The sequence below is a fragment of the Pongo pygmaeus genome, chromosome 11, assembly GCF_028885625.2.
Source record: "Pongo pygmaeus isolate AG05252 chromosome 11, NHGRI_mPonPyg2-v2.0_pri, whole genome shotgun sequence".
NCBI lineage: Eukaryota > Metazoa > Chordata > Mammalia > Primates > Hominidae > Pongo > Pongo pygmaeus.
In genome coordinates, this window is record NC_072384.2 from 14,989,507 (window position 1) to 15,133,685 (window position 144,179).

General features: G+C 46.2%; 1 long non-coding RNA gene across 2 annotated transcripts; it reads left to right on the plus strand.

The window, feature by feature from the left end:
• Positions 1 to 43,461: 43,461 nt before the first annotated feature.
• On the plus strand, positions 43,462 to 104,903 carry LOC129031733 (uncharacterized). 2 transcript variants are annotated; one of them, XR_008501105.2, is made up of 4 exons: positions 43,462 to 43,644; positions 44,620 to 44,743; positions 54,594 to 54,686; positions 104,709 to 104,903. It is a non-coding gene; the product is annotated as an uncharacterized LOC129031733 (long non-coding RNA). The 2 variants fall into 2 exon arrangements; XR_010122963.1 differs by lacking the exon at positions 104,709 to 104,903 and having other exon boundaries at positions 54,594 to 54,819.
• The last annotated feature ends 39,276 nt before the right edge of the window (positions 104,904 to 144,179 follow it).

A 144,179-nucleotide genomic window follows, 5' to 3' on the forward strand; every position in this document is an offset into this window, starting at 1 on the left:
TTCTTTCCTTCCTTCCTTCCTTCCTTCCTTCTTTCTTCCTTCCTTTGTTTCTTTTCTTTCATCTTTATCTCTTTTCTTTTCTTTTTTTTGATGAAGTCTCACTCTGTTGCCCAGGCTACAGTGCAGTGGCGTGATCTTGGCTTATTGCAGCCTCTGCCTCCCACATCCAAGCCATTTTCTTACCTCAGCCTCTTGAGTAGCTGGGATTCCAGGAGACTGCCACGATGCCCAGCTAATTTTTGTATTTTTAGTAGAGTTGGAGTTTCACCATGTTGGCCAGGCTGGTCTTGAATTATTGACCTTAAGTGATCCACCGGCCTTGGCCTCCCAAAGTGCTGGGATTACAGGCATGAGCCACCATGCCTGGCTGTCAGCCATTATTTCTTTAAATAAGTTTTCTGCCCATTTCTCTCTCTCCATTTCTGGGACTTCCATGATGTATACATTAGTTCACTTGAAGGTGTCCCTTAATTTCCTTAGGCTTTCTTAACTTTTTCATTCTTTTTCTCTTTCTTTGTCTGTGATCAAGTCCGATGTTGACACATTCTCTTGAATTTTCAGTTTAGTTAATGTATTCTTCAGCCCCAGAATTTCTGTTTGGTTCTTTTTTATGGCTCTGTCTCTTTGTGGAAATTCTCATTTTGTTCATACATTGTTTTCTCTTCCTTCCTTCCTTCCTTCCTTCCCTCCCTCCCTCCTTCTTTTCTTTTCTTTATTTTTCTTTTCTTCCTTCTTTCTTTTCTTTCTTTCTTTCTTTCTTTCTTTCTTTCTTTCTTTCTTTCTCTCTTTCTTTCTTCTTTCTCTCTCTTTCTTTCTTTCTTTCTTTCTCTTTCTTTCCTTTCCTTCCCTCCCTCCCTTCTTTCCTTGCTTCCTTCCTTCCTTCATTCCTTCCTTCCTCTTTTCTCTTTTTTCTTTCTTTCCTTTCTTTCACTTGCAAGGATGCAACAGGCAGCACAGCAGAGAACAGGCTATCTGCCCATATATTGTTTTCTTGATTTTGCTTAATTCATTGAGATTCTGTATGGTGATTATTTTGAATTCTTTGTTAGACAATTCATAGATCTCCATTTCTTCAGGGTTGGTTATTGGATATTAATTTTTTCCTTTTGATTGTGTCATATTTCCCTGATTCTTCATGTTCCTTGTAGTTTTGCCTTCGTTTTGTGCATTTGAAGACACAGACACCTTTCCCAGTCTTTGTGGACTGGCTTTGAGAGGGAAAGAACTTTGCCAGTCAGCCTGGCTACAGATTCCAGGAACTTCTCAAACCTTGTGTAAGAATGTGTATGCTCCACTTCTCTCCTTCCTTCCTGGTAGAGAAGTCTCTGGATTGTGCACTTTCTCCCAGTCTTACAAAGCCATGCTAGTTGCAGTTAGCTGCCCACTCCATTCATTTGCTTTTAGCTTCAATCATGTGTTTAAATTATGCCAGTTCTTCCAGAGCTCTGGGTGAGGTGGGATAGAAAGTGATTCCTTGGGCAGCACCCCAAAATACTGGGAACATAGATATATACTCCACTCACTTTTCCTTTCTCACTGATGGAGAAGTCACGTACTGAGATGCTTTCTGCAGGCCCTGAGCTATGCTAGTTAGATAAAATTGCTCTTGTCACCCATTTCAGTGTGGCTGTTCTCTCTTTTTTTTTTTTTTTCAAATTATGGACTTGTCATAAAGATATTTTGCTTTGTATATCATTGTTAAGTTGGTGCTTGTATGGGAGGATGAGGACTGGGACTTCCTATTTCACCATATTGTTGACATCACTACCTTACATTTCTTAACCTTTCTCTTATATTTGTCGTCTCTTGATCTCTATTCTCACTGAGTTTTTCAGGTCTTCCTGTTTACTATTTCTCTCTTCAAACATATATAATTTGCCATTAAACCCATCTTTTTGGATTTTTAATCCAAAAACTACGTTTTTAGTTTCAGAAAGTTATATTTGAATACATTTCAAAACTGCATGTACTTTCATAAAATTGTGTCATCTTTATGTTCTTTAATCCTTGTTGCCTGGTCCTATGTAAATGTTAACACTTAGCCCTCTAATTAACTGTACTAATACCTTCCCACTCTACTATTGGCATCATGGCAGCAGCTTATGTACCTCAGAGTGTAGAATTTAGTTTTTTCTTTGTTTCTGTCCAAAGATTTTAAAAAATTTCTTATGAGCTTAGCTATGCATGTAATATTTGTTATACTTAACCCAGTATTTCTTGGTGTCTCTATTCGAAGAGGTTTGGGGTCATTTTAGTCCACCATCTTTTTTTTTTTTTTTTTTTGAGATGGAGTCTCACTCTGTCACCTAGGCTGGAGTGTAGCAGTGTGATCTCGGCTCACTGCAACCTCTGTCTCCTGGGTTCAAGCAATTCTCCTGCCTCATCCTCCTGAGTAGGATTACAGGCACATGCCACCAAGCCTGGCTAATTTTTTGTGTTTTTAGTAGAGAAGGGATTTTACTACGTTGGCCAGGCTGGTCTTGAACTCCTGACCTCAAGTGTTCCTCCCACCTTGGCCTCCTAAAGTGCTGGGATTACAGGTATGAGCCACTGCACATGGCTAAGTCCACCATCTTATAGGACCTGGAAATCAGTTTATTCTATTCATGTGAGGAAACTTAGGCCATAGTGGGAAAGTGGCTTGGCCAAGACCAACTAGCACTTCAGTTACAGAGCTTGAATAAGAGCTCATATTGCCTAATACAGTGGGCCTGTCAGGATGATCGAGGTCCCTATCCTGCCAGCATCGCCCTCCCATGCTTCCCTACCAAGCCAGAAATAAGCAATGCAATTATCCTCATTAACCTACATGAACACCTTGCCTCAAGGTATCCCCCAGGATACTAGAAAGTGGTTAAGGTGTGTATTTTGGACGCTTTTCCTGCAGAACACAAAACAAGTCTCTGAGCTGAGTTTAGTTCAGTGCTAAAGGCTGACATGAACCTTCTAGACCAGCCGGGTGGTGATGGCATCAGAGAGAGAGCTGTTGGCTGCCTCCCCCTGCTCCTGCCAGAAGACTCTCTTGGTCTCTTCCAGCCTCCATGCCATGGCTGCCTTGCTCAGTGTCTTCTTCTGTGGGGGGAATACCTGCTCCTCATTTACTTGGGCATCTGAATTTATGGCCTCTCAAAGTGGGCAAGACACAACACGATAGATGCCCTCACTGGCAATGCAATTAGAGACTGTCACCCCATGTGCCGGCCAGGGGAGCCCTTCTGCCAGCCCATAAAGGGGATGGAGAGGTGCTTCAGGGATATGAAATTATGTCTAGTGAAACAGATAAATTAACTGATGTTTACACTTGTGCTCATTTAAGCTCCAAGGAAGACTTGCTTAAAAAGCAGCCACATAAATTGTGGAAGAGGAAGAGGGAAGATTAATTGAAATATTAAATCAACTTTATGGGTGTGCAGGAGAATGCATTTCAAGCGCATTTGTCACCAGCTCACTGAGGCAGCACCATTTAGGATGCTGATTTACAAATAGGAAGGGGAATGGCTGAGACATCGGAGTGCTTCCATGTGCTACCAAATTAGAGGAGTGCTATGAGAAAGAGTGTTCTTTGGCACTTGTCTGAATGTAGAATCTGGTGAGGTCCTACCCTTCTCAGTTTTCTTGTTCTGAAACGATGGGGAACTGTGCTCTGGACAGTGGGATGTGCAGGCCAGGTAATAGCAGGGCTCCCAGAGGTGTTATTTCAGTGCGTGAGTCCACAGAGAGGCCTGGTGGTAGATGGCGGTTTACACATGCACCTTTTTCTGTGCCAATGTCCCCTCTGCATTTTCCACCCAAAACTTAAGACGCTCTAACATGCTAGTCTGCTAATTAATCTATTATCTGTCTCCTGTTAGTAGAATGTAAGCTCTGTGAGGGACAAGCTTTTGTCTGCTTCATACCCTGCTCTGCCAACCGCCCTAGAATAATGTGCCACAGGTAGATGCTCCATGAGCGTTTGTTGATGGAATGACTGAGCCCTGTTTCAGGCTGGTGAGACCTGCCATCTGTTACTGTGCCTGGTTGCCCTGTGTGTCTGTCACTGTGTCTGGTTGCCCTGTCTGTCACTGTGCCTGGCTGCCCTGCTGTCACTGTGCCTGGTTGCCTTGTCTGTCTGTCACTGCCTGGTTGTCCTGTGTGTCTGTCACTGTGCCTGGTTGCACTGCTTTCTGTCACTGTGCCTGGTTGCCCTGCTGTCTGTCACTGTGCCTGGTTGCCCTGTCTGTCTGTCACTGCCTGGTTTTCCTGTGTGTCTGTCACTGTGCCTGGTTGCCCTGTCTGTCACTGTGTCTGGTTGCCCTGCTATCTGTCATTGTGCCTGGTTGCCCTGTCTGTCTGTCATTGCCTGGTTGTCCTGTGTGTCTGTCACTGTGTCTGGTTGCCCTGTGTGTCTGTCACTGTGCCTGGTTGCCCTGTGTGTCTGTCACTGTGCCTGGTTGCCCTGTCTGTCTGTCACTGTGCCTGGTTGCCCTGTGTGTCTGTCACTGTGTCTGGTTGCCCTGTCTGCCACTGTGCCTGCTTGCCATGTGTGTCTGTCACTGTGCCTCGTTGCCCTGCGTGTCTGTCACTATGTCTGGTTGCCTTGCGTGTCTGTCACTGTGTCTGGTTGCCCTGCTGTCTGTCACCGTGACTGGTTGCCCTGTCTGTCACTGTGCCTGGTTGTCCTGTGTGTCTGTCACTGTGCCTGGTTGCCCTGCTGTCTGTCACTGTGCCTGGTTCCTCTGTCTGTCTGTCACTGCCTGGTTGTCCTGTGTGTCTGTCACTGTGCCTGGTTGCCCTGTCTGTCACTGTGTCTGGTTGCCCTGTGTGTCTGTCGTTGTGCCTGGTTGCCCTGTCTGTCTGTCACTGCCTGGTTGTCCTGTGTGTCTGTCACTGTGCCTGGTTGCCCTGCTGTCTGTCACTGTACCTGGTTGTTCTGTCTGTCACTGTGCCTGGTTGCCCTGTGTATCTGTCACTGTGCCTGGATGCCCTGTCTGTCTGTCACTGTGCCTGGTTGCCCTGTGTGTCTGTCACTGTGCCTCGTTGCCCTGTCTGTCACTGTGCCTGGTTGCCCTATCTGCCACTGTGCCTGGTTGGTTGCCCTGCTGTCTGTCACCGTGATTGGTTGCCCTGTCTGTCACTGTGACTGGTTGCCCTGTCTCTCTGTCACTGTGTGTGGTTGTTCTGTCTGTCACAGTGCCTGGTTGCCCTGTGTGCCTGTCACTGTGCCTGGCTGTCCTCTCTCTCAGTCACTGTGCCTCATTGCCCTGTGTGTCTGCCACTGTGCCTGGTTGCCCCATGTGTCTTCCACTGTGCCTGGTTGCCCTGTGTGTCTGCCACTGTGACTGGCTGCCATGTCTGTCTGTCACTGTGCCTGGTTGTCCTGTGTGTCTGTCACTGTGCCTGGTTGCCCTGCTGTCTGTCACTGTGCCTGGTTGCCCTGTATGTCTGTCACTGTGCCTGGTTGTCCTGTGTGTCTGTCACTGTGCCTGGTTGTTCTGTCTGTCATTGTGCCTGGTTGCCCTGCCTGTCTGTCACTGCCTGGTTGTCCTGTGTGTCTGTCACTGTGCCTGGTTGCCCTGCTTTCTGTCACTGTGCCTGGTTGCCCTGTGTGTCTGTCACTGTGCCTGGCTGCCCTGTGTGTCTGTCACTGTGCCTGGCTGCCATGTCTGTCTGTCACTGTGCCTGGTTGTCCTGTATGTCTGTCACTGTGCCTGGTTGTCCTGTATGTCTGTCACTGTGCCTGGTTGCCCTGTGTGTCTGTCACTGTGCCTGGCTGCCCTGTGTGTCTGTCACTGTGCCTGGCTGCCATGTCTGTCTGTCACTGTGCCTGGTTGCCCTGTGTGTCTGCCACTGTGCCTGGTTGCCGTGTGTGTCTGCCACTGTGCCTGGTTGCCCTGTGTGTCTGCCACTGTGACTGGCTGCCATGTCTGTCTGTCACTGTGCGTGGTTGCCCTGTGTGTCTGTCACTGTGCCTGGTTGCCCTGTCTGTCCGTCACTGTGCCTGGTTGCTCCGTGTGTCTTTCACTGTGCCTGGTTGTTCTGTCTGTCACTGTGCCTGGATGCCCTGTCTGTCTGTCACTGTGCCTGGTTGCTCCGTGTGCCTGTCACTGTGCCTGGTTGTTCTGTCTGTCACTGTGCCTGGTTGCCCTGTCTGTCTGTCACTGTGCCTGGTTGCTCTGTGTGCCTGTCACTGTGCCTGGTTGTTCTGTCTGTCACTGTGCCTGGTTGCCCTGTCTGTCTGTCACTGTGCCTGGTTGCCCTGTGTGTCTGTCATGTACCTGGTTGCCCTGTCTGTCTCCCATTGTGTCTGGCTGCTCTGTCTGTCACTGTACCTCGTTGCCCTGTCTGTCACTGTGCCTGGTTGTTCTGTCTGTCACTGTGCCTGGTTGTCCTGTGTGTCACTATGCCTGGTTGTTCTGTCTGTCACTGTGCCTGGTTGTCCTGTGTGTCTGTCACTGTGCCTGGTTGCCCTGTGTGTCTATCACTGTACCTGGTTGCCCTGTGTGTCTGTCACTGTGCCTGGTTGCCCTGTGTGTCTGCCACTGTGCCTGGTTGCCCTGTGTGTCTGTCACTGTGCCTCGTTGCCCTGTGTGTCACTGTGCCTGGTTGCCCTGTGTGTCTGTCACTGTGCCTGGTTGCCCTGTCTGTCACTGTGCATGGTTGCCCTGCTGTCTATCACTGTGCCTGGTTGCCCTGTGTGTCTATAACTGTGCCTGGTTGTTCAGTCTGTCATTGTGCCTGTCTTGCCATGTCTGCTCCCACTCTGAGGCCAGGGAACTGCTATGTCCCCGTGTGTGGCCCTGCTCTGCTGACTTCCCTCCTTTAGGGCAAGTGTGAAAGCAGTCTTCTCAGTGGGCTCAAGCAGACACGTCCGGCACGGTCTGGTTTGGGGTGCCCAATGTTTGTAGGAGCTGTCTGGGAGCTTCAGCTGCCCCTCCCCTGGAGACTGTGTGGTCTGGGAAGAAGCTGAGTTTGGCTAACCCCCTCCCACTGGGATCAGGGGGTGCCTGGTCCCAGGTCGCTCATTTCCAGGCAAGCTGGAGGGAATCCCAGGGTCAGTTTAGGAAAATCCTGCTTGTTGCACCACATTTTACATCATGGAAAGCGAGGCACAGGGCATTGGATAATTTCCTCAAAGTTATGTGGCTTCCAAATGGCAGATGTAACGCCAGGTTTTGACTCCCAAAGCAGCCATTCCCGTCTGTCCAGACTCCTCTAAGTTGCTAAGCAATCTTGTTGGGTTGAACATAAGGGAGAGAGATCCTGAACCCACCCCTGGGCTCCCTCCAGAGGCCTCCAGGCCACTTGGAGTCTGGACTGACAGGTAGTCAAGGCCCTTGCCGGACGGCAGGGGAAATGGAAGGAATGGCCTCTGTCGGGGTCTGCTGTGGGCTGGGGGCTCTTCTGGTGCCCTCTTCCTTGGTCCTGACTGTGTTTACAGCTGGGGCTCAGACATGAGGCCACGTGTTCCGGCTCTCACAGTGAGAGATGTGGGCCTGGCGTGTCAGCCCCTGCCCCAAGCAGCTTCTGTATGGGGCCTGCGTGCTGCACTTCTGCTGTCTTTGGTGGTTTCCAGAGAGCTTGTGGCTTCCAGAGTTTTCACATCACTTGATCTCTTGTGCTGGAGCCCGAGATTCCGCTACCTAGTCTGCCTGGGTCACCTCGCACCACCCACCATGGCTGTGTGAAGACCAGGGAGCCCACCTTACTCTCTGCCTTGCACCCCATGACCAGTGTCCCTGTGCGGCTGCCACATGCGTCCTGCTGTCCTGTGACTGGCCTCTGGTAGTTTGGGGCTGTAGCCTCAGCTGGCCTTGGCACCATGGGGAATGGAGGTCTGGCTGCGGGAACAGAGCCATGGGCCAGCTCGTCCCCTGCTGCAGCCTGCCCTCTGCACAGAGCGGGGTAAATGCCTGCGGAGTGAGCTGGAGAGCTTGAAGAAACGGACAGCACACATGTATGAATCCATGTGCACACGTGCCCACACGGAGACACATATACCCCTGTGATCAAACCCATGCTCAGATTTCCTGCGTGGCACACACCCACACACCCACACACCCACACAGCCACATGGATGTGTGACAACAGGGGCACTGCATGGAAACGATCTTTATCCACTGACTTGATTCCTTCCACGTGGAAATAGATCAGACTTTATTTGATGAGCAACTGAGCAAAACTCCACTGAACTCTGGGCACACAAGTGGACTTGGCCTTGTCTGGGAGAGACCCCAGGCGCTGCCTCGCCAAGTCTCCTCTGCGGTGTTGGGGCCTCCGCTCCTGCTCTTGCCGCCCAGCTCTCCGGACTCCTGCTGCATCCTGCCCAGCTGTGCCCCCTTCCCACCAGCACAGCCTGCGCATCCCTCAGCCCCTCCTCTGTGCCCTCACCCTGGGCCCGCCCTCTGTGTGTCCTGGGCTGTACTGTGCCCTTCGGAGGAAGGCGCCCTGCTCTCTGTGGTGCTGTCCCTTTCCTGCAGACAGGACTGGCCTGGCTGGGGTGACTGAGCCCGGGGTAGGTCGTCATCCCACTCTGCTTCAGTTTAACTTCCTGTAAGAAGGAGTTAGTGACCCTCCATCAGCGGGACTGATCTGAAACAATGGTGTGGCGAACCACACGCGCCCGCTAGGCCTCAGGCCTCAGGAAGGTGCTGCTCTTTGACCACAAATGTAGAGGCTGGAACAGTGTGTCCATCAGTGTGCTGCTCTGTAGGCGAGAGGGATGACGATGTAATCCATCTGCGCTCTCTGCTCAGTCTCGCCAGGCTGAAATCAGAGTGCTGGCTGAGTTTGCGTCTGCAGGCTCTGGGGAAGAATATGCTTTGAAACTCATTCAGGTTGCCCTGCAGTCTTGGTTGCAGGGCTGAGGTCCCTGCTTCCTCGATGCTGCTCTTTGTGGGATGCTGGGCTGTCCCCTTTGACCCGCTTCTCTCCTCCCTTGCCCTGCCCTGCCCTAGGGAGAGACCCTCTGCACACACCCTGGGGCTCCCTTGCCCATTGGCTTCCTGCTGGGTCTGGCCAGTGGGAGGCACAGGTAGGGGTTGAGGGTGGGCATTCCTTCCCCACCCCCTTCCTGCCGGGCTCCGTTTCTTGGTGCTTCCTTGCCCGGACCCTCCCCACTGCCCGAGGGTGGTAAGAGGCCCCCACTGTGGCTGGCCCCCCAGGGTCCACCCATGCCTCAGTGTCGACTTCACTTGAGCCAGCCAGGATGAATTCTGTTTCCTGTGGGGACGCTGAGTGCTGGGTGTGCCCAGAGAGTGGGAGCTCCGGCAGGGAGGCTGGGGCCTGGGAAGGGGAGTGATCCTCAATGACTCGGCTGCGGCGGGGGTCAGAAAAGAAGACTGATGTCTTCTTAGCTTCCCCTGTATTCCAGGCACAGCAATGGGGCATGACAGACATCCCCGAGTTATCCTCACACTGGCCCCTGTGCTTTTTCTGGATGGGGCAGGAGGCTATGAGAAGCTGGTGACTGCCCAGGCAGTACAATGGAGGCCAGGTCTGTCCACCGCAGACCCCAGCCATGCCGCCTGCTGTCAAGGGAAGGGCTGGGTGATGACCAGGGACCACAACTTACTGAAAGGTGTGGACAAGTGACACCCTGTTCGGATTCCAGTTGCCACGACTTACTGCAAGGTTGGACAAGGGGCACCTGTTCGTATTCCAGTTGCCTCGGTGGCAGAGGGAAGACAGATCCCACTGTGGGAGACCCCTCTGCTTGAACACTTCCAGTGGGACTCCCTCTGCTCCTGGGGACACTGGTCCATCTCCTGCAGGGATTCTCCCACCGCCTTCCTTGTTAGGGTTGGTCCTGCCACAGAGCAAGCCCAGTCCCTTCTTTCCTGGCCCTTCAGATCTTCCTGGGGGCAGAACCCAGCCCAGCACAGTAAGTGGGGCCTTTGGGGCTTCCTTCCCAGTCCTCTCAGGACCTGTGAGTACAGGGCCCCAGCCAGGGATCCAGCCCATGCCACTCTTCCGCCCAGTGCTCAGCTACAGGGTCCTGACTGACCTCATGCCTCGGATCCAAGGCACCCTGTAGGGCGGTGCTTCTCACTCAGCAGACAGACAGACACCGCATGCCAGCAAAGGGAACATAAGGTGACCCCAGCGTCAGTGCAGGGGCGGGGCCACACATGCCATGCACAGCCCAGGACCTGCCCTTTGGAGTTGGAGTTTCCTTCCAACCAAAGGAAAGAGGGTATATGTGGTCTGGGATTCCCGGGCAACTGAGGAGGCCCGCTTCAGCGGTGGCACCAGGACGGGGCGTCTCCAGTGGGCATCTCCACAGGGCCAGGCCTGGGACAGCCATGGCTTCCCATTGCTTGCCTGAGGTGCATTAAACAGGCCCTGGCAAGGCCACGGGCTCCTGCCACCCCAGGTTTCTTGTTTCTCTTCATTTTTTCATGAGGTTTGTTTGCATGTGTTTGGCTGTGATAACTGAGACTGAGACCAGGCCTGGGGGAGGACTTCAGGGGGCAGGAGAGGCCCCCTTCCTGAGTAGTGCCTGTGTCACCTGGGGCCAGGAGCCCCCAGGACTGAGACCTCCCCATCTCACAGCAGCACTGCCTCCTCTGTCCCTGGCCACCTGTCCCTGCCCACCATGTGGTGAGTTGTGATGATGAGCGGTGGAGACAGAAAGAAACTACGCTGGATCCAGAGATTATGACATTGTGATGGGAGAGGGGAGTTTTGCCTTTGTAATCCTTAGATCATACCCCTTTGGTCAAGGCATAGGACCCCCAGTTTGTCCCTGTGGTGCTGGTAGGCCTCAGTGGCACAGGTGGGCTTGGGATGCCTCTGAGCTGGAAAGACGTCACCCCCGTGGGGGGTCCCAAGGCCTCGTGGGTCCAGACCTGCTATGGTATCCAAGGAGCGAAAGCTGAGGAGCTGAGCAGTTGGTCCAGTGGGGCCCTGTGGACTGTGCCACCTACAACACCCCTGAGGGGTCTCGCCTGTCACTCCTGGAAAGGCCTTATCCTGCTGCACAATTCACAGAGCCTCAGACAATGCCTGCAGGCCTGGTCTCAGGAGCTGGAGAAGGATTTTCTGTGCGGAGCTTGCAGGCTGTGACTTAGGGGTCCCCAGACTTGCAGGAGGGCAGCCGGGTCTCCGAGCCTTCCACGCCCACATCATCCAGGCCCGTGCTGCTTTCACCTGTTTGATATGGGGTGTTTCCTTTTCAGACTTTGTTTGGAAAAGGAGTCCACAGCTAAAAGCACCTGGGAACACTGTGGACCCCGGGAAGGCTGTGGCCTGATTTTTGGCATGGTGTCCCTTCTCCTGGCCCCACTCCATGCGCCTCCTGGGCCACGTTGCCCTGAGGGCAAGAATCTGAAGCTCAGCATCTCGGGCTCTGGCTGGCCCAGGCTGGAGTTCTCACTTCTCTGCCATCTCTTGCCCTTCCTGTCCTGTAGCCCCACAGTGGGGTGGGCTTCGGGAGGACCCTCATGGGGTGGGGGTGGACAGCGGGGAGGGGATTTGAACATTGTAGAGAATCTTTCTTTGAAGGAACTTTGAGGCCCCATCTGTGGATAAATGTGGAAAAAGTTGTTTAATGAGTTTAATAATCATATCAGAATCATTTTTCTGTGTAGCCAAAACCGTCTGCATCCAGAGCTTACTGTAAAATATAGGTATCAGGAGGCAGGGCTTTTTATATTTGTGAATATTTCTGTATCACCTTGTGACAACCTCATAAATATTGTTGAAGGATGGCGGCTTGCCTCTGAAAATCCTTTCCACTGTGGCAAATGGTCCTGCCCTGGACAAGTACAGACAGCAGGGGTGGAGCGTGAGCAGGCCGCGGGGCCAAGGCTAGCCCTGGGGAGGGGCTCGCTGAGGCTGGTGGAGGTTGCGGAGGGCCAGGCTGAGCTCTGGAGATGGGTGGTCAAGCTTTATCTGGTGGCTGCGAGGCTCCCCCAGGGCACCTCTGGCACCCCTCAGTGGGCACCAGGCCTTCACCATCTTCATCTCACAGAGGTGAGGCAGGGGCTGGAGGAAGCTGGGTATCAGGCCTGGTGACCCCATGTGAGAGCAGCCGGGAGTTCAGCAGAGTCAGATGGCCCCGGGTGTGAGTGCTGCCCGCAGTTGGCCCTCCCCGAGGAGCAGAGAGGAGGCTGCTGCTGGGCACGGCAGGTTTCCTCAAGGCACCAGGCTTCACTCAGGCTTCACTCTGGGCCATGAGGCCAAGGTGCTGAGCCACTGCTCTGAGCTGTCACAGCTTGATCGCCTAAGTGTTCCTTCTAGGGTTGCTGGAGAGCTCAAGGAGATGGTTCCAGCCACTTCACACCGAGGGAGTAGGAGCCGCTCACCTGAACGCCTGCAGCTGCTGCTGCAGCTGGGTGGCCCTGCTGCACCCCTCTGGCCTCCTCCCTGGCCTCCCAGGTGTCCTGCGGGGTCTGACTTGGATTCCTCTGACTCTGACCCTTTTCAGGTGCCCACACTGCTCTCCGTGCATGCTTACCTGGGGTGGGGCATGCTGGTGAATGTGCTGGGGGCTGGAGCTTTACCCGTGATTTAATCCCATTTCTGCCACAAACCTGTGAAGGGGGCTGTTGTCTCTTTCTCCACATGAATAAATTGAGGACGAGAGAGAGGAAGGTGCTTGCCCAAACTCACAGAATTTGAATGCATGTCCCTTTTCCCTCCAGGCTGTATAATGATTGCATCGCATTACTTGTATATTGTCCTGTGCCGTGCTGTAGTGTACTTCCTGCTTACATAGTGTTTTCCGGTACTGCACTGTATGCTATTACATTGCACTGTGTTGCACTGGACCATGTTGTACTCGCTGTGTTGTGCTAAGTCGCACTACACTGTATTATATTATGTTACACTGTGTTGTGTTGTACTACATTGTACTGTGCTCTTGTGTTGCATTATACCGCGTTGTATAACTGCCTGTCTTGCACATGTTAGGAGTTAGGAGCTTTTTAAATTGATATAAATTGAGGTTGCATTCCATGCGTGTTAAAGCAGCATTACCAGTGACCATCTGGCCTTTTGGGTCTGAAATGAAAGACACACTTTAGTGCACATGATAAGCACAGCGTGGTGCTTTGCACTTCTCTTTGGGGGATAAAGACTCATTTTTGGGGTCTCCAAGAGGCCAGGTCCTGCCATCTCTCACACTTGCCTGGAGGCAATGAGCCCTAGTGATTAGGAGGTAGGAAAGTGACTTTGTCATTATTAACCTGCTCACATCCTTGCGGCTGTCCATCTCTGTCTGGGGAGGTGGGGTGGATTCATGTCCTGTGCTCAGGGAGATGCACACACGTGCATGCACACACATGTTTGTGTTAACCTGGACCTTGTTTGTCAAGCAACCAAGGGTAGTGACGATTTTGTGGGATGCTCTCTCACATGCCTGGGGGAAGCTGAGTGTCCACTGGCCGCTTCAAGGAGTGGCTCACGCCCTTGTGCAGCTGGTGGTTCCTCTCTCTGGCTCACCCCTTTTAAGGGGGCCCCCTTTCCTAGAGGCAAAGGCCTTTGTCTTCCAAATGGATTTTGTACCCTGGCTGCTCAGCTGCCGCCCAGCATCCCCTCTACCTCCCACTCTGCCCCAGGAGTCTGTGGGGATAAGCCCTCGGATCAGGTCTGCCCTGGCCCCCTGGATCTGCCTCCCCCCGAATCTGCCTCCCCACTTTGCCTCCTGCCCCAGTGTGCCCCTTTCACCTCCAGCCACTGTGGTCCCTTCTCAGTCACTCATGCGGGGGCACACGCCTGCTGTCCCCCAGGCCTTTGTCCCTGCTCTGTGTCCACCAACCCTTCCCACCCCTGCATTCTCTCACACTCTCTGCTCCGATCTTGGCTCAATGTCACCTTGTCAGAGAGCACCGATCTACCGATGCCTCCATCTCTCTCCACCCTGCTCGTTTATCACCACCAGACAGGAGATGATATACTTCCTTGTTTACCATCTGTCTTTCCAGCCTGCCCGCCCCTCCTGCGGGCTCTGCCCACTGTTGCATCCCTCGGACCTACACAGGCACAGACAGGAGAAGGGCAGAGGAAGGGAGTCCAGGGGACTCAGGGGCCTCTGGACGGGCCCATCTCAGTGCAGGACTTTGGTCCTGAGGCCTTGCAGGAACCTCCACCCTGGGGATGGCCCTGGGGAGACAGATGCATGTGGAGGCGGGGGCGCTCACCAGCCTGGGTAACCACAGTAACTATGGGCCCACTCTGGTGTCTCAGGAGTCAGGATGATGCTTAGGGAGACGCAGGACCTGCCCAAGCTCTTCCCCTCGGGTAGGCATGGGGGAGGGAAGCACAGCGTGGCAAAGCCCTGCAATGCCAGGCTCTCCTGCCAGCTGGGGCCTCCTGGAGTGACACTAGGGTCTCATTTATTTATTTAATACATGCTCACAGACAACACAGGGCCAGTGGCCGGGAATGCAAATGTGAAAATATCGCTGTTGTCAGGAAGGGTGAAAGGGTGAATAGGACTTGGCAGGGCAATGACAGCAGGAGAGGAGCTGTTTCCTCTGCAGCCCAGCGCCGTGGCCAGCTCAATGCAAGGCTCCTGTGGAATGGGCAGACTGCACGTGACTGAGCTCATGTGAAATGAGAACTCCCTGGGAAACTGAGGAAGACACACATATCCAAGCAGGGGCCAGAGTGCAGGACACCCAGCAAGGCCGACCCCTGAGCCTAGCAGCAAACAGCACAGGAGAGCGGCAAACAGCGCAAGCATTGCCCTCACATGGGGACCCTGGTGTAAATAGAGGCGACCCAAAGTTTCTGACAACTTCCAGTGGAAGCAACATCTGGCCTGGGTGGTCCTCTGAGGGACTCAGGGGGTTGTGTTTTTGAAAGCTAGAGCGTTTCCCTGACTCCCACCCTCAGGGGCCTGTTAGCCTTCTCTGAAAAAGCTGGGGCCTCAGGACTACCATTCACGTCTTCCCGATTCTCCTCCTCCTCTTTCCAGGTAACTCCCACTTGCTACTTGAGACTTGGGAAAGGTGCCACCTCCTCCAGGAAGCCATCGCTGATTCCAGCCTGAGCCCAGGAGGTAACTCTCCTGTGGGTGTCACGGACCCTGGGCTTGCTTCTATCTTGAGCACTTGTACACCAAATAGCACAGACCTGTCTTTCTGCTAGACAAGCAGGCAGCCTCTGCATCTCGGCTCCCCTGGCTGGACCTGGTCCCTGGAGCAAGGAGGGTTGGATATACCTTCCGTAGTGGAGAAAGCAGGAGGTCACATGGAGGTGGTGGCTTTGGTCTTGCCTTCAGAGGAGTGGGAACTGGCTGCAGGGATTGAAGCTGGGATGCTGTGACCAGATTGGTCATGAAAGGACCCTCCGCTGAGGGTGGAGTCTGGGCTGGGGGCCATGGGTGAAGGCACCCAGGGTGGGGGTGGGCCGCAGAGATGGACCTTGGCCTGGAGTGGGTGGGACAGTGTGTGGAATTGCTCCTGCCTCTTTATTTGGAGGTGCTGGTTGCCTGACGGGGCGATTTGCTAAGGTGGGGAATGTGGAGGAAGACCATTTTTTGGGGGGAAATTTTCAGCCATTCTTTCTTTTGCCTGGGAAGTTCTTCTGAGTCTGTCTCCCCTTTACCAGGTGAATTCTGTCATCTCATCCTTCAGATTTCAGCGTGGAGGTCAATTCCTCAGGGAGACCCTCCAGCTCCGCCCTTCCTGTGGGTAGATTTTTCCCCTGCCAGGTGCTCCCATGTGGGGTGCTTCCCTCTTGAAACCCAAGTCCTGCCTTTGTGCGCTTGCTCCATGTCTGTCTTCTCTTGAAGATGGTGAGAGCTCTGATGACCTAGTTGAAAGGCAGCTGGAAGGTAGGAGGGTGCCTTTCTTTGAGGACTGCTTCCCAGCATCAAGGTGAGCTCACGTGGCGCTGGCCCGCACTGTCTTTGCCCTGAGTTAGCATTCTCCCTGCAGACTCCCATTGTGCACCTCCTACGGGGGTCGTTACAGTGGCCTCTTAAGACTCAGGGGCTGGGGGTTATGGGCCACACACAAAGTTTGGTAAGATGTTCTGGGAATGTACCTGGACTGGTGAGAGTGGCATAGTCATAGGTAGACCCAAACAGGTAGTGCCTTAATAAAACAGAAGTTTCATTTCTTGGTCACCTGGCTCTCCTGGGCTGCTGACCCGATCTGCAGGGCCGCTCTTTTCCATGGGGTCGTTCAGGGACCCATGCTGATGGAGGCTCTGGCATTATAAGCATTGGCTTCCAAGGGGAAGAGTGTGTGGAAGGCTTCCAGGGCTCGTCCAAGCTCAGTCACTCACTCTCACCTGCAGGGAGGCTGGGAAACAGCCTGGCTGTGTGCCCAGGAGGAGTACATGGGGAGGGACGACTGCAGTGACCGCTTTAGAGATGTGGGATAGGAATTGCCATTGTGTTACTGTTTATGATGGTGCAACACGGGAAATGAAGTCACATCTAACAGCGAAAGACTGGAAGAAAGATTCCTGGGTTTTGAGAATTTTTAAGGAAGTAGGAATATGGTATTATAAACGACTAACTGAAAAATCAGGTTACAAAACTGAATATTCCATATAATTTCACTTAAAAAATAAAGAAATGTACTTAGTTGCTCACCATGGTTTTCTCTGGGTAGGAAAATTATGGAGAGCTTTTATTTCTTTTTCATCCTTTCCTCTATTTGCTAATTTTCTGCAATGAATACAGATTTATAATCAGAAAAATGACAGAAGATTATATGCTGATTTACAAAAAGCAGGCGTGAAAGCATGTCCCCCCCTTACGTCTCTGTAATGGATCTGGTGAGTGTGTATTGATTTTTGTGTTGGGCTGATTAGGGAGCCCTGCGGCAGCCTGGAGGAACTAAATTAGTCATCGGTGGGGCAGGCCCAGCTGCAGACACCTGGCGTCCTCCCACACCTCGCACTTCTTTGCTCTGGAAGGTCCCAAGTTTCTGCTCTGATTCTCATGGAAAGGAGAGGGTGGGCTCACCCCGCACCCCTAGGCCTCTGGGGGAAGATGAGGGGTAGGTCCTGAGGGGTTCCGACCCACCCAGGCCCCTGCTTTGGCATCCAGGCACCCTTGCTGCCCTGGGAAGGCTGTGGAGGGAGTGTGCCCCCGATGCTTTGACTCCACAGGCCATTGCCGGAACCGTGTTTGCTTGTTTATTCGCTCAACCAATGAAGAGGCAGTGTTGGGGGCGGGGGGGAAGCACGTGGCTGGCATGGCTGAATGGACATGAGGAGGCGCTGGCTGCAAAGCCCTGGGGAAAGGTTGGCTTCACCCCACCGGGCTAATGGCAACTCCAGCTTTTTCCTGAGGAACAGGCCTGCAGAGGGCACTGCCCACCCCTCGCCCCCACTATGGCCTGCAGCTGCTGTGATGCGAGTCCCAGCTTGTGGCACCTGGGCTTTGTGGGTGGTTTTCTGCTGGAAGCAGGTCCCACAGGTCACCAAGATGCAGAAGAATTAGGGCCCAGGGTCCAGAGAGACTGACCAGGAAGCCCAGCTCTCCAGGCGGAGGCTGCAATGTCAGTGGGAGGATGTGGGTGAGTCAGGGAGCAGCCCAGGGCCGCTGTGTGCCAAGCGCTGTGCAGTGCCCAGCACCAACAAAGCACATCGCCATTGCTATTTCAGGAAGCTTCACGCCAGAGCCTGGGGGAAGAGACTGTGACTCTCCATTTTACATAAACAGAAGCCAAGGCTTAGAGGATTTAGGTGGGAGTGAGGGGCCCAGGATTCGGGTTGGCCCGGGAGCAGGTGGATTTGGTCCCAGACTCCTGTGTCCAGTGCTCATTGCGTGGACCCTGGCCAGGGACTGGCCCCTCCACAGGAACCAGCAGAGAACTTTCCAGAGACAAGGCCCTGGTGCTGGGGCAGGTGACAGGCAGGCTCTGGGGAGGGAATGTGGGGGTGGGGAGGAGGGGGCGACTGTAGCCACATCCATGTGTCTGGTGGGTCCCAGAGGGAAGGGGCGAGGACAGATAGGAGCAGACACTCGTGCAACAGGACAAGGACACACCAAGTTCAGCCTCAGGGAGGGAGGGCCCAGGGCAGGGACAAGGCCCACCATGTTGCCTAGTGCGCAAACAGCTGCCTAGGGCTGGGCAGGGTGGGTCCTCAGTCCCCATGACATTGTCATTCCTCCTTAGGATTCTGGGAGTGCTTCTGTGCCTGTGTCTGGTTAGGCCCACCCTAATCCCCAGTTACAAATCCGTGTCCAGGCCAGGGTCTGATGTCACCATGTCTGGGACATGAGCAGGCCTGTTAGTGGGGAAGGCTGGGCCCTTGAGGGCTGGCTCTGGCCATATTGTCGTCGGCTTGGTTTACTCTGGGTGCGTGTTGCCATGGCAGGCTCTCACTGCAGGGATTTCTATTTCCAGCCTCGTGCTTTATTAGATTAGGGAAAACCTTGTCCCTTGGTAAAGGGATTCCAGGCCTCAGCCAGCAAGTAGGGGAATGATGGAGGGATGAGGGCAACAGCATACACTTTTTGAATGAGGCCTTCTTGGTCATTTCAAAACTGCAGCATAAGTAATGATCTTGAAACCATGCTCCACGGATGCTTACCATGAACCAGCAGTTTCCCTGAAGTATCTCAGCTGATACCACAAATGCTCATCTTCCTGATGAAGGAGAAGACTGGTGAGCCCAAGCCACAGCCTGATCCTAGCTGGTCAGAGCCAATTCTTGCTGGCAGCTTTGGGCACCTGCCCTGTGGCCTCTCCTCCCCTCTGCTGTCCTCACTGTGTGAGCAGAAACTCAGGCATTAGTTTGTACCACCCATGCTGGGCTGCACTTCCTCACCTAGCTCCATGCTGTGCAGGTCTTTCCCCATTCCCCAGCCCCAGCCCCACTCTGGGTGGCTTGGTCAGTGCCGCTTGCTTCTGGCTGGGTTAGGGTCCAGCCTGCAATCAACTGTGGCCAAGGAGACCTGGGGTGGCTGCTGGGGCTCTGGGAAAGTGCTTAGCTTTGAGCAAGAGACCTTAGCTCTGAGCAAGGGTCTCAAGGAAGAGGGCAGCCTCTCTGCCTCAGGGTATTTCCATGTCTAAATGTGGCCAGCTCCTACCTGACAATGCCACACTCAGCAGTGGGCACAGCCAAGAGCACATGAGGGGTGACAGTGAGTGTAGGAGGAGGTGTAGCAGGAGGGCTGCACTCCAGCCAGCCATGGAGGCCTGGTTATAGGAGCTTACCAATGCCCTCGCCCTTGCTGTTAGTGGTGAGGTTGGACTTTGCTGTGCTGTGGCTGTCTGCTGAAGTCACTCTACCCTCACCGAGACAGCCCCAGGTCCGCACTGGGTATCTTTACAGGGGAACTGATTTAAGTTTGCTTCACTCATGATGCGATACATAGTTTTTATTCCAGAATGTGGGCGGAGATGGTCCAGCAAATCCCTGTATGGTCTTCATATAATTCCAAGTTTAAGATCCCTCTAATTATACTTGCGTATGAGGAGCTAGACATTCTGGAGACTTCCTGGATCTATAAGTCATGATTCTGGGGTCTAGAGTTGGAAAATACAGTTTAGTCTCTGTGATTAATTTTATATGTCAACTTGACTGGGCCATGGGGTGCCCAGATATTTGCTCAAACATTATTCTGGGAGGGTGATTCTGGATGAGATTAATTTGAATTCGTAGACTGAATAAAGCAGATGGCCTCCCCTGTGTGGGTGGATCTTGTCTAATCAGTTGAGGTTCTAGATAGAACGAAAGTGTGGAGTAAGGGAGAATTCTCTCCCTTTCTGCCTGACAGTGTTTCTTATTTTTATTGATACATCAGATGTACATGTTTTTGGGGTGCATGTGATAATTTGATTCATTTCTATAACCAGATAAGGGTAATTGGGCTATTCATCATCTTAAATATTTATCTTTTTTTTAATGCTAAGAACATTCAAATTATCTTCTGGTTATTTTGAAATGTATAATTGATTAGGGTTAAGTATAGTCATCTTACTGATCTATTGAACACCAGGTCTCACTTCATTTATCTAAATATATATTTGCAGCCATTAATCAACCTCACTTAATCCCTGCTGCCCTCTACCATTCCTGGCCTCTGATAACTACCAATATACTTATCTTCATGAGACCCTCCCTGTTTATTTTTTTTAGCTCCCACATATGGGTGAGAACATGTGATATTTGTCTTTCTGTGCCTGACTTAGTTCATTTAACATACTGACCTCCAGTTCCATCTATGTTGCTGCAAATGACAGGATTTCATTATTTTTAATGACTGAATAATATTCCATTGTGTTTATATATCACATTTTCTTTACATATTCACCTATTGATGGACATTTAGGTTGATTACATGTTTTGGCTATTGTGAGTCATGCTGCAATAAACACGGGAGTGCAGATATTGATTTCCTTTCTTTTGGATGTATACACAATAGCTGAATTGCTGGATCATATGGTAGTTCTATTTTTAATTTTTTGAGAAACTGCCGTACTGTTTACCACAGTGGCTGTACTAATTTACATTCCCACAACAGCATATGAGGGTTCTCCTTTCTCCACAACCTTGCCAGCATGTTATTTTTTGTCTTTTTGATAATAAGCCATTCTAACTGGGGTGAGATGATGTCTCATTGTTGTTTTGGTTTGCATTTCTCTGATGATTACTGATATCGAGCATTTTTCATATGTGTAGTGGCCATTAAACAAATGTCTTCTTTTGAGAAATGTCTATTTCAGATCTTTTGCCCATTTTTACATTTTTTTTTTTTACTGTTGTTTGAGTACCTTATATATTCTGGTTATTAATCCATTGTCAGATGGATAGTTTGCAAATATTTTCTCCCATTCTGTAGGTTGTCTCTTCACTTTGTTAATTGTTTCCTTTGATGTACACAGGCTTTTTAACTTGATATAATCCCATTTGTCCATTTTTGCTTTTGTTGCCTGTGTTTTTGAGCTCCAGATCAATGTCCTGGAGCATTTCTACAAAATTTTCTTTTACTAGTTTCATAGTTTCAGCTCTCAGATGTAAGCCTTTAATCCATTTTGATTTGATTTTTGTATGTAGTGAGAGATAGGAATCTAGTTTCATTCTTCTGCATATGGAGATCTAGTTTTCCCAGCACCATTTATTGAAGAGACTGCTCTTTTCTCACTGTATGTTTTTAGTGCCTTTGTCAAAAAATGAATTGGCTATAAATGTGTGGATTTATATCATGGTTCTCTATTCCGTTCCATTGATTTCTGTGTCTGTTTTAATGCCACTACCATGCTGATTTGGTTACTATAGCTTTGTAGTATAATTTGAAGTCAGGTAATGTGATGCCTCCAGCTTTTTTTTTTTTTTCCTCAGGATTGCTGTGGCTATTCAGGGTCTTTTGTGGTTCCATATAGATTTTAGCATGACCAATATAGGATTGCTTTCCATATTTCTGTGAGGAATGCCGTTGGTATTTTGATAGACATTGCATTGAATCTGTAAGTTGTTTTGGGTAATGTTGTTGTTATAACAATATTAATTCTTTCAATCCATGATCATGGAATATCTTTCCACTTTTTTCTGTCCTATTCAATTTCTTTAATCAATGTTTTATAGTTTTTCTTGCATAGATATTTCACATTATTTCATTGATCTTTTATTATTTTTAAAGTTTCACTTCCAGTTATTTCTGCCCTGATCTTTATTATTTCTTTCCTTCTACTAATTTTGGGTTTGGTTTGTTTTTGTGATTCTACTTTCTTGAGGTGCATCATTAGGCTGCTTATTTGATGTTTGTTTACATTTTTGATGTAGGTGTTTATTGCTATACATTTCCCTCCTTGTACAGCTTTGCTGTCTCCCACAGATTTTGGTGTATTTCCATTGTCATGTCTTTTTTGGAATTTTTTTTTTTTTTTTTTTTTTTTGAGATGAAGTCTTGCTCTTGTCCCCCAGGCTGGAGTGCAATGGCGCGATCTTGGCTCACTGCAACCTCCACCTCCCGTGTTCAAGCGATTCTCCTGCCTCAGCTTCCTGAGTAGCTGGGATTACAGGTGCCTGCCACCACGCCTAGCTAATTTTTCTATTTTTAGTAGAGACGGGATTTCACCATGTTGGCCAGGCTTGTCTCGAACTCCTGACCTCAGGTGATCCACCCTCCTCGGCCTCCCAAAGTGCTGGGATTACAGGCATGAGCCACTGCTCCTGGCCTTTGGAAATTTTTTGCTTTCTCTCTTGATTTCCTTGCTGACCCATTGGCCATTCAGGAGCATGTTGTTTATTTTTATGTGTTTGTGTCTTTTCCGAGGTTCCTCTGGTCATGGATTTCCAGTTTTATTCCACTGTGGTGAAAAAGATACTTGATATGGTCAGGGTGTGGTGATGCATGTCTGTAATCCCAGCTACTTGGGAGGTTGACACAGGAGAACGGCTTGAACCTGGGAGGTGAAGGTTGGAGTGAGCTGAGATCATGCCACTGCACTCCAGCCTGGACAACAGAGCAAGACTCTGTCTCAAAAAAAGAAAAATAATACTTGATGTGATTCCTACATTTTTGAATTTGTATAGATGTGTTTTCTGGGCTAAAATATGGTCCAGTCTGGAAAATGTTCTATGTGTGATGAAAAGAATGTGTATTCTGCAGCAATTGGGTAAAATGTTCTATGAATGTCAGTTAGGCTTATTTGGTCTAGTGTGTAGTTTAACTCTGATGTTTCTTTGTTGATTTTCTGTCTAGATGTCTGTCCATTACTGAGAGTGGGAGGCTGAAGTCCCCTACTGCTACTGTATTGCAGTCTCTCTCTCCCTTTAGATCTATTAGCATTTGGTTTATATAATTGGGTGCTTGGTGTTAGGTGCATAGATATTTATAATCATTATATCATCTTGATGAACTGACCCCTTTACCATTATATAGTGATCTTCTTTGTTTCTTCTTACAGTCTTTGACTTGTACTCTATTTTTATCTGATACAAATGTAGCTACTCTTGCTCTTTTCTGGTTTCTATTTTTATGGATTACATTTTTCTATCCCTTCACTTCCAGTCTGTGTGTGTCTTTATAGCGGAGGGGGGTTCCTTCTATACAGCATATAGTTGGATCTTGTTTCTTTATTTGTTCAGCCATTTTATGTCTGTGAAAAAATTTTATATTTGGAGGCTTCTCTCCAGTGTGAACTCTGTGTCTTAATTAGAGAATTGAGTCCATTTACTTTCAGTGCTATCATTGATAAGTAAGGATTTACTACTGCCACTTTGCTGCTTGTTGTTTGGTTGTTTTGTAATTTCTCTCTTCCTTTCTTCCTGTCTTCCTTTTGTGACTAAGTAATTTTTCTCTGGTAGCATGTTTTAATTCACTGTTTTTTTTTTTTTTTTTTAGTAACCTATTATATGTTTTTGCATTGCAGTTACCATGAGGCTTACAAAAAACATTTTATAGATATAAAAAGTTATTTTAAAGGGATGACATCTTAGATCACAAAAAATGGAAATAAAAAAAACAAAAAATTCTCTGCAATTAAACTCCCTCCTATCTATGTTTTTACTTTTGTTTGTCTCGATTTAATTATTTTTGTATTGCCTATCTCTTAATGGTTGCTATTAAGCTATTATTGTTCTGATAGACTTGTCATTTAGGCTTCATACTAGATATGAGTGGATTGTACACCATAATTATAGCACTGCAGTATTCTAGGGTTCCTGAGGATTCACTGAGAATTCCCAGGTGAGGACAACAGCCCAGAGGGTGATCCCATTTTAATTTAACTTCTCTGACACCATGTTTCCGTCATCATTTCTAGGACACCTTTTCTCTGAGTTCCAGCTCACAGGCTGATCTTTTAAAGAGACCTCATTCCTCCAATTTCCTGCAGTCATGAAGTTAGACATTTCTGGGATTCCGTTTCCTGAAATGCAATGTTTCCTGAATGCCATTAAGGTGCTTCTCTTGGGAGCTGAACCTGCCTTTGGATGGAGCCCTTTCTTGTGGAAACACGGGTGAGTCTCTCTAAAATCTCTCATTCCCTGACATGGGTTTATTTAAGTGGCTTCTGTTTTTATGAAATACATTTTTAATGGAATTGGAAGAAAAACTCTTAGGCGGTTGACAGCTTTGTTCTCTTTTGATGTCAATTTCCCCTGCCTCTGAGTTGCTGCAAATCCAACCAACTCATCAAGCTCTTTCCCCTCCCTATGGCACTGAGGAGGGGTCACCTTGGGAGGGCAGGGAGGATTCGATGCTCGTGGTGGTGCATGGTCATGGTCACGGTCATGGTCATGCTGGGAGAAACCAGGTCTTGCAGTCGTGCTGTGGGTTGTCAGAAAATAGCTCTCCTGGGTGTGAAGGGGCCAAGAGATACATGGAGCCAGCTGTGGGCGATGGGCATGGCATCAGACCGAAGGTGCCCACACATCTCTGGGGATCTTGTTGAGGTGCAGATGCTGACTCACCAGATCTGGGTGGGATCAGGGATTTTGCATTCCTGACCAGCTCCCAGGTGTGACCAGTGCTGCTGGTCTGAAGGCCCAGGACTTTGACAGGGCAGGAGAGAGAAGGACCTGCTTATGTCACCTTGGTGGCATGTGTGAGGAGTAGGAGTACACAGACATGAGGCTGTGATAACTCATGGGCTCCTATTCGCGCCTTTTCACAGAAACCTCAGCGAGGCCAGTCATGAACACAAGGGGTCTATCCCACCCAAGCTGAGCCCTCCTTGGAATGCAGCACTCCCAAGGCTGAGCTCAGGTCATGTGCTGACGGGGACAGGACTCCAGCTGACTCCAGCCCTTCAGTCCTGGAGCTTGAGGCCAACTGGGCAAAGCTGTCAAGTGTCCTGGAGGTTCCATTCATGTGGTTTTCCAATAAGTAGGGTGAGGAAAAGGACCCCATCTTCTCAACTCAGTGCTCCCCCTATGCTAATCTTGTTGGGGTGCAAACAAAGGTGTACCTCTAGAGTTTGGCTTACACAAATGCAATAGTTTTTTTTTTTTTAATGAAGACATTTGCAGTTAAATTATAAAAAGTTACTTGCACCAGTCATAGGGCATTCTGAAGTCAGAGAGTATGTGTGGCTCTGGGGTGGGGGTGCAGGGCAGGGCAATGGTCATGCTGGGAATTTGAAGTTGGTAACCCAGGGAAAGAGGTCCAGCTACACTTCCCCTGACCTGTTCCCCAGATTGTCCACCCTTTTCCCAGGTGTCAGCCCACCTGAGACCCATCCTTCCTTCCTCCGAGTGCCCTGTCCTCCCCAGACAGGCCCCCATGCCATGGCCGATCACTGGATGCCGTGGTGGGCACAGCAGTGCATGAGGTCATTGTCTTGTCAGCCCTGTACTTTATGGATGAGGATATGGAGGCTCAGGTGGTTGGGGACTCAGCCACATCACACAGCTTGCAAATGGCACAGGTGATATCAAGCCCAACTCTGTCTGGCACCACAGCTCCTAAACCCAGCTGCTCTGGTCCCCACCAATCTCTCCTTCCACAGTTTCAATATTTGATAGTCTGTGCCACATTTGGATACGTACTCGGTTTTATTCATTCTTTAAAATCATTTGCAGAGGTCCTGTTCTTTCCCACGCACCATACTCAGAACTGAGAACAGTAAAATGCTGACTGCCCTGGGATGGCTCATTGGCACACTCAAGCCCCTCTTGACACAGGATTCCAGCAAGGCTCAGAGGAGGGGTCAGTCCTGCCAGGGGTTAGGGGGCTCAGAGGAGAGGTTAGTCCTGTCCTGGTTTAGGGAGCTCAGAGGAAGGGTCAACCCTGTCCTGGTTCAGGGGGCTTAGAGGAGGGGCCAGGCCTTCCCGGGGTCAGGGGGCTCAGAGGAGGGGTCAATCCTGCCAGGGGTAAGGGTCTTAGAGGAGGGTTGGCGCTGTTTGGGGTCAGGGTGCCCAGGGGAGAGTTGGCTGTGTTTGGGGTCAGGATGCCCAGGGGAGGGTCGGCTGTGTTTGGCGTGAGGGCGCTGAGGGAGGGTTGACTGTGCTTGGGGTGAGGGTGCTGAGGGAGGGTCGGCTGTGCTTGGGGTGAGGGTGGTGAGGGAGGCTTGGCTGTGTTTGGGGTGAGGGTCAGGGAGGGTGGGCTGTTTGGGGTGAGGGTAGTGAGGGAGGGTTGGCTGTGTTTGGGGTGAGGGTAGTGAGAGGGTTGGCTGTGTTTGTGGTGAGGGTGCTGAGGGAGGATTGGCTGTGTTTGTGGTGAGGGTGCTGAGGGAGGGTTGGCTGTTTTCGATGTGGCATGGCTCTACAGAGGAGTTTTTGTCATGCTTGTGCCAGGAAAGGCGTGACGGCAGATGGCGGCAGTGGGCCAGGGTGTGGTATACCTGCTCTTTGTGTCTAGTTTTGTCTTTTCAAGTGCTTTGAAAGCTCCCTGATATCAGGGTTTGTTTTCATTTTCCTCTGAAATTCCAGGTGCCCACACATTAGCATGCACAAGGCATTGAGAAAATGCCCACAGAAGAGAGTGCAAACCACTGTGGTCTGAGTTACTCATTTCCTGCTGCCCCAGGCATGAAAAATAGAAGTGATACAATCACGGGGAGCAATCACACCAGTCAGAATTTAATGAAAGCCATTCTGCCGTTCTGGCAAGTGTGAAAGGAGATACACGGTGATTAGGGTGGTCACTGGGACAATCTTGCTGGAAAGTGCTTTTCTGACTTGGTTCACATCTATATAGTTTTGATGTTGTAATTCTGATTTTAGGAATTGGTTCTAAGAAGCAGTAAGAAAGCCAAACAAAGTCACAGCAGAAACACCTGGCACTGTTTAGAATGGTGCACATCTGAGACTATCAGTGGTTGCAGGGAGGGGGCTAAGGGTCGGGCTTGATGACGGTGTGTGACCACTCATGGGACAGAGGGGTTTTTAACTGGAGGGAAAATGCTCGTGCCTTGATGTGAAGTGGGAAAAGACCAATACAAAGATATGGTGGTATCACTGCAAGCAAAAGACTGTTTACAAACAAAAGGAAAGACTGGAAGGAAACACCCAGAATGGCCAGTGGTCAGCTTTGGGACATGAGTATGACTGATTTAATGCATTCCTTTATAATTTAGAAAATGTTCTGTGGTGGGCTTTCGACACTTGTTGAATAAAGATTGTATAACAAAAGTGAAACAACAGAATTTTGAGTGAAGGAATGGGCAAAAGCGCTGGGGCAGGGGTGTTTCTTTTCAGTTTCTACGACTGCTGTAACAAAACGCCACCATAAGCACCTGAGAACACCACACATTTACTGTTTTACGGTTTTGGAGACAGGAAATTTGAAATGAATCTGACTTGGCTAAAATTAATGTGTCAGCAGGATGCAGTGGCTATGCACTTTGAGATGCCCAGGTGGGAAGATCGCTTAAGTCCCGTAGTTCAATACCAGCCTGGGCAACATGATGAGACCCCCATCTCTACAAAACAGTAACAACAACAAAATTAGCCGGGTGTGTTGGTGCGTGCCTGTGGTCCCAGCTACTTGGGAAGCTGAGATGTAAACATTGCCTAAGCCCGGGAGGTGGAGGTGGCAGTGAGCTGTATTTGCACCTCTGCACTGCAGCCTGGGTGACACAGTATGACCCTGTCTCCCAAAAAATAAATAAATAAAAAATTTAAAAAGTCGAATCAACATGCCATCAGGATGTGTTCTTTCTGGAGCCTGCAGCTTCTGGAGGCTGCCTGTACTCCTTGATGAGATGTCCCATCTCTGCAGCCTCTGCGTCCACCATCACCTGTCCTTCCCCAACCCTGGCCCTTGAGATCATACTTGGCCCACCTGGATAATCCAGGATAATCCCTCATCTCAACATCCTTAACATAATCACATTTACGAAGGCTTTCCCCACATGGTAACGTTCGGGGGATCGGGGTGTGGACATTTTTGCAGGTCTATTATTTGTCCCCACCATGGGCCAGTTTCCTATGGGGGATGTACTTCTGAGAGTGTGGTGGTGAGTGCTGGGGAGTCCGCTAGCATCTCATCATCACCCTGCAGAAATACTGCAAAGTGACTAGCAAACCCAACGGGAACACTTGCAAAGGGTAAATTGTGTTCCTGCCTGATCCTTTTCGGTGAATGCAGCACCCATGGAGACCCAGGAGGTGCTCCATAGAGGAGGGGCCTGGGTTTCTGGGGCCCTGGGTTTTGCTGACAGTCAGCTTAGAGAAGCGAGGAGGAGCAGGTTGAGTGGGCATAAGGGCATCCAAACACCTCGGGAGACAAGCTGCTTGGGTAGAGGTGTGACACTGGGCCAAGTGCTGAATGGAAGGGACCCAAAAGGCAAGGCAGAATTGCAGAAATGAAAAAAAGGAATGATGGCATCTGGACAGCGCTTTACCTTCTCCAGCAGGTTTCTTGTGAATCATCTCTCTTCATTCACTCATCCCTTCACGAGTTAGTCACATGAATGCCTGGTACCTGCCAAGCTCCTGTGACAAAGGGGCGGGCCAAGGAGGCCTCAGGCCCCGTCCCTCCTGGGCACAGGATTTCTGCCCCCGAGCTAGAGTCTACCAACCATACCACCAAGGAGACCCAGGTCGGGGCAGATGGCCCTCGCACTGTGGAGCTGGTGCGTCCTGGGACCTGGGCTCTCTGACTGACCTCTTTAGGTCTCCAGCACCTCCTCCAGGCCCTGGGGTGCAGCGTGGGAGGGGGTATCCACTCTGCCTCTCCATGGAAGCTGAACCCCTCCTGAGATGGGCTTCTTTCTTTCTGAATGTAATCCTTGGCTCCCCTCCTTCCATCCCTGCCTTTCCAGGACCCTTTGTCCTCTCCCATGTGCCCATCCCTCCTTTTTCTCTCATCTTTCTCTCCACAGAGGTGACATCCTGGGGATGGAGCAGGCAGCAGCAGGGCTCTGAGCACCCTGAGGGGTCTTCCTGCTCCACAGGCTCTGGCCCCATTTCCCCCTGAGGTGCAGTGAGGGCACCTCATTTGGGAGGGAGGAGGCAGACAAAGAACACAGAGAAAGGGACCCAGGACCTGAAGTCAGGGAAGCGGGCAGTTGGGTCCCAATGAGGGACCCAGCAGATATATGGGAGGGCCAGGCTGGCGGGGAGGCTGGAGGCAGGAGGCTGGAGGCTGACCCCTGCAGTGTCTTTGGGGTCCACGTGGCCAGGGCAGGGGCAGACTGAGTGGTGCTGTCCACAGGGGCCAGGCTGAGGCTGAGGCTGAGAGTGGGATGCTCTACTGGGGCTGCAGGGAGATGCAGGCAGCTTAAGGCAGGGGTCAGCTTTTCTCCTCCAGACTACAGCTCCCAGCATCTTCCAGTCTGATCAAAGGCTTTGTTCCTTGTAGTGAGCTCACACAGGTGTGTCCCTGCAATACAAGCTTCCTTCAGTGGCTGCCGGCACAGTAGCAGCAGGAGCAGGATGGATGTGGAGCGGGGGCGTGCAGTCTGGCCCCATCAGCTTTTCTCCGCGCTGAGGATCCAAAATTCCTCACTCCAGGGCCTGGGCTGGATGTCACCTTGGTGCCACAGTATACTCCCAAGCCACTAGGGGAGAGGTTATGGACTGAGCTGTGTCTCCTTAAAATTCACATGCAGAAGCCCTAACTCCCAGTTTGGTGTGAGGAGGTGGGGCCTTTGGGAAGTGATTAGGTTTAGATGAGGTCCTGAGGGTGGGGCCTTTGTGATGGGATTGGTGTCCTTATGAGAAGAGTCACAAAGGGCTTTTGAGAAGGCAGGCAGGAAGAGTGCTCACCAGGGTCTCACCGTAGTGGCACTGATCTCACACCTCCAGAACTGTGAGAAATACGTTTCTGTTGTTTGAGCCACCTGGTCTGTGGAATTTTGTGATGGCAGCTGAGCAGATGAATACAGATTTCAGGACTAAGAAGTGAGGTGCTAACTATCATTACAGAACCAAACTGGGGGCCGCTCTCTGTGCACAATAATACCAAATACCCATACCAGGGTTTCTGCTGTGGTAGAAAGGAAGGTGTTTACTGCAGAGCCCTAAGTGAGGAGGACCAGGCAGCTAAATGCTCAAGATCTGGCCTCCCCCATGTCTCACAGGCAGGGGTAAGTTGCAGGAAAGCAGAAGCTACAGGCAAAATCCTAAATCAATACACAGAGGTTACACATTGGTTTAAGCTTAAAAGGATGAGACATCTTGAATGGGGACTCACAGTGGGTCATGGGTGGACTTAAAGATCTTCTGATTTGCGATTGGTAAGGGAGAGAAGCTTTGTTTAAAAATTAGGGGGTCAGTAGAAAAATGTTAACTTGCTAGAGGGAGTGAGTTTCTCACAGCCCCTCAGGAAGAAACTTGGAACAAAGACAATAGTAAAACTTTCATCTTAGTTTCTCTCTCATCTGGGGTCTGTGTGCCAGTGGATCTTTAGTAGGGGGGAGGGGGTCCTCAGTAGGGGTCCCAGCCTCTGAAAGACAGGTTAGGGACATATGTTAAGATTTTATCTTTAGTTTCTATAGGGAAAGCAAGCATTTCTGGAGCTTTAACTTCGTTGACTATTGTTCTTAGGCTATTATTACCTTTTTTAAACAAGGACTTAATTACCTCTGGGACTAGCCAGACGCCTGGAAATTTTTTTAAGGGACCTTGGGATTTTTCTTTATTTCATGCTTGGGGGTACACAGGTGCCTAAAAAGAAGGGGAATCTGTACTCTACCTGACTATAACAAATACAGAGATATGTGAAAGCGTCTTTGGAACTGGGTAATGGGTAGAGGCTGGAAGATCTTTGAGGTATGTGCTAGAAATATGGACATTTAAGGTGATTCTGGTGATGTCTCAGTTGGAAATGAGGAACATGTTATTGGAAATTGGAAGAATAGTGATTCTGGTTATAACGTGGCACAGAGCTTGGCTGAACTGTGTTCTGGTGTTTTGTAGAAGACGGAGCTTGTGAGTGAGGGAGTAGGATATCTAGCCAAGGAGATTTCTAAGCATAGAGTTGAAGGAGCAGCTTGGCTCCTCCTGACTGCTTATAGTAAAATGCAAAAGAAGACAGAGGAATTGAAGAAGAAACTCTTAAACAAAAGGGAACCAGAACTTGAATATCTGAGAAGTTCTCAGCCTCTCTGTATTTCAAAAAGTGAGAAATCTTGTTCTGAAGGAAACACTACAGGTGTGGCTGTACAGCCATTTGATAAAGAAATCATGGGTGTGACTCATGGACTTCTTCAGCCATCTCAGTGGAAGCCAGGAATAGAGATGGAATTATACCAGCAGAGACGCTGCTAATTTGAACTAAAGGGGGCGGAAAAAAATAGATGAAGTGATGGAAGGCTGTCAGAATTCTTAGATCTGACTGGACCAGACCATAGAGTGATTTGGCTACGCATGTGCACTCTTCTTCAAGGAAGGGGAAGACAGACCCTGAAGGTGATTCAGAGATCACAGAGACACCACCATTTCAGTTTGAATAGGCCAGGTGGCCTCTGACCAAAGCCTTGGCACCACCCTGTAGGGTCTGGGAGGCATGACCCCCAAATGGCAGAACTGCAGAGGCGGGACTGCTGTCCCAGGAGGTCTGGAGGGCAGAGAATCCAGCCGAATAAGATGATTCTTGAGTCTTAAGATCTAATGACACTTGCCTTGCTAGGTTTTGGACTTGCTTGGGACCTGTCACCCTTCCTTCTTTTCTTTTCTTCCCTTTGGGAATGGGAATGTCTATCTTCTGCCTGCCCTAGTATTGTATTTTGGAAGCACATAACTTGTCTCGTTTTACAGGTTCATGGCTGGAGAGGAATTTTCCCTCAGGATCAATTGCACCTTCAGTCTCACCCATATCTGATTTAGATGATATTCAGATGAGATTGTGGACCTTGACATTGATGCTGGAACAAGCTAAGACTTTTGGGGCTATTGGGATAAAATGAATGTATTTTGAATGTGAGAAGGACCTAAAGTTTGGGAGGACAGAGGCAGAGTGTTATAGACTGAATGGGAGGGCTTTGTTCAGGAAGAGCTTTGGATTGCTGGATCCCAGGGGAAACTTCAGCTTGTTAGATGACATCAGGCCTGTGGAATCTGCATGTCCAACTGACTTGTGTGTGAGGACTGAGGAGATGGGGTGAGATCAGCTTCACCCTAGCCTTCAACCAGTACTTGAGCTCCTCTGGAGACAGTGATGACAAGGATCAGAGCCCGCCCTGCAGGAACAGCCCCCACAGCTCTGGGTATCTTCCTGTGACCACTCAGAGGAACGAGATGTGCTAAGTGTGTCAAAGCAGTGGGGAGTGGAAGGAAGGAGGCAGTGTGGACCTTTGCTGAGCATGTCTCAGGCAGCTGCTTCCAGGAACATCGACATTGAGTCCTCACAACGGCCCTGGGAGGTACATAGGCACACCCCTGAATCACAGAGAGTCACAGACCCAGAGAGGTCAAGCATTCATTGATCACTGAAGCTGGGTGTGGGACCAGATTGGCCAGACCCCCCTCTATCACTCTTCATGGGCTCAGAAGCTTCCATGCACACCATCACCAACCATGCCTGGAGGGCTGCCAGGTCTCCTGGAATTCTCTCTGGGAATCAGGAAGTGAGTTGTCCACAGGTCTGAGGGTGTTTTGCTGGTTGTGCCCACAGGATGCTGGCTTCACCCTACGTGAACGGAGCCCCCATGGGCCCTGCTGTGGGGTCAAGGGAATATTGAGGCCTCTGAAACAAAATTCCCTCTACATAAACAAAATCTTACATTGCATATTATTGCTAAACATCACTTGGATGTCACAGCCATGGGAAAACTCAGGCACCCACACTGAGGACAAGGCTGTGTTTGAAGCAGCCTATGGGACCCCACTGAGATTTTTTTTTTACATTAATTTATTATGATTAGCAACCTCTGAATGCTTCCAATCTGGGAGCACATGGTGATATTCTGTATAATTTATTTCTCCAACCTCTGCCATTTCAAATTTGAGAGGCACTTGTCAACAGAACAGTAGCAGAGCCACACCCACTCTGTCCAGGTGGAGGGAAGAGCCACGGCCTCCTCCCAGGGCTTCCTCCTGGGTGGGCTGGGGCTGTGCCTTGACATGCCTACCTAGGGTCTGGCTGCCTGCTGGTCTCATCCACAGATCTCCTGGTGCCAAGGGGGCATTCAGAGGGCCTGCAAATGCCCATGTCTGTCCCACTGGCTATGCATGGTCCCAGACACCTGCCTGTTTCTACTGCTGATGATGACAGTGAGCCTTCCATGCCCAGCGTCTTTAAACGTTTGACCCATCACCACCTTCCTGAAAATCCTTGCCTGGACCCCCCACTGCTCTTAGAATAACCTCCTCCTTGGGCTGGCCCTGTCCCCAGGAGCATTTCCTGGGGCTGTGTTCAGCCTGTGCTCTTGTCATTCACCTCCCTACTCTAGGTGTGGTGATGTGCTCCCACATTGTGAGCTCCTTCAGGATGAGTGTGCCTGGCCTACAGACAGCCTGCCCAGAGATGGAGTGAAGTGGGGTCCTTCACCCTCCACAGCCAAGGCTTAGAGGGCATGTTCAATGGAGGGACCAGAATAGGCCCCATGGGAGAGGTAGTTGCAAGGACAGGTGCATGAGGCCTGAGAGTGTGTTGTGACCTGAGAGGCTGCTGATCCAGGTGAGTAAGGAATGAGTGCCTACCATGGAAGGAAGTGGGGGAGGGGATGGCTGGTGGCATGAAGCTGTGTGGCTGCCTGGTTGTGCAAAAGTCTTTATGAATTCTTCGGCCTTTCCTCTTCTATCTATAAGTTTTAGAAGCAACTTGTCAAATTCCTTCAAAATTCGATTGGAATTTTGATTGCGACTTATGGAATCTATAGTTCAGTTTGGACAGGACTGACCTCTATAATAGTGAGTCTTTCTATTCATGAACATGGTATAGTTCTCCATTTAGTTCATTATTTTCTCTCACCATTTTTAGTAATTTTCTTTATATATGTCTCGAATATTATGTTTTAGGTTGATTCCTATATACCTTATATAAACCAAAAATAAAATTCTAAGACCTCCAACCATCTAACTGGACCCATTGTCTTGGCCAACAGCACTCCAAAGTTAACCTGAAACACTAGTTCAGGCCATGATGGGAAGGGGGAGTTGGAGATGCCTCATTATACCCTCATCCATTTTGGAATTCAGGCCCAACTCACCAGCATTAACATTAAAACAGAGATCTTAAGACTGATAAAACAGACCGTTTTGTTTTTTGAGATGGAGTCTTGTTTCTGTCACACAGGCTGGAGTGCAGTGGCACCATCTCTGCTCACTGCAACCTCCACTTCCTGGGTTCAGGCAATTCTCCTTCCTCAGCCTCCTGAGTAGCTGGGATTACTACTTACTCAGTAGCCTCCTGAGTAGCTGCACCACCACACCTGGCTAAGTTTTGTATTTTTACTAGAGACGAGGTTTCACCATGCTGGCCAGGCTGGTCTCAAACTCCTGACCTCAGGTGATCCACCCGTCATGGCCTCGCAAAATGTTAGGATTATGGGCATGACTCACCGTGCCTGGCCAGGCTTTTAACATTTGGTAAGAAACAGCTAGTCTATTCTTTCTGAAGCCTCCTACCTGGTGGCTTCATGTGCATGATAAAACGTTGATCTCCACAACCCCTTATCACAAGACAGACATTCCTTTCTATTGATGCCAGGGCTTTAGATAATAACTCAACCAATTGCCAATCAGAAAACCTTTGAATCTGCCTATGACCCGGAAGCCCTTGCTTTGAGTTGTTCCACATTTCTGGACCGAACAGTGTACATCTTACATGTACTGATTGATGTCTTTTGTCTCTCTAAATTGTATAAAACCAAGATGTAATCCAACCACTTTAGGCACATGTTCTCAGATCTCCTGAGGGCTGGGTCACAGGTCATTGGCCACTCATATTTGGCTCAGAATAAATCTCTTCGAATATTTTACAGTTTGACTCTTCTTTGTCAACACTTACATGTTCTATCTCTAACAAATGGCATATATTTTTTAAAAATTATATTTTCTTACTGCTTAAATTTTCTCTTCTTTTTTCCCTCTGGTTTCCTCTCTTTCCTCGGTTTAGGAAATAATTTCTGTTGCAGGAAGAGAAGACAGAATTTGCTCTAGTCTTTCTCATATCTTCCAAATCTCTTGTTTCTGCTCTGAGCTTAAACTTCCAAAATGTAAAAGCCAAGAATTTAACTCCTGGTACCTGTGACAATGCTTTCCTCAGTTGTGGGGCTAACAGCCAGGCCAGAGGGTATGAGGAACCCTGGGGAGTAAAACCCCAGGCAGCCTCTGGATGGTGCCATAATCACACAGCTCACATGTGCTGGAGGGTCTGTACCTAGGTCTACCAAACCCCGAAGCCCTCACGCTTCTCTTACTTTTTGCTGCTTCTGAGGGCTCTATGGCTGCTGGCTTCCCTATCCAGGCCAACAACTGTCTGCCTGGGCCTGAACTGGCAGAAGCTCGGACTGGTTGGCCCCAACTTTCTCCATCTCTTTTCTGCCTTCTCAAGCAACTTTTGTCTGGAGTAAGAAGAGAAAAGATATAAACCCTAAAAAAACCAAGTAAAACAAAAAAGTAATAAATTCTACACACTGCTAAGAGAGCTGCCTGTGTCCTTCTCGGGGAAAAGACGCCCCGGGCAGTAAGGCTTGCAAGGCCCTGGGAGCCCAGAGAGTGGACAACTGGCTGTGTGGCTTCAGTCAAGCACCTTTGTCCTCCAGAGGAAAAGGTTTGACCACGTGTTCTCATGGTCCCTTTCATTCTGCATTATTTGTATATGAAGTGCTCAAGGAGAACTAGGTTTGATCCCTTTAAAAGTAAACCCAATTAAGAACTCAGGTTAGAGGCAGGATTTTCAGATAACAATATTAACAGCTGACATTTATTGAGTACTTATTATGGGCTTGACAGTTTTGTAAGTGCTTTACGTGGATGGAGACATCTGATGCTCACAACAGCCTTGTGAGGTCACGGAGTTTTGCTCTTGTCACCCAGGCTGGAGTGCAGTGGCGCGACCTTGGCTCACGGCAACCTCTGCCTCCCGGGTTCAAGTGATTCTCCTGCCTCAGCCTCTGGAGTAGCTGGGATTACAGATGCCTGCCACCATGCCTGGCTAATTTTTTGTATTTTTAGTAGAGAAGGGGTTTCACCATATGGCCAGACTGGTCTCGAACTCCTGACCTCAGGTGATCCAAACTCCTCAGCCTCCCAAAGTGCTGGGATTACAGGCGTGAGCCACCGCGCCCGGCCGAGGTCAATGTTATTATTACCACCTCATTTTATAGATAAGAAAAGAGGCTTGGAGAGGCTGTGGGATGTCCCTACAGTCCCACAGGCAGTAGGTGGGAGAGCCAGATTTGAGCAATAATATGAATTTCATATGGCTTAGACACTAGTGGGAGAAATGAACATCAACAACCAGTGATCACAGTGATCTCTAGATGCCCTTGGGAAGTGCTGGCCTGGACACACCTGAATAAGGTCTTGGTGGTGCAGAGCCTACAAAAATGAGCACTGAGGCATTAGCACCTAGCTCAGACTCATTGGCAAGAACTGCCACTTATCAGCTGTGCGAGCTTAGGCACCTTACTTCTCCAGGGGCTGAAGACCCCTCCTGACAGAGGGGACAAACTTACCTTGCAAATATGCTGGCCTGGGCAATACCCTGGTGGACATGTTCAGTGCCTTTCCTTCCTCTGTCTTCTGTCTTCCCACATGTCCGCTGCCTAATGGTGGGGGTCTGCCCCCATCCACCATCCTGAGACTGAGGGCCACCCATCCACCAGCCTGAGGGTGGAGTGTGCCCTGTCCACCAGCCTGAAGGTAGGATATGACCCTGCCAGTAGAGGGCTTCACCAGGAGTCCCAGGCCCACCCACCCTGTACCTGAGGAGTGGAAAATCAGAAACTCTGTTTTTTCACGAACTGCACATGCCTTCCTCATCACCAGCACAGGTGACTTGCAGGGAGAGCAGACTTTTTTTTTTTTTTCTGAGACGGGGTCTTGATCTGTCTCCCAGGCTAGAGTACAGAGGCATAACCACAACTCACTGCAGCCTTGACCTCTCAGGCTCAAGTGGTCCTCTCACCTCAGCCTCCCAGGTAGCTGGGACTACAGGTGCATGCTACCATGCCTTGCTAATTTTTAAATTTTTTTATAGAGACACGGTCTCACTATTTTGCCCAGGCTGGTCTCAAACTCCTGGGCTCAAGTGATCCTCCTGTCTTAGCCTCCCAAAGTGCTGGGGTTACAGGCGCAAGCCACTGTGCCTGGCTAGATTTTAGTATTTTACCCAACTGAATCTCTTTTGGATTTTACTGCTCAGCCCCAAAGCACTGCTGGAAAGGGATCAGGAAGAGAGGGGGAAAAGTTAGATTTTGTATGTCCAAAAAGGTTCTTTTTCTCTCTTTTCTTTAGAGACAAGGTCTCACTATATGAGAGCTGGTCTCAAACTCTTAGGCTCAAGTGAAACTTCTGCCTCAGCCTTCTGAGAAGCTGGGACTATAGGAACAAGCCCCCATGCCCAGCTCTCCAAACAGGTTGTTCTTAAAATTAAAAACAAGCAAAAGAAACCTAAAAGCAAAAAGCCAAAAGGAAGCACTCCATGAGAATGGGAAGCTTGCAGGTATTATAGGCAGAGGAAGCTGCTGTCCCTTGCAGGGCAAAGGCTGCATACATGCAAAGGCCCACAGTGTCAGGGCTGGGTGCACCCCCTCCCCCAGTTTCTTTGGTCTCATCTCTGTTATCTAATGTAAGCATTTTAATGTGACCTACAAAGGTACTCCTAGCACCCATTTCTCATGTTGATGTTGTTTTCCAACATTCTGAGGCTTGGGCTCTGGAGCTCCCTGTGCTGTGAACATGTTTCTGGGGACTCGGGTGCAGGGAGCCAGGCAGGCAGAGCCCTCAGGTTGGCTTCGGGCCTTCAGGGGTGCATGAATTGGCACTTCAGTGATGTGTCTTGGTTCACCTGTCCAGGATGCTATGAGGTACATCTTCTGCAGGGGAGAGGTTGGCGACAGCCAAGCTTCCTTATGCCTGGAGTAAGAAGGAGAGCAGGATTTGGGCCCAGGTGCTCCTGGGTTTGGAACACATGTTGCTGTTACAAGTTCTCTTTTATAAGTGGAATCAGTTTCCTTCTCAGTCAGGTGAGCTCATGTTGCCATAGCTCCTTTATTGATAAAATGTTACGTGGATGATGTGAAGTGTGTAAATATTGTTAGAGGAAGAACCCATCATGCCGGGCCTCCCCAGGGCTGGAACATCCTCTCTGATACTTCATATCATCCTGGAAAGGAACGCCAACTCCAGGCCGGGCATCAGGGCTCTGCTCTGCATGGCTGGGAGAGACGGCATCAGGTGGGGTGCAGCGAGGGAGCTGGGACCAAACTGTGGGTCTGAGGGACTGTGGGCTTCGGGAGGGCAGGAACAGAGGGAGGGAGGAACAGGCTAGTTCCAGGTGGCTGGAGGCTCGTCTCAGGAAAGTGGACCTCTCATGCCACTGGAGGGCCTGGACAGAGGGTTAGCTGGCTGGGCCATTTCTGTCGCGACAGAGGCCCAGAGAAGGGGCCATCAGGCTTGGAGAGAGAAGGTGAAGCTGCTCTTGGCAGTGTGGATCATTCAGGTCGAACACAGCCTCATGGGAGCGCTGGGGCTGCTCCTGCTGGGGAGCCCAGTTTTGGATAATGATAATTAACATTTGCTGAGTGCTGCCTGTAAGCTGAGAACCCTGTACATCTCAAATAGAGCATCTCCACAATTCTCACTGTGGTTCTGAAAAGCAGGTGTTATTAACTACCATGCTTGATAGACAAGGGGCAGAAAAAATTGCAATAACTTGCCCAAGGCCCGGTCACACAGTTAAAGGTGGGGAGCTGGGATTTGAACCTGGTAGTCCAATTTCAGAGCTTGTCCTGGTGGTGCCATGTGCCTCTGTCTCCTTGGTGACCAGATAGCACCCACAAGCCTGAGTTTTACAGTCATCACAGTCACTGGTGAGGCTCCTTGAATCTGCAACTCTAGGAGGAACAGCAAGGAGCTGGAGCAGAAACGAGTGAGAAGCATCAAGGGGGATCAGTGCAGGATGGCACAAAGCACTGCCACGGGTAAGTTCTGAGCCCAGAGCCCACTTACTCACGGTGGTTGGCGGCTTCTAACATGCCCCACAATGATCCCACCTTCTCGGCCTTCATGTAATCTCCACCCTTTGAGTGTGGGTTGGACCTAGAGACTCATATCCAGTGAATAGAATATGGTGAAATGATGGGATGTCCCTCCCAAGATTAGGTAATAAGTAGACTGTGGCTGTCTTGGGCTCTCCTGTTCTCCCTCTCCCTTCCTGATCACTGTGCTACGGCACCAAAGTGGCTCAAAGTGTACAGGCCCACTGTCGTGGTATATAGCTGAGGCCCTCAGTCCAGCAGTCCATGAGAGTACCCCGTGGAAGTGGTCCCTACCCTCTGCCACAGCTGAGCCTTCAGTGAGACTGATAGTGTCACTGTGACCTCATGAGGCACCTTGAACTTAAGCTGCCCAGCTAAGCCACGCCTGAACTTAAGCTGTGGTATTTTGGGATAATTATTTAGGCAGCAATAAGTAACTAATATCTTCCCTATGAAGAACCTGCCAATCTCCCTTAAATAGAGAGACCATATGATTAATCATCTTAACCAGGACAACTCTGTAAATGAAATCACACTGGGAAGACAGGTGTTAACTTGGACCATTCCTGGGAAATCAGAACATGGAACGAGAGGAGTAGCTGTGGCCTGTTTAGAATTGTCCTTGCATTGGCTCCTTGGGTCCTTTCATGCCCCACACGCTACCTAGTGGAGGTGCTGGATGCCAGCTTCCCACTGCAGGACCACCTATGTCTTGGCGTTCTTTACTTTGGCACCCGCCCCTGCGTGGCCTCTAGGGGCCCAGTCCTCATTGGAGCTCCATGCCCGCTGCACAGTGAACACTGTAGGATCTCCGTCCCCTCAGCATCATGACCGGGCCCCGCCATCTCTGCTTTCTGTGCCCTGGGCATTGTTGGCAGGAAGACCTCCATCCTGCTTGGAGTCCAAGCCAACAGTAGGTCTCCCCCTCCAGCAAACGTGGATCTGGTGGCCCTTCTGGTAAAGGTTGAGCTTATGTGGGGCAAGGAACAGAGGCTCAGGGTGGCCCCTATTCCAGGAAGGGTTTTGCAGGAATGTTGTGGTCTGGGGCTGGAACATGTTCAGGCTGAGCCCCTCCCTCCATCTCTCATGGTGCCCGCTTCCTGTCCTCTTGCCTCTGAACGGCCCATGCTTTCTATGACCTCCTCCACCCTGAATCTCAGAAGGAATCATCCTGATTGCTTTAGCAAATTAACCCATGCTCTGAACAGGTTTTTCTTAAAATTAAAACAAAACAAAACAAAACAAAACAAACCTAAAAACAAAAAGCCAAAGGAAGCACCCCATGAGAATGGGAGGCTTGCAGGAATTGTAGGTGGAGGAAGCTGCTGTCCCTTGCAGGGCAGAGGCTGCATGTAGGCAAAGGCCTACAGTGTCAGGGCTGCGTGCACCCCCCACTTCCTTTGGTCTCATCTCAGCTGTCTAATGTAAGCAAGCCCTCTCCAAGCCTGATGGCCCTTCTCTGGCCCTTTGTTGCCACAGAAAAGGCCCACTCAGCTAAGCCTCTGTTCAAGCCCTCCAGTGGCATGAGAGGCTCACGCCCTTAGGAGCTCACCATCACAGGGCCGGGGGTTGGGGGCGCTGACTTTATGGGCCACTTTTGAGGATAATGCCCACTCAGGTGCACAAAGCTGCTTCTCCTGGGCAACAAATAGCCATGTTGCCTCCTTGAGCAGGGACTGAGGGTGGGGCCCAATCAGCTGGAGTGGGACACTGGTTATGGTAACACCCTTGAGGTCCCTCCAGAAGGGTCTCAACCATGTTGTGGTTGGTGAGACACTACCATTGTTGAAATATTGAATCACATTGAAATAATAAGTCGTATTCAATAAGAATATAATAAGAGGCTGAAAATGAATCCACTTTAATTGGAGTTATCGCTTTAACTAATTTTTAAATAGTACCTCACCACTTAGGGACCATCAACCATAGGGACCACCCACTTATTGCAACCACATCGTGGGGGCCTCCTGTCCTGGAGCAGAGACAAAACCCTTATGGTCACTTCTGATGGGGTGTGCAGTGACAGCAGTTTCTCTGGCTCTCTCACAATTCTGAGCTTTGCAGTGGCAGGAAGTAAAAATGACTTCTCAGAGGCTTCACAGTGGTGGTCCTCTGATGTTGCCCCTTCCTTGACCACCTCGGGGAGGTGGGCAGGTGCAACCACACATGAATTGCTGCCTCGTGCCCTTCTGGTGTGACACTGGTGGTGTGATATGGCTCATTCTGACACTGCAGGGGTCACGGTCAGCCAGAAAGTACCGGCAACTGTGTTCTGCCTTTGGGCTCCATCCATGGGGGCTGCTTGCAAAAGCTCCCCAGCAGCCAGTGCTCACAGCTCCCTCCTCTTGATACAAGGCCTCCTTCCTATGGGAGCGCTCACATGCTAGCAAGCTCGATGTTAATTAAGCATTAATAGGATGGGGACCAATTGATTTCCCTGTCAGCTGCTCCAGCTCTCATTCCAAAGAAAGGCAATAGAACATGGAGTTTTGATAGATCTTTGCAAGACAGGCATACGAGCAAGTGGAATTTTACTTTCTCAGTTACTAGAGCTTTTTAAATTGATTACTGACCAGGGCCCAATTCAGTTTCTTTTAAGTGTCTGTCCCAAGAGGTGAAAACTTTTCAAGGAATTTAACAGGGGCACACTTGGAACTTCTCTTGGTACACAAACTATAACAAACGGTCTTCTCTCTGTCAAGTAATTTCAAATAACTTCATAAAACCACATTGAAAAAAATTTCAGAACGCCTCAGGTAGAGAACTTCAATTCTTTCTGGAATATGATTAATAAGAGACTGAAAGATGAACCCATGTTTATTGGAGTTGTTGCTTAAATTAATCTTTAAATAGTGCCTCACCTCCTAGGGAAAACTAAATCACCTTCTCAATGAAGAGACGCGAGGTAATTTGGAGTCATTAAACAGGCCATTAGGAAGTGTCTCTTGCCTATCAGTTAAAAACCACACACACACACACACACACACACAGACACACACACACACAATTTCCAATTTAGGATGGTTCGACTTCCTATGATGTTTTGACTTCTTACTGGTGTGATAGTGATACACATTCAATATAAACTCTACTTCGAGTACCCATACAACCATTCTCTTTTTCACTCTCAGTACAGTATTCAGTCAATGACATGAGATATTCAACACTTAACTATAAAGTAGGATTTTGCCCAACTGTAAGTGTTCGGAGCACGTTAAAAGCAGGCTACACTAAGCTATGATGTTCGGTAGGTCAAGTGTATTAAATGCATCTTTGACTATGGTATTTTCAACTTATGATGGATTCACTGGGATGTAACCCCCATGGTAAGTCAAGGAGTATCTGTATATACACCCACAAAACTACGGAGAAGCAAGGTATTTCCCAACTCTACCTTAAAGATAAGCAACGCTATCCCGTTTCCGGGAGCCCAGGGGTCCTGCGCTGAGCAGCGGCCTCCCTTGGGCGTTCCAGCTCTTCTGGGCAGCGCCGGGCGCTCTCACGCAAATGCTGCCTCCTTCAACGCGGGTCTTATAAAGTTGTGCTGTTCCGAATGTTGTTATTTCTAGCTTGTGTTGTACATTTCAGTATTCCCCAAGCAGAACATACTGACCATCACTTAATGTTTTCTACATGATTCTAATCATTGTCCATATCCATTCAACAACTTTCAGCGTTCAGGGAAGGCACTAGTGCCCGGCTCTGGGCTGGACGACGGTGCTATATGAGAAGAACCGGAGGCCGGGGCTACCTCGGGAGCCTCGCGGCGGGAACGGGTCCCAAGGCCTGAGGCGACAGTACCGGGAGGTAGCCCAGGCCATACACACTAGAGCCTGGCGGAGCTGCTGGCCAGGAGGCCAGGGCAGCAGGTGCGCGCAGGGCCCCAGCAGAGCTCCTCCAAGAGGGGGTCTTCAGAAGTAACCCTTGCGAAGGAGTGGGAGGTGCTCTGGCTGCAGCACCCCCAGGAATAACCCAATACGTCTATTGAAAAAGAAGCCGGCCTACTTTGCTTAATCCAGAATTTATGAAGCATACATGGTCACAGACCACCCCCTCCTGCTGCTCTGGTATGACATCATTACTTTTTTGAGAACTGTTGTGTTCATCATGCAGAATGCCTTCAGCCAGCCTAACCGCCAGCTTCCTCCGGGATGGGTTTTCCTCACCCTGTAGCCCAGCATGTGGGAAAGACCCTGCGCCTGCTGTGCCCACCCCCGCGCCCGCTCCCCCACCCGCGCGCCCGCCGCCCCACCTGGCCCTGTTCCCGCCCCCTCCCCTCCCCTCCCCTCCCCTCCCCTCCCCTCCCCTCCCCTCCCCTCCCCGCTTCGCCCTGTCCCCGCCCCCTCCCCACGCTGTTCTGTCCGCCCCTGCTCCTTCCGCTCCCGGCCCGGCCCCACCCCCGCCCCGCTCCCGGGGAGAATGGGGGCCTCTGCTCATACCAGATTGGTCGGACGGCATCACGTGATCGCATCTCTTGGACTCACTTGCTATTCCCGAAAAGGGGGAAAGGATTTGGGCTGGACAATCGTGGGGCCTCTCGCTGGCTTTAGGGAGAGAGAGGCCTGGGGTAGAGGAGAGCCCTGGGGAGCAGGCAGAGGTGGGTTGGCAAGGGCCTTGTGTGACTTGGGCTGAGAAACTTCACTTATTCCCTGGCACTGGCAGTTGTCAAACTGGGTCTTGTAGATGCTAAGTCTCCATAGAGGTATCTTAGGTATGTTGCAAATGCTTGATTTGAATTACTTTTTTTAAACAAACGTATTTTAAATGATTTTTAAAGCTTAAATGATTTTAAAAGACTGCTGAAATGTGCTGTGTCTCATTTATGGTTGTTTATTCACGTGCAAGAGGAGCTGGCTCTGCTATCAACAAAAGGGCTGCTGGTTCCCTCTGGCAGTGATTTTGAAACTTTTTAAGCAGCAAAACCCCCTTCCAAACCGAGAATTCTGCGGTGCTTCAATCATTAAGACGTATAGAAGCTATATTTATTGGGATAGAGTGATTTTATAATCTTTATTATACAATTGATAACCTAGGGAAAGAAAGATTGAGCTGCAAAGAGGGAAGGCAGAGGAGAAGGGAGACATCACCAGGCTGTAGGTGGGAGAGGGAGTGGAATGGTGGCTCAGACAGGTGCAGGCGGAGTGAAGGACTCACAGGAAGACAGTCTTGCCTCTCCAGCTCCCAGCTCTTTTTTGCTGATGCATTGGATGTGGGGCCACAGAGTGGCAAGAGAGAAAACCAGGATGACTCATGAGATTTTGGCTTGAGCAACTGGGCAGATTCTGGTGCCAGTTGTTGAGGTGGAGTGTGGGAAACTGAACATGCCCTCGTGTGTGTGGGTACACTTTTGGGCGGTTACAGGAGGTAGTGCTAACGAATGATAACAACAGAACATCAGGATAAGCCTGATAAAGAATTATAAAAATCAGGCCATCAGGATAAACTCAACGTAACTACTGATGCAAATTGAATAGCCTCTGGCTGTTTACTAAAAATGGAATGAGGGATAGTAACTGTAGCTTTAATTCCATAACAACAGAGCTAAAAATCTACCATAGCTGTGTAGACACCTGCTGGCTACCAGAACGCATTCAGGTTTTTTCTAAATAATATAATTATCTAATCATTCTCTGTTTTTGAATTGGCATGTTCTTTTGGGTATTGGTTTCTTTTCTGCCCCCAAAAGTTTGGTGACAAGGATGGGACACCTTGAGTGAGCCGTTCCACTGGGCAAATTGGAGGATGTGTAGCCATCTTCGGTCAGACAAGAGGCCCTGTTTGCTGAAGTCTTTCTTCAACACATTGACTCAGTAAGTCCATCATTTGATTGACTCTACTGTCGTAGCTTACACCGAAGAAAAATCATGGTCATGTGTAAAGCTATATCCTCTCCCTAGCTCAAATACAGGGAATAGAACCTGTAATTAGAGAACTAGAAAGAGAATCATAAAGAAAGGACATTTGCCTTGTAATACTCTTCCTATATTACCTATGAAAAAGGAAGGAAAAGTGACAAAGAAGGTTAGCTTGCTTACATATTTTTACAAGATCTGATAGAAATATATTTGCTGACAGTTGTAGTACTCAACCTCTTAGCCTCCTATTGTGTGACCTAATTTTAGTAATAAACTTATGTTGAGCTTTCTTTTCTATACCTTTAGCAGAGGAACCAAGGTATCTCTTTGTGTTTACCTATGACGGCTTTCCATATTGGTGGCAATGCATCCCTCAGGGATTCAGAGATTTGCCAGCTATAATCTCTAGGCATTTACAAAAGAACTTAAAGAAACTTCCCCCACCTCAGGAGTCCATATATGGATATATATGGATGATTTATTGATAGGTAACACCTCATGTGCTTGTAAACAAGATATATTAGGCCGGACGTGGTGGCTCATGCCTGCAAAACCAGCACTTTGGGAGGCTGAGGTGGGCAGATTGCTTGAGCTTAGAGTTCGAGACCAGCTTGGGCAACATGGTGAAACCCTATCTCTACAAAAACATATAAAAATAAGCCAGGCCTGGTGGTGGGTGCCTGTAGTCCCAGCTACTTGAGAGGTTGTGGTGGGAGGATCACTTGAGCCTGGGAGGTGGAGGTTACAGTGAGCTGAGCTCGCACCACTGCACTCTAGTCTGGGTGACAGAGTGAGACCCTGCCCCCCAAACAAAAACAAGATACATTGGCTTTACCAAAATTCTAGCCTCTCAAGGGCATAAAGCTCCTTTAGATAATTTCTAACATCGTTAGACTGAGGTCAAGTATTTGGAATATTTGTTATTGGCTGATGGATGGGAAATAGTTCCGTCCCCAAAGCCACCTCTTTTACAAATGAAGCAATAGCGCCATGTAGCAATAGCTCTGTCACTGTGAAGAAATAGCTCCACCCTGTTGCGGTTGGTGTGCATTGCAGGCAACAGGTCCCTGTCTCTTCTGAGAGGCAAGCCACTCGTGGTGCTACATGAAGCATCGCTAGGTGCATTTTTGCAATAGCTAGGAGAAGCTAAAGAAGCCTTCGGATCCTTAAGTAGCCATTGTTTTCCTGCCTGTACTTGGAGTCAGTTCCTAGCTGGTCATCTCTTCTCCCTTTTCTGTAAGGAGAATAAGGGTGCTGTTAGTGATGGGTGTGCTTCCTCAAACACTAGCCTTTGGTTGGCTTTTATGTACCACTGGATTCTGTTGCTCCAGGGATGCCAGGCTGTTTAGAAGTCATTCCAACATTGGGTCTCTGCTTGGGAAGGTGCAGGCCTTGGCTCCGGGATGTAATTGTTTGGGCAGAGTCTAACTGTTGCCCAGGCTGGAGTACAGTGACGCTCACTGCAACCTCCACCTCCTGGGTTCAAGCGATTCTTCTGCCTCAGCCTCCCAAGTAGCTAGGATTACAGGTGTGCACCATCATGCCCGGCTAATTTTTGTATTTTTAGTAGAGACAGGGTTTCACCATGTTGGCCAGGCTGGTCTTGAACTCCTGACCTCAAGTGATCCACCCACCTCGGCCTCCCAAAGTGCTAGGATTACAGGTGTGAGCCACCACACCTGGCCTGTTGCTGCTGCTTTATAAGTTCCTATGACACAGCACTTGTCAGTGCTCTGCAAGCTTTACTGGCTGACCCTAGTGGGATTCTAGGAAGGTGTGAACTTTGAGCCCAGTGACTTTGTTGCCAGATCCTGACCGGACAGCAGCACAACCACCTCGCAGCCCTCAATGAAGATGCACGGCCTCCATCTGATTCATCATATAGTCTTGTTCCCATGTTAACGTAATAGCATTCATTGATGGGTCTTATGTGAGAGACACAGGAGGAGACAGAAAAGCACCCAATGTAGAAGTCAGTTCTCATGGGATGCTAGAGGCTTGCATTCCCCCGACACATAAAGTCAGCCCAAGCAATGGAACTCAGCTTTTATGTGAGCTGTAACAGTCACCACTGTTCTTAATGTGTGTGTCTATACCAGTAGTAAATGTGTGTTTGGGGTCTGTCATGCTTTGAGACAAATTAAAAAATAAAGGCTTTGCAATACTAATGGGAATGACAGCGTCATGGGGAAAGTAACTGCCCCTTTCTGTAGTTCATACCAGCTCTGTGGAGGCCCTGGTGGGAGGATGTGGGGAGCTTCATTAGCTGTTTTGTAGGTGCCACTCAAGTCATTTATCAGCATCCAAGCCTGGGGATTAGGGAGGCTGAATGTAGGCAGGGGCAGTGGGGACAGGAACAGGGGTAGTTGGAAAAAATATTGAGGAAGCACTTGGTGCTCATTGGAAGGCAGAGTTGTCTAGGAAAGTGTCTGGGCCTCTGGGTTGGGTGATTAGGTGAGTAGCTGAGACATTCCCACATTCACTATTACTGGAAATACAGGAAGAGGGTGCAGATTTGCAGGACTCATTTATAGTCACGTTGAATTTAAAGTGGATGTAATAATACATGTTGATGTCATTCTGAGTGATGACAGAAATTGGATGCAAAGGAATGTTGTGAACCAGGTGCAAAAACCTTGTACCAATATAGCTCAAGAGATGAAATCTCTGAGGTGTAGGGTGTTACTTAGCTGAATGCTATGAATAAAGACGGAACAAGTATTTTTTCATGAGGAATTTAAAAAATGGCTGTAGCTATGCACTGACAAGTGAGGAAATAGCCAACTCTACCTGTTGACCCCAAGGTGTTCAAGGTGAAGGAGAAGGCTCTCATTAACATTGCCTCACAAGAGACCCAGACTTCAAGGAGAGGAGAGCAGAAGGTGATTATATTATGGGTTAGGTGGAAGTTGTGGGGACACGAAATGGTGTCCTAAGAGGTATTTCCAGTTTTCTCTGAAGGATGATACCTTCATCTAGGCCTTCAAAGATTACTCTTTTAATAACTTCCCAAGTACAATAACTGCACATAGTCAAAGATGGTCAAGTACAAAGAACTAAGATACCATGAATGAAAATCAGCAGCACCACCCCACCTCCCAAAAAAATTAACAATGGATTCTCAAAGACTTAAATGTTGAAATAATCAGATGTAGCATATAAAACAAATCTTACTATGTTTAATCAAGACAAGCTTGAAAATATTTGCGGGGAATAGGAAAGTGTATAAAATTATATAGTAGTATTGAAAAAAAAGAACAGAACTTTTAGAAGAAACCAAGGTTAAAAACTCAGGTGAAATCTCTTGACTTGCTTGTTGCTAGGATATTCTCTCTGGGAGCCCTGAGCCCATCTAACCTCCAGTCCGTCCATCAACTGATTACTGCTCAGTCACCTCAGATGATACCACTGGGAGCAGGAGAACTGCCTAGCTGAGCCCTGCCTGAATGTCTGACTCATAACTCATGGTGTAAGTGAAAGTGAATACCCAGCCACACCTGGGTAAAGACCTAGACAGAAGCCCAGGGGTCTGTTTCTCCCACCCCTGCCTCACCTCCAAAGGCACTTGCTATCTATTTTTTTTTTTTTTGAGACGGAGTCTTGCTCTGTCGCCCAGGCTGGAGTGCAGTGGCGCGATCTCGGCTCACTGCATGCTCCGCCTCCTGGGTTCACGCCATTCTTCTTCCTCAGACTCCCGAATAGCTGGGACTACAGGTGCCCACCACCACGCTTGGCTAAGTTTTTGTATTTTTAGTGGAGACAGGGTTTCACCGTGTTAGCCAGGATGGTCTTGGTCTCCTGACCTCATGATCTGCCCGCCTTGGCCTCCCAAAGTGCTGGGATTACAGGTGTGAGCCACCGCGCCATGCCAACCTGCTATCTTCACCTTCATGATCTGTAGCACAGTGCACTCCTAAATACTGCGTATGCGTCCCTAAACAACATACTATATCCTTAACGTTTAAAACCTTATTGATTGTGAAGTGTGCCATTATCTTATGTACCAATAAGGAAAAATGATGCAATTAAACTGACACTTTCTTGATTAGAATTTTCATTTTATGCTTATTAAAAAGAATACTTATCACTTCACTTGTAACTTACTAACTCAAGCTGATGCCTCACACATATACGAAAACAAATTAAAAATTCTTAAGCAGCTCAAACTGCCAAAAAGGCCAGCTGTGCAGTTGGACTTAGCCAGACACTCAGCAGTGGCACCAGCAGCTCCTCTATATGAGCTACGATGAGGCTCTGGAAGTTTGAAGATGATGTCACCTATTGGCTAATGAGGTCAAATGGTCTTGACTTTCATGGTAATTATGATGCTAAGACTGCCAGCGGTCTGTAAGAAAGCCCAGAAAGAGTGGAGCTGCACTATGGAAAGAAATTCTCAATGGTCAGCACTCTTTTTGCATAGAGAATGATACAGCAAGGGAAATGCAGACACAGACAATCTGGGTCAAAAGTGATGTGGAGAATGTGGAGCCCAATTAGGAAGAGGTTTTCGGGCTACTTAAACCAGAATATTTTGCTTAATTTTTCTTTTTTAATGCATGCACGAGTGTAATATATAATAAAATCTATGTGCACACATATCATAAATTTTCTTTTTAATAAGCATAAAATGAAAATTCTAATCAAGAAAGTGTTTTTTCATTTAACTGCATCATTTTTCATTATCTGTATGTAAGATGATTGTATACTTCATATTCAATAGAGTTTAAGTGTGTTAACTAAAAAAAAATCACAAATTTATAAATGTCGAGAAGAGACTTTATTTCTTATAAGGGTTAGAGTCTGCAAGGTGTCCATTCCTCAGGCTGGGAAGCGTAGCCTCTGGCAAAGCCCACAGACAGGCATTTTCAAAGAGGAGGGGCTGAGCTTTGTGCTGAACAGTTTGGCTGAACATACATATTCAACAGCTTACAGGAGGAGCTATGAATATTCATGAAGGTGGTCCTGATGCATGCGTATTGAACACACATGTATGTATCCTATGACCTATACCCACCCTGGGGAGGAGACTTAACATTTAAATCTATTACAATTAAGCCCTATACATGAAAAGATCTTTTTAGGACCTGAAGGCAGCCTCTGTAAACTGGCCAGAACCAGTCTGTGGTGGTTGGTCTTCTTATCTGGAGAAAGTTACTGAAATCCATTTCTTGTCCAATCAAAGCTGTAGTTATGGCTGATGAAACAACGTGCTCAGTTAGTCATTGTCTAGTGGTGAGCTACAAATTGCTTTAACATTGTTTATCTCATGGCCAGTGCTTGTTTTGCTGCTAGAGAAAAAGAAGAACCTTATGACAGTTAGAAAATAGTTTATTCTTTAAAGCTTAGGGGTGTCGGACTTAACCCTTGCCTGACATGGCCTTGGGTCCTGTTTATAATGTGGCATCTTATTGCCAGAGCCTGTTCTGTCAGTCATACGTCCTCTATTTTAACACGAATGCTGGTCAGTTGTTGTGTGTATACTGCAAGCAAAAGGGAGGGGGGATAACGAGGCATATCTGACCTCCCATCCCATCATGGCTGATAACTCAGTTTTTAAGGTTTTTCTGGGGTCCTTTTGCCCAAGAGGTGGGTACATTCAGTTGGCAGGGGACTTAGGATTTTATGCGGCGGCTCACGCCTGTAATCCCAGCACTATGGGAGGCCGAGGTGGGTGGATCTTGAGGTCAAGAGATCGAGATCATCCTGGCCAATATGGTGAAACCCTGTCTCTACTAAAAATACAAAAATTAGCTGGATGTGGTGGCGCGTGCCTGTAGTCCCAGCTACTCAGGAAGCTGAGGCAGGAGAATCACTTGAACCCAGGAGGCAGAGGCGGTAGTGAGCCGAGATCGCGCCACTGTACTCCAGCCTGGGCGACAAAGGGAGACTCCATCTCAGAGAAAAAAAAAAAGAAAAAAGAATTTACAGATGTTATGAATACTGTACGTTGTGTAGGGATGCATACGCAGGTAAACAAATGAAACACAGCAAGGAATTGACTATGGTAAAAGTCAAGATGGTGGGCACCATGGGGGTTGAGGCAGGGGTCAGGGAGAGAACCTTGGCTTCTGGCAGGCTCTAGGTCTTCACCTCGGTGTGGTTGGGCATGACTTTTACTATTATTGGGTGAATTATAAATATATGTTTTATTCACTTTTCTATGTGTGTCATTTTCATAATTAAAAAGTTTAAGGCCAGGCGTGGTGGCTCACGCCTGTAATCCCAGCACTTTGGGAGGCTGAGGTTGGGGGATCACTTGAGGTCAGGAGTTCGAGACTAGCCTGGCCAACAAAGCAAAACCCTGTCTCTACTACAAATACAAAAATTAGGTGGGCATGGTGACAGGTGCCTGTAATCCCAGCTACTTGGGAGGCTGAGGCAGGAGAATGGCAGGAACGTGGGAAGCAGAGCTTGCAGTGACCGGAGATCACACCACTGCACTCCAGCCTGGGTGACAGAGTGAGACTCCATCTCAAAAAAAAAAAAAAAAAAGTTTGAAATACATTATAAACTCAAGTTATAAACTTGGTATCCTTTGACCTTTAGGGATGACCTTGTTCCTGAAGAAACTGCTGCAGAATGAAAGCTCCAGGGGCTTGGGTGCAGCAAGTAGGCTATGCATTTCCCACCAGCAGGAATCTAGCTCCTGGCCAAGGTGAGCCACGCAGAGCAGCAGCCACGGGTATCATCCTCCTGGGAGGCAGATCCCAATTCCCGGAGAAGACCCGGCCAGTGGGAGGATGCCAGCCTCATCCTCAAGGCTGGGATTGGGACTCTTTCCAGAAGGAACGACCTCTGTGCTTGAGTTGGTTGGTGGGCGCAATGGATTCTTTAACACTGGGGAAATTCATACAGATGAAAGTGAGAGACACATGACAGTGAACTATAAACATTAGCCAGGTCTTAGAAACACTGGGGGCGGGACACATAAACCTTGTGAGAGGAAAAATAAGCTTTTGTGGAAGTGAGGTTTGGAGGCCAAGAGTCCTTTACGTCTTAAAGGATCCACTGTGCATCCTTTGTTAGTGGTGGGTGTGCTTCCTCCAACACTAGCCTTTGGTTTACTTTTATGTGCCACTGGGTTCTGTTGCTGCAGGGAGGCCAGGCTCTTTAGAAGCCATTCTAGCAGCTGGTCTCTGCTTGGGAATGTGTAAGCCTTGGCTCTGGGACACATAATCACCCATGCCTCCTGATGTGGTTTCCAAGCATCCACTGAGGTTTCTTTCACTTTGGGGGAAAAGATGAGAGGCCCTGTGCTTAAACAATTTGGAAGCAGAAATCCAAACACCAGGGACCTGAGTGCAGCAAGGGCAGGGTCCTGGGAGGGCCTCTCCAGAGATCGTTCTCCTTCTGGAGGGAGGATGGGGTCATCTTTGCTGAGCAGAAGGCAGCGATGGTTTCCTTTTAGATGCTGTGGGTACCCCTGTCAGCAAGAGCCCCAGATGTGGCCTTAGGGGTGGGGAGGAGAGCTCTTTCGGTGTTGCCTTACGTGTGTGTCTGTGTGTGTCCTAACCCAGTCCTTCCCACACTCCCCCAAGTGCTGACCACCATGAGCACCTCTAAGGCCTGGGTCTTTGCATTAGAAACTTATTTGTTATGGGTACAGGGGGCAAAGAAGGCACCTGGCACTCATCCTCACCTCCAATTCCCTTGCTTGGGCAGGATGTCTTTGTCTCTGAGTGAGGTGGCGAGCTTTGCTGGCCCCACAGTCTTACCTGCCTGGTCGGGTGAGCCAAGGGGGACCCTGTTCATGATGTCTGGGCCAAGATGTCCCTGTTGGCGACCCTGGCGGGTCCTCTGTCCTGCTGCTGCTCCTGTGGTCACGTAGGGGGTCTGCTCCTCGTGGACCCACCACCCCCGTGTAGTTGTAATGCAAGTGAGGGGTTCTAATTTTGTCAGCTTTATCTTAGTGAAATAAAGGTTAATATCACAGAACTGAAAACAAAGCTTCTGCTCATTACTAGGGAGTTTCAGCTACTCCCTTTCCGCAAAACAATAAATCCAATCTTAACATTTTCAGCTTTCTCATGATTCTCACTCTCCCTTCTCAGGTGAGATAATCCTAACAATACTCTTGGAGAAATTCTATGTGTGTGTGTGTGTGTGTGTGTGCGTGCGTGTGTGTGTAACTTTTTCCTTTGCCAGCGGGAATTAAACTTAACTTGGTGAAAGAGACAGCAAGAAAACAAAAGGCAGTATTTAACATTTTAGGTGAAACAGTGGGGGTTTTAGACACGACGATGATGATTACAGTTGATGGATAAATAGATAGCACTTTATGATCAATTACTCTGAGTATTTTAGAATATGTGAATTGCCTTAGAGATATGTGCTCGTGTGTGTGTGTGTGTAGGTGAGTGTGTGTCAGATGTGTGTGCACATGTATGTGTATGGTTGTGTAGCCATGTGTATATCAGCATTGGAACTGAATGACTAATATGCCAATCTATCTTAGGTATGTTCATTCCTTCTTCTTCTATTATGGGCTGATTAATTCAAAACTAACCTGGTGGGCAGGTGCGGTGGCTCATGCCTGTAATCCCAGCACTTTGGGAGGCCAAGGTGAGCAGATCCCCTGAGGTCAGGAGTTCGAGACCAGCCTGGCCAACATGGTAAAGCCCTGTCTCTACTAAAAATACAAAAATTAGCCAGGCGTTGTGGTGAGTGCCTGTAGTCCCAGCTACTTGGGAGGCTAAGGCAGGAGAATTGCTTGAACCCGGGAGGTGGAGGTTGCAGTGAGCGGAGATCATGCCACTGCACTCCAGCCTGGGCAACAGAGTGAGACTCCGTCTCAAAAAAAACAAAACAAAAAATAAAAAACAAAAACCCCAAAACAAAAAACCTGGCTAGGCCGGGTGCAGTGGCTCACACCTGCAATCCCAGCACTTTGGGAAGCTGAGGCAGTTGGATCACCTGAGCTCAGGAGTTCAAGACTAGCCTAGGCTAGCACCCAGCTAGCCCTGAGAAGTAAATGAGCAACTTGATAAGCAAGAAGGTAATAGTAGTCTAAAACAACAGGCCAAGGAAGTGGAAGTTAGAGTCAGATGCTTGGTTCCCCTATAGAAACTGAAGATAACATCTTGGCATACGTTCCTGAGTTGTTTTTCAGAAACCCAGACCCCCACCGAACAGATCTGTGGCACATAGACCTCCGATAACGGGAAACTGAAGACTGAATTCTGGACTACCATCCTTTGTTCTAAATTTCTTCTTGAAGGGCCTGGAGGGAGTCACACCCGCGAGCCGGAGCTAACATTCTTTCCTGATGGACCCCAAATTTATAAACAAATTTTCTTTTCATTAACTAATTGCAAATCAGAAAATCTTTTAATCTACCTATGACCTGTAAGCCCCATCTCTACAAAAAAAAAAAAAGAAGAAAAAAGAAAAAATTAACCAGGTGTGATAGTGCACAGCTGTAGTCCCAGTTGCTTGGAAGGCTTAGGTGGGAGGATCGCTTGAGCCCAGGAGGCGGAGGTTGCAGTTAGCTGAGATTGTGCCACCGTACTCCAGCCTGGGTGGAGTAGAGACTATGTCTCAAAACACAAACGAACAAAAAACTAACCTGGCTCTAAAAATTCAATTTTTCTCTCAGTGACAATTTTGGGATTCTGCTTCTGCATCTTTTAAGTGTGTAAGATTTTTACTAGCTTCACCAGACACAAGAACCTAGGAGCTGCTGTAATAGGGGCTACTATTGGGAACTGGGTATTCATGAAGAGGAGGAGATGCGGTGATATAGTGGGCATTTATTAGCATAAGATAGATGTAATATTTTCTTTTATTTTTCTTTGTTTCCCCCCAGGAAATCATACGTGATGTGTTGGGAAGTGTGTGGGGCAGTGGAAGGAATGTGGACTGTTGCCTCCCTTTGCTTGTCTGGATGACCTTGGATGAGGTAACCCACCTCAGCTTCAGCTGTCTTATGGTACAATGGGGAAAGAAGCCTCATTTTCATTTTCCTGGCTGTGTGGGTTAGGAATGACGCTTCGAGGTGCGGAGTGTTGACGCCATGCTCAGGACTCCTGCATTTCACTTTGAACAGATGGGTGACTGGGTGCATGGCATGGTTCTGAGGCCTGCTAACAGGAATGATTTATTTAGAAAGTCAGGTCTGGCTGGGCATGGTGGCTCACGCCTGTAATCCCAGCACTTTGGGAGGCTGAGATGGGCGGATCATCTGAGGTCAAGAGTTCGAGACCAGCCTGGCCAACATGGTGAAACCCCATCTCTACTAAAAAAAAAATACAAAAATTAACTGGGCATGGTGACAGGTGCCTGTAATCCCAGCTAATCGGGCAGCTGGGACAGGAGAATCACTTGAACCTGGGAGGCAGAGGTTGCAGTGCGCCGAGATCCTGTCATTACGCTCCAGCCTGGGTGACAAGAGTGAAACTTTATGTCAAAAAAAAAGAAAAGAAAAGAAAAGAAAGTCAGGTCCAACTAAGTGATTCCCCGCCCCCCCCTTTTTCTTTTTTAAAAGCAACGTTGATGGGGAAACCTCCCCTCTGTTTCTGGAGGGGAGACCCCTGGTGCAGGAGAGCAGGCAAGTTCACACGTGTGGGGGCTGCACATACCGAAAGCGTGGGCCCATGGTTGAGAGCCAGCTATTCCTGGGAGTTTCTTGACCTCTTGTAAAAGATGAAAAGTGACATAAGATCTCCATGGGGCACTTTATCAGGAGAGAGATATTGGAAAAAAAAATACTCCCTTTAAGAGAGTTTCTTCTCTGAATGGGAAAGTGGCTTTTGAAGGCTGTGAAAGTAAAACACTTAAAATTGAAGAATGAATTCGAGGGCTATAAATGGGGCAGTTTTCACATGCTTCTATTCAGGCATATCTTTTGGTTTGGCGATTTTTTTCGGCCTGATGATCTTCATTGGATTCCAGAAAAATGTTTCTAAGTGAATATTATTTAACCATTTTGTTGTACTGACTATACCTGGTAGGATAAAAGCAAGCCACACATTTTTTCATTTTCATGAGACAGAGCAGGGACCCTATTTTAGGGCCTATGGCCCCCCAAGCATGGAAATAAAGGAAAATCTTGAGTTCCTTTAAGGGAAATTCCAGGTACCCAGCTAGCCCTGAGAAGTAAATGAGCAACTTGATAAGTAAAAAGATAGTAGTTGTCTAAAACAACCGCCAAGGAAGTTAGAGTCAGATGCTTGGTTCCCTATAGAAACTAAAGATAACATCTTAACATATGTCCCAGAGTTGTTTTTCAGAAACCTGGATCCCCACCAAACAGATCTGTGGTCCCCTCTGGGAAGGGGGACCTGAAGACTGAATTCTAGACCTGAATTCTTTGTTCTAAATTTCTTCTTGAAGGGCCTGGAGGGAGTCACACCCACCAGCCAGAGCTAACATTCTTGTCTGATGACCTCAAATTTATGAACAAAGCTTCTTTTCATTAACTAATTGTAAATCAGAAAATTCTTTGAATTTACCTATGACATGTAAGCCCATTGTTTTAAGATATCCCGTCTTTTTGGGCCAAAACCAATGTATGACTCCCATGTACTGACTTACAATTTTTGCCTATCACCTTTGCTTTCGTGAGATTTACCCTTGCCTTTAGAAACATTTTGGGCAAGCCATTGGAGAAGTCAGAATTTAAACATTCGCTGCTGGTCGTCCTGCTTTGTGCCTTGCAAATAAATGCCTTCCTTTCTGCCACGGCAAAACCCATGTGGGTACCTGGTCTTACTGTGTTGGGCAAGCAGGCCCCACATCGGATCTACAACCTTCTCTCTCCCCTTTTAATGGTCTCTCTGGGTGTTTCGGGCAGACTCCAATATTTTCCCAGTCCCTCTCAAACCCATCTGGTATAACATAAAACCTTTAAACTCCTAGCTCGGTTATTTGTCCTTCTAACATCCATCTCCCTTCTTCCTTAAGAATGGAATCCTGATTTTGTTTGGGTGTTAACGTGCCTGGACAGAAAACCTCCCTTCCTCAGCCTCTGGTCCATCTGCACATTGCCAGGTGACACAGTCTGGTGATGAGTTACCATCTGATGGTTTCGGGCAAAGCTTTTGCTTTTGTGGCCTAGGCATGTTCCTTCTTTGCTTCCTTCTCTCGGTAGACAAACAAGAGGCCAGGGTATCCGCCATCTGTGGCCAAAGAATGGGGGAGTGAAGCCAGAGTGAACACCCTCCTGGGACTGCCTCCTTTGGCATTTGCTGCATTTAAGATACCCTCTCCCGGATATGTGGAGGCCACTGTCAGTTGGATTTTCTTTTGCTTGCAGCCGAATGCGGTCCTTGATGACACATCTGGGGGCTATGAGTGTTTGTGTGGGGGCAGAGTGCTCCTGCACCAACACAGCCTCAGGAAGGGCCTCTCTCAACTCTGCTTCAGTGTCCCATCAGCAAGCAGGGAGGAGGGGATTGGGTCAGGAAGAGGGAGTGGCCTGGAACACCACTCACTCAGCCTGGGGGTCTCTGTGAGTGTCCTCTGTGTACTTGTCCTATTCAATCCTGATGTCCTCAGGGGCTGGGAACTGTCTTGCCCTCATTCTCAATAAGCCTAGAATGAGGCTGGGCCCTGAGGAGGGGACACCTGGGAGCACACATTCAGATTGGTGCTCAGGTGGTCACAGCCAGCTCGCAGACAGCCGGTGGGTCAGACTGGGGCACCCCACCCACCCATGGGAGAGCACACACAGCCTAATGTGCTAGGTGTCTGAGACCATGTGCATCAGTGGGTCCTAAGTCTAGTAGGTGACGGGACAGGGTGTTGCAGGGAGGATGCCTCATCCTCAAACACAGTGGGTCTTGCAGGTTCACTTTTTTTTTTTTTTTTTGGAGACGGAGTCTCACTCTGTCTCACAGGCTGGAGTGCAGTGGCGTGATCTTGGCTCACTGCAACCTCCGCCTCCTTGCCTCCTGGGTTCAAGTGATCCTTCCACCTCAGCCTCCTGACTAGCTGGGGTTATAGGTGTGCACCACCACACCCAGCTAATTTTTGCATTTTTTTTAGTAGAGACGGGGTTTCGCCATGTTGGCCAGGCTGGTCTCAACTCCTGACCTCAGGTGATCCACCTGCCTCGGCCTCCCAAAGTGTTGGGATTACAGGTGTGAGCTACTGCGCTCAGCCAGGCTCACATTTTTGTTAGAAGTCGCATTAGGGAGTCTCCCACAATGCAGAGAGAGAGAAGAGGGAGGACCTAACATTTCTTGCGTAACCAGTATGTTTCCATCAGGACTTAGCATGGTCCTGCAGCCACCCAGAGAGGTGGTTACTAAAACTGCCATGGCAGAGGTAAAGCAAGGAAGAAGTGAAGTGATGCCTCCAAACCTCTGAGGGAAGAGGCCGCTCATTCCACCCACCTCCAGGATGGAAGCCCCTGCGCTTTCTGTAGCAGCGGGGACGGAAAGAAATGTAAAAGTTCCGTTTCATAGACTGGCTCATGGAGAATTCTGAGCAATTGAATTGAATAATGAAATTAATGTTTTAAATCTTCTTATAACTTTAAAAAAATTTAAATTCATTGAGACTTTCCTTCCTGGCTCTTCTCCTCTGAGTTCCCGACTGTGCACTTTGCGTCTTACTCAGATATGAAAGCATCTTGCTGTCTCTATCTTTCTGCTTGCTCAGGCCTCAATCCTGGTAGTCACCTGGACTCCTCCTGAATTTCCCACATGTCCTGCAGCAGCGACCCCATCTGACACGTTGTGTGGCTGGCTGTCCCCCAGTGAAATCATAGCTCTGGAGGGCAGGGTGTGTTTCTTCGTTTTCCTGCCTGGTGTGTGGTGACCCTGTGTGATTGTGGCGCAGATCAGGAGCTCGGTGAGTTTAAGAGAAAACAACGATTCCTACACTCACTGCCTTAAGTCAGAATCTTTTCTCCCTGGGCCTGCCTCTCCCATTAGCCCTGGGCTGTTTGCAGCCACAGACCCCTCTGAGCCACTTCTGTGTTTCCAGGGCTGGCCACCAGCAGGGGCTCAGGAATGTTTCTTGAACTAAGTTGAACAGATCAGAGCAGCTGGGATGTCAACAGGTGAATCTGAATGAGGGGAGATGGGGCGGGCTTGGAGCCCATCAGGGCTTACCTGGGAGGTGCAGGAGAGGAGCAGGGAGAGCAGGCAGGGCTGCCAGCAAGGGAGCCAGCTACCCTGGTGGGAAGCTGGAAACGCTGGGCTGGTGCAGACCTACCAACTCTCAGGGGCGCTGCCCTGGGGCTCCCGCCAGCGGCCGCAGGGAGGGCAGGATGGCGGTGTGGAGATGCAGAGACTGCATTGGGGTAGGGGCAGGGTGAGCCGCTGTGTGGTGGGTCTGAGGGGTGAGTGGTCCTCTGCAGCAGCTGCTACTCATCGGGGAAGGTGCAGTCATCCTGGGGGAGAGCATCCTGATTCAGGATGGGAGGGAGCAGGTAGGAGCACCCCAACAAACTGGTGGGGTCACTACTTCCATCGTGCTCATTCTTGAACTGAGGGTGAGAAGCACCAGGATGTGGCTGCCACATGAGCGTAGCACTGCGTGTGGGGTCAGGGCAGCCAGGGCTCTGTTGTAATAAGATAATTCAGTTTTGGATCTGGGTGGACCCAGATTCAAATCCTGCTTGTAACCCTTGCCAGCTGCTTAATCATAGGCAAATTACTTGGCCTCTCAACAATGTTTTCCTTGGTGGTGAAATGGAGTCAGATAGCTCCCCAGTAGGATGGCCGTGCTCCTACATGGTAGGTGCAGGCAGGAGGCCTGGGGCATCCTAGGTTCAAGGCAGGCCACGCACGTTTGCATCCCCTCCCTCCATCAGCCCAGTGCCACCTAACCACATGCTGTTTTTATCAGCTAAGATAAAGCTAGCTGCTGCAATAGATCAACCTCAGCTTCTCGGTGGCATGACTTAACACCTTAGAATTTAATTCCTTACTCAGGGAAGCCCAGTCCATGGAGGTGAGAAGTGGAGGGTGCTCTCTGCACTTCTCACAGACCCAGGCTGACAGAGTCCCTTGCCATCCCCAAGGTCTGGTCCTGGATACCCTTGGCATTGACATGTGGCTGCAGACAGTGGAAGAGAGAGAGAATAGAAGACCTGCCTGAGCTCACTCAGCATGCGTCAGCTTCATTCCCAGTCCACGGCTGGAGCGTAGTCACATGGTGCAGGGCTGCCAAGGCTGCCGGGAAGTGTGTTCCATACTGTGTGCCCAGAGCAAGGGAAGGGGTTTGGTGGGAGTTTGCCAGTTCCACCACAGTGCTGCTGTGACAGTTGAAATCAAATGCATGAAGGCACTGGCTTTCACACAGGTCAGGTGTCATGACTGCTACAAGCTGCGTTTTCCTCCAGCTTGTACTCCTGTCCAGACAGAGCATCTATCTTTTTTTTCTATCTACTGAATCAGAGAACCTGCCTTTCTCAGGACAGAGTCCAAATTCCCAACTTGTATCAAATGAGATTTTCTTCCCAGTAATAAATAGTGGGATGTCTACAGACATTTGCAAGGTGTTCGTGCACCTCGTGATTTCTCCCTTGGCAGGGACCTGTGGCCACTGTGTCCGGCTCAGGACACTGACAAAACACCAGGCTCAGGATTTTTTCCCCACAATACAACTAGATCCTGACCAAGGGTTTTTGATGAAAATCAGATTTTGAAGACTGCCCTGGTTTATAAGAGCTTCCTCATGAAGAAGACTTTGTAGACCTCACCATTTACAGATATGAGAGACAAGTTTCCTTCTGAGTGATCTCATTCTGCTCTGATGTCCCTGGGAACACACATTGGATCCAATATCTCCAATCTTTTCAAATTAAATTAGCTCCCTCTAGGGAGCCAGATAAAAGAATGATGGAAAGAAATGGAACAATATAGATTAGCCCATTTTCGATGCTTGAGTTAAATTTTATTAAAGTGACTGTTCTGCATTGCCTAAACCATCTATTTTGAGAATGATTTGTCATTATTTCTAAAAATGTACTTATAACTCTGCCCTAAATTGTAACTAAATCTGAAAAACATACTTAAATTCTGCCTAAGTGATAACTTAATCCACATTTAAAGGACTTCCTTGAATGAAGGACACTGAAAGTTTAAACTTTGCAACATGTGTTTTTACTACCCTTTCCTGTTAATCTTAGATCAGCTTAATGGCATAAACTAGTCATAATACGGCAGGTATTTGAAGACACAAAAACCATAGTTCTTCAAGAAAATATATGCCACTCTGCAAGAAGCCAGATGTCTTTCCACTGGGGCACATCTGGCTGATGGTGGCGCTGCTCATGTCCTCTCTGTCCAGGTTGACCACGTGCCCCAGTTTGCTGACCACATCCAGTTTTGCCTGTTGTTATAGCGTCATAATAGGGCCCCCATTCACTCTCAAAAGTGTCCCCTTTTAGATCACCCTATATGGTCACCCTACATCTGGTTGATGTGATGTTAGTAAGCATAAAGTGATCTTTGAGGAAGCCTGACCACTTATCCACTGGGGGACTGGAGTCTTTCTGAGAAATATTGACTTTATTTTAAAAGACTTCAATACCTTCAGACACATTGATTTTTGATGACATGAATTGTATGTAGAAAGAGTGTTCAGTAAGATCAGAGAGACTAATTGAAATCACATGAACCACAGCGGCATGGAGTCTAATATGGCAAAACTGGGTTCCATCCTCTAGTCTCGGACATCAGCAGCTCCACCTAATGGTTCTTTGGACCTGGTGAGCCCTGAAAGCCCTCTGTTAGGTGAAGACGGAGCTCACAGCTCCGGGCCTCAGGCTGTGTGCCTTTCCTTATCTCTACTGCTTTTCAGGAGATGCTGGCAGCCCCTCCCTGGTTAGCCCGGTGGTTTCTGCCATGCGCCTGTGACATGCCTGCAGCCGCCACTGCTTGGAATCTTCAGTGGCGCCCCTGCCTTCAGTGTCCTCTGCCCAGCTCCATCAGGGTGTCTGTTTCTATGACCTCTACCAGGAGACGTGGGGCATCTGCCGTCCAGATCCCAGGCAGGTGGAGGGATAGGCGGGTGTGGGCCCTCATTTGGGGTCAGCAGGCACTCAGAGCCAGGGTCTGCAGCTGGAACTCCAACCCCACACCCATTGGCTCTGTGACCTCAGACAGGCTTCATAACCTTGCTGTGCCTCAGTTCCCTAGGCTGTCAAATGTCTAATAGTTGCTACCTCCTAGGGTGTCACGAGGATTAGAGGACGACTGTGTTCAGTGTACAGGAGGGGTCACCCCCATGCCTGCCTCAGAGCCTGCCTTACTCACCCCTGCCACCCTACGGGAGGTGCTCTGTTTTTCAGACAGGGACATTTCGGTTTGGAGAGACAGACTTGCTGGGCTCAGGGCACCCCTAAGGAGGTCACTAAGTGTGGCCTGGAACCCCAGGTATGGAGAGGTGTCCTGGTGCTGGGAGGAGGGAGGTCCCACAAGCCTCCAGGCTGGATGCCTGCTGCTCTCCTCTGGAGGTGTCCTCACCTGTGACAATACTCCTGCTCCCAGCTCCCAGCTGGGCCTCTGAGCTTAGGAAAGGTGGCCGGCTGCTGGGCTGGCAGCCCGGAACCTCATCTCCAGAGGGCACAGCCGAGTAAGGGGTGAGATTGGGTCTTCCTGCCACCCTGCAGGGCCCTGACAGGCTCTCTCCTGCCTTTGCTCCCCTCCACCTGGGACCCCACGTCCAGCTCCCCTGACCCCTCCCCCTTTTCTCTGTGCAGCTGTTCCTGTCCAGGCTGCCTCTTACTGAGGCCTACCATGGCAACATACCAACACCAAGCATTTTGCAGGAGGCCAGGGTCTCCCCAGCCCCTAACCCCACAAGACTGTCAGCTGCTTGAGGCAGGAATGTGGCTGTTGCCCTCACTGCCCAGCTCTCTGCCAGCGCCTACCCCAGACCCTGTCAGTTGGAAGAATGGGGGACATCACCAGAGTCTCAGTCATTGTTTCTGAATATGGGGAAACAGTCCCTGCCTGGTATGGTTGTTATGAGAATAATGAATCTTTCCTAAGGACCATGCCTGCAACAGGAAGGCTCACAGCAAATACCTGCTGCTACTATTACTCCCTTAGTTCATAGGGAGGCACAGTGGCCACCTGGGACCCCCCTGCCTTTCCACACTGCCTATTAACTTCCTCTTCCTATGCACCCACCCTTCCAGTGTGTGCAGCCCGCTGTGGAGGGGTGGTGGGTGGGTGGGAGGCTGGGGGCATCGTGGTCTGTGCTTGCAAGCTTTCCAGCTCATGTGGAGGCTTTTCTTCAGCACAAGCTACCATCTCTCATAATGGAGCAGCTGCTGCGGGGATTTCTTGTTCTTTCCAAGCACTTTGGCGGCTGTTGAGAGAGTGGTCTTGACCGGGAGTGGCATCTGAATTAGGGATAGAAACCAAGTGATGGAGTGAGGCTGACAGAAGAGTTATTTGGAAAAGTTTCAATAATTGCTGCCATTTGCACAAGATTCCCACTAAAACAGGCAACTCTGAAGGCAAAGAGGTGGGAGAGTCTGCTGCAGGGGCCAGTAGGTTGTGGTGGAAAGAGCTTTGTGTGTCTGGAATTAGAAATCTGAGCTCCAGTCCTGTGCCACGAGGCAGGTCCTTCCACCTCTCCAATTCCCAGTTTCCCCCTCTGTAACCACACCCACACTGTGAGAATGAAACCACAAATGCACATACCAGCCCAGACGCCTGGCATGGCACTGACAGGACTGGGCAGGAGTCACCATGGCAGCTTGTGTTGGCAGAGCAGCTAGCAGTATCAAAGGACTGTTTCAGTACAACACTTCTTTTGACCTTTTTAAGAATCCTGTAACATACACAGAGCGGGAACTCTCATCTCTAATTTTTCAGTGAGACAGAGGTTAAGGGCATTCCGCCACAAGATCAAATATTGCAAAAAAGAAATTGGAAGTTTTAATCTGACTCTCAGTGCTGTTCATTTCTTTAATTTCTTTTTTATTGAGGGGAAGTCCATATAACACAAATTTAACCATTTTACACTGAGCAATTCAATGGCATTTAGTACATTTAAAATGTTATGCAACCACTACCTCTATCTAGTTCCAACATGTTTCAAGGTTGTGAATATTTATCCCTATGTTTTATCCTAAGATTTGAAGAAGTGGTTTTAGCTCTTTTACTGTATTTAGGTTCATTGGTCTATTTTGAGTGAATATTTGTTTATGGTATGAGGTAGGGGGTCCAATTTCATTCTTTTGCATGTGGCATGTGGATATCCAGTTTTCTCAGCATCATCTGTTGAAAGACTGTCCTTTCTCTTTTGAATGTTCTTGATGCCCTTGTAGAAAAGCAATTGTCCATAGACAGTGGGTTTATTTCTGGACTCTCAGTTCTATTCTATTGGTGTGTATGTTTATTCTTATACCAGCACTACACTGTTTTGATTACTGTAGCTTTGTAGTAAGTTTTGAAAATGGCAAGCAGAATACTCCATGTTTCTTCTTCTTTTTCAAGATTGTTTTAGCTTTTCATGGCCTCTTAAAATTCCATGCAAATTTGAGAATTGGCTTTTCCATTTCTGAAAAACAGACCATTGACTTCGACAGGGATTGCATAGAATTTGTAGATCACTTTGAGTAGTATTGTCATCTAAACATTGTTAAGTCCTCCAGTCCAGAAAGATGAGATATTTTTCCATTTATTTAGGTCTTTTAAATTTCTTTCAGCAGTGTTTTATAGTTTTTAGTATACAAGTCTTTCACATCCTTTGTTAAATTTATTCCTGGGTATTTTATTATTTTTGATGTTATTGAAAATAGAATTGACTTCTTAATTTCTCTTACAGATTATTTATTGCTGATATATAGATACATAACTGATTTTTGCATGTTGATCTTTTACCCTGCAACTTTGCTGATAAGCTCTAGTAGTTCCTGTGTAGACTCTTTGGGATTTACTATGTAGGATCATGTACTCTGTGAATAGAGATAGTTTTACTTTTTCCTCTCCAATTTGGATATTTTAAATTTCTTTTCCTTGCCTAATTGCTCTGGCTGGCATCTCCAGTACAATGTTAAATAAATAGTGAAAGTAGGCATCCTTGATCTTAAGGTCCTGATCTAAGGGGGAAATCTTTTAGCCTTTTGAATATGCCTATGGAATATGTCTCTTGGATATGCTGTTAGCTGAGTTTTTCATAAAAATTCTTCACCAGATTGAGAAAGTTTACTTCTATTCTTGTTTTCTGACTATTTTTTAATCATAAAAGGTATTAGATTTCATCAAATGCTCCTTTCTGCATTGGGATAATTGTGTTTCCTTTTGTTCTAGAAATGTATATTACACTGATTAATTTTCATATATTGAACCACCTTTGCATTCCTGGGATAAATCTCACTTGGCCATCATGTATAATCCTTTTCATATGTTGTTGCATTTGGATATATAGTATTTTGTTGAGGATTCTGCATCTCTATTCATTAGAAATATTGATCTGTAATTTCTTTTCTTTTTGTGTCTTTGGCTTTGGTATAAGGTAATTCTGACCTCATAGAATACGTTAGGAAGTCTCCCCTCTTCTTGTATTTTTTGGAAGATTTTGACAAGAATTGCATTAATTTTTATTTAAACATTTGGTATAATTCACCAGGGAATCCATCTGGTCCTGGGCTTTTCTCTGTTGGAAGGCTTTTGATACTAATTTAATCTCTTTACTTGTTATACATCTGTTTAGATTTTCTATTTCTCCTTAAATCAGTGCTATGGACAAAACTGTGTTCTTTTCCCAATTCATATATTGACCCTAATCCCCAATGTAACTGTATTTGGAAATGGGGCCTTTAAAAAGCTAATTAAGACTAAATAACGCCAAAAATGTGGTGCCCTAATCCAATATGACTGGTGTCCTTAATAAGAAGAGGAGCAGATACCAGGGATGTGTGCACACAAGGAAAAGGCCATGTGGACACACAGTGAAATGTCAGCTGTCTGGAAGCCACGGAGAGGGGCCTCCGAAGAAGCTAAACCTGCTGACACATCGACCTTGGGCTTCTAGCCTACATAACTGTGAGAAAATAAGTTTCTGTTGTTTATGCCACCTAGTCTGTGGTACTTTGTTATGTCAGCCCTAGCAGGCTAAGATAGCTTTGGTAATTTGTGTGTTTCTGGGATTTTTTTTTTTCATTTTACCTAGGTTATCTAATTTGTTGGTGTACAATCATTTATAGTATTTTCTTATAATCCTTTAAATTTCTGTCAGGTTCGTAGTAATGTTTCCACTTCATTTCTGATTCAGTTTTTTGCATCTTTCTCTTTTTTCTTTGTCAGTCTAGCTAAAAGTTTGTCATTTTGTTGATCTTTTCAAAGAACAATGTTTTGGTTTTGTGATTCTTCCTGTTGTTTTTCTATTTTGTATTTCATAAATCTCCACTCTAATCTTCATTATTTCCTTCTTCTTCCTAGGTTTAAATTTAGTTTGCTCTTGTTTTTTCTAGTTTTTTTAGGTTGTAAAGTTAGGTTATTAATGTGAGTTTTTTTCTCGTTTTAAATGTAGGCATTGACAGCTATAAATTTTGCCCTGATTACTGCTTTTGCTACATCTCGTAAATTTAGGTATGTTGGGTTTTTATTTTCCTTTGTGGGAAGATATTTTGTAATTTTTTTGTGATTTCTTCTTTGACCCATTGGTTATTTAAATGTAATGTTTACATATTTGCAAATTTTTCAGTTTCCTTCTGATGTTGATTTCTAGCTTTATTCCATTGTGGTTAGAGAAGATACTTTACATAATTTTATTTTTTAAAAAAATTTATTGAGACTTGTTTTGTGGTCTAATATATGGTCTACCCCAAAGAATGTCCCATGCACACTTGAGAAAAATGTGTATTCTGCTCTTTTTGGGGTGGAGTTTTCTATATATGTCTCTTAGGTGTAGCTGGTGTGTGATGTTGTGCAAACCCTCTATTTTCTTATTGATCTTTTGACTATATGTTCGATTCGTTGTTGAGAATGAGGTATTGTAGTCTCCAGCTATGACTAGAGAACTACTTTTCCCTTTAATTTTGTCAATATATGCTTCACATATTTTGGGACTGTGTTGCTTAGTGTGTATATGTTTGTAATTGTATCTTCTGATGACCTTTTAATTACTACATAGTGATCTTTTTGTCTCTTGCAACATCTTTTCTTTTTTTTTTTTTAAGACAGAGTCTCACTCTGTTGCTCAAGCTGGAGTGCAGTGGTGAAATCATAGCTCACTGTGACCTCCAACTCCTGGGCTCAAGCAGTCCTCCGACTTATGTCTCCCAAGTAGGTAGGACTATAGGTGTGTGCCACCATGCTTGGCTAATTAAAAAAAATTTTTTTGGTAGAGGTGGGGTCTTGCTTTGTTGTTCGGTCTGCTCTTGAACTCCTGGCTTCAAGCGATCCTCCTGCCTCAGTCTCCCAAAGTGCTAGGATTACATATGTGAGCCACCATGTCCAGCCTCTTGTAACAGCTTTTTTTTTTTTTTTTTTTTTTTTTTGAGACGAAGTCTCACTGTGTTGCCCAGGCTGAAGTGCAGTGGCGCCATCTCGGCTCACTGTGAGCTCCACCTCCCGGGTTCACGCCATTCTTCTGCCTCAGCCTCCTGAATAGCTGGGACTACAGGCGCCCGCCACCACGCCCGGCTAATTTTTTGTATTTTTTTAGTAGAGACGGGGTTTCACCGTGTTAGCCAGGATGCTCTCGATCTCCTGACCTCGTGATCCACCCGCCTCGGCCTCCCAAAGTGCTGGGATTACAGGTGTGAACCACCGCGCCCTGCGTTGTAATAGCTTTTGACTTAAAGTTTATATTGTCTGATCTTTACATAGCTACCCCAGCTCTCTTTTGGTTACTATTTGCATGGAGTATCTTTTCTATACTTTCACTTTTTAAATATTTGAATCTAAAATATCTTAGACAATATACAGTTAGACCATGTTTAAAAGAATCCTTTTTGTTACTATTCACCATTTGATTGGAGAGTTTAAACTACTTACATTTAAAGTAGTAACTGATAAAATGGGATTTATTTCTGCCATTTTTCTGTCTGTTTTCTCTATGTCTTATACTTTTTGTTCCTCATTTCCTCAATTACTAACTTCTTTTAAAATTTTTTTTTGGTAGTGAACCATTTTGATGTCTCATTTCCTTTTGTGTATTTTAAAAACATATTTTCTTAATGATTACAATGAGGATTACAATGAACATCCTAAATTTGTAACCATCTAGTTTCAACTGATACCAACTCAATCTTACTAACATATGAAAACTCTGCTCCTATACAGCTTCATCCCCACCTTAAATTGTTGGTGTTGCAAATTACATCTTTATACATTGTGGGCCCATTTGCATGGATTTCAATTTGGTATGCATTTATCTTTTACACTATTTAGGGAATAAAAAAGGAGTTACAAATTTAAAAAATGTAATACTGGCTTTTATGTTTAGAAACCTCTCTATTTCTTTATGTCGCTTTGTGTTACTGTTTAGTGTCCTTCCATTTCAGTGTAAAGGACTCCCTTTAGCATTTCCTGTAGGACAGATATGCTAGTAACAAACTCCCGCAGCTTTTGATGGTTGGGAATGTATTAACTTCTTCATTTTTCAAGATTAGTTTTTCTGGTTATTTAAACTTGGTTTACAGTTTTTTTTTTCTTTTCTTTGGTGGTTTAAAAATATTGTCTCACCGCTTTCTGTTCTCCATGGTTTGTGATGGGAAAATTACAGTTAATCTTATTGAGAATCTATTGTACATAATGATTTGCTTCTGTCTTGCCGCTACAAGAGTTTCTCTTTATCTTTGTCTTTGAACCGTTTGATTGTAATGTGTCCAAGTGTGGATCTCTTTGAATTTATCCTACTTGGAGTTTAATATCTTTAATTAAACTTAGACAGTTTTCATTCATTATTTCGTCAACAGTTCTTTCTGCCCCTTTCTTTCTGTTTTCCTTCTGGGACTTCCATACTGCATATGTTGCCCTGCTTGATAGTGTCTTGTTCTCTTTTTTTCTTCTACTCTTTATATCAGACAATTCCAATTATCCTATCATTGATTTCTCTGATTCATTTTTCAGTGTGTTCAAATCTGCTGTTGAACCCCTCTGGTGAATTTTTCTTTCTGTTTTCTTTTTCTTTTTTTTTTTTTAATTTTTATTTTTTTGAGATGGAATCTTGCTCTGTCACCCAGGCAAGAGTGTGGTGGCATGATTTTGGCTCACTGCAACCTCTGCCTCCTGGGTTCAAGTGATTCTCCTGCCTTGGCTTCCCGAGTAGCTGGGATTACAGGTGTGTACCACCACACCAAGCTAATATTTGTGTTATTGGTAGAGATGGGTTTCACCATATTGGCCAAGTTGGTCTTGAACTCCTGACCTCAGGTGATCTACTTGCTTCTGCTTCCCAAAATGCTAGGATTATAGGCATGAGCCACCATGCCTGGCCAAATTTTTCATTTTGGTGATTTAGCTTTTCAGTTCCAGAATTTCTGTTTGGTTTATTTTATAATTCATATCTGTTTATTGATATTCTCATTTTGTATGTGCTCTGTTTTCCTGGTTTTATTTAGTTTGTTGTTCATGGTTTTCTTTAGTTCTTTAAACATTTTAGGATGGTTGATTTAAAAATTTTGTCCAGTAAGTCCAATACTAAGGTTTCCTCATGGATGGTTTATATAATTTTTTTTTTCTAGGATTGGGCCACACTTTCCTATTCCTTTGTATATCTTGTGATTTTTTTCTTGTTGTTGAAAATTGGGCATTTTGAATATTACAATGTGGTTACCCTGGAAATCAGATTATCTCCATTCCCTAGAGTTTGTTGTTATTTTTTCTTCTTGATGAATGTTGTCCTCTATTTCTTTAGTGATTTCACCAAACTAATTTTGCAAAGACTGGATTCTTTGTCATTTGTGGTCACTGAAGTCTCCGTTTCATTATCTCAGTGGTCAATAGTGACTTTCCAGAGATTTCCTTAAGTATCTGGAGTGAAAGAAAAAAGAAAGGGAGAAATAAATAAATACATGAATGAAACAAGAAAACAAGAAAGAGAGAAGATACTAGTGTTTTGACTTTTGCAGCTTGGCTCTGAGCTGGGACAGGAATTCCTTCAGTGCTAAGCCAGGCTTCCTGCAACTATGCCTTAGCTTTTGCCTCTTGCTTGCCCTGGAGCCCACAGATCTGTCAGAGGTACAAGCCTGGGGTACTTTTAGATGTTTTCTCGTATATGTCCTGTTCTGGGCCTGTGTGTTATCTTCTATCTTTGCCAGCATATACAGTAGCCCCTCTGAGCTTTTATTCTTCCAACAACCTTCCTTTTTGGCCTCCTTCTTTTTGGCTTTTGGTCTGCCACTTGCCTAATCACGGTTCCCTACACCAGGTGGGAAGAAAAGGTCAAGAAAAAGGTCAATTTAGTCTTCCAGGGAACTATCAGACAGATAAATACACAGTACCACAATATTTTAAGAACAAAGTCTGTATTAACCCCTGGAACCAGCAAGCCACACAGGGAATGCAGCCTTCTGTCATCATGGCTGATGCTGCTGTGCTAGGGAATGGAAGAAAGATGGATGAGCAAAAATGCCACTAGGCTTTCTTACCAAAGCTAGCTTCCCTTTTCTTTATTAAGCCACCCCTTTGTGGCTGTACATTTGAGATTAGAGCTCAGTGTTTAAAAACGTTGATTATGTCAGTCCTTGACAGCTTATGATTGTTTCAACGGAGGGATCAATTATTTAAGCAACCTATTCCATCGTTTTCTGTGACATCATCCCTGGTTGCCTCTTGATGAAAACATTCTTCCTTTCTTGCCAGACATGTATTCAAATTAATATTGTTGCTAGATCTTGTGTGGCGCAATCAAGATGCCCAATAGTCTTTTGAGGATGTGTAAAAAGAGGTTGTGAAGTCCTCCTCACCATCTTATTTGTAGTTTGCATCTCGGTTAGTGCTAAGTAAATAGTGCTCCTGAAGTCCCTGAAGCTGATCTTCACTCATGCACCGTTTAAGCATTCATTCATAGCATTAATTTATCAAATGCTTTTGAAGGATCAACACTTTTTTTTTTTCAGAAAGAGCAGGTAATGATATGACTCTTTTTATAAAAAATACGCTTTTCAACACCTTTGCCCACCCTTGGTAGGTTTACTTATCCACCTATACTTGACCATAAGTTACTCAAGTCTTACTGTCGCAGCTTCCAGGCCTGCATAAGCCACGTTAAAAACTGAACTGTTCTGTTTGAAGTAAGGGTGAAGCTCGGAGCCCCCATGCTTGCTTCTTGCTCCTTTCCTGCATGCTTCTGTGGAACCACCTTAGTACAGGTTATTTGAAGGTGTAATAGAACTAGACTGCAATATTATACTCCACCAGAAGATGTCACTCTAACATGTGGTTTATACATGCTGAATATATGGTAACTTGGAATAATGGCGAACCTTCCATTTTCTCAGTGAATCAAAAACAGAAAGAAAAACGTAGTTTTGGCCAACTTATATATAAAAACTTTGGAGGTGAGAAAGAGATAGTCAATATCTACTCATAATGTTTAATTAATTCATTTAGTTACATATACATATTTGAAAGTATATATTATATAGAATTACATTAATTGGTAAATATCACTTTATTTTCATTCATATTTCATGGAACAACTTTATGAAAGTTCCTTACATGCTTATCTTTCATAAGTGTCTTTATTGTCACTAGAGACACTTAAAAACCTTTTATTTGGAAATACTTTCAAACTTACAGGCAAGTTGCAAGAATAAGAATAGAACATGGAATATTCATATACTCTTTTCCCATCACCTTTTGTTAACATTTTGTTCATTTGCTTTATCTTGTTTTCTCTTTCCCTCTCTCTGTGCTATATCTGTATATCTATATCTATATCCATTAATTATCACTAAATACGTTGGTAAGTATTTCCTAAAAAAAGGCATTCTCACACACTCTTTGGTTCAAATAACAACTTCAGGCCGGGCACGGTGGATCACACCTGTAATCCCAGCACTTTGGGAGGCTGAGGCGGGTGGATCACCTGAGGTCAGGAGTTGGAGACCAGCCTGGTCAGCATGGTTAAACGCTCATCTCTACTAAAAATACAAAAATTAGCCAGGCGGGATGGCACATGCCTGTAATCCCAGCTACTTGGGAGGCTGAGGCAGGAGAATCGCTTGAACCCAGGAGGTGGAGGTTGCAGTTGCGGTGAGCTGAGGTCGAGCCATTGCACTCCAGCCTGGGTGACAGAGCGAGATTCCCTCTCAGACAAACAAATGAACAAGCAAATAACAACTTCAGTAACTTTTTTTCTAATCTGTTGACCATATTCCAGTGTTGTCAATTGTCCCAATAATGTCCTTTACAGCATTTCTCCTGCTGCTATAGAGAACCCGTCTAGGATCAGTTATTGCATTCGCTGCTCTGTTGTTCTACTCTCCTTTAATCTGGAACATTGCCATAGCCTTTCCTTGTCTCTTATAACTTTGATATTTTTGAAGAAGGTAGTCACTTTCCCTCTCCCCCCAACTTTTTAAATAGAATGATCCTGATTTTGCCTGATGTTTCCTCATGGCTAGATTTGGGTTATGTATCCTAGGCCAGAATGCTAGAGAGGCAATGCTGTGTTCCCCTCAGGCAGCCCATCTCGAGGCATATGGTGCCTATCTGTTTCTCAGTGGTGATATTAATTTTCATCACCTGGTCAAGGTGTTGTTCAGTTTTTCCATGGGAGTGCCACCCACATTCCAGGAATGCTGCTAAGCATTCAACTTATATTTTTCACAATTAATCTTGATGGCAATTTGCAAGCTGGTCTTCAGTCTTCTCACTGTCCAGATACGGCAACTAGTGCCCACTAAGACTGAGATTCCATGGCACACATGGGTGAGGCTGGTGTTCGGATATGGTGCATCTGACTTTCCACGTTTCTACTGTGTTTCCCAGGCTGAGATGTTCTGATTAGGTTTCCATAAGCCAGCGCCATCTTATGCTATCTGCTTTATATATGAAACTCTGCCAAAGTGACTGCACAATACAGTGAGGCTAATGTGTGGTCTTCAGAGATACCTACCTATGACCTTGAGCTTCTTAATATTCACGTGTGGCAAAAACATAGAGAAAATTCCCATTGTGAGCTGCTATATCAGGATGGGCAAACATAAGAAACTACAGTAACTATAGAGTTATAATTTTTATTAAGGAAATCAGAAATATATATTTTCAATTCTCCAGAAGCATTTTGTTCCTGATTTCCAAGTCTCACTGCAATTACTAGTTAATAAAAACGTGTTTTAATATGCTGGCAGAAAATTGATACTATTTCCAATCTGTGCCGTGAAACAAATAAAATGTGGGGAGAAATTGAACTCTTATTTCAGAAATGGGAAATGGATTTTTAAAAGTTCAGATCATTACCAAGGGTAATTTTCTTATAATAAGTTTAACACCTACTTGCTCAATGCAAAACTTTGCCAGGGAAAATTGTTAAAAATTATTACTTTTCAAGCACAATAAAGAAGGCTGTAACCTATTCCAAAAGCTGTCTACTCTAAAAGTCATTGTGTACTTAGGTCCAGCAGTCTGTGCTTGCCCAGGGCTGGGGCAGGGCCCACAGGACTGCAGGTGCCCCGCACAGGGTGTGTGTTCCCCAGCAGGATGGAAAGGCAGTTGTCAGGTCCAACTGGAGGAGCTGCTTACTCCCCTGGGAGGCAGTGCCCTGCTTCATGCATGGCCATGAGTTTGAATCCTGTCTTCTTCTTCTAATAACCTTTGTGCTCTTGGAAACAAAGTATGAGAAACATTATTTATGTTCCCTGATGGCTGACTCTCCCTTCTTCTGGGCATATGGGGCAATTGTACTTCTCAGCCTCCTTGAAGCTAAGCATGGCCATGTGACTTGTTTGGCCAATATCAGGAAAGGAATCATATATGAATCATAGTTAGTATTGGGAATGGAACATAACTACAGGTTTTAATGCCATCAAAAAGATCATAAACAGTGGGGCATGGTGGCTCATGCTGTGATTCCAGCACTTTGGGAAGCTGAGGTGGGCAGATTGCTTGGGCTCAGGAGTTTGAGACCAGCCTGGGCAACATGGCGCAACCCCATCTCTATCAAAAATACAAAAATTAGCCAGGTGTGGGGGCATGTGCCTATAGTCTCAGGTACTTGGTAGGCTGAGGTAGGAAGATCACTTAAGCCTGGGAGGTTGAGTTTGCAGTGAGCTGAGATTGCATCACTGCACTCTATCCTGGGTGACAGAGCAAAACCTTGTCTCAAAAAAAATTGTAATAAATATTATGAATAATTTTATGCCAATAAATTTTATAATTTAGATGAAATAAATTTCTGAAAGACATTGAAAATGACACAAGAATATGAACAGTGAAATTTTTCTTAAAATCTTTCTCACAAAGAGGCTTTTCTGGTGAGTTCTTCAGAACATTTGTTATTCAGAAGAAATAAGGCAGATATTACACAAACTCTTCTAGAAAATAGACGAAGTGAGAACACGCTCAATTAGTACCATGAGATTAGAATAAACATCATACAAATACTGGATAGTAACAGAAAGAAAAATCACAAGTCATATGGTTTGGTTGTGCCCCCACCCAAATGTCATCTTGAATTGTAGCTCCTATAATCCCCACCTGTTGTGGGAGGGACCCGATAGGAGGTAATTGAATTATAGGAATGGGTTTTTCCCTTGCTGTTTTGCTGATTGTGAATAAGTCTCAGGAGATCTGGTGGTTTTATAAAGGGCAGTTCCCCTGCACACGCTCTCTTGCCTGCTGCCATATAAGGTGTGCCTTTGCTCCTCCTTTGCCTTCTGCCATGATTGTGAGGCCTCCCCAGCATGTGGAACTGTGAGCCCATTAAATCTCTTTTTCTTTATAAATTACCCAGTCTTGGATAAGTCTTTACTAGCAACGTGAGAACAAACTAATACAACAAGTAAATTTCACTTATGAAGACAGCTGTAAAAGTCCTAAACAAAATATTTTCAGAAAAGGAAGCAATATCATTTTAATTTTTTACCCAGAATTGTAAAATTTGTATAACTTTAAGAAATTAATGCAATTCACCACATTATCAGAATGAAGAAGAGATGGAAAAAAATCACTTGATAGAGTTTCAATAACTCATTCATAACAAAAGCGTTCAGTAAACTGGAAGTAAGTGGCAAGTTCCTTAATATAGTAAAAAGTACCTTTAAAGATAACTCTGGCAAAATCATTTTTCACTGTGGCATTTTGAAAGCTTTCCTCCTGGGACTGACGACAAGAAAGAAATGCGTCTGTCACTGCCTCTACTGGGTGTTGTTCTGGACATTCTAGCCAGTGCAATAAGGCAAGAAAAAAAACTAGCAATAAAAGTAATTAAGATATAAAGATAATAAATAAGACTATCATTATTTGCAAATGACATGATTGTATATGTAGTAAATCCAAAAGAATCTCTAGTTAAGAATTAGAATGAATAAGTGAAATTAACAATGCAGGCAATACAAGGCTTGTGTGAAAATCAATTTTATTTCTATATGCCAGCAATTAACAATTAAAAATTGAAATTTAAAAAGATGCCATTTATAATAGTGACAAAATAATAAAAATCCTACAAAGAAATTTAAAAAAATTTGCAAAACTCTACATAGAAAATTTTAAAACATTATTGAGAGAAATTAAATAAGATCTAAATAAATTGAGAGCTATGTCATATTCATAGAGCAGGAGATTTAAAATTTGTATGGAAATGAAGGGTCCAGAGACCAAAGACAGTCTTGAAAAAACAAACAGAAAGCTCAACACACAAAATAAAACCCCAAATACACACACACACACACACACACCCAGACGTGCACACACAAACTTGTGACTATCAGTTATCTGATTTCCTAAAACAATGTGGTAGCATTCAAGAATGGACAATGAGACCAGTGGAACAGAATAGAGTCCAGAAACAGCCCCATATGTAACAGTCTCTTGATTTCTCTACAGATAACACTGCAGTGCATTGGGAAAGGATGGATGCTTCTATCAAAGATGCTAGTATCCATATGGGAAAACCATCTTGCCCTCTGCACAACATACAAAAATAATCCCACAAGCAAAAAAACCTGAATTTCAAATAGATTGCAGATCTAAACACATCTCAGTAGGATCGCAGATCTAAACAAAAGTTGTAGAAGAATAGCACAATTGTCTACATGAACTTGAATAAGCAGAGGCTTCTCTAAACGAGAAACAAAGATGGTAGACATAAAGGAAAAGATTGATCAAATGGACTATGTTAAAATTAAGACCTTTTAAAGAAATCAAAAGATACCTTTAAGAGAGTGAAAAGTCAGCCCCAAAAATGGGAGAATGTATTGTAATAGACATAATATAACAAAGAACTAAGATCTAGACTATATAAAGAACTCCTACAAATCAATAAGAAAAGAACAATAACCCAGTAACAAAATGAGGGGAAAAACAAATCAAGAATCAAAAATTGACTAGGTACTTCACAAAAGAGACGTCCAAATGGCCAATAAACATTTGAAATGATGCTCAACCTCATAAGTTATTAGATTCAAATTAAACTGTGTTGTGATGTCTACCTCTAGATTATCTTGAAAAGCTACACTGCTGGTGAGGATGTGGAACAGCAGAGACACTTCTGCACACCTGGTGGAGGTGTAAGTGGCATAATCTCTTAGAAAACAGTTCAGCTTTATTTGCTAAAGCTGAGCCTACAACTGCCCAGTAGTTCCATATCTAGGCAATCTACTCAACATCACTTCATCCCACTGTGCCTCAATGAATGTTGAAGCAGCCTGGGCGAGTTGGCTCATGCCTGTAATCCCAGCACTTTGGGAGGCCAAGGCGGGTGGATCACCTGAGGTCAGGAGTTCAAGACCAGCCTGGCCAACATGGCAAAACCCTGTCTCTACTAAAAATACAATAATTAGCTGAGTGTGGTGGCGGGAGCCTGTAATCCCAGCTACTCGGGAGGCTGAGGCAGGAGAATTGCTTGAACCCAGGAAGCAGACGTTGCAGTGAGCTGAGATAGCGCCAGTGCACTCCAGCCTGGGTGACAGAGCGAGACTCCATCTAAAAAAGAAAAAAAAAAAGCTATAGATGCAGAAAAAAAAGAATACTATAGATGCAGAAAAGGGCTTTTAAAAAATTCAACAGCCCTTCATGCTAAAAAACTCTCAATAAACTAGGTATTGATGGAACGTATCTCAAAACAATAAAAGCTATTTATTACAAACCCACAGCCAATATCATACTGAATGGGCAAAAAGTGGAAGCATTCCCTTTGAAAACCGGCACAAGAAAAGGATGCCCTCTCTCACCATTCCTGTTCAACATAGTGTTGGAAGTTCTGGCCAGGGAAATCAGGAAACAGAAAGAAATAAAGGGTATTCAATTAGGAAAAGAGGAAGTCAAATTGTCCCTGTTTGCAGATGACATGATTGTATATTTAGAAAACCACAATTTTCTCAGCCCAAAATCTCCTTAAGCTGATAAGCAACTTCAGCAAAGTCTCAGGATACAAAATCAATGTGCAAAAATCACAAGCATTCCTATACACCAATAACAAACACAGAGCCAAATCATGAGTGAACTCCCATTCACAATTGCTATAAGGCGAATAAAATACCTAGGAATCCAACTAACAAGGGATGTGAAGGATCTCTTCAAGGAGAACTACAAACCACTGCTCAACGAAATAAAAGAGGACACAAACAAATGGAAGAACATTCCATGCTCATGGATAGGAAGAATCAATATCGTGAAAATGGCCATACTGCCCAAGGTAATTTATAGATTCAATGCCATTCCCATCAAGCTACCAATGACTTTCTTCACAGAATTGGAAAAAAACTACTTTAAAGTTTCATATGGAACCAAAAAAGAGCCTGCATTGCCAAGACAATCCTAAGCAAAAAGAACAAAGCTGGAGGCATCACGCTATCTGACTTCAAACTATACTACAAGGCTACAGTAACCAAAACAGCACAGTACTGGTACCAAAACAGATATATAGACCAATGGAACAGAATAGAGGCCTCAGAAATAATACCACACATCTACAACCATCTGATCTTTGACAAACCTGACAAAAACAAGAAATGGGGAGAGGATTCCCTATTTAATAAATGGTGCTGGGAAAACTGGCTAGCCATATATAGAAAGCTGAAACTGGATCCCTTCCTTACATCTTATACAAAAATGAATTCAAGATGGATTAAAGACTTAAATGTTAGACCTAAAACTATAAAAGCCCTAGAAGAAAACCTAGGCAATACCAGTCAGGGCATAGGCATGGGCAAGGACTTCATGTCTAAAACACCAAAAGCAATGGCAACAAAAGCCAGCATAGACAAATGTGATCTAATTAAACTAAAGAGCTTCTGCACAGCAAAAGAAGCTACCATCAGAGTGAACAGGCAACCTACAGAATGGGAAAAAATCTTTGCAATCTACCCATCTGAAAAAGGGCTAATATCCAGAATCTGCAAAGAACTTAAACAAATTTACAAGAAAAAAACAAACAGCCCCAACAAAAAGTGGGCAAAGGATATGAACAGATACTTCTCAAAAGAAGACATTCATGCAGCCAACAGACACATGAAAAAATGCTCATCATCACTGGTCATCAGAGAAAGGCAAATCAAAACCACAATGAGAGACCATCTCATGCCATTTAGAATGGTGATCATTAAAAAGTCAGGAAACTACAGATGCTAGAGAGGATGTGGAGAAATAGGAACGCTTTTACACTGTTGGTGGGAGTGTAAATTAGTTCAACCATTGTGGAACACAGTGTGGCAATTCCTCAAGGATCTAGAACTAGAAATACCTTTTGACCCAGTGATTCTGTTACTGGGTATATACCCAAAGGATTATAAATCATGCTACTATAAAGACACATGCACATGCCTATTTATTGTGGCACTATTCACAATAGCAAAGACTTGGAACCAACCCAAATGTCCATCAGTCATAGACTGGATTAAGAAAATGTGGCACATATACACCAAGGAATATTATGCAGCCATAAAAAAGGATGAGTTAATGTGCTTTGCAGGGACATGGATGAAGCTGGAAACCATCATTCTTAGCAAACTATCACAAGGAGAGAAAACCAAACACCGCATGTTCTCACTCATAGGTGGGAATTGAACAATGAGAACACATGGACACAAGGCAGGGAACATCACACACCGGGGCCTGTCGGGGGGTGGGGGCTGGGGGAGGGATAGCATTAAGAGAAATACCTAATGTAAATGATGAGTTGATGGGTGCAGTCAACCAACATGGCACATGTATACCTATGTAACAAATCTGCACGTTGTGCACATGAACCCTAGAACTTAAAGTATATATAAAAAAAGAATGTCAAAGCAACATTCAAAAATTGAACGCAACCCATATCCATCAATAGTAAAATGAATAAATACATTGTAGTTTGCCTATGTGACAAAATTCTATTTGGAAGTGAGACTGAATCTTGAGCATGTGATTTATGCAACACTAATCTCACAAAATGTTGAAAAAAAGCAGGCAAAAGAGATTATGTATTGTCTAATCCCATTGATATGAAGTTAAGAGCTGGCTAAGCAAATCTGTGGTGTTAGAAGTCAGGGTAATTGTTCTCCTTGTGTGCTAGAGAGGGTTTCTGGGGGGATGCTAATATCTTGTTCTGCTCTATGAGGTGTTCACTTTGTGAAAAGTCATCTTGTACACTGATGATTTGTGCACTCTGTTGAATATGTATGTTATCCTTCAATAACGTTTTTCATAAAAATAGACAATGACACATACATATATACAAGTGGCAAAAATAGCAATATACAGAATCTCTCTCTCTCTCTTTCTTTTTTAAATGGGGTCTCACTCCTGTTGCCCAGGCTGGAGTTCAAGGGCACAATCTGGGCTCATTCTAACCTCTGCCTCCTGGGCTCAAGTCATCCTCCCACCTCAGCCTCCTGAATAGCTAGGTGTACAGGCGTGCACCACCATTCCTGGCTAATTTTTTGTATTTTTGGTAGAGATGGGGTTTTGCCATGTTGCCCAGGCTGGTGTTGAGCTCCTGGGCTGAAGTGATTCACCTGCCTCGGCCTCCTAAAGTGCTGGGATTACAGGTGTGAGCTACTGCATCCCGCCCAGAATATATTTTTGCATAATCAAATATTGCATCCAAATAATGCACTTTAGTAGTAAAAAAAAGCCTGCAAATATAGGTTTTTGAAATTGGATTTCTGAATGTTTCGTGACGCTGAGCATCTTATCAAATATTTACTGGCCATTTGGGTTTTTTCCCTTCTGGAAATGTCTGTTCATATTCTTCATCCATTTTTATTGTTTTGTGTCTTTTAAAAATTGATTTGGAAGAATTTTCATATTATAGAAACGAATCCTTTGTGATGTGCACTGCAAATCTCTGTGTGACTAGTGCTACTGTTTGGTTTATGGTTTTATTTTGCGCAGAGATTTTAATATTAATATGGTCAAAATTAACAATTTTCTCCTTTAAATAGTATATGATTTAGCCCTTGTTTAAGATATTCTTTCTTACTCTAAGGTTGTAAAGGTATTCTGTGTATTTTAAAATACAATTTTAGGGGTTTGTTATTCACATTAACTCCACTTTTAATCTTTGTTGAGTGTAAATTAGGTAGATTATTCTATTTATTGGAGGAATAAAGTTAAACAATTGTCACAGTATCACCTATTGAAAATATTCTTCCTCATTTATTTGAAATGTTTTCTCTGTCATTTAACAAGTTTTGAAAGATGTTTCTGGGCTTTTTAATTTGTCCCCTCCCCCCTTTTCATTTGCTTATCTCATGACCAATATATTACCTTAAATTCAGAATCACCTTAGTAGGATTTAGATGGGAATTGTACTGAGTTTGGGGCAGAACAGACATCTTTTTTTTTTTTCTAGATGGAGTCTCACTCTGTTGCCCAGGCTGAAGTGCAATGGTGAGATATTGGCTCACTGCAACCTCCGCCTCCCAAGTTCAAGCGATTCTCCTGCCTCAGCCTCCTGAATAGCTGGGATTACAGGCATCCGCCACCACGCCTGGCTAATTTTTGTATTTTTAGTAGAGACGGGTTTCACCATGTTGACCAGGCTGGTCTTGAACTCCTGACCTCAGGTGCTCTGCCTGCCTCAGCATCCCAAAGTGCTGGTATTACAGGCGTGAGCCACCGCCGATGGCCCAGACATTTTTACAATATTGAGGTATACAGTTCATGAACCAGGCATACATCTCCATTTTCTTAGTTGTTCTATCACCCATCAAGTAGATTTTGTAATTTTCTCCACGGAGAGCCCATACTTTGTTAGATTTATTCCTAGTTTCTTATTTAAAATTTCTTTTCATAAATAGGATCTTTTTATTTTTACATTTTTAATGGATTATTGGTAGTGTATAGGAATGCTATTGATTTTTGTAGACTTTGTATCAAAAGTCTTGCTACATTCTCTTATTAATTCTGATAGTTTGTGGAGTCTTCATACAAGGACAGTTTATCTTTATTTAGACAGCTTGCACACACCTGATTTCCCATTGTTATCTGACCTATTTGTTAAGACTCCCATTAGAATGCTGATATCTCCTGCTCCCCACGTGAAATGAGAAAGCTCAGTGGCTGTGGTCATTGCATGATGCTTACCTTAGTGTTTGCACAGATGTTCTCCATGACATTGATTCCAGTCCTTGTTGAGTTTTGTTTCTTTAAAAAATTGAGTAAATGTTTATTCGTTTAATTAATATTTTGCTAATTGAGTTGTGACTTCTTATTACTGAGTTTTGAGAGTTCCCTATATATTCCAGAAACAAATCTTATATCAGATATATGATTTACAAATATTTTCTTATAATCTGTGGTGTGTCTTTTCATTCTCTTAACAATCTTTCAATGAGCAGATTTTATTTTGATGAGGTCCAAATTATCAATTTTTAAATTTATGAGTCATTCTTTTGGTTTAATATCTGGAACACATTTGTTTAATGCAGAGGTTGATAAAACTTTTCTACAAGGAGCCAGAAAATAAATACTTTAGGCTTTGTGGGACATATATAGTCTCAGCATTTTTTAAAAATTTATTTTATTAAACACCTTTTCCCCAATCCTTTAAATATGCAAACTCACTTATTTCATAGTTGCTGCAGGCTAGATCTGGCCAATAAGCAAATAGCTTGCTGACCCTTGTGGGTTTATCCCTAAGTGTTTCATGATTTTTGATGCTATTATAAATGATATTTTAAAATATGAATTTACAATTGTTTGTTGCTTATAGGTACAAATGAATTTGATTTTTGTATATTGATTTATTATGGAGAGAGAACATAAATCACTTGAAAACTTTTATTTTAATTAAAAGAGTATAATTTTAAACAAACAGTAGTTGTATATTTTGGGGGTACAATGTCATGTTTCCCATTATGTGTATGATGTGGGACCATCGAATCAGGCCAATTAGCATGTACTTCACTTCAAATATTTATCATTTCTCTGTGGTGAGAATATTTAAAAATCTGTCTTCTAGCTATTTGGAAATACATTATTATTAACTATAGTCACTCTACTGTGCAATGGAACACCAGAATGTATTTCTCCTATTTGACTGTAACTTTGTACCTGTTGACTAATGTCTTCTCTTTCCCTGTCCACTGCCCCACAGACCTCCAGCCTCTGGTAACCACCATTCTACTCTCTATTTCTGTGTGTTTGACATTTTTATATTCCACATAAACATGAGATTATATGGCATTTGGCTCTCTGTGCCTGGCTTATTTCACTTAACATAATCTCCAGGTTCATGCATGTTGTCCCAAATGATAGAATTCTGTTTTTTTTTTGTTTTGTTTTTTTTGTTTTTTTTTTTTTAGGCTGAATACTGAATAGCATTCCATTGTGAATATTTACCATATTAAAAAAATCCATTCATTCGTTGATGGACACTGAGGTTGTTTCCATAGCTGGGCTATTGTGACTAGTGCTGCAATGAACATGGAGTGCAGATATCTGTTCGGCATACTGAGTTCAATTTCTTTGGGTGTGTACCCAATAGTGTAATTGCTGGATCACATAGCAATTTTACTTTCAGGTTTTTGAGGGACCTCCATACTGTTTTTCAAAATGTCTATACTAATTTATAATGCCACCAACAATGTACAATTCATACGTTTTCTCCATATCCTTGCCAACACATGTTATCTTTCATTTTTTTTTAATAGCCATTCTAACAGTGTGAGGTGATATCTCATTGTGGTTTTCCTTTGTATTTCTCTGATGGCTAGAGATAAGCATTTTTTTGTTTGTTTGTTTTTTGAGATGGAGTCTCTCTCTGTTGCCCAGGCTGGAGTGCAAGGGTGTGATCTCGGATTACTGCAACCTCCACCTCCCGGGTTCAAGCGATTCTCCTGCCTCAGCCTCCCCAGTAGCTGGGACTATAGGTGCATCCCACCATGCCCAGATAATTTTTATATTTTTAGTAGAGATGGGGTTTCACCATGTTGGCCAGCCTGGTCTTGAACTCCTGACCTCAGGTGATCTGCCTGCCTTGGCCTCCCAAAGTGCTGGGATTACAGGTATGAGCCACCATGCCCGGCCAACATTTTTAATATATCTGATGACCATTTGTATGTCTTCTTTTGGGAAATGTCTATTCAATTCCTTTGCTACTTTTTTGTCTTTAAATTAAAAAAAATTAATTTTTAATTTCTGTAGCTACATAGTAGGTGTATATATTTATGAGTTGCATGAGATGTTTTAATACAGGCCTACAATGTGAAATAATCACATCATGGAGAGTGGGGTATCCATCCCCTCAAGCACTTATTCTTTGTGTTACAAAAATCCAATTATACTCTTTTAGTTATTTCAAAAATTACAATTAAACTATTATTGACTATAGTCCCCCTGTTGTGCTATCAAGTGTTAGGTCTTATTTGTTCTTCTATTTTTTTTTGTACCCATTAGTCATCCTCACCTCCCACCAACACCTCCCACCCATACCTGCACTACCCTTATGGCTGAATAGTACTCCACAGTGTGTATATATCACATTTTCTTTATCCATTCATCTGTCGATGGACACTTAGGTTGCTTCCAAATCTTAGCTACTGTGAACAGAGCTGCAACAAACCTGGGAGTGCAGATATCCCTTTGATACCCTGATTTCCTTTTTTTGGGTATGTACCCAGCAGTGGGATTGCTAGATTATATGATAGCTCTATTTTTATTTTTTTGAGGAACTTCCAAACTCTTCTTCTTGGTGGTTGTACCAATTTACATTCCCACCAGCAGTATACGAGGCTTCCCTTTTCTCCCTATCCTCACCAGCATTTGCTATTTCCTGTCTCTTGGATAAAAGCCATTTTAACTGGGGTGACATGATATCTCATTGTAGTTTTGATTTGTAGTTCTCCGATAATCAGTGATGTTGAGCCCCTTTCATATGCCTGTCTGCCACTGTTTGTCTTCTTTTGAGAAATGTCTATTCAAATCTTTTGCCCATTTTTTGATTGGATTACTAGATTTTTTTTCTGTAGACTTGTTTGAGCTCCTTAGGTATTCTCGTTATTAATCCCTTGTTAGATGGGTAGTTTGCAAGTATTTTCTTCCATTTTGCAGTTTTCTCTTCACTTTGTTGTTTCCTTTGCTGTGCAGAGGCTTTTTGACTTGATATAATCCCATTTGTCCATTTTTGCTTTGATTGCCTGCTTGTACTTATGAAGTATTGCTCAAGAAAATTTTGCCCAGACCAAAGTCCTGGAGAGTTTCCTCAATATTATCTTGTGTCAGTTTTATAGTTTAATGTCTTAGATTTAATTCTTTTTTTTTTTTTTTTGAGACAGAGTCTCACTCTGTGTTACCCAGGTTGGAGAGCAGTGGCACCATCTTGGCTCATTGCAATATCTGCCTACTGGATTCAAGCCATTCTTTTCCCTCAACCTCCCGAGTAGCTGGAATTACAGGTGCACACCACCACGCGCAGCTAATTTTTGTATTTTTAGTAGAGACATGCTTTCAACATGTTGGCCAGGCTGGTCTCGAACTTTTGACCTCAAGTGATCTGCCCACCTTGGCCTCCCAAAGTGCTGGCTGGGATTACAGGCATGAGACCCCACCCAGCCAATTTAAATTCTTTTTAATCCATTTTCATTTGATTTTTGTGTATGGCGAGAGACAGGGGTCTAGTTTCATTCTTTTGTGTATGGATATCCAGGTTTCCCAGCACCATTTATTGAAGAGACCATCTTTTCCGCAGTGTATATTCTTGGCACCTTTGTCAAAAATGAGTTTACTGCGTGTGTATGAACTTATTTCTGGGTTCTCTATTCTGTTACATTGGTCTATGTGTCTGTTTTTATACCAGTACCATGCTGTTTTGGTTACTATAGCTCATAGTATAATTTGAAGTCAGGTAATGTGATTCCTCCAGTTTTGTTCTTTTTGCCTTTGCCCATTTTTAAATATAATTATTCATTTGCTTGTTGACTACTTTGAGTTCCTTGTATATTTTGGATATTAACCCCTTATCTGCTGTATGATTTGCAAATATCTTCTCCCAGTCTGTCGGCTGTGTCTTCACTCTATGAATTGTTTTCCTTGCTGTGCAGATGTTTTTTAGTTTAATGTAATCTTATTTGTCTATTTTTGCTTTTGTTTACTATGCTTTTGGAATTATGCAGAAATTTCTGTCCAAACCAATGTCATGGAGCTTTCCCCCTATGCTTTCTTCTAGTAGTTTTGTAGCTTTGGGTCTCACATTTAAGTCTTTAATTTATTTTGAGATGATTCCTGTATAAGGAGTGAGACGAGAGTCCATTTTCATTCTTCTGTTTTGAATATACAATTACACCATTTATTGAAGAGACTGTTCTTTTCCCATTGTGTGTTCTTGGCAATTTGGTAAGATCAATTGGCTGTTGATGTACAGGTTTATTTCTGGGCTCTTCATTCTATTTCATTGGTTGATGTGCCTGTTTTTATGTTAGTACTATGCAGTTTCGATTACTTTTGCTTTGTAATAGATTTTGAAATCTGGTAGTGTTTTGCCTCCAGCTTTGTTCTTTTTGGTCCAGATTGCTTTGGCTCTTCAGAGTTTCTTGTGGCTCCATACAAATTTTAGGACTAATTTTTCTATTCTGTGAAGAGTGACATTGGAATTTTGATAGAGGTTGCATTAAATCTGTGGATTATTTTGGGTAGCATGAACATTTTAACAATATGAATTCTTCCAATCCATGAACATGAGATATCTTTCTATTTATTTGTATCATCTTAATTTTTTCATCAATGTTTTACAGTTTTCAGCATACAGATTTTTTCAGTTCTTTGTTGAAATTTACTCCTAAGTATTTCATTTTATTTTTTGATGATTGTGAATTTTTTTTTTTTGAGATGGAGTCTCGCTGTGTCACCCAGGCTGAAGTGCAGTGGCGCGATCTTGGCTCACTGCAAGTTCTGCCTCCTGGGTTCTCCTGCCTCAGCCTCCTGAGTAGCTGGGACTACAGGCGCCTGCCAACACTCCTGGCTTTTTTTTTTTTTTTGTATTTTTAGTAGAGACGAGGTTTCGCCGTGTTAGCCAGGATGGTCTCAATCTCCTGACCTCGTGATCCACCCGCCTTGGCCTCCCAAAGTGCTGGGATTACAGGCGTTTGTTGTTAGTGTAGAGAAATGCTATTGATTTCTGCAAGTTGCTATTGTATCCTGCAACTCCACTGAATTTGCTTATCAGTCCTGCTTTTTGTATACTTGTTTAATAGTCCAGAATATGTTTTTTATCTTAGTAAGTGTTCTGTGTACACTAAAAAACTGCATTCAGCTCTCATTGTGTTAAGTGCTCTATAAACATCTTTTAGATCAGGTTGGTTGACTGTGAAAATCTTTCAAATACCTTACTGATTTTCTGTCTCTGTGTTCTATCAATTATTAAGAGTGGGGCATTAAAATCTCTGACTACAATGGCGGATTGTCTATCTCTCCTTGGAATTCTATCAGTTTTGGCATGATGTATTTTGAAATTTTGTTATTAGGTGTATTGGCATTTAGTTTTATCATTTCAGCTCTTAAAATCAAGTCTTTATTTTGAGTTGATTCTTGTATAAGGAGTGAGATAAGAGTCTATTTTCCCAATTTTCTTTCTTTTTTTTTTTTTTGAGACAGAGTTTTGCTTTTGTTGCCCAGGCTGGAGTGGAATGGCACGATCTCTGCTCACTGCAACCTCCACCTCCCGGGTTCAAGCAATTCTCCTGCCTCAGCCTCCTGAGCAGCTGGGATTACAGGCATGCGCCATCATGCCAGGCTAATTTTGTATTTTTAGTAGAGGCAGGGTTTCTCCATGTTGGTCAGGCTGGTCTCGAACTCCTGACCTCAGGTGATCCACTCGCCTCGGCGTCCCAAAGTGCTGGGATTATGGGAGTGAGCCACCGCGCCTGGCTAAGGGTCCATTTTCATTCTTCTGTTTGTGAATATACAATTATACAATTTATTGAAGAGACTGTTCTTTTCCCCATTGTGTGTTCTTGGCACTTTGTTTGAAAATATTAATTTTTTAATAATTAATCCTAAAATTTGTATGGAACCATAAGAGCCTCTGAAGAGCCAAAGCAATCTGGACGAAAAAGAACAAAGCTGGAGGCAAAACGCTACCAGATTATACTCTCTTCATGAACTGACCCCTTCATCATTATGTAATAAGCTTCTTTATTTCTGGTATTATTCACATTCTGAAATCCACTTTGTCTGATGGTAACACAGCCACTCTAGCTTCGTTTTGATCCCTAGTGCCACCCTTTCATAGCTACCCCCACTTCCCTCCTACCCTTCTCCCTAACCCTTGGCAGCCACTGATCTGTTCTTTATCACCATAATTTTATCATTTCAAAATGTTGTGACCGGGTGCATTGGCTCATGCCTGTAATACCAGCACTTTGGGAGGCTGAGGCATGAGAATCACTTGAACCCAGGAGGTGGAGGTTGCAGTGAGCCGAGATTGCACCACTGCACTCCAGCCTGGGCGAAAGAGCAAGACCCTGTCTCAAAACAAAACAAAACAAAACAAAACAAAACAAACAAAAACAAAAACAAAAAAACAAAAGAATGTTGTAAACTAACTGCCCATTCAACAAAAAATAAGCAAAATAAGGTGAAACAATGGTTTGTAAGACATTGATACCAGGCAACGAAGAACAGTGACCACTGGGAGATAATAAATTGATATGATTAATAAACCAGTCATACAGTATGTGACCTTTTCACAATTTTTTTTAGTCAGTATGATTCTACTGAGCATCATCCAAGCTGTCACATGTATCAGTAGTTTGTTTCTTTTTATTTCTGAGTACTATTTTGTGGTGTGTATACCCCATCGTTTGTTTAACTATTCATTCTTTGAAGAAAATTTGCATTGTTTCTGGTTTTTGGCTATTCCAAATAAAGCTACGATGAATATTTGTGTACAGGTTATTTTGTGAACATAAATTTTTATTTCCCTGGGATAAATGCCCAAGAGTGCAATCGCTGAGCCACATGGAAAGTGAATATATATTTAATTGAAAAATAAACTGCTGAATTATTTTTGAGAGTGACAATACTATTTAATATTTCCACCACACTGGTGTGGAAAAGATCCAGCTTCTCCACACATCAGCCAGCCTTCATCCCTGTGTTAAGCAATTTAGTTATGATGTGCCTTGGTGCAGTTTTATTCCTATTTCTTGTGCTTGTTTTTCATTCAGCTTCCTGGATTTGTAGTTTTATAGTTTTTGTCATTGTAGTTTTCATCAAATTTGCAAAGTTTTCTGCCACTATTTATTTAAATATTTAAATATATTTTTCTGTCCCTTCCACAGTCTCCTCTTTGTCAGTGATTCCAATAATGCATGTTACATTGCTTTAAATCGTCCCATTGATGCCAATTATTTTCTTTATTTCCTTTTTCTTTTTTTTTTTTGTTGAGATGAAGGTTCGCTCTGTTGCCCAGGCTGGAGTGCAGTGGTGCGATCTCAGCTCACTGCAACCTCTGCCTCCCAGGTTCAAGCAATTTTCCTGCCTCAGCCTCCCCAGTAGGTGGGAATACAGGTGCGTCCCACCATGCCTGGCTACTTTTCGTATTTTTAGTAGAGACGGGGTTTCACCCTGTTGGCCAGGCTGGTCTCGAACTCCTGACCTTGTGATCCACCTGCCTCGGCCTCCCAAAGTGCTGGGATTATAGGCATGAGCCACCGCGCCCAGCCTATTTCCTTTTTCTTAATTTCCTTTTCATGTTTCATTTTGGATCGTTCTTTTTGGTATGTCTCCAAGCTCAGCAGCATTTGCTTCTCTGTTGTATTTTTCATCTTGCACATTATAGTTTTCATCTCAGTGAGCTCTATTTCATTCTTTTTTATGTCTTCATGCCTCTTCTTAACTGACATGTAGAATACAGTTTTAATAGCTATTTTAATGTCATGTCTAACTTCTGAACTCTGGCTACCTCCTGGGACTCTCAGCTCTGTCTCCTAAATGAGCAGAGTCTGCTGGGCTCTGCCTCAGCTGCCTGTCTCTGAGCCAAGGCCTAGAACTCTGTCAAGGAAGTAAGCTTTGGCAACCGAGGACTCTATTAGTTTTCTGTCTCGCCATGGTCACTGTTCTTCGTTGCCTGATATCAACGTCTTGCAAACCATTGTTTCACGTTATCTTATTTATTTTTGTTTGGCTCACGTGAGTGGGCAAGTTCTGTGCCTGTTGGAAGTAGTATTCTGCTAACGTAGTTTTATTTACATGCACATACTTACCAGTTTCTTTGTTCACTAATTGTTTTCCTTACAATTCATCCTTTTCTTCTGGGTTCAATAGTTTATTTATTTGATGTTCCTGGGGTTGAAACTTCACTTTTCTTGCGTGTACTTATTCTCACGCATGCAGCATTTTCTCCTCCTCTATGTTTTGTAATTTTGGTTTGAACCACGTCTTTCTTCAAGCTTATTTTTGTGAATTATATTCATTTTCTATTGTTGCTTAACAGATTACCACAAACCTATCTTATTTTCTTGTATTTTCCATTGGTCAGGTGTCCAGTACAGCATGGCTGAGTTCTTTGTTTAAGGTCTCACATGGCTGAAATTATGGTGTCAGCTGAGGCTGCTATCTCATCTGAAGTCAGAGTCCTTGTCCAGGCTGTTGGCAGAATCCAGTCCTTGTAGCTGTAGTTCTGTCAGCCCCGTGATTTACTGTTGTTGACATGGACTTCTCTCAGCCCCTAGAAGTTGCCTGCCTTTCCCTGCCCTATTGCCCCCTCCACAACATGGGAGTTTCTCTTTCAAGGACAGCAGAAATGTCTCTGCTATTTAGAATCTCTGATTTTCTCTGCCTCTGAACCAGCTGTATTGTGCTCTTGTTATTAGATTAGGCCCACAGGAAAATCCTTCTTTTGACTGACTCAAAGTCAACTGATTAGACTTCTTAGTTACATTGACAAAACCCAATTTGCCATATAATGTCACATAATCATGGGGTGATATTCCATAATACTCACAGGTTCTGTTCTCACTCATAGGGAGGGACTCATACAAGGTGTGTACATCAGGGGATGTGAATCTTGAGGGCCATCTTTGAATTCTGCCTACCACATTTCACCTCTGGACATCAGTAATTTTTTTTTGAGACAGTCTCACTCTGTCACCCAGGCTGGAGTGCAGTAGCATAATCTTGGCTCACTGCAACCTCCGCCTCCCAGGTTGAAGCAATTATCTTGCCTCAGCCTCCTGAGTAGCTGGAATTACAGATGTGCGCTCCCATGTCTGGCTAATTTTTGTATTTTTAGTAGAGATGGAGTTTTGCCACATTGGCCAGGCTAGTCTTGAACTCCTGACCTCAAGTGAACCACCTGCCTTGGCCTCCCTAAGTGCTAGGATTACAGGCATGAGCCACTGTGCCTGGCCTGGACCCCAATAATTTATAGCCCTTCCAAACATTCCCTAGCATCTAATCCCATTCAGACATCATTCCAAGTTTAAAATCTCATCAGGTAAATCAGGCCCAGATTTGGATGAGGCTCCTGGGTATAACTTTTTGACACACATTTCCTCTCCATCCAAGAGAGAGGTGATCTCCCCAACACTCCTAGTATATGATGGTGGGACAGACATAGAGTGACAGTTATAGATGTTCCAGTTTAAAAAGGAGGAAAATGGAAGGTGAAACAGAAAGGAGTCACTGCTCCAAAGCAGTTTTGAAATCTAGCTGGATGACTTCCAGCCAGAGATCCTTGATTAGGTTTCCATGCCGGGGAATTATCCTTCCTTGCTCCTCAGTTATCTTGCTCACCCTCTGGGCTCTTGTTGGTTCTGTTCTCTGAGCTCTGAGTCATTCTTCCTTTTCATTAAAGGTAGGAGCATTTGCAGCTGAAGTTTCATCAACCCGCTTCCTGCTGCTGGAATCCTAAGGGTCTGACTGTCTTTTTAATTTTAGAGTCTCTCTGTTCCTTTTTGTCCAAGCTGGCAGTATTTCTTCCCAATTTTAGTCAAGAACCTTGTGGGGTTTGCATGAATTGCACTGGGATTCAGACCATTAAGCAAAAGCCATGCCCGCAGATCTCCTTTTAGTGGACGCTATTTTATTGCAATTGTACATATTTATGGGGTACAATCTGATGTTTTGATAAACATATATTGTATAATGATCAAATTAGGGTATTTAGCATATCTATCACCTCATGCATTTATCATTTCTCTGTAGTGAGAACATTCAAAATTCTTTCTTCTAGTTATTTTATAATACACAGTACTGTACTGTCAATCCTCATCACTCCACAGTGCAATAGAACTTATTCCTCCTATGTAATTGTAACTTTGTACCCATTGAATAAACTCTCCTCATCCTCCCTTCTACCCTCCTTATCCCCAGTCTCTGGTAACCAGTGTTGTACCTCTGCTTCTGTGATGACAACTTTTTTTTTTTTTTTAAGATTCCACATGAGTGAAATCATGTGGTATTTATTTGTGTTTCTGTGTTTGGCTTATATCACTTAAGATGATGTCCTCTGGGTTCATCCAGGTTGTTGCAAATGACAGGATTCCATCCTTTTGCATGGCTGATTAGTACTCCATTGTGTATGTATACTACATTTTCTTTATCCATTTGTTTGTTGACACTCAGGTTGATTCCATATCTTGGAAGACATGTCTAGGAAGCTGCAAATGCTGCTACCTTTAATGAAAAGACATGTCATGGCCAACAGGTCTAGGAAAAAATGCTCAACGTTCATCAGGGAAATGCAAATCAAAACCATAATGAGATACCACCTCATTCCAGTTAGAATGGCTGTTATCAGAAAGACATAAGAAAACAAGTCAAGGGATGTAGAGAAATGGGAACCCTTGTACACTATTGGTGGGAATGTAAATTGGTACAGCCACTGTGGAAAGCAGTATGGAGATTCCTCAAAAAATAAAAATAGAATTACCGTATGATCCAGCAATTCCACTCTTGGGAATATAAACCAAAGGAAATGAAATCAGTGTGTCAAAGAAATATCAGCACTTGTATGTTTACTGCAGCACAGATCTTTTTGAGATAATCCCTTTGCTATATTTGGCTCTTGCTGATGCAGCTGAGGGCCAGATGCTACAGGGCTGTGGCCCTCTGGTTTGGTTGAGAAGACCTGTGAGGCACATGTGCTATCTCTTGAAAGAGCCCTTTGTATGACTGAATTCTCTGACCCATTGATCCTTCTGAGGTTTTAGCAAAAGGTTGTACAGTCACACCCTTGCCTTCTTTTCTCTGCCATGCCTTTGAAAGCAATCTCCTAGTTTTATTGTCCATAGCTATATGATGGGCTGACAATTCTCCAAATCATCCAGTCCTGGTTGCTTTTAGTTTAATAGTGCTTTTCTCAAGTTATCTCCCTCCTCTCACATTTTACTACAGGCAGCAACAATAAACTCAGCCACAGCTTCAACACTTTGCTGGGAAATCTCCTTAGCAATTTATTCAAGTCCATCATGTTTAACTTCTGCTTTCTGCCTAACTGCAGGGCACAATTTTGCTAAGTTTCTGCCAATAAACAGTAAAGATTCCCCTTCTTTCAGTTTCCAATGACATGTCCCTCCTCTTCTTCTGAGGTTTCACCACTAGGATCCTCCAAGTACAGATTTCTACTAATAGTCTGTCCACTGCACTTCAGGCTTTTTTTGCCATGCTCCTCAGCATTCTTAGAAGAATGCCTCTGCCTGCTGTCAGCTTCCACTGGCACAGCCACATTTTTAGGTATTTGTTACAGTACACCCCACTTTAGGTAACAAAATGTGTATTGGTGCATAACAAATGACCACAAACATAGGGGCTGGAACAGTGTGTCCATCAGTGTGCTGCTCTGTAGGTGAGAGGGATGATGATGTAATGTGTGTGTGCTCTCTGCTCAGTCTCGCCTGGCTGAAATCAGGGTGCTGGCTGAGTTTGCGTCTGCAGGCTCTGGGGAAGAAAATGCTTTGAAACTCTCATTCAGGTTGCTCTTCAGTTCTGGTTGCAGGGCTGAGGTCCCTGCCTCTTCACTGCCTGCCAGCTGGAGGCCCCCCAGCATCTGCAGGCTGCCCACGTGGCTGGCCAATGGCTCTCTCCTCCTTCAACACCAAAAATGGATAATTTCTCGGCCATGGAGTCTCTTTCTTTTCAAATCCCTTCTTCCGGGAAGAACCTTATTCCTTAATAAGGGATCACCAGATTAGAGGATCTACCTAGGATAACCTTTTTCTGAACTCAGCTGAATAGGGACATTGGTTACATCTGAAAAGTCTCTTCAGCGCAGCATGCAGATGAGTGCCTAACTAGGAGAAGGTGTGAACACACACAGGGACCGGAATCCCGGGGGCATCTTAGAGTTCTGCCTGCCACAGGGATTCTGAAAAGCCTCGGTTGATGGTGTATTTGTCCAGAGAAATTAGCCCTTGTTTCTGTGGTTGTTTCCAGGAATATAATATTATGGGGACAGTTTAAGGTTAACTTCTTGGCTTAAATAGTATAAATTTCAAGTTCAAACCTGCATGAAAGCAGGGAAATGATTAGAAATTGTCAAGGAAATGTTTAGGCCAAGATAACAAAATTTCATGTTGTCATTTGATACGTGCAGGTAAATATTTTTCCAGTTATTGGTCTTTTGTTTTCTGAGGCAATGGCCCCTGGAGAGTCCTAACTTCACGCAGCAGTTCTCAACTCCTCTCTATCCCATCCTTTCAATCTGCCCCGTCCATTCCTGTTTGTAGAAACCCAATCTTCTGGGCTACGAGAGGGCCACCGTCCCTCACCCCTGCTGCTCCTGGTCCTGGGCACAGGGCATCATGTCACAGGCTGTCCATTCAATTTTCAGCGACTGCTTTTGTTTCTGAGGATTCCCTTACTTTTCATTTAAGTTCACATTGCCTACAAATATGTTTTATTACAAACTATCCGGTGCTGCTTTTTGATTGCAGTCGGAGGCAGATTCTTTCATCTGCCACACAGATGGGGGTGGGAGGCTTTGTTCTCTCTGCCTGTGGTTTGAGGCCTCCTCATTTCTCCCTGCCTGGAGGCAGCAGACCCTCAGCGCTCTGTCCTCAGGGCCTGCCCTAATCCATGGCTTGCCCTAATCCACTTCCAGGCACCTGACAAAGTCACCTTTGGAAAATGTAAATCGCATCACAAAGCCTCTCGGCTTCAAGGTGCTGAGCCACGCCTGCTTCTGTGCGGGATGTGGCCTGGCCTCTGACCAAGCAGGGCCCTGCCTGCACCGCGCACCCTCTGCCTCTACCTGCCTGAGCCCAACCCGGGGGCGCCCGAGTACGTTTGCCGGCGGTTTGCTCCTGGGGAGTGCTCCTCTGCTGGCTGTGGGCGGGGAATCCTCCTTTGATTCTCAGGCCCCGTCCTGGGGAGTGTCCCTGACCGCCATGGAGCTCAGCCCTGTTCCTCATCCCCCTACTTCACTGCTATGCGGGTGGCTTTCAGAGTGGAGGCTCCCTGCAGCCGGCCCCGCCTGCCCACGCTCCCGCCCCTCCCGCCCCTCCCGCCCCTCCCGCACCTCCCGCACTTACCATGACAGCACAGGCCAGGGTCCGGCCCAAGACACACTGCGCCCAGCGCTCAGCAGTGGAGGCTGAGCCCAGGGCTGCTGGCGACACCGGTGGGGTTCAGGAGGCCAGAGCAAACCCCAGGCTCCGAGGACCCGGGCCGTGCTTGAGGTGCAGGGCTTTTGTGACAGGCACAGCAGAAAAGTGGACAGCCACAAATCCAAGCCCACCAGATTAGAATACAGAGACATTTTCGAATTAAATCGTTTCTACAGGCCAAATCTTTTCCTTTTTCTGCTTTAAATATTATTATATATTTTTAAATAATGTTAACTCTATTTTTTCTTCCACTTTTATTTTAGGTTCAGGGGTACCTGTGTGTGTTCGTTAAATGGGTAAATTGCATGTCTCTGGGGGTTTGGTGTACAGATGATTTCCTCATGCAGGTGGTGAACATAGTACCTGATAGGTAGTTTTTTGATCCTCTTGCTTCTCCCAGGCCAGACCCTCGTGTAGGTCGCGGTGTCTTTTGTTCCCCTCCTGTGTTCTTGTGTGCTCATGTTTAGCACTCACTTATAAGTGACAACATGCAGTATTTGGTTTTCTGTTCCTGCATTAATCCATTTAGGATAATGGCTTCCAGCTGCATCCATGTTGCTGCAAAGGACATGATTTCATTCATTTTTTTTTTTTTTTTGAGATGGTGTCTCGCTCTTACTGATCAGGCTGGAGTGCAATGGTGTGATCTCGGCTCACTGCGACCTCTGCCTCCCGGGTTCAAGCTATTCTCCTGCCTCAGCCTTCCTAGTAGCTGGGATTATAGGCGCCCACCACCACGGCTGGCTAATTGTTGTATTTTTAGTAGAGACAGGGTTTTGCCATGTTGGCCAGACTGGTCTTGAACCTCTTCCCTCAGGGGATCCGCCCACCTCAGCCTCCCGAAGTGCTGGGATTACAGGTATGAGCCACCTCACCCGGCCAATTTCATTCTTTTTGTATTTTTAATTGGCACATGATAATTGTACGTATTTATAGGGTACAGTGTGATATTTCAATACATCTGTACAATGTGTAATGATCAAATCAGGGTAGTTAACATATCCATCACTAAAAACATGTATCACTTCTTTCTGTTGGGAATATTAAAAGTCCACTCTTCCAGCTACTTGAAAATATATGACAAATTGTTAATTATCATCCCCTATGGCACTATAGGACATGAGAACTTCCTCCTCCTAGCTGGCTGTCCTGCTGTATTTGTTAAACAGCCTGTGGTCCTCCCTGTGTCCTCATCCTTCTAACATTGAGCCCAAATATTGTCACGGTGTGGGGAGAAAAGCTTGGGATGACCCACCGCAGGGGCGAGCGGCGGTGGCCAGCTGAGGTCGGCCCTGAAGGCGCTCCTAACACAGCCTGCAAGCTGCCCACAGGGACGGACAGACGTGTGTGCCTGCCTCACGCTGGTGTTGCAGGTCATTTCATCCTCATGTGTCCAAAGAACTACTTGAAGTAACACTGATGGATGGCAGCCCTGTGGCCTGGGTTCCTCCAATACCTGTGAGGCGGTATCTTTAACACCACCCCAACAGTCAGGGCCTTTCAGGTGCCAGGCTGTCCTGGGTCTTTTACATGGGCCTTTTCATGGACCAGAGTGGGGCTTCTCAAACCGCAGTCTGGAGCCCTTTCCACCAGCACAGCAGGCCCAGGAATGAAGGATGCTGGCGGACACATTGCTCAGGACCCTGACTGCAGCCTGCAGCACCCCTCTTGTTTCCTCCTCCCTCTGGCCACTTTTTTGAAACATAAAATTTTCTGTTAATTTTTACGTACTTAAATCATACCATGTTTTTATAACTTTGACGCTGTGCTAGAAAAACTCACCCTGCCACAGATTAAGTCAAATATTCACCTATGTAATCTCTTCCCATGCTCATGTTTTCATTTTTTATACATAAACCTTAATTCCATCTAGAATTCATTTGGGTACATGCCGTGATGGGTGATGGGTGATGGGTACATCACCGTGTGATGTATGGCTTTGTCTTTATTCATTCCAGTGGTTAGCCAATTTTCCCAATACCATCATTTATGGGACAATCTATAAACTAAGTATCTTTATAATAAGCTAAGTATATGTCTGTACATGTACATAACAAATAAGTTTATATGTTTATATAATGCACACACGTTTATGGACTTTTAGTCATCTTAACAGTTTTTCAGTCTATCCATCTATTTCTGTTGCAGTAACACCATTTTATTGATTGTAGCTTTATAAAGCATTTCAGTATCTAAGAAGATATAGCTCCCTCATAAAATATTTTCCCAACATTGTCTTATTTTCTTTTGTCAGTTTCTCCAGATGAGCTCATATTTTCAAATACAAAAAACATCCCAGCAATATTTAGTTTGAAATTGTGATAGATTTAGGTATTAAATTCAGTGTCTCCTCAATATCTATTCTGCTCACTGAGAAACATGACTGTTGAGGAACATCAGTTTACTCAAATCTCTTTTTATGTCACCTGGTCAAGTTTGCGGTTTTCTTCATATAAATCCTGTATAATTCTCTATCTTGTTTAAGCCACTGTTTGGGAGTTTTCTGCTACCCTCAGAAAACCTAACCTACCTTGCCTTATAACAAACATGTTATTGAATGTGGCTATTTCTAATAACTTATTCAATTGATTATCTTGGCTTGCTCAGTAGGCAATCATATTATGTATAAATTATTATAACAATTAGCAGGGCCACCTCTGTGCTCTGGCTAGTGGAGAGTTTATCTGGTATCCATTGGGTTGTTGACCAATACTGTGACTTGGCTTTTGTGGGAATTGAAGTTCCAATAAGGAGAAGGCAAATCAGGCTGTTAGAATGACTCCCTTTTGAGACAGAAGCCAGTAACTTGATGTTCTATTTGACTACTTTTTGCATATTGTTCACATTGGCTTATGACTATTTTGAGAACAAAAGCCATGTCCTGTGTCCCTGAAAATGTTAGACAACACATATTTGATAAAGGGAGGAAATGAAGAAGAAAGAAAAACAGGAGAGAGAGAGAGTGAGAGTTCTGCATAGTGTTCATACACAGGGCCCCTTAGCTTCAGTTGTAGAAATCATAGAAAATTCTGTTTTTCAGAAGAGTACTATTATTTTTATTTTTTATTTTCTTGAGACGGAGTCTTGCTCTGTCAACCAGGCTGGAGTGCGGTGGTGCGATTTTGGCTCACTGCAACCTCCATCTCCCAGGTTCAAGCTATTCTCCTGCCTCAGCCTCCTAAGTAGCTGGGACTACAGGCACCTGCCACCATGCCCGGCTAATTTTTTGTATTTTTAGAAGATACAGGGTTTCACCGTGTTAGCCAGGATGGTCTTGATCTCCTGACCTCATGATCTGCCCACCTCGGCCTCCCAAAGTGCTGAGATCACAGGCGTGAGCCACCATGCCTGGCCAAAGAGTGGTATTAATTTAAGAAAATAGATGTTTTCCTGGCATAAACTTGTTTATATAAGTGGATTTTTAAAATCAATGTCTAATCTTAGCATCCTCAAGACCCTTCTTTTAAAGAATGCCCTTGGCCACACTCTGTGTCCAAAATGTCTCAAGAGTGCAATTCTGCAGGTATGAGCTGAGGGTAGTATAAAAAAAAAAAGTGCAATTCTGGATTCTCAGAGTTCGTTTTCAACAGGGAACTGTTGTATATATATATATTCTCAAACACAACTGTGAGAGTTTAAATTGATAATAACCTTTTCTTTAAAACTTGACGTATGTTTCAAAAACTTTATACTAGTGGACTCAAGAGTATAAACTTTGGGTTTGGGTCTCTACCCTAAAGAAATAAAGATTACGGGCATGGATTTTCACTGCAGCATTATCTATAATAGCAAAAAACTGTGAAAGATGGAATCACTCAACTATAGAGAAATGGTCGTGTTAGTTATGCCACCTCTCTATCAGGATTAATTATGCAGCCATCTTGATCAAGTTTTTCGTGAATAGTTAATGACACGCAAAGTGACCATGCTAAAATGGAAATTAAAAGATGTAGACATACACAGGGCAAGGGCACAGGGCAGGAGGCTAGACGCTGGCTCCGATGGGCGTATACTCACTTGATCATGCCTACTGGTGACACTGCTGTGCCTGACTGTGGCTGACATCGTCAGCCTGGCTTCCTGCTCCTCTCACCACTCCTGCTGCCGCAGGATTTGGCTCATGTCGAAACCATTTCCCAGCACCCTCTGGAGGTGCTGCGGAGGGACAGTCAGGTGTCCTTGGCTACTCACCTGGGGAGGCAAAACAGCTAGCCATGAAGACATCGTGCAGGGCCTGGGTCTTTCTTTCATTGACATCAGCCACAGAAGTGAGGAATTCCCTTTTCACCTCCCAAGGGGAAGCCAGGCCACTTTGGTCTTCTTGGAGAAGGAGGGTGATTGTCCAATGCTGAGAGGTGAGAGCAACTATTGCAAGCACGAGGTGGGGCCCCCTCAGCGTGGTTCCTCAGGTCTGAGAGGGGTTCCCTCTGCTTTCCTCCCTCCTGCTCCCCTTTCCTCTTCCCTCTACCCGTTTTTCCTTCTCACACATCTCTCCTGCTTCCCTACAATCCCTAACATTTACTTCAGGCTCCCGAAGAGCCATGCCACTTTACACCCTCAACCTCATTTAATTCTCAGGAAACCCCATGAGGCCATGCAATTCTTGCCCCATGTACCAAGTGAGCCAATTCGGGTGCCGAGAGACTGCCTCTTGCCCAGAGATCCTAGCATGAGGGCTCTGTACTGGTCAGGGTCTCCAGAGAAACAGCTCCAATAGAATGTGCAGATATACAGAGATTTGTTTTCACCCATTTATGCCTGAGGTTGCGATTTTTTGAATTTTTGCAATCAGGCCTTGGCAATGACCTTGAGCAGTAGGATAGAAATGACTCCCACATGCTTAACGTTCCAATAATGGAACACTATGGCATAAATGAATGAGGAGTTGGCTCATGCAATTATGGAGGCTGGCAGGTCCAAAGCTGCAGGGTGGACCAGCAGGCTGGAGAGCTAGGAAGAGCCAATGGTGCGACTCGAGGCCGGTGGCAGCTGCTGCAGAGCCCCCTCTTGTTAGAGGGAGGTCAGTCTGTTCCGTTCAGGCCTTAGAGCATGGGACAAGGCCCACCCATGCTAGGGAGGCCAATCTGCTTTCCTCAGATTCTGCTGATTTAAATATTAATCTCCTTCCAAACACTCCTAACAACACCTAGAATAATGTTTGGTCACGTATGTGAGCACCATGGTTCAGCCAAGTCACACATAAAACTAGCCATCTGAGTCTCTCCATCTGAAACTCCCTGCTAATGTTCTGAGTCATGTGGGGAAACACTATGAAGAAGGAAAAGAGAAAAAGTTCACAGAGTCATTAAATTAACATGGTGCAGTGCAATCTGTGCACTCTGGCCATGACCCTGGAAGGACTCGTGAGGTCGCTTGGTGTGTCTTTTGCCTGCCACCCTGGGGCTGGTCCCTGCCCCAGTGTCCCCTGACACAGCACAGGTGTGCAGTGAGCACCTGGGGTGAGGCCATTTTCCTCCCTGCACAGGCTTGGCTGTGCTCAGAGGGAGCAAGCTGGGTTTGGGCAGTTCCCTCAGGCCTCTCCGGCCTCTGTGGGAGGGTCTGAGCTCAAGTTTTAGGTTTGTGGCCTCTACTATCCAGAGCCTGCATAACTTCTGCAAGGTGGCAGGGAATGGGGATAGCTTGGCTTCCTCAGGGTCCTCTCCTGGACCTGCCATTGGGCTCCCCAGCACTCTGGGAATTGAGCAATCCAGTGTCCTCATGCCATGATTCAGCCTGGGAAGCCCCAGAGGAGATAAGAGTCGCTGCATTCCTTATTTCATTCAAAAATGATGTCACACCTACCCAGCCAGACCTGTGCTTAGCCCTGGGGACACAGAGGGCCTTGTTCCTGCCTCTAGGGAGCTCCCTGCACAGAGGGGACAGAAAAGGGTATATGTAATGTGCCAAGGTAGATGGAAGCACAGGGAGGGTGGTGCACAGGGAGGGCTGCCTGGAGGAGGTTTCAGCTAACTAAGCACTGAAAGCAGCCAGGCCGAGCTGAGCATGAGGGGAAGGGGTGGGCCCAAGTGAGAAGGTGAGAGGCCCGGTGCAGGTGAAGACAAGGCTGGGGAGCGCCCAGCAGCTCACAGCACAGGAGTTGGGGATGAGGTGGATAGAGGCCACCCAACAGGCCTTTCCTCAGGGAGACCTTGAGGGGAGCCCAATGTTCAGACATGCCCCTGCAGGGTGCTCGGCTCTTAGAAAGGGGATGTGGCACAGCTCAGCACTGGCATCAGGCACTGTGGCACACTGCCCACTGGACAGTTCTCACCAGCACAGTGCCTGACATGTCAAGGTTGAATAAGTATCCTGAGCAGTAGGTTGTGTCTGGGCACTCTGCAAGCCATCGGAGACACCTTGATGGGTGAAAAGGTGTCTGTGAGGTGGGAAATTAAAGAAATAAAGAAAAATAAAATTAAAAAGAGAAAGAAATAAGCTTTCCTGTATTAGGCTGACTTATCCCAGAGGCAGCAATGGTCACAGCCCAGACCCAGGGAAAGTCTTGATAATACTGTCTAAGAAGCCAGGACACAAAGGAATGTGCTCTGGAGACTCTCCCAGGACTCCCTCAATATAGGGAGAAGAAAAACAAATTTTCCTTTGTTTTATGTTATGAGTTTATAGATTCTTATTCTCTGCAACTAGTAACTTCAAGTATTCTGTTGTATCTAAGAAGTACAACGAAGGTCATGAGAAGCCTGAGCAGGCCTGAACTACAGCTGTCTGGCCACCATAGTGAAGGTTATGAGATAAACCAGTGTAAGGCTGTTTAGAGCAAAACCTAGATAACAGACATCTGGGTTGCTTGGCAATGGTCATGTGTAATCCTGAGTTATGAACCTGTCACAATTTGATTAATTGTTCTGCCTCTGTATCCTTGCTTTCATGCCACTGTAACTGTAAGCCTGCTTCAAGCTAACCCACCCCCTTTTTGAAGTGTGTATAAAACTGCTGTCTTTGTTCTGGGACCAGTCTTTGGATGTTAAGTCCACTGGGTCTGAGTGTACTGAATAAAGATATTCTCTTGTATACACCCAAAGGTCTCTCTCTCTGGTCCTCCTGATTCCACAGCACCGCATGTGCTTATGGTTTGCTTCTCGTGAATACAGTAGCTGTAGTTATTACAAAACTCCTTGACTTGCCATAGGCCTCCCCAGTGGGCAGAAGTGGGTGGAATTAGTGTGGCACACCCAGGTTGACACTCATGGCGGTGGTGGGTGGTCACCCTTGGCAAGGAGGGGAGTGCCCTGGACAGGCAGTGCAGGTGTGTTCATCACCTCAACCTGCACGGAGCACACACGGGGGGGAGAGGGACTGCAGCTCTGCCCCCTCGGGCTGCCCGGCCCCACATTCACCATGGTGACCCACGGTTCTTGCCCTTGGGAGCTCACAGGTGAGGCAGTGGACTCAGGTGCCCACGTGTCTTGGTGTGAGAGGCTGTGACTGAGGTGACCAGAGTGTGGCCAGGGCAGGATTCCCCAGAGAGGCAGCTCCTCCCTTAGCTTTGAAGAGTGCTCACTGGTCAGCGAAAAAAACCTTCAGTTTTGTGAAAGATTCAAGTAACTCTCAAACAGCATGATTCTATGTGTTTCAGTGAGTGAAGGAGACAGCTTTCATGATGACAGTTTGCAAAGTGACATGGCTCAGAAACAGCAGGCCTCACCAGACTAGCCATTCTCATTTTTATTATTTTTTATTCTCATCCTCAGCAGTTGTTATTGTGAAATGTCCCCATTATATACAAGAGTGTAAAATTTGTGCCATTTCAAGAATAATAACACAGGCCCTAGAGTACCCACCCCAGGTTAAGAGACAAGACTTTACTAACACTTGCCATTCCTCCCTCTTTGGCAGCGGTGCCTATGGTCTAGAATTTTGTGTTAATAATAGCCTGGTTAGGTGTGCTGGCTCACTCCTGTAATCCCAGCATTTTCAGAGGCTGAGGTAGGATTGCTTGAGCCCTGGAGTTCAAGACCAGCCTGGGCAATATAGTGCGACCCCATCTCTACAAAGAAAGAGAAATAGCCTTATTTTTCCCAGCATGTGCATCCCTGTCATCTGCTGCTCACTTTCCCCCTTGTTTGGACGGTGTGGGGCTGAGACCACCTTCCCTCATCCTGTAGCTCACTGCTTTGCTCCTGGTTGCGTGCTGCAGATCCATCTTGGATGACGGATGTGGCTGTAGGAGTCTGCTTCGTTTTACCTTGGGTTGTGTTTGATGGTGGGCATTTGCCATGACTGATTTTTCTGTTCTGGTCCTGAGGAGCATGTGGGCCGTTGCCACGTGTTTGCAATTATGACACAGCTGCTGTGAATGTTCCAGTACCTGCTAGTGTGCATGTGCAAGGAATTCTGGAGGGCAGTAGTTCTCAAAGCTGGTCTGGGAACACCTGGGATCCCAGACACATTCAGGGGGGCTGTGAGGTCAAAACTATTTTCATGATAATACTAACACATTATTTACCTTTTTTACCGTCATTTTTTCACAGATGTGTGTTTGGAAGGTCTGCTCAACTCAGGGATCCAATGTTTTCCAAATGGCCCATGCATAATGTTACAAAATCACGCATGGTCAAAAGAGCCATTCAAAGTGAGACAAACCAATGAATTTTAACGTATCCGAGTATGACAATTCTACTGGTATGGTTTCAGCTTCCACAATTGCAACCAACCTTTAAGGAAGTACCACTTGTCAAATTTTGGTGTAAAACCTAAACAGAATATCCAGTTAGCTGAAAGGCTACTGGAAGACTCCTTTCTTTTTGAACTGTGTATATGCACAAAGCGGAATATTCTTCTCATACTCTGACCAAGCCAACAAAACACACAGACTGAATGCAGAGAACAGTGTTCAAGCCCATGCCTCACACATTGCAGTCTGCATGGCTTCCTGGCTGTTTGGGGATGGCTTTTTTATTTTTTTTGGGACAGAATTTTGCTCTTTTGCCCAGGCTGGAGTGAAGTGGCGCGATCTTGGCTCACTGCGACCTCCGTCCCCCAGGTTCAAGTGATTCTCCTGCCTCAGGCTCCCAAGTAGCTGAAATTATAGGTGCATACCACCACGCCCGGCTAATTTTGTATTTTTAGTAGAGATGAGGTTTCGCCATGTTGACCAGGCTGGTCTCAAACTCCTGACCTCAGTTGATCCACCCACCTCGGCCTCCCAAAGTGCTAGGATTACAGGCATGAGGCACCATGCTTGGCTGGGGATGTTTCGTAAATTTGACTTTCATCAATGTCACTAGACAGTTTCACCTGGAAGCCTTGGCACATTAATGCCAGAATTCCTGGGTTGTGGCAGGGTTTTGAAGGCTGCTGTACAGTTGGGCCTCCAAATCTGTGAGTTCTGCATCCATAAAATTCAATTAACTGTGGGATTGAAAATATTTGGAAAATAATTTGCATCTGTGATGAACATGTGCAGAGTTTTTTATCATTATTCTCTAAACAATACAGTAAAACAATTATTTCCATAGCATTTACATTGTTTCAGGTATTACAAGTAATCTAGAGATGATTTGAGGCATACGGGAGGAGGTGTGTAGGTTATATACAAACACTATGCCATTGTATTCCAGGGACTTGAGCATCTGCAGATTTTGCTATCCGTGGGTCCTGGGATCAATCCCTTGTGGACACTAGGAGACAACTGTATTAACATTTTAAGAATCTGAACCTTGCTCCCCTCATAAAATTTCTGGTAACCACAAGTGCCTCTGGCACCTTAACTTGTTTCCATTACCTTCGTCTGTTCCAGCTATGACTTTAATGGCAGGTGGTGGGTAGACTTCATCACAGTGGGAAAAGGGTGGTGACAAATGGATTCTGCATAATCTTCTTAATGTGACAACCTTCCATTTCAAACAGGCAGGCACTGAGACATCAAAGCAGCCAAGTGCCGCCCTGACATTGAGCTGGCCGCTGTACCGTGAGGCTGCTGCTGTTGGCTCTGCGTGATCAGGAGAGTGGAGATCAAAGGTGCCCATTATGCGGTGAGTGCCGTGCCTGTGCCTGCCTGTGTCGGGCCTGGGAGACTGTGCTGATGGGGCACTTTGGGGCAGCCCCTGGCAGGCTGGCTCGGGCTCTGGTGGTTCCCAGGGTGGAAGGTGCCCAGTGCCAGGTGACAGAGGGTCACCTGGAGATGGCTTCCTCTGGCCGCTCCCAGGGCCTGAGGGCTCACAGGTGGTTTGCTGAGTGAACTATTGGAGTGATGGTGGCGCTGGGCTTGGGTTGGAGGTGCTCATGTTTATGTTCTCTCTAAGGGTCTCTCCACAGAGACTTCGTGGCTCAGCTCTGCTGCCTCCCCAGCTCCTCTGCCCTTTCCTGGAGCTCCAGAGCCTCCTTCTGGCAGCCCTGGGCCTGCCCCCTGCTGCTGGGTGTTCACATGGGACCCTTTCTGTGGGCAGCACCCTTCCAGTCCTGCTGTGCCCTCCTCTCTAAAAGGGCCTTTCCACTGGGCACAAGGCCAGATAACAGGTCGTCCTGATGCTGCCACACTATTGGCATGCTCCTCAGATGCGTGCTGTATTTCCCACACCGGCCTGCCACAGCGAGGGCTGGGCTGCCTTGCTCTCTAGAGCACTCCAGAGCCTGGAGGCTGCTGGGAGCAGACAGCATGTCCAATAAATGTGTGGTGCACCAATGGATGAATGCACTGGCTTGGTAAATCTAGATCACTGAGCTTCAATAATGCCTAACTCACATGGTTAAATAAGACAACATAAGGCAGCGAATCCTAGTGGTTTTATATCACTGACCTCTTTGAAAAATCTGATAAATGTGGTCAACCATCTCCTCAGAAAAATGCATATATGCAAAGCAGCAATTTTGTATATGTGAAACAGTCCCTGTAACATTTATAAAATTAATCAAGAAAAAAGGGAGGGGCAGAAACAAAATTAAACACAGTTTGCTCCATGCTCAGCATTGATCACTGGGTCAGCCTCTTCTCTGACCTGCTTCCTCATAGCTGTTTGGTGTCTGTTGCCTCAGAATTGCATGGATCCTGTTACAAGATTAGAGCTCCCCTTAACCGCTCTAGAGATAACCACTTTAACATTATGAAATGTTAGGTTTTCCCTCTGAGATATCCTTGCAGGTCCTATATATCATTGAAACTACTGATGCCAGCTGGTCTGAAGGATGCTACTGATGCCAGCGGGTCTGAAGGATGCTACTGATGCCAGCTGGTCTGTAGGACCCCACTGGTGCCACCTGGTCTGAAAGACCCTATGAAAAGCTGACTGAAAGACCCTATAAAAAGCTGACTCACCAAAGAGTGTAGTTTCCACATCTTGATGACTTCATCCCTCTTACCTTGACCAATCAACAGTTCCACTTTTCCAGCCCCTTGCCCTCCATATTCCCCTTAAAAACCCTAGTCCAGAACTCCTTGGGGAGATGGATTTAAGGGACTCTTCCCATCTCCTTGTTTGGTGCCCTGCAATCATTACACTCTTTCTCTGCTGCATCCCTGCTGTCTCAGTGTATTGTTCTGTTACTGTGGGGCAGGCATATTAACCTGGTGGTCCTATAACACACACTCACTGGAAGTTATCCTAATGCACACCCCATACGTTCTCTGCATAGTTTATACTTTTCCTCTATGTGCTTTTGAACTTCTTGCACATATCTTTGTTAAGATAATTGTAGCTGATAGGCAGAAAACCCTGCATCTCTATGGCTTATCACAGTCCACATTTTTTTTCTGCTTCACCAAAGGTCTGATCAGTGGCAGGGTGGGCTTGAAGGTGGCCTGCTCCACAGAGTCATTCAGGGATCCACCATCAGGATGTGGATCCAATGTCCTGAGGCTGTGGGGGGCAGTGACGCCCTGAGTCTGGCCCACCAAACCATCCTTCCCTCCTATGCCTCTGAGACTGTGATGGGAGGCGCTGCTGCAAAGGTCTCTGAAATGCCTTTGAGGCCTTTTCCCCATTGTCTTGGCTATCAGCATTTGCCTTCCTTTTAGTCATGCAAATTTTTGCAACCTGCTTAAAGTCCTCCCCTGAAAATGGGCTTTTCTTTTCTTCCACTTGACCAGGCTACAAATTTTCCAAACTTGTATGCTCTTCTTTTTAAAAATAAGTTGGGTCATTTCTTTGCTCATGCATATGAGCATAGATTGTTAGAAGCAGCCAGGTAACTCTTGAATGCTTTGCTGCTTAGAAATCTCTTCCACCAGATACCCTAAATCATCTCTCTCAAGTTCAATCCATAGATCCCTAGATTAGAGGCACAATGCAACCAGGCTTTTCACTAAAGTGTAACAAAAGTGACCTTTACACCAGTTCCCAATAAGTTCCTCATTTCCATCTGAGACCTCCTCAGCCTGGACTTCATTGTCCACATCACTACCAGCATTTTGGTCACAACAATTTAAGCAGTCTCAAGGAAGTTTTGAGGACTAAGCTCTGATTTTTTATCTTACCCAAATTCCTACCTAAGGGGTCTAGGGAGTCATGCCCTACAAACCATATATTCTCTTCAGATGGGTGACCATGTAAATTGTGTCTTGCTTTTCAATCTGACTCTGGCATAACATTATGAGACAATGAAAAAATATTTAACCCCAAAATATATTTCCTTGCCATACCTTAAAATTGCCCTGCAAAGTCTCTTCTGGGAAAAATCCACATTCTGTAGAGAATCCCCTTCCCACTTTGTTTTCCTTCCTTCCTTCCCAGATCCAGGAGATAATCAACTAAGAGCTAGGAAACCTTTTAGTTCAATAAAAAACAATTCACAACCTGCTCTCTCTAAAGTCTGCTATCTAACAGCTTCCTCTGCACAATAAAACTTGGTCTCCACAATCCTTTATCTTTAACCTGAACATTCTTTTCTATCCATCCCAGGTCTTCAGACAACCTCAGCCAATTGTCAACCAGAAAATATTTCAATTTACCTATAGCCTGGAAGCCCCCTCTTTGAGTTGTCCTGCCTTTCTAAACCAAACCAATGTATTTCTTAAATGTATTGGATTGATGTGTCATGCCTTCCTAAAATACATAAAACCAAGCTGTACCCCCACCACCGTGGGCACAAGTTCTCAGGACCTCCTGAGGGCTGTCACGGGCCATGGTCACTCATATTTGGCTCAGAAATCTCTTCAAATATTTTACAGAGTTTGACTCTTTTCGTCAACAGTTTGAAACTTTCCCTCATCTTCCTATCTTCTTCAGAGCCCTCCAAACTCTTCCAACCTCTGCCTGTTACCCAGTTCCAAAGCCACTTTTGCATTTTAAGGAATCTTTATAGCAGTGTCCCTCTCCTTGGTACCAGTTTTCTGTATTAGTCCATTCTTGCACTGCTGTAAAGAAATACCTGGCACTGGATAATTTATAAAGGAAAGAGGTTAAATTGGCTCATGGTTCTGCAGGCTGTACAGGAAGTGTGGCAGCATCAGCTTCTGGGGAGGCCTCAGGAAACTTACAATCATGGTGGACGGTGAATGGGAGAGCTGCTACTTCATGTGGCCAAAGCAGGAGGAAGACAGAAAGAGAGGGGAGGTGCCACACATTTTCAAATAACCAGATCTCATGAGAACTCAGGACAGTACTAAGGTTGACATCCGTCCCCATGCTCCAATCACCTCCCACTAGGCCCCACCTCCAACACTGGGGATTACAATTCAACATGAGATTTGGGCGGGGACACAGATCCAAACCATATCACTGTCCCTTGCCCAGACCAAAGCGTATTTAACTTCTCCTCTCCCTGAGCACCCTATGTTCTGAGAATCCCATTATTGTGTTGTTGCACTCAGTGTCTGCCCTATGCTGAATGCTGTCCTTTAGAGGGTGACACAGTTTACTAATCACCTCCTAGGCTAGGTGCTAGCACATTTTAGGTGCTCAGTAAGTGCTTGTGAAATAAGCCATTCAGAAAAAATTGCTACAGTGGATCTGACTGTGATTAGAAGGAAGTGTGGTCCCCTCTGCCTATCTTAAGGATTTTCCTTCCCCTACTACCCACCCCTCCTCTATGTAGGTTGGGCTGTCTCTCCCCATGCTCTGTGTCTGCTGTGTCCAGGACATCTTTGCAGAACTGCAGGTGGTCAGGAATGGGGAAACCTCAAGGAGGACATAGTAAGAGATGCAGCTGGAGTGGGAGACAGGGCCCAGGCATGGGAGGCTGTAGGCAACCCCAAAGGCCTGAGAGAATCCATGGAAGGGCTAAACAGGGATGATGCAGTTGAATTTTCATTCTGGAAGCCACAGGAACTGGGATCTGAGGGATGAGAGTAGAGTCAGGTCAGTTTCATTGAGCAGCATGTCCTGGATGGCCAGTGCACTGTAGGCGCTGTGGGTATATCAGGGGTTGAATGGGGATAAGGAGTCTGGGGTGGTGAGGGAGATGGACTGGCCAACAATTGGCAGTTGGCAGAGTGGTGGTGAGAGGGCACTGGCAGGTGGGGGGCAGGGAAAAGGTCTGAGCAGAGGGGAGGTGAGAGGGCACTGGCCTGTGTGTGGGCAGGTGTGGGAGGGGAGGAAGAGGCCTGAGCAAAGGGGAGGGTCGGGGCACACCTGCAAGCTTCCAGACTCACTTCCTGTGAGGCTGCACCCAGGATGACCCTACCTTCCCACTGGGACAATGGGGAGGGAGATTGGAGTTCCATGGGAAGCTGATGGGTTTTAGTGTTCTGAGGGACAAACACTGACCTGACCTCTCATGCTGATGCAAAGAATTCCCCATAAAATGTCTCCATCAAAGGTGGCTTGGTTACCACTTGCAGGGCAGTGTTGCTGAAGGCCCTGTTTGCTCAGTTCTCTTTATAATACCTAACACTTACTGGCTTAGTCCCATTTTCTGAAATTCCAGATTGTCCCTTTAAGGATAACTTGTCTAGAAAAACAAGAGCCTTTGCAGACTGCCCCTCTAAGCAATATGCTTTATCATTTAACAGAGTATCTCTCCTAAGAAAACACACTGTCAGAGACAAAGGCCTCAGGCGGGAAGTGTTTTATTTGACATGGTGGAAACTGATGATTGGTTCTGCTGAGTGTGGCCTGCCTGAACGGCATGCTGTTATACAAAGACCAGGGCCTTTGAAATCTGCGTACTTCCTCACATGTGAATCACGGTTTATGCTTCTCCGCGGACTTTGACAACCCAGGAAGGGAAGGTTCTACTGCCATTGTTTCAGATGAGGAAGTGGAGACAGAGCGGGCCACGGACTTGGCTCTATGCCACGCAGCTCATTGGTGTTCATAGAAATGGGAAGGAACCGACATCTTCCAATTGCTGTTACCCTCCCAGGTCCTCAGAGCTAAGGCCCTCTCACAGAAGGGGTGCTTGCGATCCTGATGCATGACCATGCAGGGGTTATGTTATGTTCTCTTTACTGTGCTGACAATAGTGTGTGACTTTAGTTGCTCATTTATTTAGGCCTGTTATTGTTAAAATATTTAAAATAGACACATTAGCATAAACTCCATCAAAATGGTTAACATGAAGTTTTTGGATCTTTAGAGATACAAAGTCCAACTGTTTAGGTAACCCTATTATACGCAGCAGCTTGCAGAATGTTAGGCATGATGACATGCAATGTGTTTTGGGTGTCGCATGAGGAACAGCAGTTGGGCCAGTTTCTGACAGCTGCTCTCACCTTGATAATCTACCCAGAGCCTGGGGACTCAGAAAGCCTACATCCTTATATTCCCAAAGTTGAGTTGGGCTCACGAAGCTCATAGGAGAGCCTGGCATCACAGACTTGCCAATTTACTGGTGCCCCATGAGGAATGCAATTACCAGACACTCACCTCTATCTGAGTGGTGGATTCCCTCCTTGCAGTTAAGTTACAGATGACTTCCAAAGGGTGTGACTGACTTGATGTTTAATGACATCAAGTCAGAGAGCTGAGGTTCTCATCTGCACATCAGGGCTGAGGTTGCCTGTCAAGCCAGACTCTTGCCAGCTGACAGAGCATCACCTCCTGGAGATGGTGTGCGAATGGCATGGCCAGCATTCATCTGTGTGACTCTTGGAAGACACAAACATTTCTATTGCTTCTACTTCTGGAAAAGATAGAGTAATAAGGACCAGATTTACCTCCTGTTTGATAAATGTAAAAATATGGGACACATTATTGAAATAACAGTTGTCAAGCTATCGGGTACCAGGCAATGAAGGGGAATGATCCATGAGAACAGGGAAGCAGGTGAGTGGAGCCCTGCGCTAGGCCCAGTGCACGACACAGGTGGTAAAAGGAAAAGGCCAGGGAAAGCTCAGTATACTCACTAAGATGCAAAACCAGAGATGAAGTTAGGAAATCCGAGGCAGCTGGAATTCACAGGAGAGAGGGGTACACAGTGAGAGCTGTGGAGGTCTGCAGAGGATCCTCCCCCACCACTCAGCTATACTGGTCAGAGGATGCGAAAGAGAAAGAGCTACACATGACGTTAGAGGGAGCATTCCCCATAGATCAAACAGGGCTGGGAATAGTGCCTTTTCCCCTCAGCCAGAGTAGAAAACAAATTCAGGGTGCTCTGGGTAGAGTACTTAGAAGGGGTTTCCTTCAGTGGAGGATGAAATTAGCCTTAGGCTAAATGCTGCTTTGATCTCACTTAGCAAAGCATAAAAGCAAGATCAAAAAGATCAAACTCAAAGTTCAAAGCTATTTACAGGAATATAAAATATACAGCATCTGACAAAGTAAAATTCCCAGTGCACGGCACTCAATCAAAAGTTACTAGCATGTGAAGAAGAAAAAATGACCCACAATGAGGATGAATATCAATCAACCAAAAGTGATCCGGAAATGACAAATGATATAATAGAACTGGTAGACAAGGACATCAAAGCAAGTATTATAGGAATGTTTCATATATTTAGTATAATAGAGGAAGAGGTTGATCATGTTAACTAGATACAAGGAAGATTTAGAAAAGATCCAAAACAAACTTCTCAAGATGAAAGCCACAATGTATGAGATAAAAATACATAGGATGGTTTAGACAATTCAGAGAAAATGATTAGAGAAGTTAAAGACAAGGAGAGAAACTATCAAGAAATACAAAACAGAGAGAAATGAAAAATAGAGAAACAAGAAGACTAAAAAAATAGTAGTAAGCTGTGAAATAACTTTAAGCAATTGAATATCCAAATATATGAGTAATTATACTTGTAGAAGGGGAGGGAGACAGAAAACATATTTTAAAGAATACAATTTTCTTCACATTTTCCAAATTTGTTAAAAATTATATCCCATAGACTCAAGAAGCTCAACAAACCCCAAGCCTAAGAACTATAAAGAAAATAGCACCAAGACACATCATAATCAAGTTGCTCAAATCCAGTGATAAGGGAAAATCTTAAAAGTAGTCAGATACAAAAGAAACATTAGGTACAAAGGAACAGATATAAGGATGACAGCAAATTTCTCATTAAAAACAATGCAATGAGAAGACAATAGAACAACATCTTTAAAGTGCTGAAAGAAAACATTTACCTAGAGAAAATATCTTTCACTTAATGAAATAAAGACCTTCCTCCCCCAACACACAAAAATGGAAAGAACTGATGAGCCTCAGACCTGCATTACAAGAAATGTGAAGGGAGATCCGTTAGGCAGATGGAAATTGACACCAGATGGAAATGTGTGTCTACACAAAGGGACGAAAAGCAATAGAAATGTTATTTAAAAGAGAGAATCAACTTTTTAAAACAAAATGACAGTGCATTGGGGATTTGTAAAATATGGACAGGTAAACTGTGTGACACTAGCACAAATGCAGGAGAGAAAACACAGTATATTGGTATAAGGGTCATAGACAGGGCGAGCATTCCTAACCCAAGAGTCTGAAATCTAAAATGCTCCAAAAAAATCCGGAACTTTTGGAATGCTGCCATGATGCTCAAAGGAAATGCTCACTGAAGAATTTTTGATTTCAAATTTTCAGGCTAGGGATGCTTAACCAGTAAGTATAATATTTCAAAATATTCAAAATTTTTGAATAAAAATTCAGAAATCTGAAAAAACCTGAAACCTGAAACACTTCTGGTCTCAAGATTTGGGATAAGGGATACCCGACCTGTGTTGCAGTTGAGGTGATATAATATCACTTTAGTGTATAGACTGTGAAAAGAAGTATAGTGTAAGCCCTAACACAACCACTGAAATAATACAACAGTTGTAGCTGATAATCCAATAAAAGAAATAATGTGAAAATGTAAGAAAATCTTAATTAATCAAAAACGCCAAAAAAGAAACAGAAAACAAGTGACAGATTGGATTAAGATAAAACAAATGACAAGCAAGACACTAGCTTTAAACCTAACCAAATCAATAACTTATATTAAATGAAACAAACCTAAGCTATAGCCCAATTAAAGGTTAGAGATTGCTTCAATTGGATTAAAAAGCAAGTGCCAACCACAGAAGTGTGCACACATGCAACACGCAACATTGGATCAGAGGTGAAAGAATGGAACACATTTCACATCAGTGCTATTCAGGAGTCACCATCTTGATACCAAGTAAAGTGGATTTCAGAGCAAAAATGTTACCATGGACAGAGAAGGTCATGTTATAATGACGAAGGGGTCAGTCACCACATAACTATCCTAAATATTTATCCACCAGATAACACAGCTTCAAAATACATGCAGCAAAAACTCAGAAACCTGCAAGGGGAAATGGATACATCAAAAAATAGTTAGACCATTCAACACTCTTCTCTAAATAATTGTTGAAAATAAGTACACAGGGCTGGGTGCAGTGGCTCACATCTGTAATCCCAGAGCTTTGGGAGGCCAAGGCGGCCATTTTGCTTAGGCCCAGGAGTTCAAGACCCACCTGGGCCTTGGTGAGACATTGTCTCTAAAAAAAAAAAAAAAGAAATTCCTGGGCTTGGTGGCACCTTCCTGTGGTTTCAGCTATTTAGAAGGCTAAGGAGGGATAATCACTTGCGCCCAGGAGTTTGAGCTTATGGAGCTTTGATTGCACCACTGCACTGCAACCTGGGCGACAGACAGAGAAAATAAGTAGATGGAAAATCAGTAAGAATACAGAAACGAAACTGGAAACCAAATGTGACCTAACTCACATTTATAGAACCCTCCTGTGTTTAGCAGAATGCACATTTTTTCAAGTGCACATGAAACATTTACCAAGATAAAGTATTCTCTGGGCCACAGAATAAGTTTTAGTAAATGCGAAAGGATTTCTGTCATAGTGAGCATGTTCTCTGACCAAAATGGAATTAAATTAGGAATCAGCAATAGAAAGATATCTGGAAAATCCCCAAGTGTTTGGAAATTAAATATTGCACATCTAAATAACTCATGGGTCAAAACAAATCAAAAGGAAGATCAGAAAGAATTTTAAACTGAATGAAAATGGAAAGACATTATAAGCTGTAGAAATAAAACAGTAAACATAGATGAATAGATAAACGGAATAGGGTAGAAAATCAAGAGATGAACATACGTGTGAACAACTGATTTTGATGAAGGCATGAAGGAAGGACAGTGGAGATAGTCTCTATAAACAATTATGAAGATGTAAGAAAATAGTCCAAAAATTTCAGCAGACACATCACCAAAGAGGATATGCAGATGGCTCTTACACACATGGAAAGTGCTCAACATCATTGGTCATTAGAGAAATGCAAATTAAACTCACAGCGTCGTATAACCCATTAGAGTGCTGAAAATCAGAAGGAAGTGAGAGTGAGCAGGGCAGAGCTGAGCTCCGGGGCAGGCTGAGGACAGGCAGCTCCATGCTGGAGTGGCAGTTGGGCTGTCCCACACTGGGCCAAGGTGGCTGTGCCTTTACATTCCCATGTGAATGAGGTATTTCTCTGATCTCATTTACTGCATCCTAGCATATTTATTCTGGTTTCCCTCCCAGATCATAGAAGGCATAAGGGTAGGGATTGTGACTTAGGCTCCATTGGGGGGCCCGTGTTTCCAAGGAACAGAACTGAGGATTCATAATATTTTATTTTATTTTATTTGTAGCTGAAATATCAGAAGTTGGAAAACACCACAAGAAAGCCATAGTAAGTGGTAACAACTAAAATATCTCACTATGATTTTTGGAATAAAGTACCATATTATATAACTTGGTTAGTGAATTTCTTTTTCACCTTTTGGTGTCTTTAGCCACAAATCTCCAGGGAGACTCTTTAAATAATGGACATAATCAAAGCAAAAAATGTTCCAAACCTCTGTGAGTCCAAATGGTGAAAAACGTGCAGAGATAGCCTGAGGGAGGATTGACAGGTGGATGGAGGCTGAGGGGGCCCCAGGGAGCCCAGGAAGGCACCTTAGTAGGTGCTAATCTCCTTCTTGCATGGGATTGAGAAGCCTTCTGGAAGGCAGGGTGGGGAAGCTGAAGGAGGCTGTAATTTGGAATCAGGTCTGAGTCCCAGGCCCTTCTTACAAGCTGGAGACTTGGGGCAGGTCAGCTCGCCTCTCTGTGGTGCCTGTGGGGCTTTCAGCAGGTTAGGAGGAAGCAGCGGAACTGGGCCTGGGACTGGCGACTTGCTGTCTCCCTCACTGTCTCACTCTTTCCATCTCTCTCCCCGTCTCACTCCCACTCACCCCATCTCCCCTTCTTTCTCATTCTCTCACCGTCTCACCCCGTGTTCTCTCTCACTCATTCTCTTCTGTCTCCCTCACTCTCTTCTCTCTCCCTCACTCTTCCTCTGCCTCTCTGTCTCTCTCCGTCTTGTGCACACATTGAAAAATGGCACCTAAGCGCTCACTGATAACCTGCAGTCCATATTGTCAGCTGCCACACTGCTCCCTCAGGGAGGCCTCAAGCTTCGTGGCTTGCATCCTGTGCTTGAGTGAAGCATCTTATGCTGAGTCCCACAGATCTTGTCGTGAGTTTCCTCAAACTGTTGAAGTACAGATTAATAGGTAACCCGGCCGGGCGCGGTGGCTCATGCCTGTAATCCCAGCACTTTGGGAGCCTGAGGTGGATGGATCATGAGGTCAGGAGTTCGAGACCAGCCCGGCCAACATAGTGAAACCCCATCTCTACTAAAAATACAAAAATTAGCCAGGTGTGGTGGTGTGCACCTGTAATCCTCGCTACTTGGCAGGCTGAGGCAGGAGAATCGCTTGCACCCAGGAGGAGGAGGTGCAGTGAGCCAAGACCATGCCATTGCACTCCAGCCTGGGTGATAGAGCAAGACTCCATCTGAAAAAAAAAAAAAAAAAAAAACACGTAACCCACTGACACTGAAAAAGACACTGATTTGTTTCTGAATCATGAAGCTTTGCTGCTTGTCTTGCATGCAGAACCTTTTAGCCTTGTGTTGCTGTCCATGGCCAATGACCGAACCTCTGCATTGGAGCCTGCAGTGAAGCAGACAGCTCCAGCATGAGTCCTCCCCTCCCTTCTCCTCAGCTTTCCCAGAAAATCCTTCCACCTGTGGCTGACCGTGGAGCATGCCTAACTCTGCTGACATGTCTTCCTCAGATGATCCTCACATTTGGTGTCCAGTAAACTTGCACCAATTTATTTCTGCCTCAGCAGCCTTAATTTTGGTCCACATTACCATGTTGCAAGCCCTGAACCAGGAAGCTGGGGTCTGGTGGCTCTGCTGCCAGTTTGGATGAGGGGTATTCCTCTGGGAGATTTCTGAGCTTAGAGGGTCATTCAGAGTAGTCGAGGGGCCAGAGGAGGTTTCTCCGAGTGGCCTGAGGGTACCTCCAAAGCCAAGAGGCAGATGCAAGTGAAGGAAAGGCATGCTCCACCCAGGAGGTGCAGCTGGAGAGGCGCCCAGGAAGAAGGAAGGAGTGGAATAAGGATGCACTGGGAGAAGATGCAGACACAGTCTCATCGTGTATTGAAAGTGTGATTTCACTGTGGAGGCAATGGGAGTCCCTGAAGGAGTAATCTTGTTACTCCTTTAAATATGCACATGGTACAAAATTCAAAAGATGCACATGGTACAAAATTCAAAAGATGCAGAGGGTATGCTGAACAGTGAGTCTCTCCCACCCTGTTCATCATCTGGGTCACTTTCTAGGGATGCTGCCACGCCCTGTGTGTTCATGTGGAGCGATTCCACACGAACAAAAGCAAACCCACACACTCCAAGCCTGCAGCTTTGTGCTGCTCCCTTGCTGTTCCTTCAGATGCTCACGCCACAGTTGCCCATCCTTCTATTTGTGATGGGCATTTGTGTGCTCCTAGACTTTTTTCCTGTGTGTGTGTGTGTGCATGTAGCGTGTATTTTCATGTTATTAAGCATATGTTGCCACGATTACTCTTATAAGTCTTATATATGGGAAGACTAGATCTGTCTGTCTGTGGGGCATGGTGGTGGCCAAGGGCTTGGTGTGAGCCTGGCTAGCCAGCCATTCTGGAGGACAGAGCACCCTCAGGAAGCTGGGTTGAGTGCTTGGTGTTCACCAGAGAGTGAGGGGTACCTACAACCCTGCTACCCTGCCCCAGCCTGAGATCCCGCCTAGATCCTCAGCATGCAGCCAAGGGCCTGGCTAAAGTTGATCCTTAATACATCTGACAAATTAAAGATGACAGGAATAGCCGAATGAATAAATGTTGACAACCGATCAGAGAAGGCTTGAGCCAGGATTGCCATAACAGACAAAACCCTGTCATGTTGCTCTCAGAAGACAATTATTTATCTACCTTTTAAAATCTTTGGCAATAACTCTGGTCTTCTGTGGGCTAAAAGATCTAGGAAAACAGCCCACTAAATGTCTACATATGAACACAAGGAAGTACTGCTAAGGCGTTCTTTACTTCATTGTCGGTAATAGTGCAAAATCAGAAACAACATGAGTATCTGTCATTAGGGTAATGGTTAAGATAAAATCATGGCACATCTGTGCTATAGAATGCTATGCAGTCGTCATAAAAATGAGACTGTTCTATATGTCTACTCATGGAAACAACTTAAGACTTCTAAAAGCAGCTTTATTAAGATATAACTCACATACTATAAAGTTGAACTATTTAGTCTGCAAGTTAACGATTTTTAGTATAACTATCACTGCAGCCGATTTTAAAACATTTTCATCACCCCAGAAAGAACTTTTAGCTCATCTTGCTATGTCTCCATATGCCTGCCCCAGTCCTAAGCAATCTCTAGTCTACTTTCTGTCTCTATAGATTTCCCTATTCTGGGCATTTCATCTACATGCAGTTATATAATATGTGGTCTTTTGTGACTCTTTTCTTCACTTAGCATGTTTTCAAGTTTCATCCATGATGTCGCACGTATCAGTACTACATTGCTTTTTATGGAATGGTATGGCTATACCACATTTTGTTTGTCAGTTGATGGATATTTGGGTTTTTCCTACCTTTTGTCTATTAAGAACAATGTTGCCATGAACGTTCACATACAAGTTTTTGTGTGGACATATGTTTTCATTTCTCCTGGGTATACACCTAGGAGTAGGATTGCTGGATCATATGGTAAATCTGTGTTTAATTGTTTAAGGAACTTCCACACTGTATTCCAAAGTGTCTGCATCATTTTAAATTCCCACTAGCAGTGTATGAGGCTTCAAATTTCTTCGCATCCCTGCCAACACCTGTTATTATCTGACTATGTTATTATGGCCATCCTGGTGGGTATGCAGTAGTATTTCATTGTGATCTGTATTTGCAACTTCCTGATGACTAATGATGTCAAGCATCTTTTCATGTACTTATTGGTTATTTGTATAATGCTTCCTTTCAATAATGTTCTAAGGGCATAAATTGCTCTTCAGCTTAAACCAGTGAAATCATGGCTCCTTTTCAGAAATAGTCTGAGATTTGTGTTTGATATCTTTTCTGACCCTAGGAGGGCTCCTCTCCAGCTGTCTTATTCACCAGTTCTCTCCTACAAGCGAGCTAGCCTACAGTCTAGGCTGTATCTTCATTCAATCCATGAATTTCTTCCCAACTGCTTTCACCGCAACCTCCACCATTCTTAAGAGTGCCCTTAAACTTGAACTTCTGCACACTCTGTTATAAATGAAATCAACTGCTTTGGGAAGACATAGGAGTTATCTGTTTCAGACCTGCTTCTTCTATAACTTCTCCCCTCCCCCAGGCCTCCAGGCAAAATCTCTGAGCCAGGGCTCTGGAGCTGGGGGTGGGGACAATGACAAGCTTCTTTCTGAAGGATACCCGCATTCCAGGAACTGAATGCTTGTCAGGGTGGGGGGCAATATCCTGGGGTCCTCTCCTGGTGTGGAACCATCACCTCCCGAGTTGGAAGAGTTGCTATCAGGCTGCAGTACTTTCAGTGCACTGTGCCCAAGGTAGAGCCTCAATTCCTGAGTGGAAGCTGGGAGGAAGAGTGGAGTCTCCACTTTTTGACTGCATTCACCCAGTACTTAGCCTCAGCAACAGGTGGCAGGGGCAGGATGAGAAATGCTGACATCCAACTCCTCGAAGGAAGAAAGCTCTCTGGAAGCAGAGGGGAGAGGGAGCCCTGTGTTGTTGGCTGAGGCAGTCTGGAGTGGAGTCTCTGCCTTACCTAGCTAGGAGCGAGGAGGAAAGGAGCTGTCCTGGTTCTAACACCATAGACTCTCCTGAGTATATGCCTAGATATGTGCCTTTCTCACCAATGTTTTATACATTTTCTTGAATAGATGTCTCTTCATTTGCTTTTTGCTACTGTTTTTGGAAATCTTTACTGATTGTGTATTTTAAACCAATTTTCACCATTTTTCCTGGGGACCAGCTCAGTGGAGCCCCTCATGCTGGAAGTTGATCCTCCTGAGATGTCTTTTGATCCTCACTGGCTCATGAGGGCCTGATCTGTGTCCCACGTCTGTGCTGCTCTCTGGCATCAGGCAGTTTCCCAATAGTAGGGGAAAGAATGGAGGTGGGTGATCCTTCCTGAAACCCTGCTAAATATGTGATTTATTTTTCCTTCTATAAAACTTTAGATGGTAAGACAATCCAATTATAATGATTAAGACCTCATGGATGACTCCCAAAGAATCCAGAGAAGGCAATGGTGTGCTCACGGAACATGGGTCTGGAATTAGAGGAGCTAGTCACAGATTCTAGAGGGATTCCAGCAAGAGAGTCTCACTGTATTGCATGTGAGTCACTCAAACGTGGCACATCATCCTGACTTCTGCATCATCCATGCATAACTGTCACATTTCTATTTTAAGGCCAAAACAAACAAAGACCCTGCAATGGCAATGTCATTCCTGAGTCAGAGAGAGATCTGGATCCATGCATCACAAAGGCTTTCTGTGCTCAATGAAAACATTCAAACATTTTCTGAAATCCAGGAGGTCCTTCCTGCTTACTGAGGTTTGTTGGTGTTTTAGCTTCCGTTTTCTTCGTTTTGATTTTGTGTTTCTCTCTGCAGAAGATTGTTTCATTAGATTTATTTAGAGCTTTCCCTTGAGAAAATCTCATTCATTCAAAATAGCAGCTTCCCTTTACTGAGTGTGTACAATGTGCCAGGTGCTGGTCTCATTCATTTCCCCAAATATTTATTCATGAATGAATAAATGCTCTTCTAGATACTGAGTGGTACAAGACTGCCATGGTTCCTAGCCTTGGAGTCTACTGGGGATGGCAGAGATTAAGCAAATAATTACTTGAACAAAGTTGTCAAATCATAATTTAAAGTGTAAAGGTGGACATTAGATTACCTTAAATTAGGGATTTCTGTTCAGTAAGGGTTACAGTAGGGAAAGCCAATAGGAGTAGGCAAAGCCAGTAAGAATTCCTTCAAAATACAAGGAAAAGAGAGACCGCTGCAATAGGAAAATGAATAAAGGTAATGAATAACAATTCACAGAAATGGAAGCCCAAATGAGTAAAAAATCCATGAAAACATGTTCACAATGCAAGTTAAAATGAAAACAAGACAGTGCTTTACATGCAACAGAATAGCAACAATCAGACCAGGGATGGGCTCACATATTGAGAAGGCTGTGGGCTAACGAGAGCCTTGGGGTGTGGACTGCTGCAGTCACCCCAGAGGACTCAGCCCAGTGCAGTGTGTGGGTTGGCCTGGTACCAGCTGCCCAACTCCTCCTAAGCTTCTTGGAGGAACCCTGATCCAGATTCATCAGGAGACACTCACAGGGGATTGCCTGTCTGTTTATGACACATTGAGGTGTGGGAACTTGGTGTCCACTACAGAGTGCTGGAAATAAAATTAGGTGGAAACAAACTGTGGAATAACACGAGGCAGCACTGAGAAGCAATAATCTAGCTGTAGCTAGAGCAACACGATACATCTTGAAAACTTACGGTCAAGTGAAAACGAAGAAGAAACAGAATGAGATTTAACATCTGATGTAACTCACATAATTTATGGCATATGTATATCTACCAAACACCACTACATCTTTTACAAAGAGATGTGCATATTTAAGGACATGCATATTCAATGTATTAAATACGTTGGAGTTGGCTTCCACGTGCATCTAGGAAATGAGAATGGGAATAAGCAATGAGGGAGTGAGCTATATATCTCTATCTCTGTATCATTTGTACTTATACCTATGTTGACATCAATAGATCTATAAATTTTAATATAGAAGTAGACAAGGCATAGTCTGTATATTGTGGAATATAAACTCATCTCTGCACTCGATGTGCACAAACCACCAAAACAGAATCTTTGAAAACTTACCCCCAAAATGGCACCAATAATGATGTAACTACAATTGTGATGAGGGATCTGCAGGCTGTAAATTAACGTTGGCATCGTACTGGGCTCCTCTGGGGAAACATGTTCTGTGTATCGCTGAGGGCTGTGCACGGAGACGAGTGCTTTTCCTTTTCTTGTCTTCATGCAAAAACTTGTTGATGGAGACCTGGAATCCTCTGGAACCAGAGGGGCCGGAGTTCACACAGTGGAAGGAATGGGAGGTGAAGTGAGGGACAAGATGGGAAAAGAGTTTGACAGGGTGATACTACAGGAGGATCTGCAACTCTTTTTACATTTTTTAAAAAAGATAGAAAATGAGAAAATGTGAACACTGCAAGGGAGTTCTCAAAACAATTCTTTGCAGGTCAGCTGGGTGAGAAGCCTCTGCCAGCTGCACAACCAAGGAGGACTGCTCAGGCAGCTCCACATGCTGCCAGCCTTGCGGGAAAGGTGAGCTTGCGATTTCCAGTTACAGAAGGTGCCACTTCATGTTGAGACCCCGGGTGGCCCCAGTCACCCAGTATCCTCCCTTGAGGCCCTTGCAGGCTCCACTCCCATCACTGGGCACTTCCTCTTGCCTCCACCTGGCCAACTCCTCATGTCCCTCGGTCCTTGGCTGGGATATCATTCCCGGGACTGTGGGGCAGTGTTTTACTGTGGCCATGGCGACTGTGTGAATGCACTGTGGGTGGTTGCTTGCCTGGCTCTCCCACCAGACCTGGCCTCATGGTGTGTGGGAACCCAGCCTTGCTCACTGCCATGCCCCAGCCCCAGGTAGAGTAGATGCCCCTAAATCTTTGTTGGATGAATGAATGAATGAATGAATGAATGAATGAGTGAGTGAACTGAATCAGCAGCTTCAGGAAAGAGAAGGAGGTGAGCGAGATGAACCCAGAGGACCTGAAGATGCCCCAAGGACACCTCTCCCCTGCTCCATGACCTTCTTTGGGACTAGTGTAGATAGCACAGACAAGATTTCTGACCGGTGCAGGTCTTCCCTCAGCTCCCATGTAGCACTCCCCGTGGAAGCCTGCCTCTTTTTAATGGGAGGTGTGGATGGAAATGGCCATTTACTGAGCCTCTGGAAGACATCAGGGTGGAAACTGCTGTTCTGCACTAGTGGTGCTAAGCCGAGTTTCTGAGGTAAAGTCTCCGTTTGCCTTAGAGGTACCGGAGCTGGGAGCTCCGCTTGGATTTGATTCATTTGAGAGCTCATGTGATGTTCCCCAGTGGAAGGAGACCTCCTCACTGCTGTACTGTGGGGCCAGCCATCAGACCTAACGTGCGGCATGCTAGGGGCTTCACCTTCTGTCCTGCCCCCAAAACTGCTGGCCCCTCCCAGGTTTTCCCCAGACTCTGGGCTTACCTGGAGCATCTCCTAGGATCTGTGTGCAGGGAGGACACAGGGAGTGAGGGAGGTGTTTCCTGCAGCCCAGGCGTCTCCTCACAGCAGGAGTGCACCACCTCCACAGCACTGCTTCCCCTGTCGGGCACTGTGGGCAAAGGCGTGCAGGCTGCCCCACTGCCTGGCCTGCAGCTGGTGGTCCCTGCTCAGCAAGATCGAATGTTCTCTTGTGAACTCTGGCCTCCCTCACACTCTTTTGCTCTCGTTTTCCTGTTGCCTTTTTTTCCCCAACACCTATAGTTAGTTTATGTCTCCTTGCACCGAATGCAGAAGCCTTTCTGGAAGGAAACAGCAGCTAAACAGAAAATTTGATCCCTGCCCAGGCTCAGTTCCCACCTGTGGGTAATGGGTCCTCCCACAGGGGTCACGGGGGAGATGGGGCGAGTGCCGCTGTGGCTTCTGCACATCTCTGCTGTTCAGGAATCGGCAGCTCCCACCATTTAGAGGGATTGTAGGGAAAGGCACGGGCTTCTGAGGGGGCGTCAGGGGCAAGGCCTGTCACCCCTGTGCCTGGGGAAGCCTCTCTCTGCCGCCACCCTCCTCCTCCTCCATGAGTCCCCCATGGGCTCACCCAGGAGTGGTGTTTCTCCAGTCTTGGGAGCTGCTCCTGCCTTTGGAGGGTGGTGCAGACTGAAGGATGGCCTCAATCCCTCAGTGGGCAAGAGAAAACAGTCTGCACTGGCTCCGGCGTTCACACGCTCATGTACACGCACACGCACACTCACCCACACTAACTCTCAAGAAATCAGCCAGTCATTGCCAACGTCAGTGAAAGCCCTCCCTCACACACGTATGGATCAGGCCACCCTGAGATTCGAGATCTCTCCAGACACACTGAGATCTGGGCTGTGGTGAAGGGAAGGCGGCAGAAGACAAGAGGAGGAGGGAAGCTCCTGCTGCGCTTACTCACCAAGCTCATCAGTGCAAGGATGGTGCTACTGAGGCCTGCTGTCTCCCCGAGCTGCTGGAGGCCCCGGACTTTCCTCCCACACCTTGTGGCTCCCACGAGGTTCTGCATGCTGTGAGTGCCTTCTGGGCAATGCCTGATCACACTCATGGGCTGCCCCTTCGGCCTCGCCACAGTGTCTAAGCCACTGGCCTCTTCCCTCGGAACCCATTGTCCTCTGCCTCTGTGGCCCTATCCACTTCTGTCCCTGTCGTGTCCCTCCTGAATTCTGGCTGAGCCCTGGACGTCCACCAGCACCTTGGTGGCAGCCCCAGCCCACTCTGGTCCTGGAAGCCTGTGGGGCACCCTGGTCCTGCTGGCCGGCACTCTCACTCTCTCCACAGCAGTTCAGACCCACGTCCTCAGCGTCATGTGATGTATTTGTTTACTGCCTGCCCCCAAGGCTGTGCTCTGGGAAGCTGCAGCCTGTTCTGTGACCCAGGAGGCTTCACAGTTCAGGGTTCGGACTCTGGGGCCAAACCTCATCCCTGCCATCCATGAGGGTCATGCTCAATTCTGAGCATCTAGCTCCTGGTGCCCTCATCCTGACCCGGGGCGGGTGGCAGCTGGTGTGGCAGGTTGGGTTGTCCACGACGTCCTGCCCTCCCAGAGCTCAGCCACAGGTTGGGCTGTCCACGATGTCCTGCTCTCCCCGCGCTCAGCCACAGGTCGAGCTGTCCGCGATGTCCTGCTCTCCCAGCACTCAGCAACAGGTCGGGCTGTCCATAATGCTCTCCCAGCTGCTCAGGCTCAGGTGCCCTCAGTTTCTAGCCATCCTTTGCCTCTCAACATCCAGCTCCCTGGGGCAAAGGACAATCTCGACCCCTTGGTGTGGCCCCATGAGGCCAGGAACCCAGCCCTTTGGTCCTTCAGCGCCTCGGGCTCCAGGGTGACTGGAGCTCACACCTGCTGCCTTTCATGGCTGCACAGCAGGCAGCCCCACGGTGATGGTGGGTGTTGGGGCTGGAAAGGCTGTTAATCTTTTCATAAATAAAGCACAGGCACATGGGTATAGCACACAGGTAGATGTACAATACAACTGTCCTATTCAAATGCAATGTGCGGGCGACCAACAGGACCATGTCTGAAAGGGTTCCTGGGGTGGGGTGTGATGGACACAAGGTGAGCTGCACCTTGGCTAGGGAGCTGTGCTGGCTTAGCCTTCAGGGTTCAGCTCAGAGGCCACATCACTAGGAGGTGAGGCCAAGCCAGGCTGGTCCTGCACAGCTGCTACTCTTGGCCTCACCCCTGTCTCCTACAGGGGTACTGTCAGGGCCTGCCTGTCATGGTGCTTCTCCCGCCTGGACGGCTGTCTCCCCAGCGTAGAGGCAAGGTTGTGGGCACCCCAGCTGCCCCTGTGACAACAAATCGACCTTCACTGCAGTGGGAAGCTGGCCAGGGTCAGCTGGTCCTGGCACCAGCTTTCTTCCTCCCAACACAGCTGGGGCCCTCCCTCACATGGGGAGGCCAAATGGCCCGGTGGCTGTGGCCAGGCCCTGCAACTGGGCAGGGCACCCTGATCCAGATGCAGGTGCCGCTTTTCCTGTGGTGTGACCATGCTCATGGTCTGACTTCCCTGGAACAGCATTGGGAGGGTGGTGGGTGTCCCCATGTTGCGTGGACAGTGGCAGGCAGAGGGTGATCCTGGCCCTGCCACATTCCCTGCTCTCACCCGCACCTCTGCCCAATCTGTTGGAGGGTGACCAGAAAAGGCCTCACTCAGGGCGGTTTCTTGGGCACCTCCAGGTGCCAGGCACTCATGCACCATCTCATGTTATCCTGGGACACCTTTCCATCCAGAGAGCTGGGCCCTGCTCAGCTACCTATAGAACAGGGGTCCCTGAGACCTCTCAAGGGGTGTAGCTGTGATTTCCCAAGCTCCCTAAAGCTTCTTGGCACCTTCCTTCTAAGGAGCATGTAGTCCATTTGGAGAGAAAGGGAAACAAAACAAAATGAAAAGGTGTGTGAGCAGATGTTGGTTCAGAAGTGGGGGCTGGATAAGAGCGGTCATCTTTCCAGAAGAGATGGAAGAATTCAGCCTGTTCTGAGACCTCTAAGGGCTCCTCCTTGCTGTGAGACATACCCCCAGCCTCCACGTGGCCTGCCAGCATCAGCTCTGGCCCTGGCATCCTGGGCACACAGTGCTTGTCCATCGAAGTGGCCTGGAACCTGGGATGCCACGTATTTTAGCACCTCCTCTGCTCACACTGCTTACTTCCCTGCTTGGAGTGTCCTCTTTCTCCAGGGAAACTCCTGCTGATCATTCAAAGTCCCAGCCCAGGTGTCTGTTCCTCCTGGAAGTTACCTGGTCTTCCAGGCTGAGTTTCATGGCCCTTTGTCTGCTCTTACTGTCCCCAGGAACTATCCATTTGGCTATCTGTCATCTCCATGAAAAGGCAACTCCAACTCCATAATCCATGGCTGCACTCCCAGCACCCCCAGACCCATACTTCTTTACTCTTTAATCTTCCCCTTCTCAGTTCATGACAACTGTATCTTTCCAGTTGTTTGGGCCAAAAGTTTTGGAGTTATCCTTGAGGACTATTTTTCTCTCACACTCATGTATGGTCTATCAGCAAATCCAAAATTTTACCTTTAAAATATGACCAGAATGTGACCACTTCTGCTGACCTCCTCAGGCGCTACTTAGACCCATGCCTCCACCGTCTCTCACCTAGACTGGGACACCGGCCTCTTCACTGGACTCTTGCCCCCCTGCCCCTCCCGTGGTCCAGCCGGGCAGTGTCTGCTCCACGCATTCCCTCTATGACAGCGGTCCCAGCATCCACTGCTCCATAGTTCTCCTGTAGTATCCTCCATCTCCAAAAACTGTACCATGCTGTGCATGATATAAAAGAGAAACAACACGAAAACAATTTAAGTAAAATGACAGGCACTTCTATAAGCAAATGCCAAGTGTGGCTCCACTGGACGACACCGTGAGCCAGACGACACCATGAGGTCAGCGGCTGGGTGAATGTGCTGTGGCGACAGACGGAGGCCCATTGGTGATGAGAACTTTTTTTACATGGCGTGGCAGTCCCGGAACATTCACTGCATGTTGGCACTAGGCACACATGCCTCAGTCTGCATGCAAAGCAGAGTTAGGTATGGGTGGTAGCACCAGAGGGCAGGTCCTGCCTGTGCCTGCTGGGCATTGGAGGGTCTAGGGTATGGCAACTCTTCGTGGGGCGCGGCTTTCCTGCACACAGCCTTCAACACCACCCCTGGTCCACCAGCAAAGGGCAGAAATGCTCCCAATCTCTGTGACAACCAAAACAGACCCCTGCAAATTCCCACCTCTCCCCCCAAGGGGCATGACTATCCCCACAAGGCTGCAGCACATTCCAGAAGACCCCTGAGCACTAGAGAAGCAAATCTGAGGCCCAGCACGGCCTCCACCCATGGTCTCCTGGTTGTCCCTGATTTGCTAAGCACTCCCTGCCCGAAGGTCCTGCATCTGCTGTTCCCTCTGACCATGCTTTCTCCCCAACACCCACCCAAATCCCTCCCACAGGGGTCTGTGCAGATTTGCTTTCTCCACTGAAGACAGCCTCTGTCTTCTACTGAAAACATTTGGATGTGTGACACCACCCTTCCCCAGTACCCCTTGCCTTCTTCCCTGCTTTAATCGCTCGTTAGCAGGTGTCACCTTTGGCTAGCTACCTGTTGTCTTTGTTTATTCTCTGTCTTGTCTCACTACAACATAAGCTCCATTTGTCTATTGATAGAATAGAATTAGGTATACAGCGTGTGCTCAATAAATACCTGTGGAATAGATCAATCCACAGAATGGCATGAATGAAGCCTTCTGTCTCATCTCCTGGTTGACCTGGGTAAGATGAGGGCAGGGCAGGTGGCCCTGTCATGCTCCTGTGCCCAATGCAGACCTGGCCCCCCAGACAACTGCAGCCTCGGTAATGGATGAGCTGAACTGAGTGTAAAGAAGGCTGGGGGCTGGCTGGGCAGCCTGCTCATGAACAGGCTGAGATCTGGCTTCTGAGCTTTGGTTTTTTATGCAGAGGCTGACAGGTCTGCCCTGGGGCAGGTTAATAATTGCTGTTCTTGTTGCATCTCTTTGCTTATTTTCCCAGTTTTGAATGGTTTTACCTCAACAGCCAGTGTTGGGAAAGGACCGAGTATTGCTGTGACTTGTGGTGTTTTGTGTCCTTGGTAGGCTCCCTGGCCGGACTGATGCTGTCTGTTTTCATCTATGCAGGGTTTTTGGCACGGCAGTGCCGGCGGCTGCAGTTGCTCCCCAGAGCCTGACGGCAGACTTCAGAGGCCAGAGAAAAATCTACATAAGCACGAGGCCAGAGCCTCCTCCATATGCATGACTGGTGATCAGGAAGCCTTTCAATAATGCATTAGACCAGGACAGAAAACCAAAAAATGTCCTCTGAAGTAGAAACAGACAAAGTACAAAGCAAGGCACTAGGAAACAGTGACTACAGAATGAATGTTAAGGACAGCACCCTATTGTGCCTTCTCCCTGGGTAGCACAAGGCTTCCTTTCACAGGGGCAGCTGCGTTCGTTGTCCTGTGATGGGCTGCTAGGTCAGAAATCCATAGTGTCCCAGCTCCCCACAAAGCAAAGGGCATCTGTTCTTGGCTGACGTGTGTGGAATGTAACTCTAGACAGGCCGAGGGCAAATGGCTTCCTCATTCCACTGGTGGTGGAGTCTTTGTTTTTGGCTGCTATAACGGAATACCATAGACTGGGTAATTCATAAATAAAAGAAGTTTATTGGACTCATGGTTCTGGAGGTTGGGAAGTCCAAGAACAGGGTGCCAACATCTGGTGAGAACCTTCAGGCTGCATCATAACAGGATGGAAGGATGTTAACACAGAGAGAAAAATTGGGCTGAATCCATCCTTCCTATCAGGAACCCACTCCTGAGATAACTAACCCACCCATGATAAAGGCATTAATCCATTCATCAGGGGCAGACCTAATCACCTCGTAAAGGCCCCTCTTCTTAATACTGTCATTGTGGTAACTAAATTTCAACATGAGTTTTGGAGGGAATATTCACACCATAGGGCAGAGGACACTGGTTCTCGGCCAACGTATATAGAACGTAACTCCAAAAAGGCCGAAGCCATGGCGTCCTTATTTCGCTTGTGATGGAGTTAAACTGCACCATCTCAGGGTCGTAGCACTCCTTACCTTCAGTGTCCATTGCATTGGCTGACTTGGAAAGCAGCCTCCCCACCCACTGTTTATGCGGGGATGAGCTAACCAGGCAGATGGATGCTGCCAAGCCTCAGCAGCTGGCCTTGCCTGCACTCTGCTCCGCCCCCCTACTGACTGCCAGCACCTGGGTGGGCCTCTTCTCCAGGCAAGGTATTGGGGGATGGTTGGGGTCCCCATCTGAGGAGCACCCTGGATGTGTGGCCTGCTGGGCCCAGAAGTTGGTGGCCAGAGATTGGACAGGGTAGGCTTAGAGCTACTTCCTTTCCTTACTAGCACTGTCCCTGGGCCTGTTTTTTCCTTTGTAAAGTGAGAATAAAAACCCTGCAGGTTGCTGTGACCGTGAATGAGAATGTGTAAATTGTTTCAGGGAAGGTGCTGAGAAAACTCTGCAGGACAGAACCTCACCCCTGAGTTCTGGCTCTCCAGGACTCCCACGGGCACACCGTGGTTCCACTTCCACCTTGGAATGTGAGCAGGGATTGGAGGAACCAGCGAGGGGCAGGAGTGAGGCCTTGCACACGGACGCACACACACTTGCATGAATGCACATTCGGAAACACATCCAGACTCAGACACACACAAACACTGCATACACTTAAGACTCACATACACCTGCTCTCTCGACACGATCAAACTCAGGCACACATAAACACACTCCCACAGATGCCGACTCACACTCACACACGCTCGCTCACATAGAGCGGGGCCCTCTGACGTGGGCCTCCATAGCCTGCGGCAGCAGCTTCCTCTCTCCCCGGATCACGGGTCCTCACCGGGTCTGGCTGCTCCGGCCTGTGTCCCGCACCCCCAGTCTTTGTGGGAGTTTCTGGACAGCTGGTCTCTATGCGCAAGGTGCCAGGAACGCACTTCCTTCGCTTTCTACCCAGGCTCTCTCTGTCGCCTCTTCAGGCTCAGGGGAAAGCAGCGTTTCCCGGGAAGAGTGCTTGTGGTGCCCATTCCCCTCCATCCTCTGGCGCCAGCGGGGCCTGCGCCGTCCCCGCCGTCCCCGCCGTCCCCGCCGTCCCCGCCCCCGGCCGGCTGGTCTGCGCATCCTCAGCGGGCGCCCAGGGACTCGGAACCGCCGGCTGGGCCCCGGGGAGGCTTGTTTCCATCTCAGCGCAGAATTGTTGATTTTGGAATTCTGTATTAAATTTGGGAAGCTGATGCTGATGCGGAGGCGTCTTTTCTACGAAGTTCCTAATAAGTGCCTGATACTTTTAAAATACCCCAAATTGCCGGGCGCGGTGGCTCACACCTGTAATCCCAGCACTTTGGGAGGCCAAGGCAGGCGGATCACGAGGTCAGGAGATGGAGACCATCCTGGCTAACAAGGTGAAACCCCGTCTCTACTAAAAATACAAAAAATTAGCCGGGCGCGGTGGCGGGAGCCTGTAGTTCCAACTACTTGGGAGGCTGAGGCAGGAGAATGGCATGAACCCGGGAGGCGGAGCTTGCAGTGAGCCGAGATAGCGCCACTGCACTCCAGCCTGGGAGACAGAGCGAGACTCTGTCTCAAAAAAATAAAATAAAATAAAATAAAATACCCCGAATTACACTTATTCTGGCAACCAGAAAGAAAAGCAGAGTGTCTCAGACGTGCATTCTCTCTGCAGCCCGGCTCCTGTATTCTTGGGCAAGCATCCTGTTTGTCACAGCACAGGACCTGGGGCTCCGGGCCATAACGCACGAGTCCAGAGTGTGAGTGGATGAACAGCTATGATTTTTATTAGTCCTCCCTGAGTAGGCGTCCTGCTGAAACAGAAGCTGCGAGACCGCCAGCCAGAGGCTCGCCCCGGAGGGACACCCGCTGCTGGAAGCGCCCCTCGTGGCCAGACCGAGCTCTCCAGGCCCAGGGCGAGCCTGGGGTGCTTTTCTGTACTTCACACATGGGTTGGACAATTTCCAACAGAGGAATTCCGCTCCCAAGTATTTAGCCAACAGAAATGAAAATATATATCCACACAGACCTATATATGACTGTTCATAGCAGCTTTAAGCAGAATAGCTCAAACCTGGAAACAACTGAAATGTCCCACAGATGGATGGGTGAACAAAGTTGCAGTATCTCCAAACACTGGAACACTGCGTAGCGTTAAAAAACAATGCACTGCTGATACTGCAACAAGGATAAATCCTATATCTTTATGCTGAGTGCAACAAACCACACTCAGATGACGATATACCCTATCACTCCATTTATATGAGGCTTGAGAACAGGCAAAACAGATCTCTGATGGTAGAAACCAGAGCAGTAATCATCCTGTGGGACCAGAGGTGGACTGGAAAGGGCCATGAAGGTCTCCCAGGTGCCTTGATTTGGATCACGGATACACGGATGTGTGCGTTTATCAACAGGAAATGTGCATTTAAGATCTATGCCCTTGCCCTATGTAACATGAAAAACATCAGGCTGGAAATTTCATGTTTAAATGAACTCGGAAAGCTGGCTTTCAGAAGGAACGCCGAGGTGAGATCTACAAAGCAAACACCTTCCCTTGTTAATCAGATGCATATTTATTAAAGTGGGGTTCACCTGCAAAGGATGGAGTATTTGCATAATCTCCTCCAGAACATTTCTCTCTTGGTGAATTTTGAAAAGGGCACATGTTGGTGGAGTGGGCTGGAAGGGAACTTCGTTTTCATCACATAGAAAGAGGTGAGGATGCAGAGGTTTGATGCAGGGGCTGCCTGAGGGTTGGTCTCCTGGTGCTCCAGGACTACTCTGAGCTGAATTTGGAGAACCCAGGGCAACCAGCCTTGCTCTGTGTCCTGCCCTTCCTGCAACTTGCTGGACCTCACAGCTGAAAATGGGAGCCTTGTCTCATTCTCTGTGAGTCCTTAGGATAATGGCATATTAATAATAATAGCAATAATAATGTTAGTCTAAGTCACCCAATAGTAAATGAAAGCATTCCATTGTAGCATAAACTATAAAGAAATATTTATGGCAAGCATTTGGGGGTAGTTGGTGGATCCCAGACAGGGACCTGGGCCTCATGAGGGTACTTTAATCCTCTAGGATTTCTAAGATTTCTTTTTTCTCTCATGCTTGGTTCTTTCTCTTTTGCCTCAGGATCCTTTGCTTCCATTTCTCTGCACATCAAGTTTAATTTCTTTATAAACCAGCGTCCTTCACTTTGCACACATAGCCAAAAGTTGCCAGTTTTCAAGGGGGAACTGGGGCCGTGGTGTGTCCACTGGAGCTCTGGAAAGCCAGAACTCAGGGGTGAGGTTCTATCTTGCAGAGTTTTATAAACACCTTCTCTGAAACAATGTCCACATTTTCTCATTCACCCTTGCAGCAAGAAGGTGAATTTATTTTCACTTTATTCTCACTTTACAGAGGAGTAAAGAGGCCCAGGGACAGGACTAGTAGCGTCAGCTCCAACTTCACTTCTCTATAGTTCAAATTTCGGTCCTGTGTCTCCACGCCTGGTCTAATCAAGTATAGGAAGGGGCAATGTGGTCCTAAGGGCAGATAATCCAATGGTTATCAGTAATATTATCCATATTTATGATAGTAATAGGTGCCATTTACTGGGTTCATGCAATGAATTAAATGCTTTTGTGTATTATTTCATTTAATTTTCACAACAAATTAACAAAGCGCATATTATCCTTATTTTGCAGATGTGGAAGTTGGAGACGTCTGAGGTGAAGTAATTTGCACATTGTCCTGATTGGTAGGTAGCACGACTTTAACTTGAGCCCACATCTGCCTGCCCACAAAAGCCCTTGTTTGCTCCAGAGATGACACCTTGTGTTTTCATGTCTAGCTTGTGAAGGCCTAATTTTTCTAAGGTTAAAAATCATGACTCTGAACAAATTAACAAGCAAAAGACAACTTCATTAAAAAGTGGGCAAAGGCTGGGCATGGTGGTTCACGCCTGTAATCCCAGCACTTTGGGAGGCCGAAGCAGGCAGATCGTGAGGTCAGGAGATCGAGGCCATCCTGGCCAACATGGTGAAACCCCGTCTCTACTAAAAATACAAAAATTAGCTGGGCGTGGTGGCACGTGACTGTAATCCCAGCTACTCGGGAGGCTGGGGCAGGAGAATCACTTGAACCAGGGAGTCGGAGGTTGCAGTGAGCTGAGATCGCGCCACTGCATTCCAGCCCGGTGACAGAGTGAGAACTCAACTCAAAAAAAAAAAAAAAAAAAAGGGCAAAGCAGGGGAATCAAGCAAGAGAAAGAAATAAAGGGCATCCGCATAGGAAGAGGGTAAGTCAATCTATCCCTGTTTGCAGACCACATGATACTATATCTAGAAAACCTCATAGTCTCGGCCCAAAAGCTTCTTAAGCTGATAAACAGCTTCAGCAAAGTCTCAGGATAAAAAATCAATGTGCAAAAATCACTAGCATTCCTATACATCAAAAATAGTAAAGCCAAATCAGGAACATAGTCCCATTCACAACTGCCACAAAAAGAATAAAATACCTAGGAATACAGCTAACTAGGGAGGTGAAAGATCTCTACAAGGAGAACTATAAACCACTGCTCAAAGAAATCAGAGATGACACAGACAAATGGAAAAACATTCCATGCTCATGGATAGGAAGAATCAATATCGTGAAAATGGCCATACTGCCCAAAGCAATTTATAGATTCAATGCTATTTCTGTTAAACTACCACTGATCTTCTTCACAACTAGAGAAAACCATTTTTAAAATTCATATGGAACCAAAAAAGAGCTCAAATAGCCAAAGCAATCCTAAGCAAAAAGAACAAAGCTGGAGACATCATGCTACCTGGCTTCAAACTGTATTCCATGGCTACAGTAACCAAAACAGCATGGTGCTGGTACAAAAAGAGACACATAGATCAGCGGAACAGAATAAAGAACCTAGAAATAAGACCACACACCTACAACTATCTGATTTTCTACAAAGTTGACAAAAACAAACAATGGGGAAAGGATTCCTTATTCAATAAATCGTTCTGGGATAACTGGCTAGCCATATGCATAAGATTGAAACTGGATCCCTTCTTTCTACCGTAAACAAAAACTAACTCAAGGTGGATTAAAGATTTCAATGTAAAACTGAAAACTATAAAAACCCTGGAAGACAACCTAGGCCATACCATTTAGGACATAGGCACAGGCAAAGATTTCATGACAAAGATGCCAAAAGCAATTGCAACACAAGCAAAAATTGACAAACGAGATCTAATTAAACTAAAAAGCTTCTGCACAGCAAGAGAAACTATCAACAGAGTGAACAGACAACCTCCAGGATAGGAGGAAATTTCTTGCAAACTATGCATATGTCAAAGGTCTAATATCCAGCATCTACAGGGAACTGAAACAGATTTATAAGAAAAAAACAAGCAACCTCATTAAAAAGTGGGCAAAGGGCATGAACAAGTACTTTTCAAAAGAAGACATGCATGTGGCCAGCAATGATATGAAAAGAAGCTCAGCATTGCTGATTATTGGAGAAATGCAAATCAAAACTACAATAAGATACCATCTCCCACCAGTCAGAATGGCTATCGTTAAAAAGTCAAAAAATAACAGATGCTGACAAGGTTGTGGAGTAAAAGGTATGTTTCTATGCTTGTCAGTGGGAGCGTAGGTTAGTTCAACCATTGTGGAAGACAGTGTAGCGATTCCTCAAAGACCTAAAGAGAGAAATACCATTGGGCCCAGCAATCCCATTACTGGGTATATACCCAAAGGAATATAAATTATTATGTTATAAAGATACACACATGCATACATTCATGAAGCACTATTCACAATAGCAAAGAAGTGGAATCAACCCAAATGCCCATCAGTGATAGAATGGATAAAGAAAATGTGGTAAATATACACCATGGAATACTATGCAGCCATAAAAAGGAATGAGATCATGTCCTTTGCAGGAACATATCAGATGGAGCTGGAGGCCATTATCCTTAGCAAACGTACGCAGGAACAGAAAACCAAACACCGTATGTTCTCACTTATAAGTGGGAGCTAAATGATGAAAACACATGAAGGCATGGAGAGGGGAACAACACACACGGGGGCCTTTCGGAGGATGGAGGGTGGGAGGAGGGAGATAATCAGGAAAAAATGACTAATGGTTACCAGGCTTAATGCCTGGGTGAAGAAATAATCTGTACACCAAACCTCTGTGACATACAACTTGTTTATAGAACAAACCTGCACATGTACCCCTGAGAGTAAAATAAAAGTTAAAAAAAAACATGACTGATGCAAATATAAAACAAACATATGTCAAAGAGCTGATTTAGCTCATCAATTAATGATAGAGGCAGTAAAATGTGAAAACCAATCCAAGGAGCATTTGAGGAGCTAGGTATTTATATGTAATTTAATAAAGAAATGTTAGGACAGGTTTGCTGGGTTAGATACAAAACTAGTTAATGTCCTTCAAGGCCATAAACTATAACCTTTGTGTAACTAATTGTCTTTAGTCAGATAATCTCATCCTGGTGAGTGAGTTATTTTGTCCCTATAAGATGGAGTTAGATTTCTCTTTGTCCATATTTTGTGATGTGATGTGTAGTTGGACTCTAGCAGGTGGCCTTGTTTCGCTCATGTCAGAGTTTGGAGACACCATGTTGTGCTTGGCCCTTGCCCTCATGTGGACAACTAAATGCACCTCCCAGAGATGTTGGAGGCATCGTGGTAAGAAACAAGTATTGTAAAAACTTCAGCACGTGGTGGTGTTTGTTCACTCCCTGAAATCCTTTTGGAAAAAAGGGCATAAATAAGTGAGTGAATGAAATCCACACATTTTCTTCAATAAATGATGATGGCTTTTATTATGAGACTGCTTGACCCACTCACCTGGCAGGTCAGCTGTTCTACACCCAGAGCTGGGTTGAAAAATCTGTTTCACTTTTTCTCAAAAATAAAATATAAAATATATTAAACAGTATAATGAACATTATAGCTTTCCTGATATAATGACTTGTTCCCATCCTCAGGGACACCTGCTTTGAGAAGTCAAAGTTAGATAGAAAAGAAAATGAAACAAAGTGAAATGTGCAAGTTTTAGCACCACAATACAATAACCATGCCATACCCACCCTACTGGCTACTTCGAAAGTGCTATTATTCTCCAAGGTGCTGCTCCTCTCCAGCCACCCTTCCCTCTGGCCACCACCCTTTTCTAACCTGTCTTGTTCTCATGCTCTAGTGTACATGTGCTGAATCCAGTGACTCCTCTTGCATTGTCATGCATATGTGGCTCTCACTCCTTAAGGGCACGGCCCTTAGTTTTGTTCTCATTTTCATAACATTGACCACAGTGCTGGGTGCCTGGGCAATGGAGGGCTGGAAAGAGCATGCACTTTGGACTAGGGTTAGCTGGGGGTGAGATTCCAGCTCTAGCACTTAACTGGCGGTGTGACCTTGAGCAGATCACCTTATCACTGAGAATCCAGGGGTCTTTATTGGCAAAGTGGGCATCATAATGTGAGAGTGCCTGGCATAGTAGATGCTTGATAGAATTTGGCTGTTGTTATTTTTTAGCAGTAGAAGCAAGGGACTCACATTCTTGCTTTAAAAAGATACGAAGTCAGGGGGTGGGGCACGCCTGTAATTCCAGCACTCTGGGAGGCCAAGGTGAGTGGATCACCAGAGGTCAGGAGTTTGCGACCAGCCTGGCCAACAAGGTGAAATGCTGTTTCTATTACAAATACAAAAAAATTAGCTGGGCGTGGTGGTAGGTGCCTATAGTCCTAGCTACTCAGGAGACTGAGGCAGGAGAATCGCCTGAACCCAGCAGGTGGAGGCTGCCGTGAGCCGAGATCATGCCACTGCACTCCAGCCTGTGAGGCAGAGTGAAACTCCATCTCAAAAAAAAAAAAAAAATGAAGTCAGCTTAGAGGAAAATGGCTCTGAGGTCCCCTGGACAGATGGACGCCTCCCCATCCCAGTGTGAAGGTCTCTGTTGAGAACATTTGCTTCAAACTAGAGTACATGTCTCATGGCAGAGTTGTTGAGCTGGTAGAGTTTACTTTTGTTCTATTTTTGGAGTGGTGGAGGGTTCTATCTAAATTTAATTAGAATGGAATTAGCCAAGCCTATGCTTAAAGCAAACTCTGTGAAGCCTAGGCCAGCTTCCTTGCTCACTCCGATACTGTGCTAATGCCTCAATAACGCTGCTATAGAAGCTGTCATCGCTTGAGCAGACCACATTCCATCCGGAAGATTTCTGTGGAAACCAGGTTTGTCCTCTGTAGGTTCATTGATTAAAGCCTGAAGCCATGTTTTTAAATAATGTAAGATGCTCCCTAAGTTCCCAGAGATGCTCTAGGAAGGGAAAGGAGACACAGCAGCAGCACCCAGCTTTGTGGCTGGAGGTCAAAGCTTGGCCTAGGGCTCAGGCCCCAGCTTGCCCATCGAGGGGAGTCATATATTTATTCAAAAAGCTCAAGTGGGTCATGACCACAGAACATGCATTCTATTTGCTCAGACATGACTGGTCTCCCCCAGACCACCCCATCTCACTGTGCTCAGGCTACAGTTTGCTATTATCTCTCTCCAAGGGTCTGCAAAGAATTCGTGAGAAATCTATAGTTGACCTAGGAATTCGATTGCTGGAGTCTTCAGAAAATAGTTTTTTTCTTTATTTGTCTCTGAAAAAGATTGCTCCTTAAAAAGAACTTTTTACTTTGAAATAACTGTAGATTCACAGGGAACTATAAAAAATGTCGGGGGGCGGGTACTGTATTTCTTTTGCGCAGCCTCCTCCAATGTTAATGGATGGCTTTTGAAGGAAGAATGCATCTTGCATAAATATAGTACAATATGAAACCTGAGATTAACGTTGGTACAACCCACAGACCTTACTTGGATTTCGCCAGTTTTGCAAGCACTCATTTGTATGTGTGTGTGTGTGTGCGTGCGCACATGTGTGCACATGTACATACAGTTCTAGGCAATTTTATCACATGTGTAGGTAACTACCACCACATGTTTCACAGAAACTTCCAAACTGTTTTCTAGAGTGGCTATACCATTTTACATTCCCAACATCAGTGTATGATTCTCAGCATACTCACCAGAATTTTGGTTTTATCATTTAAAACATTTTAATCATTCTGATATGCATATAGCTATATCTTAGTGTGGCTTAAGTGTGCATTTCCTGATTACTAATGATATTCAACATCTTTTCATTTGTTTTTTTTTGACATCTGTATATGCTCAGCAGTGAACTCTCTGTTCTTGCCTTTTGTTATTTTCTAATTGGTTTGTTTTCTTTATTGTTGAGTTTGCTTTCTATGTATTCTAAAGGCAAGTCCTTTGTTGGATATGTGGTCTGCAAATAATTTTACAAAAAAAACTTGCATGTGATCTTTTGAGGAGTAGACGTTTTTAATTTTGAAGAGTTTGATTTATTGTCTTCTTTTGTGGATTGGGCTTTTGGTGTCAATTCTAAGAACGCCTCCCCTAGCCCTGGGTCCTAGAGATTTTCCACTGTATTTTTTCACTAGAAGTTTTAGAATTTTTCATTGTACACTTAAGTCTGTTTTGAGTTAATTTTTACAGAAGGTGTGGGACTTAGGTTGAGGTTCGTGTTTTGGGTTATGGAGATTCAAATTGCTCCAGCACCATTTATTGAAAAGGTGGTCCTTCCTCCTTTAATTTGCTTTTCCACTTTTATAATACATCCATGTGGGTCTATTTGTTTGGGTCTATTTCTGAGTTCTCTGTTTTTTTCCTATTGATCAATGTGTCTATGTCTCTGTCAGTACTAACAATACTGTCTTGATTTCTTTGTTACACAGGAAACCTTAACACCAAGAAGAGTGATTCCTCCCACTTTCTTATCTTTATTTTTCCCCCTTTCCATATATGCATTTTAGAATGAGATTGTCTATTTGAACAAAAACTCTTGCTAAGCTTTTGTTAGGAATTGTGTTCAGCATGTAGAATAATTTTGGTAGTACTGGCGTCTTCCCTACGCTGAGCCTTCTAATCCGTGAGCGTGCTGTGGCTCAAATTTTTAAGCCTTCTTTGATTTCTTTCATCAGCATTTTCTAATTTCCAGTGCACTGATCTTGAATATGTTTTGTTAGATTTATGTCTAGGTATCATTTCATTTTTGATAGTGTCAGATAAACTGTATTATTATTAAGAAATGTATTTAATTCCACAATTCTGCACCCACCCATTCCCCAGTATGTTATTATGAGAGAGAATTGTGTGAGTATACTGATTTTAATTCCATAAACCCCTCAATTTCATGTGAATAACTCTCCAGGTAAGTTGGCTGTATTCTACCTGGACTTTGGTGTGATTTTGTGTGTGTGTGTGTGTGTGTGTGTGTGTGTGTGTGTGTGTGTGTGGTCTGGAAACAATGCAGTTTTGAGCCACTGGTTTGATTGTGCTTTGAGTGACACAATGTAATAAGCATCAGTATATCAAGCCACATGTGGCTTCTGCTCGCTGATGGAGGAAAGGCAGGGTCGGCCCAAGCTCCCTGGCTTTTCTAATTGGAATGGAGCCCAGTGCTCGCAGTGGGGCCCTCAAGGTTGCAAACACCTTTCTCGTCTTCGTGAGGCACAGGATGAGGAGCCCTCCAGGACCTGGTGGGCACACTCCCAGCCCACAGATGCAGGTTTAGGATGGCTGCAATTTCTGAACCCTACAGTGGTGCCCAGGCTGTCAAGGCCAGGCTGCTGCTGGTGACACCTGAGTACCCTGAAAAGGGAAGTGGAAGGAGGCTTCTACCTTCACGAAGGGAGCAACAGAAGCCTGGGAGGGGGAGAGACCCATGAGACATCAGAGAAGCCACCCCCACCCTGGGAGAGAGGGCGGTTGAGCCCGGCCACCACTAAGCCACAGAGAGCTGGAGCAAGAAGGCAGGTCCCTTGCACGCTGTGTGTGCACAGGATGTTAGGACCAGGCTGTGGATGTGCCCAGGAGCCAGGCCTGGACACAAGGGCCCAGAGCTGGAGATAGTGTGGGGACCCCGACAGAACAGCCTCTCAGCCACTGTTCCTGAGAAGGAGGAAGTAGAGATGGAATCAACCCACCTGGCCTTGTTTGTGCCTAATAATAACAGGCTGTGTGGGCCCCTCCATACCGGGGCGTGCTAGGTGCTAAGCCTCGCTGTCTGATTAGTCTCAGGAGGCATCATTCCTGTCACCCTGGTTTTGCAGGTGAGGAGGATGGTGGGACTTGCCCCAGATCTCATAGGCAGCAGGTGGGAGCCACCTAACCTGTGCCAGTAACCAAATCTGTAACCACACCGACAAACTGTGGTGCCCCTCATTACTGTGGTGGGGACACTCTCCCTCCAGTCTTTGTTCTGCTGGCTTCATCAAGGGCCTCACTGAGCAGGCCCGGGGATCCAGGTGGGATCAGGCCGGTGGAAGCAGCCCCATCCTCAACCTCTGTCTGTGTTTCCCAGAGAGCGCAGAGCTGTAAACAGGAAAGCCCTTTCCAGCGCTGCCTGTGTGTTGTCTGTATGCAGGATCTCTCCTGGCAGGCGTGCACGAGCACCAGGACAGAGAGAAGGCAGCCTGTGTGCCGGGCTTCCTCTCAGTTATCAAAAAAAAGGGGCCAGATCACTGGAGGGCAAGCACTCAAGTAGGGGGGCTGGCTGAGGTCTGCGAGGCGCTCAGGCGAGACCTGGCTGTCAGGACACACATCCCCATGGAGGAGGGTGTATTGCGCCTGGGAGCTCCGAGGGCACAGGCGGTGCTGGGGCACTTTCAGCCACTGATGAGTGGACAAAGGCACAGGCGAAAGGAAAAGCCATTTTTCCTAGGGGGCCATCCCCTAGGGCCGCCGCCCTACTAATTCCACTTTGAGCTTCAGCCACTGAAGTTTTGAAAAATCAAGAAGTGATGATGTCTTTGGGGTCAGATATTCTTTGCTCAACCTTGAATAAGTTACTTAAAATCTCAGTGTCTCAATTTTCTCAGCTACTGTGTGTAAGACAGCTGTGGGGACGGGACAGGCTGCGGGAGGGGACCCTCAGGACTGGGAAGGACAGCCGTGTGCACAGGGCTGCCACCCCAACCTCCTCTTCGCTCGGCGGCTTGGCCTTGCTGCTCTCTCCTGGCTTGCTATCCCCTGTGCTCTCTGTCTCTGTCTCTCTATGTCTCTGTCTGTCTCTGTCTCTCTATGTCTCTGTCTATCTCTCTCTGTGCCTCTGTCTAACCTGACCATGCCACCCAATTCAACACGAGCCCTTCAGCTAGTTTTTCTCACCAACTGCTGATAGCTTCTTTGCCTCTCAGTTCAAACATTTAAGACAGAGAAAGTGGCTGGCTGCCGACAAGCCACTGGATCTCTTGATGTGGGCCAGGTCTCTCCTGCTGGTCCAGTCTCGCTGTGGAGAGGGGTGCCATTGTGGGCGGAGCCAGCAAAATGATGGACAATCTGACCTGGTGGATGGTGTAACTGTCAGGAGTTGCTGGACATACACCAGCTCCTTCATCCCCCAGGTACGGTACTCCCCTCCTCCTCAGAGCCAGGACCATTCAGGGGTTCTTCAGGAAGGCACTGGGGCCTGCACTCAAGGGTGAGTTCACTGGAGCGCTTTGGCAAGTTCAGGCCTTCGGCCACTAGCACTTTGCTGTGGGATCAGAGGAGACCCCGTTCCCTTTCTTCTGCTGTTCTGCTGTCTGCTGGGTGCCGTCCCAACAGAATTTATACTTTCAGTAATTTGGAAAGAAAAGGGAGGCCCCACTTCCCCTCTGCTATACAGGAGCCGGCTGCTGGTCCAGGTTTGCAACTCTGAGTTTCAAGATAGAGACAAAATTAAATGAAACCAAGCAAAGCAAGCAAGCAAACAGAAACCAAACCGCAAAGCACTAACTTACCGTGAGAGGGAAAGGATTCTAATCTGACCTTGGTCTTTTACCCAAAGTCAGGAATGGTTTATCAGAAAATGTAAATTGCAAGATTAAATTCAGTCCCAAAAGGAGCCAGAGGAAAAGTAACCCAGCTATGTGTCTAACAGTGCTGAGAGGTAGTGATTCAGACGCAGGGGCCAGCAGGGCAGGAGCATAGCCTGTGACAGGGGTGTCTCCCTTGCCGGCGGCACAGGGGTGAGCCTTGGCTGAGCAAGAGGGGGCCTTGAGAATTTGACATTCCTGAGAAGGACCATTCCTCACATCCCTGCCCTGTCCCCTGTCCTGACGCCTGAATCTCGGAGGCCATCTGGGGTTTAGGTGAGCCCCCTGGGGGTGCGGGCTCTGGGGGCCTGGGCTATGGTCAGGATGGGGGCCTCCCCTCCAGCATGGAAAGCAAATGGGGGCCTCTGAGAGGGGTTGGGAGAGGTGCTTCCCTGTCTGAGAGTCCAGGGGGCTGGTTCCTGAGTCCCCAAAAGCCCTGCAGGGTGTGTGTTTCTGGGCTAAAGACCATCCCAAAGTCTCATTCATGGCTGAAGGAGAACCTGGGGTCCTTCCTTTTGGCAGAGGCTGTGTGGCCGGGGAGCTTCCCATTTATTTGGGCCACAAAGTATTCAATTATCCTAATAAAATGCAAATTCCCCTGACAGGAGGGCACCCTAAGCTACTTGGCCTCATGGGGGTGAGACCAGACAGGAGGTGTGGAGGCAGCAGTCAGGTGGGCAGGAAAGGCAAAGGGCAGAGGGCAGTGTGCCAGACCAGTCTCATGAATGCCCGTGTGCTGGGCAGGCACTCAGGTGAACCTCACATGGCTGTATCAGCCCTGTTGGCTGGGATCCAGGAGACTGGGGAGCCTGAATGAGGGTGGCCAGTCCCAGAGGCTCCTCTGAACAGGAAGGTCCCAGAGAGATGGCAGCAGAGCCAGATGCATCCCAAAGTCAACTCCAGCACGGGGCCAGACTGGAGCGGGCTCTGGGATGTGTGGCTGAGCCTTCCCAGGGTTGACACTCCTGTGAGGCCACAGTGCTCTGTGAACATGGTGTGAAAGCATGGACTCAGGCCATCGTCCACTTCAGATCTGGAGATACCAAGGACACAGAGTGGGCTAGTGGCAGAGCCAAAGCCTAGTCTCCCCTCATCCTTCCTCCACCATCTCGAAGTGGAGCTCAATTCCCTCTGTGTGTGCAGCCCAACAACAGAACAAGTGTGCATATTGGACACAGGTGGACCCAACCTTGAGTGCTAGCTGCACCACTTGCTCACTGTATGCCTTCACTGAGAATTCGATTTGTCACACAATGGTGGGGACAGGAAAGGCCGCCCTGTGGCTGCCGTTTCTTAAATGCATCATGCTGTTCCTAGGTCTTCAGAGGTAGCTGCTCTCTGTCATTCAGCTCAGGTGGCCTCCTCCAGGAAGCTGCCCTGAAACATCTTCCTTTAGGCTTGGCTGGGGGCTCCTTCCACAGCCACAGGGTCCTGGCCTTCTGTGGTCCCAGCCCTGGTTTTCCTCTGTGAGTATCTGCCTCTGCAGATGAGGATGGAGGGCCAGGCCCTAGTGCCTAGGCCACTGGTGTGTTCAGGAAGGGCCTCTTCCCTTTCTCAGGGATGGCAGTGGTAAGTAGAATGAGTCCAGGCTCTGCAGTGAGCCAGATCCCCACCCTCACCCCTGAAGCTGGATCCCACTGGCTTTGTGATCTGAGGTTCAATTTCCTGCTCCATCACGGCAGGAGTGAGTGGCAACAGATACTCACAGGGTCCCTGTGCTCAGCAGCACCCCTGCACATGTCCTGGGTCCTGACCCAGGCACACTGGTGCAGTAGAAAGATGGGAGGATCAGAGTCAGACCCCCATGGGCCAAATGCCAGCCCGCTTGCTAATTATATGCCTGATTGTGCATCTAATCATGTAATTATTGCTTAATTATACATCTAATTATGTAATTATGTACCTATAATGTAATTATGTGCCTAATTATGTAATTATGTGCAACATATGTGTTAATTTTGGGCCAGTCACTTCATCTCAGGGAGCCTCAGTTTCCTATCTGTAAAGTGGGTCTGGTGCTGACAGAACGGTCGAGAGTGTTACAGCAGGTGTTGGCAACACGCTCCTGCACTCAATGGGTCCCTAGCTCTGCCTCTCAAGCCCTGAGTCAGTGAGTTTTCTTCTCCCTCCAGCTCCATTCCCAGGCTGAATGTCCCCACCCACATGTGCTGATGAAGCCCATCTTGACTGTGCATTTGCTTAGAAATGCAGCCCCACAGTGGGGGCTGGCCCATTGCTGCCAGCCAGGCTGTGGGGCCCCCTGCAGAGCACACACTTGCACAGAATAGCCAGGCCGATGA